Here is a 121,847-nt window from a genome sequence, read left to right as displayed (position 1 = left end):
ACTAGATTCTTATTTTCATATAAAGTTACATAAATCTATTCAATAAGACCTCTGAACTATAGCATGTCAAAAAAATATGCCTACCTGTAAAAGTCCCTCCGCACCTTTTTTGTTACTAATTTCCTGTAGGAGGCGAACTGAAAAAGCAGACAATTTAAAGACATGACATCTAGTGGATTTTTGTCAGCCTAATATGCCCAAACAGAACGGTAGAGATAGCTCGATCAGGTTGATTTTTCATAAAGATATAGTGACTCAAAATGTGCTCGCCCAAACTGCTGAACAGAACGTTGAAGGGTTAAACAGAAATAAGTATGCTTAAAGGAACAGCTCAACACAGGGCTGGGTAATATATTGATATTATATTAATATAGTGATATGAGACTAGATTTCATCTTAGATTTTGGATATCGTAGTCATATCATATTACAAGTGTTGTCTTTTCCTGGTTTTAAAGGCTGCGTTGCAGAAGAGTGATGTAATTTGTAATTTGATTTTACTAGACTGTTCTTTTACTTGTCTATACCCACTTAGTCATTATATCCACATTACTGGTGATTATTTATCAAATATCCTATCAACAAAGCACCAAAAGTCAACCCAACAATATTGTCGCAACATAACAACACTGAGGAATTTGGTCAAAAATATTGTGATACTTGATTTTTTCCTATGTTGCCCAGCCTTTAATCAACATTTTGGAAAATACACTTTCACACTGGCTTCCTGACAGAGAGTTATCAGTAACACTCTTATATCTGTTATAGTTGAATATAAGTCAGCAGCCAGTTAGCTTAATTAGCACAAAGACTGGAAACAAGGGAACAACTAGCCTGGCTCCATCCAGAATAATCAAATTCACCTGCTAGGACCTCTAAAGCTGATTAATTAACACATGACATCTCATTTGTTTATACAAAAACTAAAGTGCAAAATTCCCAATTTGCTGTGTTACTGGGGGATATGTACCGGACTAGCCTGCTTCTTGGGTGGGAAGAGTTGGAAGTAACTTATTTCCTAAAATGTTGAACCATTTCTTAAAAAAAATAAAGAAATACTTCACCCGCAAAATGGTCATTTGTATAGTAATTATTCTCTGTGTGATACCTTAAATTCATGAAGATAACTTTACCTCACATACCTCTGCAGTAATTGGAGATCCCAAGAAAGGTAAACATTTTTCATGAATTCAATTAAACTGGGACTGCGTTTAACAACAGCAAAACTACATCCATTCACAAACTCTCACACAACTTGTGCAGTGTAATCCAAGTCTCATTTATCCAGTTGTATGCTCAGTACTTCACAAACACATGCAGTTTTGCTCCGATTTAAAACTATTCAGCATAAACAGTCTAACGCATGAATGAGTAGTGTGTCTGGGCAACTCACTCGTAAGTAGAAGTATTTCATATTGTCACATTTTAGCAGGAATGCATGTGTTTGGGAAGCACTGAGCATACAACTGGATAAATGAGACTTGGATTCTACTGTATGGGTTGTGTGAGAGTTTTTTAATGGACATTTTGATATAGTTTTGTTGTTGTTAAACTTGGACCCCAATGACTCCAATTCATTACGAGTGTTCACTTTTTTTATACAATGTTCACTGTAAAGGTGCGAGAAAAACAAAAGGTTTCTTCATGGATTTAAAGTACCATATACAAATGGTTATTTTGTGAGTGGAGTATCCCTTCAAGTTATCAAAAGAAATATGTTTTAAAATGTGGACATAAATATCTTTCACCTTAATGATAGATGCCATTGTGTGTTTGTATCACTACACGTTAGCAAAATACTGTATACTTGACTGAATTCTAAGTCTTAAACTTCAAATGACATCAGCTATCAGTGTCTACATGGCACATCTAGTCAACACATTCTCACTCCGAACTTGTCACATATCGAAATTTGGGCTTTCCACGTCCAGATACGATTTGAAAGGTACCCTGGGTGTGTAAGTTGTTGATGCTCTGGGACACCGTGTCAAGGTCTGCCTGTTACATGCATTGTCCTCTTTCAAAATACACTTCTGTTTTCACAGGAAATTTACAGTTTTCATACTGACTCCCACTACGTCAGTACAACAACACAAATTGATATCTTTTTTCCTCCAACAACGAACACACATGGTTAGGTTTAGGAGAAAAGAACAGGCTTTATAATCTTACAGGACGTGAACACCACTCTCTCAGGTGAAAGCTGGTGTTTGTTGGACCTTTCCGCCACCCCCTCCGCCCACCTTACTCAGCCATTCAGTGCCCACGTTTCCCCCTGATGCCACCTGACCAGCCGCATATCATGCTAATGTTGACGCATGGCTTTTTTTTGTCAGTGTCTGACGTCGCAAGTTACAGCCCCAAATTTCAACGACTTTGGAGTGAGGCTGGGCTGATCAAGTACACTTGCAGGTCCAGGACATGGTTAGTGTAGCTTAGCTGAAACACTGGGGTATGTGAAATCAACTTGCCTCCATCAAAAGAGAAAATTCCTCCTAACAACAATTTGCAAGTCACCTGAAGTTGGTGTGTGAAGACTCACTTGGGTGAAATCAGGACAGGACTTCCATGCAGCAAGCAGACACCAGCCTTTGTTTGTCAGGAAACTGCTCCAATGCGAAAGCTGACTGCTCCTAAAAGAAAAAAAAAGTGTGTCATTTAACATTTTCTAACTCTGGTAAATCATTCCAATACAGGCATAATGCTGGAGAAATAAAAAGATGACACAGAAGCCAAATGAGGTAAAATGTTTAACATAAAATATCTTAAACTGAATTTGTTTTATCATCATAGTTTGGGTTACCTGCCAAGGACATGTGTTCAGCCTGTTTGACACCCGTCTATCCGATGGAGAAAATGGTGGCCAATAAACTTGTCCTGCACAAGAACTGTTTCTGCTGTAAACACTGTCAGAAGAAGCTCAGGTGAGATGTTTTTCACAGTGTGATAAAATGAAATCAAATCTACAATTGTAAAAATAAAGATATTTACCCAAATTAATACCATAAATCACCAGAATGAAAATAGCTTCATTGCATGGCGTCATTCATCGGTGTGCTGTCCAGATGAAGGGAAGGCAAGTGGGGGCAAAGACAACCAACACTGCACAAATGCCTATGATGTGATCTGTTCACACCTGTTCCAGTCGATGAAATTGGATAAAAACAAAGGCCGCTTTAAGTCCTGAAAACACCAGAACGTAAAGGGGAGAAGTAAATTAAAAAAATAAAAACAAGAAATAAAGCAGCAGATGTGAATCAAAAACCTCCCTCTTCAGTCTGGAGGAGCAGAGTCAACTTAACGTTAACAAACGTTAACTTAAGCATTCTATTGAACATGCCTTGAGCTGGATGCAATTACAATATGCTGTGACAACTTCTCCATGTTTTAAGCCATGACCCAGACTTTCAGCAACGTTTCACCAGACCTCTGGGAACAGTTTACCTAGAAGATAGAAAATAGTTGTTAGCTAGTGTTAGCCAGTAAAGTTAGCCTGACAGCAGTGTATACCATAGTCAAAATAACCTTTATTTCCATTTGCAGTACTATATTTGGCGGTATGGCTCTGTTCTGGGGACTCTCTGCCTCTTCTAGGCCTACACAGAAAGCCAAAGGCAGAGAGCACAAACCTCCTTGCCCTTCCATGCGCCTACATGGAAAGCGTAAGCAGCAGCAAAGACCTCCGGGAACAGAACAGAGCACGGGTCAGTTTCAAATATAAAAGACAGTTACACTGTTTGTCATTACTCACCCGGCCAAAAACAAGACTGCAGTCGTTTCAGCCGTCGACCGAACCACACACAAAATAGTTACAGTCCATTAGAGTCTTCTTTACTTTTATCAGCTCGCCGTGTGGCGTCAGTAACATTAGAAGGTCTGGAGGACAAAGTAATTTCTAAAGCAAATCGGTCAAGTTGTGGGGAAAAAAAAATCACTTTTCCTCATTTTGTATGAATCACATCCAACATGAGTTTCAATATCCTGACAATACCTGCTGCCTGAAGGTTCATCCAACCCTTTGATGCAGTCACTTCCCTCTATTTACAATTGACACAGTATAAGGATTTATCACTTCCTTCCCTTCATCTCAATTTTGCGCGTCTTTATAGCCATGTGATTGCAAACAAAGTATTCTAATATCAATGTGCAAAAATATTATTACAGAGGATTTTGGAAATTAAACCATGATAATTGCAAATCTCCAATACACTGAAATCACTCACAACAGCTGATCCAGCAGGAATAAATCAATACAAATTAAACAATATCTGATTTTGAATTTTGTTTTATATTACAAAAGATTTCTCACTTTATTGCAGCATCCACAACTATTCATCTCTGTATGGAGAGTTCTACTGCATTCACCACTACCAGCAGCTTTTTAAAAAAACAGGAAATTACGATGAGGGTTTCGGGCACAAGCAACATAAAGACCTCTGGCTTAAAAAAGACAAAGGCATAGATGAACCAGAAGCTGCACCCACAGCCAAAATTACAAAAAGCAACTTGAGCATGTCTGATGGCTCCAGAGAGTCCTCTACTGGTGTGATCATCACAAAGTCTAATGTAAAAGAGCTGGGATATAGTGGTGCTGATGTGAAGGGCAAACTGAAAAGGAGCTGGCCACCAGAGAGGAAGAGTCCAGGGGTTAATCAATCACAGCAAACATATGTGAGAAATAAGATATCTGACATTGGTAAAGCATCTTTAGAGCATCGCAAAAGTGACAGCCAATTAAAGATGAACTACAGTGGAGAAATGAAAGGTAAAGTGAAGACGTTGTCGAGCTCCTTCGTTTCAGGGATCAAGGAACGATCTCATTCAGTTGAGAGGCTGTCGTCAGAGCAAGCAAAACGCAGGAGTGATCCAACCAAAGACAGCATCTCCCCAACAGTGCTTAACTTTTCTTCACCCTCAATGGAAAAGGGTGTAACTCTCACAAAACGGATAACTGAAGAGAAAATTGTGGCACCCACCTCAAAAACAAACCACAAGCCAACATCTAACAGGCTGGACTCTTATCCAAATAAAGTTAGGAAGTCTGTACGGTTCTCTCCAAGTGTTGATGTTGCTCAGTATGACCTGACCTCTCACCTAGACACTGGAGCCAAAGGTGAAGAGCAGAGCACACAGCTTACAGATCAAACTGAAAACGACAAAGTGAATAAATCCAGGAATATAGAAGACGTCAGTGACAAAAATAACTTGTCAATTGAGTTCAGCAAAGAACAGAGCGAAAGTGAGGTGTGCCTTGAAATCCCTGAATCTAAAGGCCATGGAGAAACAAGCAGCAACCAAGAGCTTGAAGTTAAAGATGAGAGCAGTCAAGAGATCCGACAGACTAATTTAACAGTTCCCCATGGAGATGTAGACAAGGTGGAGGCTTCACTTGATACTCATAGATTCACTGAAACTTTTAATTCTTCTCAAGTAGTTGAGAAACATCAAGTGGCATCTGAGATATCCCAAGTAATCCCAGGTAACTCTGTCAACCCATTTGAATCAGAAGATCCACAAGCTCCTCAGAGTTCTGCTGAACGTACTACCAAAGAAGAGGCCATTCTTGAGAGGGATAAAAATCTACTTGAGAAGGCTGACTCAGCCAATGATCAAGAAAATGGGAGCAGACAGAAGAAGCCTGTTGCAAGAGCAAATTCTCTGAGGGGTTCTGCGAAACAGGCTGAAAAGACAAAGGTCAAACTGGGATCCTGGTCCAAAGGGAAGAGTCCTTTGTCAAAGCTCTTCACATCAGGTGGAAATGACAAAAAGGATGAGGCAAAAGATGCCAAGAAGCCTGATTTCAAACCTGGTGGGGGACTCTTGGGAAGACTGTTTCAGTCATCCTCGGAGAAGGCTGAGGATGCCACAAAATCAACTGCGCAAGATGGTAGAAAGGACAAAACACGTGATGATGAAAAAGAGGAGGTTAAGGAGGCCGTCGCAAAAGAGATGCAAAAGGACTTTCAAGTACTGTCTCAGGATCAAGAAGGTGGGGAGCATCTAAAGGAAAAGTCAAATGATGCTGAACCCAGAAATGAGGCTATGAGCAAATCCCCAGAGCTGTTCAAGTCTACAACACGCGAAACAACAAATGACCGAACAGCTCCAGAACAAATGTATGATCAAGAATCAAATTTAGGAAGCAATGGCCTTTCTGTAACTGATCCTGAAAAAGCTGATTCTAAAGATCTGCCCATTACTGTGCAATCAGTGAGCCAAGCATCCAAGGAATCGATCAGTCAGTTAACAACTGAGAAAAGTGGTGATGAAGTTTTGAGTGCTCAATTTAATGATGATATTTTAGCCCCTGTTGCCTCATTGGACGTTCAGATGAATACAGATGAATCTGCTCAAAAGCCAAATGAACTGTGTGATGCAGACCTAGAAGGGAGAGACCTGTGTGGTGGAGCGCTTCTTGATCTTAACCATGAAAATTCCTCCTGTCTTTTTGATCCGGAGGCTTCTGTGGACACCCCCGCTGATGCATCTTCTTTGAGTGGCACAGCCTTGTCCAAAGCAGCTCCCACTGATGCTTTCAGCCTGCTTGACTCTCCACCAACGTCAGCTAAGAATGACACAATACATGGCCCGACAGATCAGCTAATTGTCCCTGATTCAGCGACCATGAACCAAGATAAGGATCAAACCTCAGCTTTGTCTGAAGCTACTCCCACTGATGCTTTTAGCCTGCTTGACTCTCCGCCAACGTCGGCTAAGAATGACACTATGCTTAGCCTGACAGATCCGCTAACTGTCCCTGTTTCAACAACCATGAACCAAGATATGGATCAGACCTCAGCTTTGTCTGAAGCTGCTCCCACTGATACTTTTAGCCTGCTTGACTCGTCACCAACGTCGGCTAAGAATGGCACAATGCTTGGCCCGACAGATCCACTAATTGTCCCTGATTCAGCAATCATGAACCAAGATGAAGATGAAACCTCAAACAGCCAGACAACAGAGCAGGGTGCAGACTTTGATATTTTTGGCTCAAACGACATTCTGTTCACTCAGTCACCTGCTGTTCCTTATCAAGGAGGATTTGATGCTTCCTCAACCCAACTGTCTGCCTTTCCCGATGACATCTTTGGAGTAAGTGATGTGTTTACAGTGACGCCATCCACATCTGCCACGTCTAACTCACTGAATGATTTATTTGGTTCAGACGCATCCTCCACTGCTCCACCAACTCAGGCAGATCTTTTCGCTGATGACATCTTTGCATCAGAGCTACAGTTGCCGCCAGTGTCTGAGCCAAGTGATGTCAATTTATTTGTGGACAGTCTTCTTGTGTCTGACAACAACAGCACTCAACAAGCAGCAGGAAGTGACGTCACAAGCAGCAGCTGGATGGATGATTTGCTCGGGTAAAAGCAGGACTGTATTCGCAACCTTTTTAAATGCAGAAAAGTGAACCTGTTCGGAAAACTGTAGTGACAGATGAAAATGTGTAAATGTGATTGACCAGCCCGTTCTCATTCCAAAGTCGTCGAATACCGCCATTTTGTCAGTGATTTCTGACGCTAAAAGCCATCGCTCACACTATTATGACACGCTGCCGTTCGGCCGGGTGGCACCTGTTGCAGCTGTATGATATGTGAATGGGCAGCATCAGTTAATAATATGACCAGACGGCACCCGTCATTGCGCTATGATGTGCCACTGGATGACATCAACACATTCTCACTCCGACCATGTCACATACTGACATTTTGGTCATGAATTTTCCACGTCCACATGCAATGTGCAAGGTTGCTGATGTTCTGGGACGCTGTGTCAAGTTCTCTCCTTTAAAGATACACTTCTGTTTTCACAGAAAGTTAACTTACAGTATCTTTTAAAATAAACGCACTACGTTGTTACAATGCTAGAATTTTTTTTTTCTTCAACAACAAACACACATGGTTGGGTTTAGGCAACAAAACCACGTGGTTAGGTTTAGGAAAAAAGAACAGGGTTTGGTTTTAGAATCTTACGGGATGTGAGCACCGCTCTCTCGGGTGAAAGTTGGACCCATCCACCACAACTCCCACCCACCCCAGCTGGACTTTCAGCGCCTTAACTTTTGTTCTTGTCCTGCTGCGCTTTCCCCACTGACACCGCCAAGTGCTTTTAAACTATAATGGCAACCGAATGCGTATCATTTTGCCAACTTCGGAGTGAGATTGTGCTCGCGACATCAGTTTAAAATGCTGCCAGTAACACGAGCTGAAAAGTTCCTATAGAGCATGCTGAAAGGGTGGTGGATGGGTCCAACAAACCCTGGTCTTTCACCAAGGAGGCCAATGTTCACTTTCCGTACAAACACAGAACAAAACCATGTTTTTGTTGCACAAGGGAAAAAAACGTAAATACGAGGTGGTTTACCAACATAAGTTTATTTTGCAAAAGACTGTATGCATCTAATGAGCAGGAACTGTACATTTCCTGTGAAAACGAATGTGTATTTTGAAAAGACGCAATGCATTAACAGGCGTAATTTGACACGCTGTCCCAGAACGTCATCAACAAATGCAGGAGGACAACGTGAGATCATATTCATTTTTAGAGTTGTGACAATATGGACTGAAAAAAACAAAAAAACAATCCGGACTCAGTGTGTAAAGACCTTAAGTGTAATATTTTATGGATATTTCATTTTATATTCAATGTATAACAGTAACAGTACAGAACATCGGATAAACTTAACAATTAACCCAAACATTGAACGCAATGTGTGTAAAACAGCGATTCAAATTAATTTTGATCAGACTGTTTCCTGAGTCTTGCATCAGTGATGATTATTCTTGTTACTTTTAGTATGTTTGTATATGATTCTCTGTATTGTCTTTTTTATTATCATTTTTTATCAATCATACATACATAATGGGCTTCTTTTTTAAAAAACAAATTCACTGTTTTCATGCCCTGATGCTTTACCATTGTTCTATTAGGTTTTTTGGTGCTTTAACGGCATACATTTCTAATGCAGGATGAGGCTGTTTAGCAGAGTGAAGCCTCTGTGAATATTTGTGTTCAGGTCTTCACTGTGCCCTCATCCTGTGAGTTTATATCTTGAATAATAATCTAAACTGTTTTCTGTCACCCCTTAAAATCAAGAAGCCCTTCCAACCCCCCGTGTAGCTTCGACGACCTCCAGTGGGGGTCGGGACCATAGATTTTAATAATCATGAGATACCAAACACCAAGATGACGCCTGTTCATTCCAGTGGAGTTGGATGCTGTTGTATGTTTTCTGATAAGTTTGGTTTAATTAGTCATTGAACACTATAAAAATGAGGTCATGACTGTCATCTGTGTGTGCCAATCGGTATACTCATGATCAGTGCTGCTACTCTTAATTGGCTGGATGGGTGTTTGAGCGGGAACTCAATACAGCAGTGATCACTACTGAGCAGACTCTGGACGTATCACATGAAGTTGGAATGTAAAAATATATCTTCTTGAGCTGCATGGATATGAGAACCGCTTCACATTTGATCAATTAAAAAAACTAATATTGCTTTCATGTCTTGCTGCAACACGATCTGTAACGTAAATGTAATTTCAAGTGAGTGTGGATGTGTCTTTGTATTACAGCTGTGAAATCAATGCATTTTATGATGTGGGTGTGATTTTATTTCAAAGTTAAAGTTCCCATTCAATTAAACATTTTCCCAGTTTTCTGTCCCTGTTTTAATCAATCATTTATCACTTGTTATATGCCAAATTTGTGACAAAAAATCAGAGTATTTGTACATCTTAATCTCTGTAAAATGGTTTTAAATATTTGAAGACTCATCCTCAAGAAGACACTCTTGGCAAGATATATCTTCACCTTTCTACTAATGGCTTAAAAAGAACACTTCACCTGCAAAATGACCAGCTGCATAACAATTACTCACCACAGTTTACCCTGAATTTATAAACATAACTTTTTTTCATATGCCTCCACAGTGAACGGAGAATCCAAAGAAGACAAATATTCTTCATGAATTAAAGTAAACAGGGTCTGTGTTAAACAACTGCAAAACTATGTAAAAACATCTGCCAACATCTCACACAACTTATACACACACACACACACAGACACACACACACAGACACACACACACACACGCACACACACACACACACACACACACAGTATAATCCAAACCCTGTTGGCAGAAGTGTTTTTCATTGTAATGTTTTAGCATAGATGCATCTGTTTGGGAAGTACTGAGCAATAAACTGGAAAAATGAGATTTTAATTATACTGTACGAGTTGTGTAAGAGTTTGTAAACAGATGTTTTGATATAGTTTTACTGTTGTTTAACGTGGCCCCAATTGATGAAGAATGTTCACCTTTTTTTGGATTCTTTATCCACCATGAAGGCATGTGGAAAAGTTTTCTTCATAAATTCAACGTAACACTCAGTGAGGTAAAATATTCCTTTAAGGCTCCAGTGTGTAGCATTTAGGGGGATATATTAAACGTATAATCACCTGTAAATAAGAATCATTGTGTTTTCGTTATCTGAGACTGAGCCGTTTATATTTAAATAGAGAGTGAGTCCTCATCTACAGAGATTGCTATGTTGCACCGCCATGTTTTTTGTGTTTTCACCCCAGTCACCATCGTTAGAAGCACCTCCGGGAGGAGGATGTTGGAGAAACACTGATTTTACCTGTTTAAATCACCTGGTCTGTTTGTTTTGAAGAGTAGGAGACCTGAACGCTGAAGGAATTCTAACCAGGGGAAGTTTAAGCTGGTTGCAGTCTGCAATCCTCACCACTAGATGGCACTAAAACCCTCTCAATCTTACACACTTAACATTGAAGCTTAGATGTAATATTATTTGAGAATGCATGTAGTTGGCTGTTATTCGCAGCCTTTTTTATAGTTAGTTTATATATAATTTTTGCAAACGCAATCACAGAAATTTATATATACATACAGTACAGGCCAAAAGTTTGGACACACCTTCTCATTCAATGTGTTTTCTTTATTTTCATGACTATTTACATTGTAGATTCTCACTGAAGGCATCAAAACTATGAATGAACACATGTGGAGTTATGTACTTAACAAAAAAAGGTGAAATAACTGAAAACATGTTTTATATTCTAGTTTCTTCAAAATAGCCACCCTTTGCTCTGATTACTGCTTTGCACACTCTTGGCATTCTCTCCATGAGCTTCAAGAGGTAGTCACCTGAAATGGTTTCCACTTCACAGGTGTGCCTTATCAGGGTTAATTAGTGGAATTTCTTGCTTTATCAATGGGGTTGGGACCATCAGTTGTGTTGTGCAGAAGTCAGGTTAATACACAGCCGACAGCCCTATTGGACAACTGTTAAAATTCATATTATGGCAAGAACCAATCAGCTAACTAAAGAAAAACGAGTGGCCATCATTACTTTAAGAAATGAAGGTCAGTCAGTCCGGAAAATTGCAAAAACTTTAAATGTGTCCCCAAGTGGAGTCGCAAAAACCATCAAGCGCTACAACCAAACTGGCACACATGAGGACCGACCCAGGAAAGGAAGACCAAGAGTCACCTCTGCTTCTGAGGATAAGTTCATCCGAGTCACCAGCCTCAGAAATCGCAAGTTAACAGCAGCTCAGATCAGAGACCAGATGAATGCCACACAGAGTTCTAGCAGCAGACCCATCTCTAGAACAACTGTTAAGAGGAGACTGCGCCAATCAGGCCTTCATGGTCAAATAGCTGCTAGGAAACCACTGCTAAGGAGAGGCAACAAGCAGAAGAGATTTGTTTGGGCCAAGAAACACAAGGAAAGGACATTAGACCAGTGGAAATCTGTGCTTTGGTCTGATGAGTCCAAATTTGAGATCTTTGGTTCCAACCGCCGTGTCTTTGTGAGACGCAGAAAAGGTGAACGGATGGATTCCACATGCCTGGTTCCCACTGTGAAGCATGGAGGAGGAGGTGTGATGGTGTGGGGGTGTTTTGCTGGTGACACTGTTGGGGATTTATTCAAAATTGAAGGCACACTGAACCAGCATGGCTACCACAGCATCCTGCAGCGACATGCCATCCCATCCGGTTTGCGTTTAGTTGGACGATCATTTATTTTTCAACAGGACAATGACCCCAAACACACCTCCAGGCTGTGTAAGGGCTATTTGACCAAGAAGGAGAGTGATGGAGTGCTGCGGCAGATGACCTGGCCTCCACAGTCACCGGACCTGAACCCAATCGAGATGGTTTGGGGTGAGCTGGACCGCAGAGTGAAGGCAAAGGGGCCAACAAGTGCTAAACACCTCTGGGAACTCCTTCAAGACTGTTGGAAAACCATTTCAGGTGACTACCTCTTGAAGCTCATGGAGAGAATGCCAAGAGTGTGCAAAGTAGTAATCAGAGCAAAGGGTGGCTATTTTGAAGAAACTAGAATATAAAACATGTTTTCAGTTATTTCACCTTTTTTTGTTAAGTACATAACTCCACATGTGTTCATTCATAGTTTTGATGCCTTCAGTGAGAATCTACAATGTAAATAGTCATGAAAATAAAGAAAATGCATTGAATGAGAAGGTGTGTCCAAACTTTTGGCCTGTACTGCATATATATAAAAACATAATTATAAGGCTACGAAAACCAACAGAATTTTATTTTATAGCGATTATACACTTGTATAAACATATTAATGGGTAGAATATTCAGATTCAGATTCAGATTGACAATAAACCATGCCAAATATTACACACTGGCCCTTTAATGTGTAGGTATGTAAATGTTTTCAAAGACGTTTATGTTGAAATAAAAATACCTACAAGTAGTTATGATTCCTTGTATTAGTTTGCCTTCTTGTGGACATAATGTGAAAAAAAAAATTCGAATGGTTCGAACCTATGAGTTATTTTTAGAAGGAATATTCAAACGTCATTTTTGAGCAATTTTGACAGCCCTACAGGGCTGTAGGTTACATAGGAGACTATAACGAACTATAACAACTGGTCACGTGGTATGTCAACGTTAAAGGACGCCTTTTTTTGTTGGTTTCTGACGTCACTGCCCAAGCACCAGATTTCGACGACTTCGGAATGAGACTGGGCTCCCCAGAAAACACAACTTTGGACTTAAAGCAATTTCTGAATCAAACCAACAACTTAAAATTTCTAAAACTGTAATCCAGAGTGGTCTGAACCAAACTGCATTCCCATATACAATGCAGGGAAGTTCTTATTTTGCGTCCTTCACATATTAACCACATCCTAACACAATTCTAGACCACCTGTCACCATCGGTTTCTGCCCCAAGGTCCTAAGTATTATTGATTTAAAAAGTTTTAATGTGATAGTAACTTGAAAATTCATTGATATTATCCTGTGTTAGTTTTTGTTTCTGGTGTCATCATATGAGTCTCAATTACAACACTTAAAATACATTGTTTGAAAATAAGATTTCAGCAGCAAATAAATGACATCATCAAAAAGGCAAAAACCACTTTCATGTGCAGTTTTAACCTGTTTTAATTTTTGGTCAACTTGAAAACCTTATTAGTCACTGGGCTATCGACGATTGATTGACGTGAAAAGAAGGTCCTGCAGATTCTGATCTGACATTTTCTTTTCTTTGGAACACAGAGTTAAATTAATGTCCCATTTTGGACTTTGTTTTTACCTCCAGATTTGTAAGAACTACAATTAAAATCAGCTCTGTTGCACAATATTAATATCGTAAAGATTTCTTCCAGTATTGGCATTTGGTTTCATACAAATTAATAAAATGTAAAGCACAAAAATATATAAAAAATAAACATCTCTGCAGATGTCCTTACCATAACAGGCAGGATCTCAGGTTGCTGAATATGCTTCAGTTTGACTTCACTTGTAGAGTTCTGTCAGCAGACGAGGAGGTGACTCTAACGTCAGCAGCATTTCAACCACACTGAACAAAAATTTAAACACATCTCTTTTGTTTTTGCTCCCATTTTTCACAGGGTTTAAGTTAAAGAGCTAAGAGTTCTTTAATGCACATTTTAGAGTGGCCTTTTAGAGGCTGTTTACACGTTGCTGGCTACTTTCATAAACGGACATTTCACCGTCTCCGTTTTCAAAAAGATCTTCGTTTACACTTACCCGTGTATATATAGCCTACACAAGAGCATGCCAAACCTGTAGGTGGCAATAGGTTTGTTCGAGATGAGCCAGGCCTGCGCAGATTCGATCACCGGCGATCGGCGCACAATGCATGCCGGTTAGTTTTGTGTCCGACTTCATCCCGACTTGCTCTGACGTATTACAAAAGTGGACTGCGATAAAGCCGCGAGAGCGAGGCGGCCGCAGTTTTTAGAGCCAGGCGCTGCAGTTGCTCTCCACCGACTGCACCGCCTGGCTCTCACCTGATCTAACAGCTGATTGGTTTAGACGCCGACTCAACAATATGACGTTTTAGATAAACTACTCATTTTTGTTGAATTTTAGAGATTAAGATTGTATTTGTCTGATCTGAAGGTTTATTCTGTGAACAGAAAACATGTTGTGTGACTGATGGTGAAAACAAACTGATATATGGGTCTGATCACTTTTTTAATGAATTGACATCATTCCAGACAGGATGTAAGTGTGTCTGTGACTTCCTGTACGGACTGAAGGCTGCTGGAAAGTGTCGGGAAACTGTCCAACTTCACCGCAGCTTCCTGTCACTGCCCCCCGCTGCGGCCGCCTGCTCTCGTCTACTTTCCAGGCGAGGCGCAGTTAATCTCGAACGAACCTAACGTAACGAGAAGCTCAAGCCTTCCATGTATCCATTGTCACCATAGCAACATAGGTCGTACTTTTGACACAGGCGCAAGTTCCAGCGCATACTGTGACGTCGGCTGCCTATAACTCCGTTTATCTCCGTTTATCTCAGTTTACATGCAAACGCGCAACCGGAGTTTTCCAAAATCTCCACTCTGGCCGGAGTTTTTAGAAAGACTCGTTTTCAGAGGAGAAATCTCCATTTGCGTGTAAACGAAGGGCACAAACGAAGGAAGATGTCTCCGTTTATCAAAATCACCAGGTACGTATAAACGGCCTCTTAGAGACTGATGTGTTGCACAGAGAGTTTATAGCATTGTTAATTTTCAAATCTTTTCCTTAGTTGAGCTTTTACATGTAGACCTAAAATGTTATTGAAAACATCATACAACAGCAATACACTATAAACATGGAAGGCACAATAAAATACATAAACCACAGCACATATCCCACAATACATCTACTACAATAGACATACCACTATACACATACCACAATACAGCAACACACTTACACTAAAACCCCTTAAAAGTTTGAGTTTGAATCTGTAACCAGTTTGATTTCACTTGGTAATGTGTCCCAGAGCTGACAGTCCTTTATGGAAAAAAGATGATTGTCCAAATTTAGATTTACGATATGATATTTTCCAATCGCCACTCACGCTGCTCCTTGTTACTCTATTACTGTCTTGTCTTTGAATAAATCTGGAAAGAGGCTCTGGAGATAGACTGAAACAAAAGTTAATGAAGCTGTCAAAGCTGAAAAGATTGTATCGCTCTAATATGTGACAGTGATGCCACTGGACAAGCTTTTTGTACGTTATTTTCAGTGCCTGATTGTACAAAGATATGAGGTGTCTGACTGTAGATGGTGATGTTTGAGCCCAAACTGTCACGCAATACGAAAACAGAGACAAAATCAGACAATGCATGAATAAGTGGGCTGCCTTATTGATTTAAAACAATTAAGGTTTATCTTTTCTGTTTTTGAGATCGTCTTCATGTGTCATCAAATTTTAATTAAGGATCTAAAATTACTCCTAGAAATCGGAAATGATTGACCTCCTCTGTTCTTTCATTCTGTATCTTGATGTGAAATGTTTAAGTGAGTCCATTTTCTAATAGAGAACACAATGAAACATATTGAAACAGTTTCAATGTGACCAAAATTTGAGAGATTAAGGGCATAAAAAAGTCTTTGATCTTTAACTTAAAAAAGGAGCAAAGACAGAAGTTATTTTTCTCAGTGTAAGTGTGTTGCTGTATTGTGGTATGTGTACTTTAGTATGTGTATAGTGGTATGTCTATTGTAGTAGATGTATTGTGGGATATGTGCTGTGGTTTATGTATTTTATTGTGCTTTCCATGCTTATAGTGTATTGTGGTTGTATCAGGGTACTGTCCACTCTTTAAAAAAGGACTGTTGTAGTGTTACTGCTTAAATCGAGCTGCTATGAGTCTCAGCAGCTGCTCAGTTCACCCAAATAAAACAACATATTTGCCCATTTTATTCCACGCAGATACTGTTCATCTTATTTAGAAGCATCTGTGGCTCTGAGGTAGAGGTGGTCATCGTTCAAGCACCAGCTCCTCCAGCCCGCATGTCGAAGCATCCTTGGGCAAGATACTGAATTCCAAATTGCTCCCGATGGCTGCTCCAACAATGTGTTAGTGCCTGTGAATGGTTACTGAGTAGCAGGTGGCACCTTGTATGGTAGCCTCAGCCACCAGTGTGTGAACATGTGAATGTGACATGTAGTTAAAAAAAAAGTTCTTTGAGTGGTTAGAAGACTAGAAAAGTACTATACAAGTGCAGTCCATTTACTATTCACCATTTGCAGATGTTTCAAAGGGGAGACATGTCCTTTAGATGAAATGTTTATGCTCCACATTTTCTGGCAGAGGACCACCAAACCCTCCATCTCATATGTGTCCCCCTAAACCAGGGGTCGGCAACCTTTACCAGACCAGACCAGAACATTTTTTGAAAAATGTGTCTGGAGCTGCAATGCATATTTGTGGCAGCATGGTGGTGCAGTGGTTAGCATTGTTGCCTCACAGCAAGAGGGTTCCTGGTTCAACCCAGGGTGGGGGAGCCCCTCTGTGCGGAGTTTGCATGTTTTTACTGTGTCAGCGTGGGTTTTCTCCAGCTTCCTCCCACAGTCCAAAGACATGCAGGTTAATTGGTGACTCTAAATTGTGCGTAGGTGTGAATGTGAGTGTGAATGGTTGTCTGTCTCTATGTGTCAGCCCTGTGATAGTCTGGTGACCTGTCCAGGGTGTACCCTGTCTCTCGCCCAATGTCAGCTGGGATAGGCTCCAGCCCCCCTGGGACCCCCAGCAGGATAAGCGGTTACAGAAAAAAATGAATGAACATTGTGAAGAGTTTTATTGAGAGCTGCAGCAATCACATTTCAGTAGAAAGTAGATCTCAGACACAGTTAATAATTTAAGTAACATGTTATTGTGTCAGTGCACGATAAAAACTGACGGACCAACTGAACATGTAAAGTTTGTCCAGACGGTGGCACAAGAGGTAAAGCCATCATGTCATTAAAAATAAAAAGGTTGTGAGCATGAATGTTGTCAGAGCTGTCAGTTCATTAGATTTTAAGGTATCTTGTGTACTGGCATTTAACAATAATAACAATACATTCATGTTACAAAGTGCTTCACAAGACAACAGAAGCAAATTAAACAAAAGTACAAACATCATTTGTGTTTTGGTTATGTCCAAATCTATCCACCTTCTGGATAAGTATTTCTTAAAGCTTTTAGTGAGATGTTTGAAACCGAGGTGGACCCTAACCCAGGCCCACCCTAATCTTTCGTTTAACTTTGAAGGAATCCCGTGCTATCTTACCAAATAAAGCCCACATGGTTACAGCTTTCACTATGCTCCTGGCGAGACATTTGATCCATCTAAATTGGAAGCAAGGCGCTCCGACATCCTTTTCTCATCGGGTCAGAGATGTTACTTATTTCTTTTAAAGCTATAAAAATCAAAAACATATGTAAAGGAGTTTCTTTTTGGACCCCTTTGATAAAAGATAAGTTGGTACCGATAAATGTCACATTACAACCCCTTTATTTCCTGTTTTGTTTTCTCTTTACTCTCATTTTACCCCTCTGTTCTCTCTTTCTACATTTATTTGATTCAGTTAATACAGTTATTTGGTGAAGTTATGTTAGTCCTCCTCCTTCAGCTGAATGTATCCTGTACCCTGTGATCCTATGGATGGGCAGGCATGGTGGTCGGGATGGACTCAGGAATTCTGTATATAAGTGTTTCTTTATGATCAGGGAGGAGTGGTTGAAGTGAATTCAAATGTACATGTTTTGTATTTAAATTGTGGTATAAAGACTTTGAAAATCAATAAAACATATTTACAAAAAAGAAAAGAAAAAGCAATATCTGGCCAGAAGGTGGCACCACAGGAAAACCAATGGAGAGTCCAGAATGAAAGGCATGAATGCTCTAGTAATGTACAAGTGGAAACTTGGTGACTCTATAAAGGAAGGCTTGGCCACCAAAACATTAACATTTTAAGCAGATTTGATGCAGATGTGGTCAGTAGATCATGACGATGGACCAGAGCGGACCACTAGATGAGCTGACTGATCACAGTCCTGAGTCTCTGCTGCTGGCAGAGCAACAACCAATGTTAACATAAATATTCAGACTACAGTTTGGTAGATATGCTTTGTGCAGGCTGGTGTGATTCAGTTTGGTTCTTCATGGTCATCTTATTTCTGTGGGAGAAAAAAACACATAGAACAGGATGTTAGTTCAGTTGTATTGGTGGCGTTGTGTGACGTTACTTTCTTAACAATACCCGTGCCTAGTTGGAGATATCAGTCGTAGAGATGTCTGTCTTCCCTCCAGTATAATGAAACTAGATGACACTGTGCAGAGTCCTCGGAGAAGGTGTCCACAGGAGACAACGTCAGCTTGCTTACCTGTTGCCCTCGGCCTCAGTGGTTGAATCAGGAAGTTCTTTTCTCCTGGTCTCAGGAAGCAGGAAGCTCAGAGCTCCACTGATCAGTGGAAGGCCGCTGAAGATTACAATGGGTATGGACCAGTGGTACATGGCCAACATGTTGAGCAACGGGGACAACAAGCCACCAGCTCTGCTGGCAATGGAGCCCAAACCTGATGCTGTTTGTCTGAAAGAGAGACACACAGAGCTCAGACGTGCACAGTTTACTTTAAGTATTTCATCATGGTCTTTGCAACTCTGAAAAAAATGATCAGATAAACTTAATTAAATCTCATGAAGCTTCTTCAATAGGTTGAATAAGTTTAAGTACAGTACAATGTAATTGTACCATAGTGATTATATTTCCCTGAATCAGGTCATTTCTCTTGGATAAAAACATTTAACCTGCCCAACATTAGCTGACTGATGAGAACTCTGATAACATTCAGTACCTGAAAGACTTTAATTGTCTTCAGACGAATTTGACTGCGACAGTTGATTAACACTTTAATGATCCTGTCAGTAAACACTGAAGCTTGTGTTCGGTACAGACACGCAGTCATGGCTGCATCATACTGTGAGACAGAGAGACTCAGACGGAGATGGAGGACTTACCGAAAAGATGTTGGGAACAGCTCCTGAACATACACATTGCATATGGATCCTGCCCAGTTTATGAAGAAACGTCCTGAGGTTGCTAACGTGGTGACAGCTACAGCGTTACCTTGAACAGAATAACTCAGTGTCAGATAAATGAAAACTATTGTACAACAAGCAGCCATGCTGGAGGCTCTGTGAGGCTGTTCTTAGAAAGAGGCCAGCAGGGCAATTATTTACATTATTGATAAACCTGCCAGTCAATTCATCGTTTAGTCCATAAAATGCCAACACACTGTGAAAAATGTTCATCACAATTTCCCAGAGCCCACAGTAACATCTCACTCAATACAGGACCAATTTTAAAAACTGTTGTTTCCATTAGACACATAAATATAAAAAAATAAGGTCCAGATTGAAAAATACCAAACTTATCGACTAACTGTAGCAGCTCGAGAGGAAATCTATTTTATATTGCTGAAATTTTATTCTGAACCAACCAACCTGCTGGTGGAGCCAGAGTAAAAATCAGGGTAGGGGTGGGACATATATCGATTATACTCAATGTATCGTGGCTTGTGGATGTATAAAATGAAACTATACCACGAACATCTATGTAAACTGTCATGTCATTGTTTTAAGCCACCAGCACAAACAAGAGCTCTGCTTCCATGTATTTCATTATAATTATACTTAATCTACCTTTATTGTAATGCTATTTAATTTACTTTAAGTGTACTAAAAGTAAATTAAGTACAACAACCACAGAGAAACTCCATCTTGAAGTGCTTTACCTTGAGGAACAACTAGAATTAAAATGCACAAGAATCCCCCCATCAGAAGAGTTGACATCAGTGACACTTTTCTCCCCAGTGCCTCTAACAGCCAGATGCAAAGTATGTGAGCCGGTAGTTCAGTCAGACCAAACATGAACTGCGTCACAAAGACGCTCAAGCCAAAGTTTCCCACATTGAATGAAAGGCAGTAGTAGGTAACGTTCAAAGAGAACCTGAGGATTTCAAAAAAGAGGACAAATATTAAACAAGTGGAAACATGAATTTTAACATGTATTATGACTGAAGCATCTCAATGCATCATTTATAGGCTCAATAGAATCATAAAATGTAACTTACCATGCCAATACTATGGTAAAGAAATACTTCCTAAGCACAGATGATTGGATAAGAATTATTATGCCTCCCTTTTTCTCAGTTTCTTTCTCAACAATCTGTAATGCACACAGGGGGTAACGGTTGCTTATGTGAGCAAATCATGTCGTCAAACAGCCTGGCAGACAGTTCTCAGTTTCTGAGATTGTTAACTCTCTGTGTAAGTCATTCTGTTAATTTGTCCTAAATTAACTGAGGTCCGGTATCGACCAATAGAATGTGGTGTTTTTATGACATTAAATCCAATACTCGCCTAAAAAGTTCTGACACAGATAAGCAGTTATATATATATATATTATGTATATATTGTATGTATACTGCAAACATTTTCTTATGTAATAGTATTTTTTTCCAAATATACACGCTATCGGTTTGCTGTTTGATGTAATGCTCTGTTTAAGTCTTGACACAATGGCAGAAAGGGTTCGTACCTTTTCCAGCAGAGACTCTGGAACAGTCCGTTTGTTGATGACTGCCACTTTGGTAATCAGCTGTTTAGCCTCTTCTGTCCTTCCTCTGCTTAACAACCACCTGGCTGACTCTGGAATAAACCTGACAGAAACAAGGACAGTGACACTTATCAATAATCAGTAATTTACCTATAAAGGTCCAGTGTGTAGGATTTAGGGGGATATATTGGTAGAAATGGAATATATTCTAAAAAAAAGTATGTTTTCTTTAGTGTGTAACAGGGATATTCAAATTATATTGCCAGGGGCCACTTTTGCAGAAAGAAACCCTGCACATGTACACAGGGGCGTTTCTAGGATTTAAGGGCATTTTGGGCTTAGACCAGACATTTATCAGGGGATCCAGGGGATCCTCCCTGGCACCTTTTTTTTTATGATAAACAAGCTCTATTCTGATGCTTTTTTGTGAACTCTGGCATCTTAAACTGTTTTCACATTACCTTGTGGTAACTGGAAGTCTCCAGTCATTTCAGTGAGGGGAAGATGGCAGTAGGGATTTACTGTGTTGAACTTGTGGCAGTATCTGCCTGGCTTTGGATGATTAAATATAAGGGGGTGGGCACTACGGGAGCAGAAAAGGACAAGATGGAGGAGCTGATAATGTTGGTGTCTGAATACCCAGAGTTGTACAACACAGCGCCAGCAGTTTATTAGGACAACCAGAAAACTGGGCCTGCTATGACTTTTCCATCAAATTTCAGATGATTAGTAAATTGTCCAAATCTGTAGAAATCTTGGTAATTTCAGCGATTTCTGTGGTCTTGCCACAGTATGCAGCTATTTAGCACCGGCCTGTCATCACAGCCCTTGGACCATAGTGGCAGCAGCTGCTTTAAAGAACGCTTCGCTTATTAAGAGAATGCTCTCACGGGTAGGCGGTTGTCAAGCTGGTTACTGCCTATCGATGTGTAGCTTAATGTATAAGTACAAAAAAATCCCAGTGTGTATCTTTTTTTTTTTCACTGTTATTACAAATTTTTTGGGGGGCCACCTGGCACCCCAATGGGAGCCAGATTTGGCCCGCGGGCCAGAAGTTGAGTATCACTAGTGTATAATCACCTGAAAATCATAATTGCTGTGTTTTCATTACCTTAGAATGAGACGTTTAGATCTACATAGGAGTCTTTGTTTGTGGAGATCACCATGTTGTACCACCATGTTTCTACAGTAGTCCAAAATGGACAAACCAAACACTGGCTCTAGATGGGGACATTTGCGTTTTCGCACTGGCTACTGTAGTTAGCAGCGCCTCCACAACGAGCCAAACGGCAGAAACACAGATTTTTAATCTGAAACTGCTTTAGTGTTTTTACCGGTTTAATCATCTGGTCTGTTAGTTTTGGAGAAAATTGCCGATAATTCAGCTCCTGGTAAAAACCTCCATGGACAATGAACGCTGAAGGAATTCTAATCGGGAGATCATGCTTGGCACACAGCAGGAGTTTCATCTGGTTACAATCTGCAATCTTCTCCACTAGATGCCACTAAATGTTACATACTGCTCATTTAAAACAACAGGAGGAAGCAGTGTAGTGGTAGTTGAAGAGGTGCTTGTACTACTAGGTCGATGGTTAGGTTATCGAGGCAGAAGAGAGTCTACTTTCCGGTATAGTCCAATGGCTTTTCAGCTGATAGATGTATATACTGTAAACAGCCAGAAAAAGAGACGGGTATACCCTGTATATTTGCGTATACCCTCCATTAATCCACAGAGAAAAGGTAATGAAAAAGTTAATGCGCACCATATGTAAACAGCAACAACTACAAGCAGAGCAGCTGTGATGAGTTGAGCCAGTCTCCAGTCTCTGACGAAGTAGATCAAACCAGCGAGGACGCACTGTCCAACTGCACCACATAGCTGAGTCACACACGCTCCCCATGATCTTTTGGATGACCCGATCCACTCAGTGGCTAGAAACAGGATATAAATGACAGTTAACCTTGATTACGGAAACATTCCTACCCTTACATACGAAAACGGATACTTCTGTTTCAAACGTTGTAAACGTCACTGCCCTCATACTTCCATGCGTCCGTTATGATGGCATTAGATATAGCCAATAGATGGCACTAGAAGGTGGAGTAAAGAGTTTAACACTACAACAAATGAGGTGGAGAAGGTTGTAATATGGTACGTTTTAACGGAGGCAGCATTGTAGACAGTGGGGGTCTGTCCCAACATGTGGACAGAGAATTCTTTCAACTACATTGCTGGTTTGTTTCGTTCTGCCATTGTCTAGCTAATATAGGCAGGATGACTAGCACGAATGTAAATCACTGAGGTAAGTTGTAAGGCACTGTAGCAGCCACGTCAGTGATAACAGGTCGGACCTGCCTCGTTTGGTCACGTATCATGATGACAGAACTGAGTTGAGCTATGCAGCTGATGGACTGAGCCATGATCTGTTTGGTGACCAATAACAAGAAAAACTAACATGCACAAAAAAAAGTTAACATTATGTAATGTGGGGGGTTTTTTATTTTGTGGAAGCAATTTTTTTTTTGGTCAAAGGTGAAAAAGCACAGATATGATGGATTATGGTGTGATCTGCCGTGCCCGCCCCATCGTCTTCGATAGAAATGGGAACCAAAGTCTGGATCCAAACTCTGTCACTGACATAATGACCCTTCCTTCTTTTATAGGTTCCTTGACCATAGTGAGGAAAAGCTTATCTTTTTTTATGATTGGAAATGATAAATGATTGATTGAGTTACAAGAGTCCATACATCTGCACAGGCTGGTGTAGTTTTATGTTGAAAGTTAGCTGTTATTTAGTGGGTTCATGGATGTGTTAAGAGACCTGGATACAACATTGGAAGCAGGACCACATTCATTCCTATGAAAGTCACTCAGTGGTGCATGAAGCCAAAACAGCTCAGTTTTTGTGGTATGAAATTATCCAGATAATCAGCGCTGCTTCCATATCATTAAGCCCACAGAGCAGGCACACTAGAGACTTCCCTTGGCCAAACCAGCTACTTCCACCAAGGGGTCAGTTGAGGTGGTTCAGGCATCTGATTAGGATGCCTTCTGGGCGCCTCCTGTTAGAAGTGTTCTGGTGCATGTCCCACCGGTAGGAGGCCCCGGGGTAGACCCAGAACACACTGGAGGGATTACATATCTCGTCTGGCTTGGGAACGCCCTGGGGTCCCCCAGGAGGAGCTGGAAAGAGTTGCTGGGGAGAGGGACTTTTGGGGTGCTTTGCTTGGCCTGCTGCCCCCATGCACAATCTGGTCTCAGATAAGCGGATGAAGATAAATGGACGGATAACTTGGATGGGGATAAAATGATTTAATCTTGCGGCTCTTCTAGACTTTCCAAATGTTATCGGACCAGTCTATGGGAAAAGTCTTTTGGGGCCCCAATGGCCTCACATGACAGACTCGGGAGTTGCAATAGAGCTGTTTGGACACTGGAAAATTGGCTTCAATGCTCGGTGCACTTCTGTGGGGCCTGGTGGGTTTTGCTACTATTGTTTTCAGTTTAGCTAGCTAACCACTTGTCAGGAAAAGCTTTTTTTTTATGTAGGGAAAAGACAAACGGAATAGATAAACGGAAAAATAAAGAGAAGAGTTTGTTACTAAATGGGATGAAGACAACAGCTTGTAAATTGTGCTCTCAGATGTAAGACGATGGAGTATACTGTACCCAATATGACGCCATTCAGACGATATCCTCCATAGCCAATTCCCGTTATGAACTGGGATGCCAAATATAAATAGAAGTTGGGACACAGTCCAGTTGTTGCAGTAAATATGAGCATCACAATGACTGGAATCTGAGCTGCTCGTTTACGACCAAACCTGAAACAGATAAAACCTCTTTGGTCAGCACATGATATAACCATCTCTTTATTTATGGGATTCTTGTCTTGAACAACATGAAACAGTGTCAAGAACATGTTTGGTACAATATCAAGTAAACTTACGATTCAGCAAAAGGTCCAAATAAGAGACAACCAACAAGGATGCCAGCCATCATCACGGTTTGTCCAACTTCCAACAAATACGCCTGGTCACAAACCAGATCAAACTGTAGAAAAATGAAAATACATGGTTAATAAAGGAGGATTTTATAAAGATTATTCAAAGCAGCCATGAGCCTCACCGCCTCGTGTTGTTAAGATCTTACAGCTAGCGCATGCAGTTGTTTAGGAAAGATACAAATTATTTTTAGCACTATTTTTTCTGTTTTAAACACAGCTGCTTGCAGGTTGCAAATGCATGTCTTTGTGGCTTTGTAAGATTAATAACTGTTGTTTATATAAGGCTACATGTAAAAATACAAATTTGGTTGCTTGGTAATTACAACATACCTGTCCAGGAGGAAGAGGGCATATTCAGGATCAGTTTTGAATCCTTTCAAAACTCTTAGTTCTGTCCATCTGTTGAATGATGGACCAAAGTTGACTCGTGTTTTCACCCGTGCTTTAACACTGTTCCCTATATTAATCTTCTCTGCCAATGCCAATGTCAGCACCTGTAAGCATGGGCCTTGCTACAGTGGTCAGTTAGTGTCTGCTCCAAGAATTGGTATGCCACGTTTGACTGACGTGGATAGGACGCGTGCGATAGAGCAACTTCAACCTGGTGTTCCGCAAAACCAACCAACCCCTAGTACCATCTGCAAACTGAAGGCCAAGTTCCATATAACAGGAGATGTCAGAGAAAGGCCGCAAAGTGGGCGTCCCAAGAGGATGGCACCCCAAGAAGACAGTTTCCTCATCCTGTCAGCACTTAGGAACCATAGACAGTCTTCTACAGGTTTGCAGTCAAGGTTTGCAGGACGATATGGCTGACGGCTCCCTGCCCAGACAATCCTGAACAGACTGCATGCAGCCAATCTCTGGTCTCATAGGGCTGCCAGGAGGCCTGCCATGACCGCCCTTCACCGTCAGGCCCGTTTGCACTGGTGTCGGCAAAACATGTGCACTGGAACCTGAACATGTGGAGGAACGTTATGTTCAGTGATGAGTCCAAATTCTGCCTACGGCGGAAAGTGTGGAGAAGACACGGAGATTGCTTTGCTGATTGCTGCACCGATAGAGTAACATCTTTTGGTGGAGGGAGTGGGATGGTGTGGGGCTGTATTTCCCTCACTGGAAAAACATGGTCTGTCATCATTGGAGGCAATCTCAAAGCAGAGAGATATCGAGATGAAATTCTGCAACCAGTGGCAAACCCATATCTCTGCAGTCTGGGACTGAACTCTGTCCTCCAAGATGACAACGCTCGCCCCCACAGAGCAGGGTTTATCAGAGACTACCTCCAGAATTTGGGAGTGGAGAGGATGGAATGGCCTGCCAGCAGTCCTGACCTCAACCCCAGTGAACACCTGTGGGATCAGCTTAGGCGTGCTGTTCGTGCCAGAGTGAGCAACACAACCATGTTGGCTGACTTGTGACAAAAGCTGGTTGAAGAATGGGATGCCATCCCATAGCAGTGTGTGACCAGGCAGGTGACCAGCATGAAGAGGAGGTGCCAGGCTGTTGTGGCTGTGTATGGTTCTTCCACACGCTACTGAAGCTCCTGTTTGTTAAATGAATAAATTGTTAAATTGCCAATAGGTCTCGTTTCTTCAGACTTCAATCATCCAATCCACCAAACAATGCCAAACAGGCTTTCCAATGGTATAAGATTTAGAAATAATCTACCAAACACAAATTTCCTTACTTTTTGTGCTTTATAGTATATCAATTGCTTTTTGGCTGACAGGGGAGGATACTTTCGGCGTGAAGGAGTAGCGGCTCTACTCCGAGCTCCCTCCAGATGTCTGAGCTCCTCACCCTATCTCTAAGGCTGAGCCCAGCCACCTCACCAAGAAAACCCATTTCGGCCACTTGTATCCGCGACCTCATTCTTTCAATCACTACCCAGAGCTCATGACTATAGGTGAGGGTTGGGACATAGATGGACCAATACAATGAAAGCTTCGCCTTCCGGCTCAGCTCCCTGTTTACCATGACAGTCTGGTGCAGTGCCCACATCACTGCAGACACCACACCAAACTGTCGATCCATCTCACGCTCCATTATACCCTTGCTCATGAACAAGACCTTGAGATACTTGAACTCCTTCGATTGTTCACTATATTATGTGAAAGTTACGCTGTACTCTGTGAAAACTCTCAAACTCTTTGTGTTAAAAAAGGAACAAATAGTCAAACATTCATATTGAACGGCCAAATCCGATTTGATGGACGTAATTCTGAGGTCCGGTACAGCCCTAGTACACACAGAAGTAGGATCTGAAGTAGGAAATGAATCTTGGAAATTTCATCGAATTGGCAAGGAATCAGGCCAGTGCATAGGCATTCACATAGAAATAGCCAGTCTTCTCGCTGATGATCTTGTTTGTTTGTCGGTCATCAGTATTAAACTGAGACTGTTTTATAACCAGTTAAAAACTCCTTGTAGATGCTTTAATATTTGTTTAATACATGAGGCAGACTCATTACTTACATCAGTGACTATGGTGGCCTCATACACCGTGTTGTGGTACATCCATCCATTCTGGCACCCTGTGGTCTCATTGAGTCCGTACTCCCTGATGGCACCAATGTCCCAGTCCACAGGGACAAACATCCGACACCTGCTGAAGGTCCCATCCTCCTCCCGGGGCAGAGTCAGGTTCAGCTGCTCGTCTGTGGTCAGGTTAGAGTCAGCCTGCAGGATCCAGTCTGTGTTACAGTGTCGCTCTGGATCTGATTCAATAAAAAACACACTGGCAAAGTGAAAAGGCAAAATAACATTTGGGAAGCAAAGAGCGAAAAGGGTGATCTTCTGAAATAATCCAAACTCTCCTATATTCCGGAGAATCTCTCCAAAATCAGCCATGTTCAGGGAGGTGATTTTCAGTTTAGAGATGCTGCTGGCAGGAGGATGACCTTTAAACAATGCCCATTAATGTTTAAACCCTGGACTTTACGTTTCAGGAGGGATGAGACAGCATTACACTGGTTGTTTCATTTTGTAGAAGGAGCTGGTTTTACCATTATATATCTCACTCCTGTACTTTTCTCTGCGTGAAATCATTGTGCTTTGGACTAAAGGTCCACGGATACATTTACCCCAGCATTCACTGATCGACAGTGTTTTTCCCAAAATGGTCAAATCACAAGCATTTTAGCAAATCTGCAAAATACAAAAACAGTTTCTGAATGTTCGGATGTCTTGATTTTAATTTTAATTTGCTATTTCCAGCACAACGCCACAGTGCTGTGTCACTGATGATTCTTTGCAGACTGTGCACTATAGCTTAGCTTATCTCTCGCAGAAAGCTCTGTTGATCTTTTACCAACTATTACAGTGTGCTGACTTATCAAACCTTTCTGACAGCACTCTTACATGACAGCTAAACCTGTTACGTAATACAGAATCATCATGGCTGACGTGGTTGTTACAGAGAATTGCTGTATGCTGTTAAGTATATTACACCCTCAGTCTGCAGGAAACAAAAAGAAATGATAATCCAAATATGACAGGGACCTGTTCTTTATTTATCAGAGGTGAGGAGATGTTGTTGGGTTTTTGTTGTTGTTTTTTTTACCCTCCCTGAAGCTACAAATATTTTTCCTTGAGTCTCCCTGAGTAACTGAAAAGGCATAACCCTCCCAGCAGTTAGTTAATATTAGTTAATAGAGTTCTAAAACTCAGGGTGCTTTCAGACCTAGAGTTGTCTTGCTTTGGTCCGAATCAGGGACTCATTTTGTTACAAAGTTGTATAATTGCCTAGAGTTGGTTTGTGTTCTCACTGCAGATTGGTCAGAATTTCCATGCAGGAAAAATCCAGGAAGTAAACAAAACATTGAAGAAGAGTACACTTGCAAGATAAATGTGACACTTTCTAATGTCACAATGGAGGGACAACTACGCAGGTTGATTTTAGCGCTGGTCATCGTGGACTATATTGCTGTCATTGTTCATTTTAGTCAAACCATACAGTTTGAAAACGAGGTGCGGCTCCAACTAGAAAACAATGTTTTGATGCACTGGATGTGCTGAATGTGCATATTAAGGCAGTACAGGAGGAGGTGCACATTAATAATCCTCCAGGACTGTAACATGCTCATGTTTAACCCAAACAATGTGTCATGTGACTGCAGTTGGTTCAGATTGCGGTCGGAACACGTTCTCACCACAGACGAACCGCACCAGAGTGTGTTTGTAACCGGACCGAGACCACCTCTTCAAGAAGGTCTCAGTCTGGTTGTTTTAGTGCACCTGAGTGTGATTGCTGTGTTCACACCTGTCCAAACAAACCGCACTTAGGTGGCAAATGAACTTGAGTTCAACTGAACCGAACAGGGCAAAAGTCAAAGCACCCTTTGCCTTTGATGTTTGAAAGTTAAAAGTTGAAGACGAAATTCTGGAGTTCAAAAAAACCCTTCACTCTTGTCCTGCTGGGTGGTTCATCCAAACAGTTTATTTTTGGCCACATTTTATATAAGATGTCAAATAAAGTGATTTTGATAGAATGTCGCCATTTTAAGCTCAGATGTGGTGATGTTTTCTTCTGACGGAAGCGTTCACTGCACATGATGTGTCCAAGGACTGTTGGTAATTTGAAAGTCCAATGATAGTTGCTGTCAAATGCATTGAAATTTGTGTCAAAAATACGTGGTTTGCAAAAATTGATGGTAAAATAAAAAACATAAGTCCCTCCCCATTGCTTAAAAAAACTATTGGACATACTTCCCCCTTTTAACTCCACCCCCTCCCCCTCATAAGTAATGAACAGTCCCCAAGGTTCATGTAAACAGCATATTATGTTTGGATACCTTGACTTAGGCCTTATTCCAAATGAAGCGTTTTCCGATCAAGATCAAAATCAAGATCAAGACAGGACATGTCAATAATAATCAGATTTTAGGAGCATTCTTGCAGCACATTCATAATACGTATCTCAGTCGACATTTTTACTGCAGTTTGTGACAAATGGCATTTTGCTTGTTTATGGTCAGCTCTGTGTGTGGTCATAGACAAGATACATGCCCAAAGGAAAAGCCCACATTTCTGGTCAAAAGCAGAAACACACCTACTTTTAAACATTATGAAAGACTTGGATATCAGCAGGTTTTTGGACATGTTGAATATCGCCACACCAGCCTTTTAAAGAAGGTTGTTCAAGGTATTTAGGTGGAATATCCACATGTTTCAGCTTGTGGCCTTCATCAGGGTCATTGTACATGATGAAAAAAAAATTCTTAACCAGTTAACAGTTAACTGTTGACATCCTTTGTTTCCCCCAAGCTGACTCCATGGTTACGGCCTTCACCACAATGGAAACAACACAGTTACCTCAAAATACTCAGATGAAATTAGCCTAAATCTCAGGTTACCTTTCGACACACTGCGGCTTTACACACACATTCTCTACTGGAAAAACATGCAGTTACATTCTGGTGTAATCAGGCACATGTCTGCTCACATGTAAATTTGTAACTGAGACTGTCCCACAGTCAGCCAGTATTGAAGCAACACTGGCTTGTTTTCAGACTGATAACGAGTTGTTAAAGGGCAGCTGGGGGGGTCACAGTCGTGTCACATCCTCTCATAGACTCTCACCTCTGCTGTGTTTACACTTCCAGAGCAGTTTATGCATTTATGTTCCTTCTTCTGCGGACAGGTTTTCTCTTATTGTTTTTGCTCATTACTGCTGAGCCATCTTTCCTAACCACGGCCATTCAGCTGTAACTGGCTGCTACTACAGAGTGCTCCGGGGATGACAATCTGGTTCCCTTATCAAATAGTCTACGGGATTTCTCATTGGATTTTGGATTATTGCAGAAAATAAGCTCTGCAGCAAACAAACGTTTATGATACTTCACATTTGGTTCAACCTTCAGGCTGCATATACATTGTTTTTTTCAGGCTTATCATTAATAGATAAGTGTATTTTTTTTGTAAATAGGCGATAGAGCATAAAGAAATTTGAAAGAAATACATTTAAAAATCAAGATCATTAAGTAAATTTTTTTGCCTTCATTTAATTCTCAATCAGGTCACTCTGGTAAGAACTGCTTCACCTTGTTGATATGGACTTCAAAACAATGGAAGTTTAAACATCAAAAGTTAATTGTGATTGAAAAAATAATCGTTTGACAGCCCTGGCCCTCACACATCAAAGATTTTACTGCTGACCTGAGATTCTCAAACCAAAATGGGATTTGTTACATCTTCTTACAAACAAGTCAGGAGTACATTCTCTATCAGTGTTTTATTTTCACCACAGAACAGTAGATACAGCAGTGAAGACAGTGAATCAGATAAGCACACACACTGAGTGACTCAGCAACACTGAAGGCACAAGGCCATCTAAATAATATTCTACTGGACTGTAACTCAAGTTAGACACAACAAAAACATCTGTAACCAGAAGGCAAGGCAAGTTTTTTATAGAGAGCATTTCAGCAGCAGGGCAAAGTGCTTTAATGTGCAACAGACACACAATATAAGGGTACACAAGGGCACAGACCTGCATCGAGGCCAATAGTCTTCTATGATTTGCAAATCTGCAGGCGCAGCCATTTTGTATGTCTGGATTTATTTCCAGGGGGGGGTTCAGGGTTCAGGGTTGGGTCAGGGTTCTTTATACTTTCACCAGCCTGGCACGTAACGAGAGCCAGTTCACCCAACCCGACTTGCAAACATATGCGTTAATCAAACCACAAACTGAATCTTAGGTGCTATATCGCAGGCAACTGGACTTGCTTAAGTTTTTTGAAGACGTTTCACCTCCGAGCCAAGAGGCTCCTTCAGTTCTGAGGTAACGGAATTGCATATTTAACTTTTCAGTGTGGACAGAGAGACGCTTAGAGATTTAAATATGTCACCGTTTAACTAATTTTCCAGTCAAAAACCAGACAACTGGGGCTAGGGGGTTAGTGCCTACCTTATTTCATGTATCTTTTTCACATTCAGAAACTTTGTACAAAAACAAAAAAAGCTGGTGCAATAAAGCAAAAATATGTTAAGAGAGGAGTAAAATTCATTTTTTTTCATGTTAAAATGTAACAAAGTATGAAAAAAGAAACTGTTTTTAGATCAAAAATAATCCTATGGAGCAGTTTTGTCTCTACATATGTACACTGATCAGGCAAAATATTAAAGACAGTGACAGGTGAAGTGAATAACTTTGATCATCTTGTTACAGTACAATGTTCTGTTGGGAAACCTTTGGTCCTGGTATTTATGTGGATGCTACCTGACGTGCTCCAGCCACCTGAACACATTTACAGTTCAAGTATACTCCCTTATGGCGACAGCACTTCCTGATGGCTGTGGCTGCTCATGCAGGTCTATGCTCTATCACAGCAAAATCTGCTCGGGAATGACCCGAGTAACTTGACAAAGAGCGCAAGGTGTCGCAGGCCTCCAAATTCCCCAGATCCCGATCTGATCAGGCACCTGTGGGACATGCTGGAACCTCACCTCTGGACTGACAGGACTCAAAAGCCGCTTGTTTTTTAGTTTCCACTGTAAAAAGTTGTGGATGGTACCAATAGAACTGTTCCGTACCGTCCCCATTTTTGGTCCCCTCTCTGTTGGGGTACCTAGCACACAGGTCTGCTACTAAAAGGTGGAGCTGTGAACACTGCAGTCTGTTGATTGGTCAATAGATGACGGTCACTCTACTCAGGGCTGAGTTGTGGCTGGTTGTGAGGCTCATGTAACCACTGTTCATACCATGCCATTACATGCTGTTCCGTGCCTAGACTGGTCAGAGCAAAGTACAAACCAAGGAGTTCCCACTGTGGATCAGGAGCACCTCTGGGGTACCGACACGTCCCGCTGATGCTCGATCAGATTGTTCCTCCTCGTCAGTTAAACTGCACGTCTGTCATGTGTGTCTCACTGATAGGTGGAGAGCCTACAGATATTAACTACGAGCCGCTCCACCACTGACTGCTCTTGTCCTGTCCTCTCCCTCTTCTTTCTCTCCTGTCCTCTCTAACTATTACTAAACTCTGGCTTTTGAACAATGCAGGAGAAATGTTGCAGACAGTTTATATTATCAGCCTGAGCCTGGGGCTTGTTGTAACAGTAAATGGGATGTGTTGTAACTTGTGTAACTTAAACTGTGTCTGTGTGAGTGTACATCTTACCCCGCGCGATGTGGGCAGCAGGGTCCTGCCACACGCTGCAACTGCTGCCAAGTACTAACGGCTGCTAGCCCCGCCCGTTGGAAAGAGTGTGGGATATACCACTACTAGGAATGGGAGGGGGGGACTAAATCTTTTAAGATTTAAATAGCACATTATTGCCTGATTATAATGAGCACCGCTTACATTGTGCTTTTAATAAATACTACTGCATTGTTCAAAAATTATTAATTGTGTCTCAAATGATTCTAGGGGGGTACAGCTTTATTGAAGGGGGAGTCATGTCCCCCCTGTCCCCCCTGGGATTTCCGCCCCTGGGTGTATTGTCCTGCTGGGGGACCACCGCCATCCAGTGGCGGAGCCAGAAAATTTTCTGTGGGGTGGCCAGGATGGTTATGTGATCATTTTGGGGTGGCAATGTCTCACTAGAAAATATAGGGGTATTTATGGCACCTAAACCACACACCTCCACAATATTTGGAATACAGGTAATGGTGGAAAAGATCAAATAATATTCAGTGTATCTAACTTTTTTTCTTATGCCTGCAAGTAAAGTAACAAAGATGCTTACACTATACAAATGTAGCACAGGATTTTCAGTCCTGTCCCATCCCACTCCCACAAAAATAATCCCATCCCGTCCCAATCCCACAAGAATGACTCCTGTCCCATCCCGCTCCCGTGTTGTGTTTCATGCTTATTCTCTTTCTGTCTGTGTGAGTTTCCATGTTTTCCATTCACCCACAGAGACTACAAACTAAACAGGATCTCGTCTTGCCAAAATATATAGGCTATAGCAGAGCTTCTAAACTTTGGAACAATCTCCGTGCATGCCCTGAATGGTAAAGCATCATATATTTAATTATTTATGGCTAGCAACCTTGAAGGCAAGGAAAGGCAAGGAAATCTGATGAGAAATGTACGACTGTATCCACGGTCGTACATTTCTCATCAGATTTCTGCCTTCAAGGTTGCTGTATATGATTGAGTGCTGCATTTAGGAACTGTGGCACAATGTAGCAATTTCAGTTTACAAAGGAGACCACAGTTCACATCGCACATGCAAACTAATCTGAAAGTTATGAAACCACACTGTTTCTTATTTTCAGGTCATTATACAATAATATAAACATAGCTATGAATATTTCATACCATTTCTGCCAATAGATGACCCTAAATCCTACAGAATGGGCCATTTATATCTATATAACCAGCAGGTTAGTTTGTTTGATCTAGTTTGCATTTGTGCTGCTAGTGTCACAAGCACACATTAAACCATTACAACCACTTTAATTCGCATTACTTTAAACGAAAACATTATCCTAACCTTAAACATTACCCTAGAGTGTGTGCAAGCACCTAGGCCCTGGCACCCTGTTGTGCCAATAGTCACAGTAAAGTTCCCCCTCAAGTGAAGCATACGATTATGCAACAGTTACAAACAAAAACTGAAATCTGCAAACAGCGATGAACGGGCCCTTGCACCTTTGCGCAACGTGGAGGTGCTGGCAGGATGCTGATTGACGCGACATTTCATGTCTGTGAAAATCAGACACTGCACACAAGAGTGAGATAGCATATCCTCCATGGCGTGTGGGTGCTGGAATGACCTATTTCACATTTTTTACTACTCCCTGCCATTAATGAGTGCTGTTGCCACGAGGGGGGGGGTACTTGGCCTGTAATGGTGTCTGGGTGGGTGGAACACATCAAGTAGCATCCACATGAACGTCAGGACACAAGGTTTCCCAGCAGAACACTGCACTGTAACAAGATGATCAATATTATTCACTTCACCTGTCACTGGTTTTAAAGTTCTGGCTTACCAGTAGATAAAACATGTTAGTTTTGTCTGAAGTGGAGGAGGGGTGTCCCCAGTGTACCTTCCCCTGGATTACGCCCATGCCACAAGTGCAAACTTCATGGTCAATATTATTGCTTGTTCTTGTGAAGCATAAAATTGGGACATTTTTCCTGAACATCTTTAGAGAAGTTTATTGCAAATTAAGATGTGAGTAAGAATATAATCAGTTGCATGACGTGTATGTATTTACGTTTCCACGGCCACACCTTAGTTTTAGGAAACAGCGTTGATACAATCATGGTTGCTATCCGATCATCATATTACTACTTCAAACTTCACAACTGTCTTCTGGATTTTAAGATGCATGGCATTTATTACGGCAAGACCAAAAACCCTATCTGGCAATGTAAAGAAAATTAATTTGTGTATCCTCTCTTTGATTCGGTCCTTCAACCTTCCTCCAGGTTTCATGAGAATCAGGCCAGTAGTTTTCATGTAACCCTGCTGACAGACAAACCGAACAAAAAGCGTAACCTCTTTGGTGGAGGTAAAAAATACAGTATTCCAATTAGAGTCTGGTGGATTTTTTGATGTTGTGTTCGGCCATGTTGGAGTCACTTCCTGTCTTCTTGGTGGTCATATTCCTAGAATGAAAACGAAGGAATTAGATTACATAATTTTGACTATCACCTGTATAACTTTTTAGGAAACTGTCATCTTTATGTTCATAACTATCATTGTGATCATGTATGGAAAGTTTCAGTAAAACTTCAAGAACAATTATGAGCCTTAAATTGCCGACAAATTATAATGAGAAGTAGCATGCTGAGGAGCACAAGCTTGTTGTGGATGGATGCCCCCTGGTGGTTGGCCTGTAACTGACCCCAGTAAAAGCCCATACTGACACAACTCCTCTGTGAATCATGCGACTGTCTCACCTGTTGCCCTCGGCCTCAGCAGTTGAATCAGGAAGCTCTGTTCTCCTGGTCTCAGGAAGTAGGAAGCTTAGCGCGCCACTGATTAGTGAAAGGCTGCTGTAGATTATGACAGGTATGGACCAGTGGTACACATCCAACATGTTGAGCAGCGGAGACACTAAACCTCCTGCTCTGTAGGCTATAGAGGCCAAGCCCACAGCTGTTTGTCTGAAAGAGTCCAATTCACTTTGTAAATATGTACATATGAAGAATATCTGTAAACACTCAATAAAACATTACTTGTGTTTCATACTGGTTGGTGTAGCTATCAGTGCTTCACCAACAAGCTGATTATAAGACAAAACAGTTAGACTGTAATAAAGAATAATAAAATGTTGACAGTTTGAGACCATAAAGAGACAATAAAATGATGAAAATGTAATAAAATAGATTTAAAAGCTATGAAAACAGTAATGTTATTAAAACAGAGTGAAATCAAAGCTAGAGACTAAAAACTACATAAAACACATTAAAAATATGAACAAATTATGACAATAAAAACCAATGAAATATATTTATAGGATATACAGCTACTACTCATAATAATAATTATTATGTTTGTTGTCATAACATAGATCAATAAAAGCTAGACTACATTCAATAAATTAAAAAAAACAAAACAAGAATAATGACAATATTTAATATTTATTTAAAAGCTGATATAATATTAATATACACAATTATTATTATTGAAATATTATTATTAATAATACCAATTAGTTTAATAAATACTAGACTTTCAATTTGATAAAAATTTATTAAAAAGTCAAAGCAATTATAAACAATAAAAAATGATATAATTTAATAAACTATGATAATAACAATGATAATAAAAAATTAAATAAAAGCTGCACTCAGTAACTAGATGAAAAACATACATACATATTTAAATACACACATATTTGTTATAATTATTATTAAATAGTTATAAACTTAAAATCAGATAAAACAGATTAAAAAGACAAACAAAGAAAAGAATGATGACACTTAAATATATTAAAATACTAATAATACTAAATACTACTACTACTACTGCTAATAATAATAATCATAATAATCATAATCATAATAACAATAATAATAATAAAGTAATTATTATAATCATCATTGATGTTGTTTTAAAATAGTTAGATAAAACCCTACATTTAAATCTAGATAAATTAGATAAAAAAGATAATAAAAGATAAAATATAAAATACATTTAAAGGATATTAATAACAACAATAGAATACCTAAATAAACGCTAGACTAAAAACCTAACCACACAGATTTAAAAGAAAAAAAGAAAACCAGGACAAATAGTACTGATAAGGATAAAAAAAATATACAATCCTATTAATAAAAATAATAATAATAATAATAAATAACAGATAAAAAGGAATATTATGACTTTTAACAACATAAATACAATAAAGTAAATGAGTCTATAATTGACTATAAACCATTCTTCATCAGAACCCTGGCTGCATGTGTAGGTTTTTATTATAGTTACATATTTTGTATACATTTATTTTGCGTACCTGACAGAAGTAGGAAACAGCTCCTGACTGTAGACCATACACACTGAACCGGCCCAGTTCAGAAAGAACTTCCCAACAGTTGAGAGGGCCGTGATGACAATAGCATTGTCTGGAATATAAGAACAGTGTATGAAACCACTGACAGTCAGATGGATGTGTCCTCATATGTACTGAACGTGAAGGAAAAGAATTCACCTTGAGGGAACGCCAGCGTTAAGAGGCAAATAACACTGCCTGCCAGGAGGGTTAACGTCAGGGATTTTTTTCTCCCTATCAGCTCCAGGCCCCAGATACAGAGGAGATGTCCCGGCATCTCAAAGATCCCAAACAGGAACTGAACCAGGAAGATGTTCAGACCAAGCTTACCCACATTCAGAACGAGGCAGAAGTAGCCTAGATTAAATGAAAACCTTCGAATCACAAGAACACAAACGTGATGCAAACATTAAATTATGTAACACTGAAAACTGCAGTCCAAAATGTGCTTTACTTACCAAGCGAAAGATATGATGATTAAATATTTAATCAGGACTGCGGAGGCAAAAACAGCTTTGAGACCTCCACTTTTGACTTCTCGGTCCCCAGTGATCTGAAGGGCAAGTGTATGATTACAATACAAAGACAGCACCCTGAAAAATACAGCTGCTAGTGGCCGACTAACAGTTAAAACACTGCTCAAAAAAATTAACTGAACACTTAATTGTCACAGTCTAACACCAAGTCAGTAAAACTTCAGGGATATCAATGTGTCCATTTAGGAAGCACATGTGATTGTGAATCCGTTTTACCTGCTTTGGTGCAAATCAAAACTCAAAAGTGACAACGGGTGCAATGGAGAGGCAAAAGCAAGACAACCTCCAAAAAGGGAATGGTTTTACATGTGGTGGCCACAGACAGTTGCTCTCTCCTTATCCCTCCTGACTGATTCTTCTCTAGTTTTGTGTTCTGCTAGTGTCCTTGTCACTACTGGCAGCATGAGGCGGTACCTGCAGCCCAATCAGGTTGCACAGGTAGTCCAGCTCCTCCAGGATGGCACATTGATACGTGTGGTTGCAAGAAGATTTGCTGTGTACACAGTCTCAAGAGCACGGAGAAGATACCAGGTGACCGGCTGTTACACAAGGAAAGCTGGACAGGGCCGTAGAAGGGCTTCAACCCAGCAGCAGGACCAGTATCTGCTCCTTTGCGTGAGGAGGAACAGAAGGAGCTCAGGCAGAGCTCTACAAAATGAGCTCCAGCAGGCTACTGGTGTGCATGTTTCTGACCAAACCGTCAGAAACAGACTCCATGAGGGTGGCATGAGGGCCTGACGTCCTCTAGTGGGACCTGTGTTCACAGCCCAGCACTCTGCAGGATTGGCAGGTCTGTCATTGGCGCCCCGTTCTCTTCACAGATGTCCATCCAGCATGACTAGTTTGGCGGTGGATCAGTGATGGTCTGAGGAGGCATATCCTTGGAGGGTCACACCATATCCATGCCATAGCCAAGAGTACCCTGGCTACTGCTCAGTACCGGGATGAAATCCTCAGAGTGACTGTCAGACCTTGCGCTGGAGCAGTGGGCCCTGGGTTCCTCCTGGTGCAGTGGGCCCTGGGTTCCTACTGGTGTAGCGGGCCCTGGGTTCCTCCTGGTGCAGGACAATGCCCAGCCTCATGTGGACAGAGTGTGTAGGCAGTTCCTGGATGATGAAGGCACTGATGCCATTGACTGGCCCTCTTGTTCCCTTGACCTGAATCCAATTGAGAACCTATAGGCTGTTATGTATCGGTGCATTTGATGGCGCCAAGCACTGCCACAGACTGTCCAGGAGCTCACTGATGCCCTCATACAGGTCTTGGAGGGGATCCCCCAGGCTGTGCACACTACTGAGTCACATTATGAGATGATGAAAGTCAGACAAGTTGGATCAGCCTGTGATTTACTTTGATTTTCAGTGTGATTTTGAATCCAGCCCTCAGTGGGTTGATGATTGACCGTTGAATGGCCGTTGTTACATCATATTGTTCTCAACAAATTATACAATGAGCATCAGTAAAGATTTTCAACTTAAATAATTCATTCATCAAGATCTGATGTGTGATTTAAGTGTTCACCTAATTTTTTTGAGCAGTGTATATTGTGGGAGGGCTCCGGTTTGGAATCCACTGGCCTGTTTGAAAGATCTCTTTAATGAGTCATATTAAGAGGACATTGAGGACCCCAGATGGAGAACATAAACATGAACGTGTTAGCATTGTCACTGTGGGCGTGGCTGTGACTGTTAAATCTTGTCTTCTGATGGATCATTAAAGTCTCATCTGATCAAATGTAAATAGTATTGAATCTGAATTACCTCGTCCAGCAGATTGTCTGGGATTTGCTTTTTATTGATTGCTGCAACTCGACGTATCAACATATTCGCTTCTTCGGTTCTGCCCCGTCCAAGCAACCACCGTGCAGATTCAGGAATCCACCTGAAAACATTAATCACAATCCAAACTAGAAAAGTGCGCTCTAGTTATATGCAGATATCCGCCGGAGCTGATTGCAGCGAGTCTATTGTGCATTGTCCCTTTCAGCTCCTTTACACTCAAGATGGTGGTGAAGATATCGTGCCTAACTTTAGTGGATCATAACAAATTGGGTATGGAGTTAATCTGCAGATGCTCCAGTTAAGAATAAACCCAAACTTTAAGAGAAAGGCCAAAACATTGCCTCGAACAGACACTAAAACTTGTTGTTTTTAGCCAAGTCGATTAACAGAAATGCCCTTCGCTATGTGATTTTGTTGGTGACCTGTGGCTCCTACCGACCAGTCAATAGGATTGAGGAGTCAGCAGTCGATGACAATATTAATCAGTAACTTAAATAGTGTATCACCACAACCATGTTAGGTCCTTGAGCATACAGCCATACTTGGGCACAGGATGGTGGGTGCTGCTGAGGATGCTGCAGCACCCCCTATTGACAAGGGGTAGAACAACACAGTCTGTAAATAGTTGGCTATTTTACAATAACTCATAGGATATCTGGACATTTGTTTTAAATTTTGAACTTGAACAGAAAATATTATAAAAAATATGTTTGACATGTGAGAATTTAATTAGATAATTAATGATGTGACAACATCATCACGTCAGCTCAAAGTACGAAGGTCAGGTCAGCTCATGGGGCAGCTAACATAAAACTTGGGGAGAGATTTGCAGTCGATAGCATGAACAGGTTGAACAGGCTGAGACAGACCAGACACTCAACAGCCCACGTAGACTTTAAGATCTCACTTCTCACCTTTCTACAAAAATGTATATTAAATTAAATTAATATTAATTAATGAAATGTAGTGGAATATGTACAGTGGCTGTTGTCGTTTGTTTAATGTGACTAGCTGTAGCTCCTGGCACTGTTTGGTTTAAAGGTCTTGATTTATTGAGGGCCTCTTAACTGTTTTTTTGGCCTGTGTAACAGTGTACCTGTGTCTCAGTATGATTGTTGATCTTGAAGAAGGCCTTAAGGCCAAAACGTCAACAAAATAAAGGAAATGCATATGGAGTCAGAGTGTGCGACACATGTTTTCTGTAATAAAGGCAAATAAAAGAACAGCTGGAACAGTCTGGTGAGTTCAGAAAGTTACGTCACTGAGAGTAAGTGTTTCTACGATGATCTGGAAAGTTCAAGGATGAGGCCGATCACGGAGTTCTTTCTTAATGCATGTTTATTACGAGCTTGGATCAACAATGACTACATGCAGAAGCTATGTGATGAAGTGAACAGAGAGAGACACAGTATAGATAGGATGGTGTCAGGTACACTCTGTTACCTAAATGATGCTTTGCCAAATTTAACTTGGCCTTGGGCCAACTAAAATTAGTCTAACTTGTCCATCTAGCACTTCTGACGCCATGACAGCTGTCCTTGCGGAACATGATCCTCAGGGGTTCTTGACCTAGTATCCACTGGTCAGTGAAGATGTAAAAATACATACTAACAGTCACTTTACTGTAATGCAGCCTTGAAAACCAGGAAAAGAAAACACTGATGATATTAAAAACATCCAAAATCTAACACAATGTCTAGTCTCATCAATATATAGGTGTAATATTGATGAATTGCCCAGCCCTAATCCAAATGGTGGAGTCACGTACAAACTGTTATTAATTTGTCTGAATCAGAAACTGATTTACCAGCGAGGTTAGTTACACAGCAGTCCTCCTGAATACACTATAACAGCACTGGTTTTGCATTATCTCATTATGCAGCAGAGCTATGACGCCAAGATACACACATGGCTGAACTGGCAGGTATGATCAGGAAAAGCGTTAATGTCCAAATACAAAAAAAAACAAATAAAAGTAAAAAGGTTTAAACAACACATACCATATGTACAGCAATACAAAGGCCTGTGCTCCTGCCATGACATACTGCGCCACTCTCCAGTCACGGATGACATAGATCAGACCAGCCATGACACACTGTCCAACAGCTGCAAACATCTGGCTCATACAGGAGGCAAAGGACCTCTTGGTGATCCCAATCCACTCTGTAGCTACAGACAGAATTTAAACAACAAAATCAGAGGTAGAATTTAAGAGCAGGACATCTTCATGATGTTGGTGAAATAAAAATACATCTTACCCAATACAGTGGAGTTAATTCTGTATCCTCCGAGTGCAGCTCCAACTATAAACTGTGACACTATGTAAACGTACAAATTTGGAGACACGCCCGCAACTATGATGAATATCAGCAGAATTACGGCTGGTATCTGGGTTGCTCTCCTCCGGCCGTGCCTAAAAGTTCAGAGAGGGTGCGAAAGTCAAATGAAGGGTTTAAAGGTTGCAGTTTTCTTAGACTTTGCAGAGTTACTACACGTTTTCCATATCAAAATTCCAGACTCAAATTTCAAAATCTTTCCAGACTTTTTGGTAGATTTTTCAGACCATATTCAACATCTGACTACAAATAGTTAGCCCTTGGTAAACTTGCATTTACCCAATGCGGACGCTCATTCCACACTCCACGTAGAAAGTTGGATGATGTTCCATGATCACATCTCTGCCCTAAGAGGAAGTCATCTCTCCACTGCTGACTGTACCTTTATTATTTTCCCTTCACATATTGAACAAATAATATTTTTGTTCCCCCCATATTTTTCAGTCTCTTTTATAAATAAGGACGGACAATTATTTCAAAAAAGTTCATTTAATTTTCAGGGTGTCTGTGCAGTAGAGGTCTTCATGGGTTTACCTGGACTCCAGGATTTGAGACCAGGCCCTGGACCTGTACAAGTTCATTTCCACATTTCATTATGGTCCAGCTCAGTCACCAGAAGAAAATGTTGGCATGATACATTTCAGGAAACTACGCAGTTGTTACATCTGCACATTTCATACATATCATATCAATGTTTCTAAAGTGACATAGTCTATGAGCCGAATTTCTCACAGGAGGTGGAGGTGATGGCGTGACACCTAGGGGAGACGCCTGCCAAGTTGCAGAGCACTGTTTGAGACTGACCAAAACCGGTGTCCCTATACCGGGTGAAGTGCTCGAAGTCAGAAAAGTCCATTTCATCAAGGTCTTCTTGAATTGCTTTTAGTCTGGCCCCTCCCCTGGGACCACTTTGTCTTGGGAGACCCTACCAGGGGCTATTAGCCCCTGACAACGCAGCTCCCAGGTTCACAGGGACACACCAACCCCTCCACCACGTTAAGGTGGAGATAGAGCGGAGTAGAGCCGCTGCTCCTTTGCGTCGAAAGGGGTCAGTTGAAATGGTTCGGGCATCTAATCGGGATGCCACCTAGGCACCTCCTGTTCCAGGCAGGTCTCACTGCTAGGAGGCTCTGGGGTAGACCCAGAACACGCTGGAGTGATTACATATCTCATCTGGCCTGGGAAAACCATGGGTTCCAGAGGAGGAGCTGGAGGGTGTTGCTGGGGAGAGGGAAGTCTGGTTGCTTTGCTTGGCCTGCTGCCCTTGCGACCCCGATGCCCGTAAGCAGATGAAAATGAATGGATGGAATGCAGTCTTGGGATCCCTTCCCAGATGATATCTAACCCTAACAACACATATGATGGCTTGGTGGGTCAACAACTCACATGTGACCTCAATGACTCTGTAAGGGTTCACAACTGCACAGAGTTTAAAGCCTGTAACTTTGCACCAGTCTGTTAGAACTGAAGAAGCCTCTTGGATGAGAGGCAAAATGTCTGGTTGCCTATGATGTAGCACTTATGAGCATCACATGATGGCCTCAGAACTTTGGCCACTACGAAAATTTGTGTGATGCCCCTCCCACTGTTTTGGAGGATGTTCTGGCCTGGTTAAATGGGTAAAATAAAAACAAAATAAAATGAATGTTCAGACAAGCTTCATTTTGGTTATATATGATTATAGGTATGTATGCAATTCAAAGATATTGCTGCTTTTGCTTTCAAACTACTTTGGTCTTGCATGTTCAGATTTGGTTCAGCTATAAGGCACTCTGTGTAAGAGAGTATCCAGTCTCACGCCACACTTCATTAAAAACACTATTTGTATTATGAATTTATCTTTAGAAAGTCTGAACTTTATATTTTAGAGCAGTGATTCCCAACTGGTCCAGTCATGGGTTCCAGATTTCTCCTTAGTCATTAGCTCAAGGTTCACACAGCATCATATCCAGTGCCATACTTGCGTTTGGCCATGTCGTCGAGCTAGTTTGCTGTCTCTGTTAAGTAGCTGTCCATTATTCACTCATTCTACAGCAGGAAACAACACTTCAAAATAAAATCTATGTGCTGGAAATTCATTGTACTTCAAAATAAAGTGTGTATTTTTACTAACTTGACATGTTCATGAGTCACGATGTGCTTTCGGATCACCACCCACCAGCTGGGAACTACTGTTATAGAGAACAAAATAGGGGCTGTAGTCTGGAAATAAAACTTTTTCCATACCCTTTTCTTTTTTAGACCAGACCTGGAAATCAAATTTCGTATTTTCCCATACTGTGTAGGAACCCTGCACAGGACTTAATATGTATTTTCAAAGTCACTTACGATTCTGCTGAGGGTCCAAAGATGAATGAACCAGCAAGTAAACCAGCCATAAAGACTGTCTGCACAACGTGAGCCATGTTAGATTTTTCACAGACGAGATCAAACTGCAAAACAGCACTGTCAAAATCAGTAGGGCAATCAGGACAGGTGATACCAAAGAAAAAAACACAGATCACACATCACACTCGACTTACATCAGTGACTATGGTGGCCTCGTATAGCGTGTTGTAATAAACCCATCCATTCTGGCACCCTGTGGTCTCATTGAGTCCGTACTCCCTGATGGCACCAATGTCCCGGTCCACAGGGACAAACATCCGACACTTGCTGAAGGTTCCATCCTCTTCCCTAGGCAGAGTCAGGTTCAGCTGCTCGTCTGTGGTCAGGTTAGAGTCAGCCTGCAGGATCCAGTCTGTGTTACAGTGTCGCTCTGGATCTGACTCAATAAAAAGAAAACTAGAAAATAAAATGGGCAGTAATATGTTTGGTAAGGTTATCCCAGAAAGAATGAGCTTCTGGAAGAATCCAAAGTCGCCGATAGTTCTCAGAATCTCTCCAAATTCCACCATTTTCACTCAGCAGATGACGTGTGGGCCAAACTCAGGTAGACTTTTCTTATTAAGGCTCAGGTCAAAATAAATGTTTAACCACCTGACTTTAGTCAGTAACTCAAATGGTTGACTTGTTAAAGCAAGAAATAATGGAAACTGGGCGTTAAAGGGACAGTTCGGCTGTAGAGATGTCTGCCTTCTGACAGTTTGGTCAGAAACATGCACACAAGTAGCCCACTGGAGGTCATTTTGTAGAGCTCTGGCAGACCTGGATCAGGGCATCAGTGAGCTCCTGGACAGTCTGTGGTGGTACTTGGTGGCATCGGATGCACAATACATAAAGTCCCATAGGTGCTCAATTGGATTTAGGTCAGAGGAACTAGAGAACCAGTCAATGGCATCAGTGCCTTCATCATCCCTCATGAGGCTGGGTATCGTCCTGCATCAGGAGGAACCCAGGACCCACTGCACCAGCGTAAAGTCTGACAATCACTTTGAGGGTTTCATCCAGGTGCCTAACACCAGTCAGGGTACTGTTGGCTATGACATGGAGGTCTGTGCGACCCTCCAAGGATATGCCTCCCCAGACCATCACTCACCCACTGCCAAACCACTAATGCTGGATGATGTTACAGGCAGCATACTGTCACCACGCCTGTCACATGTGCTCAGTGTGAACATGCTCTCATCTGTGAAGAGAACGGGGCACCAGTGGCAGACCTGCCAATTCTGGTGTTCTCTGATGAATGTTAATTGAACTGCACGGTGCTGGGCTGTGACCACAGGTCACACTAGGGGACATCGGGCCCTCATGCCACCCTTGTGGAGTCTGTTTCTGACAGTTTGGTCCAAAACATGCACACCAGTAGCCTGCTGGAGCTCATTTTGCAGGGCTCTTGCAGTGCTCCTCTTGTTCCTCCTCACACAAAGGAGCAGATACTGGTCCTGCTGCTGGGTTGATGCCTTTCTACGGCCGTGTCCAGCTCTCCTTGTGTAATGGCCCATCTCCTGGTATCTCCTTCATGCTCTTAAGACTGTGCTCTTCTTGCACCTATGGATGTGCCATCCTGGAGGAGCTGGACTACCTGTGCAACCTGATTGGGCTGCAGGTACTGCCTCATGCAGTGACAAGGACACTAGCAGACAAAACTAGAGAAGAATCAGTCAGGAGGGATAAGGAGAGAGCAACTGTCTGTGGCCACCACATGTAAAACCATTCCTTTTTTGGAGGTTGTCTTGCCTTTGCCTCTCCATTGCACCTGTTGTCACTTTAATTTGTACCTAAACAGCTGAAACTGATTCACAATCACTTGTGCTTCCTAAATGGACGGATTGATATCCCTGTAGTTTAATTGATTTTGGTGTTACACTGTCACCATTAAGTGTTCCCTTATTTTTTGAGCAGTGTATGCACTTTTGATTTTGGGGTGAACTGTTCCTTTAATTCATGACATTTCAATTAAACATTGTCCTCACTCGTTGAATTCCATCATGTGACTTTATTCAGCTACTAAAAATCATTTGCATGTGTTGACATTTTCCAATAATCTATACATGTCGAGGAATCTCTTGTAAGTCATCACAAAATTTCCACTTCAAATTATGCACGTGTTGATGTACACATCTTATAATCAACCATATTTTAAAAATATACGTAATGATGTGTAAAAATAAAAAAAAAAAAAGAAAAATTTACTTGCCAATCAAGTGCTAAAATTAATACTAATCATTCAGTGTCTCCGTGGAGGCAGAATGATGTTTTTCTGATGAGTAAACAATAAAAAGGGAAAGAAATTTAAAAAAAAAAAAAAAAATCTATGTGACTTTCAGCTCAAAGCCTTCGATGATCAATCATTTTATCACCAAAATCACACGCACACGGGGAGAGAGAAGTGTAACCTGTGCCGCTTGTCTTATTGAAATGACATTTTATCCGTTAGCCTCGGACAGGTTTCAGTGAGAAAACTGCATATCATGACAAAGCACAGAGTGTGACTACAAGCCCCATGTAACCCCGAAAATACGCATGTTAACATATCAATAAGGTGCCAATTGGACAAATCATTTGTGCATGATTAGTGACGCTCCGACAAAGGCCAACAGTGGAAAACACTACAAAACAATTTAAACTCTGTGTACTGAACATGATGAGCCTCAGTCCGCCTTAAGCTATATTTACAAGTAAAATGTTACTTTTATCTGACATGTACACTTAAAACAGTCAATGCATCTACATTGTTACATACAAACCTCATGATGTTTGCGTGACAGTGCATGGAGTTGCCATCATACGTACATTTACAACATCTTTACATACACCATTTACATCAGTACCTGAACTAGGAGCTTTTTTTTCGCAGCCCTTTGCACGTGGTACAAAACAACCAGCTACACAGGGAGTGACGACAGTGATTTGTTGGTGAGTGTTTAGAAAGCAAAGAGACTACAGTACTGTCAAAACAACTTGCCTAGTGACACAAAAACTTAAGTAATAATAACTGGCTTCTGGTAAAGTTTAAAGGAGCACTTCACCCAATGTGTGATAAGCCTATTGTTGCCAAAGTGCTGTGGTGGGCAACAATTAAAGCAAATTCAACCAATATCTGTGAATTCTGCAAGACCTTGAAATTTTATCCATTCACCACAACTTCCTTTGTGAGCTCTGCCAATCATAGCAGTCCACCGCACGTCAACAAAATCACTTTTGTTTCTGGAGTTGTTCCAATATCAGTATCGGATAAGCCTACTTCCCAAAGCCCGATCAGGTATCTGCAAGTATACGATAATTCGATTTGATAATTTCACACAATTTATTAATAAACTCTGAAGCAGTTTCACACCCAGATATCAATTCTTCCTTGTTGCTCTAAAACGGTAGCCTACACAACAAGTTGCGCTGAACAGCCACTGGCAACTACTTTTTTTTAAAGCAGCGAAGAAGAATTGATTCCCTGAACGTTCAGCTGGTGCTGCACTACAAGTGTTGCTGCAATGTAAGTTATTTAAAGGAAATGTTATTTATAACTAAGACTGTATTATTATTTTTTGACTGACAGTCAAACTAGATAATAAAATAAAGTGGCAGGCATTTATTCTCTGTATGCGTTTGTTTGTGTTTTCGGGTTTAACCTGATAGTAAACACAACGATAGCAGTTATTTCACACCCATACAGGGTCAGCAGTATACCACGGTATTGGATTGGTACTCCGTAGGAATGCATGATAATATCGGCACGTCAACTTATCGGCCAATATTGGCTTTAAAATGAAATATCAGAATTGGCCGACATGTTTTTTTCTAATTTTACATACACTGAAAACTACTGCATTTCATGTCTCCATCTGCTGGTGGGCCATCATGATAAGAGTATGCATGCATAATATGATGATTATTCCACTGCAGAAGAGACTTGATCACTAAAATTAGGTGGAGAAAAAAGTGGATATATCAACATCGGTATCAGTTATCGGACAAATGAGTCGTTACATATCGGCATATCAGATATCCGCAAGAAATCCAACATCGTGCATCCCCAGTATTCGGTATCAGCCAATATGAAAGTTCAGGTATCGCAATCAGTAAAGATTGTATTCGACTATCTGTACTTTTTTCACATTACTGCTTAAGGTTGTGCACGGCTGACGTTCTGCAAGAGAGCAGGTTTAAGCTGTTTTGCATCGTGTGCAACGTTGAGGTGGAACATAAACGACATCCTTTGACAAATTGATTCTAGAAATGTGTCGACAACAGACAGGACGAAACAACATGACAAAGGCTGCTGCATCCAGATAAATTGTACATGTTCAAAGAATCATGGTGAGTTTGTATTGGCAGGTTAGTGATAACATGTGTAGTATAAATCACAAACTCAGAGCAGTGCGGTTTTATTCTCACTGGTGCAAGTTGCCTTAATGAATTGTACTAAAATTTACGACTAGTTTTACAATCTACTCCCGCAATTTAATCGCAAAAAAAACACCGAAAAGCTCTTTTAGAAAAGCTGCCATGTAGTCGGGCATCTTAGGCTGCAATAATTCCCCCCAAAAAGCCTGCGAAATCCTGGAGGGACTGACTGGTGGTGTCAGGACATGCAGATAATTTTGGTGTTATTTACTCAGGTTTTAGGATTCCTGCTGCCTCTTGATACAATGGAGGTAAAGGAATTTTGTTTCGTTGTTCGTGGTCAGCAGCTCTATGAGGCTGTACTGAGCTAAAGGCTAACGTCGGCATGCTAACAAGTTAATAGCAATGCTAACATGCAGATGTTTAGCAGATTAAATGGAAGTTAAGTGTGTTAGGATGCTGAGATTAACTAATTGGCATTACACACTAGGGCTGCAAGTAACGATTATTTTTGTTATCGATAAATCGGCCCATTCATTTCTTCAATAAAATGTCAAAGTAGTGAAACATGCCCCGTGTTATTTCGGTCTTCAAACTGTATGTTATCCAGTCTCGTAACCCAGGCGAGGGCCAGTATTTCAGGCTGATCCGGAGTAACTAGTGGATATTCGGGCCAAGACTTCATCTTCCACTGGTTATTTCAGTTAATTTCTGTAACTAACAAACACTTATAGGAAGCTACATTGTCATCGGACTTTAGCCAGTCGGTTTCAAGACAGTATTTCAGCCCATGTGTCTGCCCCTCCGAGCGAACTGTTAACCTGCCCATTTGAACGTGACAACAAACGGAAACCAAACCGCTTATTTTTTGCAATTTGTTCAGAGAGATTTTGTTTTATCCGACCAACAGTTCAAAGATTCAAAACTATTAATCATAATGTAGGACAAAGAAAAGCATAAGATGCAAGAAACTAGAACATTTTTGGCTTTTCTGCTTAAAAAACCCAACTAAATCAATTATTCAATAATCAAAATTGTTGCCAATTTATTTTGTTTTTGCCAATCAACTTATCATTGCAGCTCTAGCAAAGTACAGCTGAGGCCGATGGAAATATTAGCTTTGAGGATATTGGATCATGAGCCAGACTGAAAGTGAAAATTTAAGAAATCGCCAAAATGAGAAGAATTTATCCTTCAGGGACTTTGAATAGCGCAGTTGATATAATGGCAATCTATCCAATAGTTTCCAATTTATTTTGGTCTGGCTGCTAATATGGCAACAAATAACATTCCATTGACTTCCATTGTTATTAAGTTGGAGGCAGAAATCTCAGAGACAAAGGACTCAAAACCAAATACGACCAAAACTGCCAAACACGACTAAAGGCAAGTGACAAAATCTTTTTTTTTTTTTCCCTTTTAGAAATTTGGGTGAACTGCCCCTTTAAACTTTCATTTCACTCTGGTTGTACATTCTCAGTTTTTGGGCGTGCACACCTCGCAGCTGTTGGATCAGTTGTGGTGAACGACCTTTCTACACAGTGACATAGAAACATGCAATTATTACCTGTGTCTGTCTGTAGCCGTGTTAAATGTTCACTTTGCCTGTGAGGAGAAATTCTCACTGTAGGTTCCTAAAGCTGCTGGTCGACTTCAGGAACTTCCAGCGATGTACAAGCCCAAAAAAAGACAAATCTATTCAACCCAAGAGAAACATTATTAGAAACCAGCGGTCACACGCTGTGAAAAGAAAACACCTATTGCATAGTAGAAGAATATTAGGCAGGTCTCAATCTGTGAAAATAATCCTGTCTTTGAAAACCTTTGAAAAATGCCATCGATAAGTAACTGCGGTTATTCCAGGACAGAGCAGTTACAGTCGATTTGTGTGTTTGAATGGTTGCAGCAGTGCAGTCAGAGCCTAAACTCTTTGGTTATGTTTGGACTAAACCACCACACCACACGCCTTGGGCTGCCTTTGACAGGAATCTGGTAATTGATTTCTATCCTCAGTAAAAATCCATCTGAATTTACAGAATTACAAAACTACGCTACAGTGTGTTTTTAAGTTGTGTCAGTGTTACGGGAGATTGATTTCTTAGACAGGCGTATATAGAATACACCTAATAATCACAGAGAGAGACTCTTTTTTTGTTCACCAAACACTCTGGTAAAATCTAAAGTTTGACTAACTAAGGCTGAATTTACACTTTTCAATTTCAGTGTAGCATAAAGTGCCGTATAAAGGTGGCACGACACTCTTGTGAGTTTTGTGGCACAGTTGATTAAAACAAAACAAAACAAAAAAAGGCAATCACTTCCAGTACTGGCAGGAGATGGTTTGGATTGTGCTTATGTATGAAGAGGAAGAAAAACAAAACAAAAAAAAAAAACTAGGAGTTGATATAGTTGATTGCATCACTTCTCCCATTTACTGTATAAGCGCACTGTAAACGTTTCAAGTGTGATTCCTGTAATGAACTGAGCCCCCTCTCAATGTGGTCCTCATGCATCCTGCAGTAGTGTCACACTCCTGCCAGTTTCCTGTCCCCTCCTCATCCTCCTTCTCCTCATCATCTTCCTCCTCCTCTCTTTGGCAGTAGTGGTTTCTTGGAATTGACTACAATGCAGCTGTGCAATACCATTAGTTTCTGTCCTCTGCTGATGGCTCTGCTGGACTTAGCTGATGCTGAGCTGCGCAAATCCGATGAGTTTAACATCGTCAGGAATTTCAGACTCCTCCACGCCAGATGCCTGGAAGAGAAGGAACATCATAAACTGTGCTATTTTAAATCTATGAAAATAGAAAGTGATCTTACGAAAACTAGCGGTGTAACAATTAAGCGGGATTTATAGTTGTGAAGCAGACCCTACGAACGTCGCCTACGCTGTTGTGAGCATTTTAACTCGGTCTGTCTGTGACACTGCAGTTACGTACACCTCCAAAACACTCGTCGGCGGTGGGGTTTCTCTGAAGTGCTGGAAAGTTTAGTTGATTTAAAACACACCTTATATGCTGTGAGGGTCCAAAGGACAGAGGGATGTCGTATGCTGTAAAACCCTCTGAGGCAAATTGTGATTTATGATATTGGGCTTTATAAATAAAATTGCAAATTGAATTATCTGGACACAGTTTCCCCACAAATACAACATGCTTATGTTTTTAGCACAAGCCTATGGCATTTTACATTGTATAAATTAGCTTAGCAGCTAGCAGACTTTTCCTCTTCTCATATAAAACTAGGGACAACAACGAAATTTAACAAATGTAACGTTACATAATGTGGCTCCGTTACAACTCACAAGAGTCACTGACAAAACAACTGTCTTATACTAAACATTTTTTCCAAACAAAAATAACATGCTAACCTTATTAGCACAAGCCTATGGCATTTTACATTGTATAAATTAGCCTAGCGCCAAGCAGAGATTTCCTCTGCTCATATGAAGCCAGATAAATCCCAAAATGTATCTAGCGGACTGAAAAAACAATTGATTATATTATTCTTGTCGGCTACCTTAAGTTGAATTTATATTTGTCATATTAATAAGCAAAAAAAGAAAAAGGGGTGTCAGCTTCTTCTGTAACCTACTATGTTTAACGGACAATATGATATTGTCTCATATCAACTACATGCGCCTGAATTAAATCAAAATGAAACTGTGACAGACTTTGTGATGTCAGCAAGTATCATACTGTTGTCCAAAGAACTGATATAATATCATGTCATGATAAAAAAATAATGATTTATACCCCTAGTAATACCTGTAAAAAGTATATGTAAGAAATTAATGCATTTTTCTGTGTGTGTACTTACCAATTTAAAGGTCACATTTTTGTTATTATGAGGATCATCAACAATCTTTTGCAAATTGGCAGCAACTAGACAGAAGACAAAAGGAAGTGAGAGGTCAGGTGACGAGCTGATGTAAGAGCAATGGACTTTTCCATCGTGATCAGCGGTGAAAACAGGATAAAACTGGTTTTAGAGGTACGTGCACACTGTGACATCATAAACCAGCTGCGTTCAGATCATACCGCTCCTGCATCTGTACTACAAATCACGTTTATTACACTCTGCCTTGTTCCCACTCATTCCAGTACAGCATTAACAGTTCACCTGCAGAGAATAAGTCATCTATCACAATGAACATCATGAACTAGATATTGAGAAACAATCGTGAAGTATGTTCACTGTGACGGATTACCTGTCTGAACAAGTTTTAACCACACTCACTCCACACTGAAAGTATCCCATCATGCAGTGCTTTATCTCCCACTTACCAATGACTAAGTCCCTGCCGTCGACCAGACCTGCTGAGACCAACTCCTGAGAAACTCCGTCAGCAGAATCTAAGGACAGACGTGGAGCAGAGAGACAGAGGAGTTAGACAAAAGTCTGCAGCCTCTTAGAACACGATGAGAGCTAGCGGATGCATCCTAAGTGCTGTATCATTGCCACCTGGACTTGCTTGAGTTTCTTGCAGACGTTTCAGCCCTCAGCCAAGAGGCTATGAACTGAATTGATGAACTGAAGAAGCCTCTTCAAACGTTGCCAACGATACAGCACTTTGGATTACCATGACCTGGGTGACTGAGAGTCTTCACCGACACAGCGGAAGCATCCTACCTCTGCCGGACATGAACTCAAATCGGATGTCATTGAGTTCCTTCTTGGGATTCCTCAGTCTCAGGACGAGGCTGATGGGAACACTGGCATTGGCTGCAGCTGGATCCTGAAAGAGCACAACAACAAAGTGTTTACTGAACAACACCTCTGGTTAGAGTGCATGTAGGAGCCTAAATGCAGTTTATTGATGTTTTGGCTGCTTAGCTTCTAAATGATGTGCAATAATTTAAGTTCATGTGTAAAACAACACAATTACAGTATTTGCAGGTCTAGGTAGATACAGTCCATATTCATGGTGATGCAGTAAGTTAATAAAAATATGTGTAGATAATTAAAATGCATAAAATCTTGTGTATATTTACATGTGTAAGCTTTAAGATTAGGATTAGGGTACTATTATTGTTGCTGTGTACCTTTAATTGCCCTTTTTACATTCTCACCAGTAGGGGGAGTTTTTGGTTTTGGGAGAGTTAACTGCAGTTAGACAAGTGAACAGAGGAGCCACATAATTTTTTAACATCTTTTACCTCTTTCTTTAGCTCTCATTTTTGAGTAATTTCAGATTTTGGAACGGAGCAATTGTTTCAGTACCAAATTCAACTTTATCGAGTGGTCCAGTGGATCTTTTTTTGGTGTGGATCATGACGAAGGGGATCGTTAGAGCGTCAAGCTAAGGCTTCACTCATTAACAACAGACAGAGAATTACAAGGAGGTAAAGATGCTAGACCACATTGACTATACAAGGTGATTTATGTGCTGTCAAAGTGACCCAAGTTTGTACATTTATATACCAATGTTAGGATGTATTTCAGCTGGTCTTTGCGATCATGTGTAGTGGCCCCTGTTTTTTTGTGTGTTTTATGGTTCACTTATAGTATATATTCACATAATTTTTCGTTTTCCTTTGTAGTAATCTCATTTTGTGTTTTGTATTTTTTGTGTTAGAGCTGTATACTTTTTGTATTTTTGTTCTACGTTGCTGCCTGTCTCGGCCAGGACACTCTTATAAACGACATTTTTAACCTCAAGGGGTTTTCCTGGTTAAATAAAATAAATAAATAAATAAAAATGTTCCTTAATGTTTTTTTTATATTTATTATTAGATTTTACAAAATAATGTAGTATAAAATAAACCCCCTCTTTCATCTTGTCGCTGTCTCAAGAGAATTTCTGTCCCTTCAAAAGCGTGTTTGTCGCATTGGTGCAGCCTTGCCTAAGTTAGCCTACCTGAATGAGTGTTTATTGTGATAATAATACTACTCTACTCTTACTGGCTTTTTGCTCCTGGGACTTTTGTTGCTCTTACAGTGGCGTGGTGAGTGAGGCTGTCGTTAGCTCTGCTCTGCTGTCTGTCTCTCCTCTGCCACAGATGACAGCAAAAAGCCTCTCACTCTCACACTGAGCTAAAATAAAATGAGTGCTTGCAACTTCAGTATTGTAAACAAAGTGATACAGCATTTTGCAGATGTTTATGGTGTGTGGTGTTTCACCCCTGGAGTGGAACTGAGACAGACAGCAGAGAGTTGGAGAGTTGGCGGCTGCACACATTGCTGTGCATGAAAGCTTCACAAGTTTAAACACCTGTGCGACAGCTGACATAAAACAAATGATCAGATCGTGTTGATCGACCCTGATACCAATGTCTGTGATTGAACTGACATATCCCTATTAAGAATGTGTTTTTACCTGAGCAGTGGGTACATGTAAGGGGCTCGCTGTTTGAGCAGGAGCCTGCGGTGGAGCTTCCTCTCCTGTCTGGCCCACGTTCGCGGGGCTCTCCTGTGCAGCACCAGGTGGCTGCAGATGTTGTGTGGAGCCATCTGCTGGTGGGAAAAGCTAAGAGACGCGATTGCAAATAAATGAGCGGCTGTTTTCAGTTTGATATGAATGGAAAAACGAGGACACACAGAGGACAGGCATGCAGATCACTCTGTCAAGGCATTACAATAAATCAAGATTTTCACGTCATGTCCACTACGAATGGACTCACCTCCATATTCTGGGACCCGTCCTTCACTCTGGGGGACTGCAGAATGGACATGACAGATTGTCAGGATTAAACACATGCAATTCTCCTCCCCCCAATACACAGACCGATGGGAGTATTGTAGGATTGAAGGAATTTGACACAAGGTGACTTTAAACACAGGGCTTAACTGAAATCACAGTTAAGATAACAGACAGTAAAATCCCACACCAACACATGAACACACGTTTGAGGATAATCTGAAGGTGATCCGAGCATCTACCTGGGCCTGGGAAAACCTAATGTTTTATACAATTACACTGAACAAAAATTTAAATGCAAGACTTTTGTTTTTGCTCCCATTTTTCACAGGTTTAAGTTAAAGATCTCAGACTTTTTCAGCACAAAATTACTTATTCGTCTTGGATTTAGGCTGTTAGTGAGCACTTCTCCTTTTCCGAGATAATCCATCCACCTGACAGGAGTGGCATAACAAGACGCTGATTAAACGGCATCATTAGTACACAGGTGTGCCTCGGGATGGTCACAATAAAAGATCACTCTAATATCTGCAGTTTGGTCACATGACACAATGACACAGATGTCACACGTCTTGAGGCAACATGCTGTTGGTATGCAGACAGCAGGAATAGTGACTTTAAGTTCTTTTATCTCAGACATGTTAGGATATTACATACCTTGAAATGTTTCAGCGGAAACTTCCGCCTTCCTCAGAAGTGTCACTTGGTGGTTGTGATGCGTCTTTATCAGCTGATCTGTCAACCAGCCGACCCTAGGGAGGCGTGACGGTCACGCCACCTGCTGTCCGTCCGCCGCCTCTCCAGGATGCTGCTCCAGGTGTGGGAGAGCACGTATGCATGTATTAATACCGGTGCTGGATCAGGGAGGCCATTGAAATAAGGAAACGTGGTCCAGAGACAATGAACAGAGACGAGGGGGCATACATGCTCTCCCACACCTGGAGCAGCATCCTGGAGAGGTGGCGGACGGACAGCAGGTGGCTGACTGACAGATCAGCTGATAAAGACCAGCTGATAAAGACGCGTCACAACCACCACCAAGTGACACTTCTGAGGAAGGCGGAAGTTTCCGCCGAAACAAGTCAAGGTATGTAATATCCTGACATGTCTGAGATAAAAGAACCTAAAGTCACTCTGATAAACTAAAGACAAAATGAACACCACTGAACTAGACAGCAGGAATGCCCAGCAGAGCTGCTGCCTGTGAACTGAATGTTCATTTCACTACAATAAGACATCTCCAATGTTGTTTCAGTGAATCTGGTTTCCTACAGCTTCAGGTATGTATGATATAAGACTTTTTAAGACTTTTCTAATGCCACTCATAATGAAATTCAAGGTCAATTTTACAATAACCAAAGTTTGAAGAAAAAAACCTTAACCAGCATCAATTACATTGGGTTAGGAATAATTTTACACAAACATTTCTTGTAACATAAAACATGGCTTTTGGTCAAGTTAAAAGTCGGATGATCTATTTCTAATGCTGGAGAAAAATGAACACTTTCTAGAGTGGAACACATAAACACAAAGAACATATCATTATTAAAGTATCTGTTTGATTTTCCTTGAAAAAAAGCTTGGGTATTTGTAATTTGATTGGATGTGATAAATAAATACCACCAAAATACCACATTAAGACGCCAAGATCTTGAGGAACGCCATAGAAAAATCCATGATGTGATTCAGTATCACACACTTTAGACATTTAGAAACTTCTGTAAGAACTGCATTTTTTGGCGATCTGTAAACTACTGAGAAACGCCCCTATAGTCATTGTACCTATGAAAGCCACACATCCTTTGAATCCCCGAGGTCTGCAGTTTGTTGCTGTGAAGTTTCATGGGGCTGCGATTATCCTAGAGGTCATTACAGGTAATTTTATACAGAGAGGTCCATTTAAAAATGGTCTCACTACAGTAAAATGGCTACTATGGGGGCTAACACACATGAATAAAATTGGGCTCAATGGATCCACAAGAGTCTTGGCTTTCCGGTCAGACACAGATTATGCAACTCCAAGTCTGTTCATGGACACCAGTAATCAGAAATATTCAAAGACAAAAGGTGTTTTTTTTTTTTTGTTTTGTTTTTTCACAAAACTGCACAAGACTACCACTAAGTGGTCATGTCTGTACAGGAAAGACTCAGGGTACCCACAGAGCCCATTTCCATCCAGGTATCTTGAGGTGAGAGGTCAGAGGGACCTCTAGAAAATGGCCATGCTGTTTCTCCCTTGCCTGATTTTTACCTCATTTTGAAGCGTTATTTAGCCCCTTTCCTGAAAAGCTGCCATGACATGGTTGGTACCACTGGATTCCTTTGGTCTTCTAGTCTCTATATCTATATCTATATCATCATGCTTTAAAAAAACCTACTATAGCTTCTTAATGAAAGCAATGATGGCAGGGATCACCAGCGGCCCAGCAGGTGTCATAGGGTTGACAAATTTGTGACTACAATTTGAGAGAAATAAGACTTTTGAGTGCGTAAAAAGTCTTAGATATTTAACTTGAGTCTGTGAAAAATGGGAGCAACAACAAAAGGGTTTCAATTTTGTTTAGTGTTTGTCTTTTGTTCTGAGAAGACAAAACCTCACCAAATCAGCATTAGGTATCTGGCAACGAATTTATCTTTGATGATTTAACTGAGTAACCTACATTTGAACTAAGCTGACATTAAGGCCGGACAAAAGCATCTTAACAAAAACACACTCCAGCTTGGCTAAGAAATGTCCAGAGTAACAGTCCAACAGCACCATCTGTCGGCTGCAGAGAGGAAACACAGTATAGTGGCCTTCTAAAGTACATTGACAAGACTGACAGGCATGCAGAGTCTCACCCGCAGAGCTAAGACTGCAGCTTTGCCCTCCTCACTCTCCTCGTCCAGCTCATCGTCGCTCCACTCCCAACCGCCGTCCTCTGTCTTGTGGAGACGACCGCTTGAGCCGGGCACACGACGTACCTGCACAGTGCATGAAACGCTCATCACCTCTTTCTAGTTGATACTTGGCAGCATGAATTAGGCAGAAAGTTTGACACACCCTAGACAAGACGGCGCACCAGTGCAGAGCAACACAATTCTACAGACATTAAATCTTCTAATAGTGTGCACCAACAGTGTATCAGTAATGACTATCAAACCTTTTTGGATCGCTCCGTTATTGTTGGACCCTTCTGTAGAAGCCTCTCCTGCAAATACTCGTTGTTCTGTAACAGAAAGAGAAACATTTGTCACTAAAAAATTCTCTCTGAAACACAGAAAATATCAATGTGGTTTCTATTTATTTCAATGAAAGTGTTCAAAGGCTCACTTTGGCTTTTGTGAAGAATTTATGCTTCAGCAACTCGGCAGCAGTTGGCCTTAATAGGAAAGGGACAAATAGATCTGTTTTATATTCATGACACAACTTAGAGTCTGATGGAAATAAAAATAAGAACAACTTAAATCTGGCACGAGGCAACAAAAAGGTTTGGGGACCAACTGACCTTTTTTCTGGATCTTTCTGTAAACACAGAGAGAGCATCTTCCTGAAGGACTTTCCGTACTTCTTCACCATCTCCTTGTCCGTGATGCCCGTCTCCAGACAGGGAGGGTCATTCTGCAAAGTCAGCATCAGCACCTGCAGACACACAGAGATAAGCTTCAGTCAGAGAAAATCAACTCTGTGCAGACCAGCTGGACAGAAACAGATGCAACTACAGAACGTAAAATTGTCTTAACTCGTTTTGTTAGAGATGTTTATACAGTCTTTTTCTGATGAAATAAACAAAATTACTTCATCCATTGATCTGGGTTGATGGATTGATTCCAGGGTTCCTACACATTTGGAATTTTTTCCATACCCTAATTTCCAGACTTCTCTGCGTTTTTTTTCTTCACAGAATATGCAACATCTGAGTAAATATATCAGTGTATCATATTTCACATCATATTTAATTATTCTTAATAGGCGATTGTAACTCAGGTAAGTTCAATGTCTGGGCTGAGGCAAAAAGGTTGGGACTCTGGGTGCAAGTGATGCAGTAACGAGACATCTGTGTTTTTTTTCCTTTCATGTGGCTCAGAATCGTCTTCTCCCCCATGTTGGCGATGTCAAACGATTTCACACAAAGCTTGCATCTAGCTCTGTGTGTGAATTGGGAATCCTTGGCCAACCAGTATTTATATACGGTATTGTCAAGCCATCCATCCAAAAACTTGCATCTACCCATTGTGAACCACGTGAAAGTCGTCTTCTTGTAGAAGGTGCAGTGTTGGAGTGAAACTTGATACCTGGGGGGCTGGAGGAGGGTCACGGGGCAGCGGACTGGACATACCACTTGTTAATCAGGTAAAAGGGGCGGGATGTTTTCTGAGACATTTGCTCTCACACAAACTGTGCTTGGCCCGGCATAAAACACGAAACACGTATTTTTGGAAATACCTAATTTTCTATTTTACAAAACAGTATTTTAGAACAGTGATGATAGTCTGGAAACATAAATATTTTTCCATACTTTATTTTTCATTTTCCATACTTTTTAATACCTGGAAATTGATCAAATTTATTTCCATACTTTTCCATACTTTCCATACTTGCGTAGGAACCCTGTGATTCAATGAACAACGATTAAACATTACTGATGCAAGGTCTTCAAGAAATGTCCTTATTTTGAAATTCCCATGGCATGTCTGTGTCACCATCAAACCATGCAGAGGCAGGCAGATGGTATGGTAAGCAGCAGAGAAAAAGACAATGAGGATACTTAAGCTCCATTTCCACTGAGCAGTAAGGTACAGCTCAGTTCAGTACGCTTTTTTACGTTTCCACTGTAAAAAGTTGTTGATGGAACCATTCCATACTGTCCCCATTTTTGGTCCCCCTTTTGTTGGGTCAATAGCAGATGGTCACTCTGCTCAGGACTGAGTTGTGGCTGGTTTTGGGGCTTTTGTAACCACCGTGGAGAGTTTTATTAGTAGACTGCAACTACAAAATTTAGCATGTTTAAACTTGTAATGGAAATGCAAATCAACATGTCATGGTTTGACATGGTGTGGCCAAAAGTGCCACTGGAAAAGCCCTACTAGATTCCTCACTGACGTGCAGTAAGAGCACACAGTTACCTTCATCGGTGGGTATTTGTGATATGGTGCAGCCCCAGTGGCCAGTTCAATGGCTGTTATCCCGAAACTCCAGATGTCGGCTTTGAAGTCATATCCGCGGACCTGTGGAGTAAAAACAGACCCAAGTGAACGCCAGGCTTGCTTTTATCAGAGTCACGTGGCATTACAGAGAGAAAACAGACGGAGAGAAAGATCCACAAAACAGGCTTCCTACCTGCTCCATGACCTCTGGCGCCATCCAGCATGGCGTCCCCACAAACGTCTTCCGAACCTTGTTCCTAGTCATGTCTCCTCCTGCTGCTAGAAAGGCACTCACACCAAAGTCTGGGGAGTGTGTGGGATGTGGAATACATGACAGAGAGAAGGGAAGCTATTTAAATGGCTTAAATATTTAGACAAACTAATGTCAAGCAAAAAGACCTGTAATTTTATGATTATAGGAACAAACCATGTGGACTTTATTGTTAGATAGATAATGTATCAGACTTTTAAACACACAAATCTAAACAGAAACAGTCCACAGAGGGACACGAAACTGTAACTAAGCAGAAATGCTGGGGAAAAAAAGCTGAGGAAGCTGAAACACCGTACCAGCAATTTGCACCGAGCCGTCGTCCCCGAGGAGAATATTTCCAGCTTTCAGATCCCTGTGCATGAAGAGGAGGAGGATTAAAACACGATACGAGGTCACAAGTCAGTGAGTGCACCAACAGAGGAGTGGTAGTTAGGTGGTGCACACTGACTCTGTTTACTCTGGTGCCCAAACAAGTTAAAGCTGCACCTTTGATCTGCCTCATTTTAATCCACCTGATTTCTGTTTGCCTACACCGAGTGCAAACTATGCACAAAGAACTGGAGTGGATTAACTTGGCCCTGCACACCTCCCTCCCCCTCTCCCTCTACCATCTCCTGATTAGGTGTAAGTGAGTTAGCCTCGGCGTCTGAGCTCCATCAGCAGCTGCTCTCTGTCTACTGAAACACTGTCCGCTCACACTCTCCAGATACATTAAATATTTGATGTGGAAATAGACACGTTTTTTTGCTTCGACTCATCATCATGAAGTAAATGTTGATCGCACAAACTAATGGCTGCAGAATAATAAAACCATCTGCATTATGATTGGTTCCATATCAGAAGGGTCTGAAATTAGAACCCACCAAGCACTAAATGTGGGTAGATTTCCGTCACGCATTAACGTCTATTAGGGCAACATTGTGTCAACAGCTACAAAAAAATAGATTTGTAGTTATGTTCCAGTACATGGAAGTTCATCCACAGAAGACTAATGTCACAATTGGTTTTGTCACACACAGCAAAATTCTATGCTAAAACTTTCAAGAATTTTACTAATTCTGTGAGTTTTCCAGGCCTGAAAAATGAGAATGTGGAATTCCATAACTTCTCCAGGTTTTCCAAGACCATGGGAACCCTGATAATGTCTAAACTAGGGATGCATGATATTGGATTTTTTGCCAATATCCAAAATGCCGATATGTAACAACTAATTTGACCGATAACCAATACCAATATCAATATATCCACTTTTCTCCTTACCTACTCTTAGTGATAATCAAGTCTCTTCTGTAGTGGAATCATATTATGCATGCATACTCTTATCATGACGGCCCACCAGCAGATGGAGACATGAAATACTATACTTTTCAATACATGTAATATTCATTGATTATGCAAAATAAGAAAAAGCATGTTGGCCGATTCATTTTAAAGCCAATATCCACCGATACACATAACGTGTCGATATTATTTTGTATCCCTGGAATAAACTTGCTCTGTATATTCATTATTAAAAAATACCAATGTAATTAAATTTAAAGAATTACAAATGCCTTATCATTAAAAAATGAAGATTCAAATTAGAGTTGTACCGATACCGATACCAGTATCGGAAATGCCTCCGATACTGCCTAAACTGCGGTATCGGGTATCGGCGAGTACAGCCTATGACCAATCCGATACAACGTAATGCCTCACGTCAATACGCATACGCACGCTACAGGCAAACGAAATGGAGCGGAGTTTAAAAAGCATTCTACTGTAGCCTTTAAAATGTCTTTTTTACCAAATTGTGTGGCTGCACTTTAACCTGTGTCTTGATCTGTGTCAACACTGGGTAATAATAATAAAAAAAGTTTCACAGCATTAATTCTACTATTATGTATTCATTTCTTAATATTTTACATAGAATTTTAGAAGTTGAGACATACAACAATTCATATCCCATCCATTTTTATTTTATGCGCTGGTATCAGATCGGTAGTCTGTATTGGCAGATACCTAAGGTTCAGGGATCGGAATCGGTATCGGGAAGGAAAAAGTGGTACTGGTACATCTCTAATTAAAATAACAAGTAATAAAAGATTAAGACAGAATCTTTGCAACCCTGCACATAAAAATGACAGATGATGAGAAAGTCTAATATTATTATCTATGATTTTATTACATTCATAAGTACAAGAGAAAAAGAGCCCTGTTGCTGACTATGATACCACTTGAAACTTGGGGGGGTAAAGATGAGAGGTTGTCTATTTTCACTTTAATTAGATGAGTATTCTCTTCAACTTATCCAATGGGATAAATCACAATAATGTAGCAGTACATCCAAAACATAACATCTTAAATGGCTAATTTTTAACGATGTCTTCTTTAGTCTCTTTGTAAGAGACATGAGCCTGTTAATTTGAAACAATCACACTTGTCATATACACACTGAGAGGATACAGAGGCCTTTCTTCTCAGCCATGGTTCACAGTGTTCCTGAGAGGAACTTTTATGTAAAACAAACCTCGTCAATTATGCATTTTCACTGTATCAAATATTGAAGGAGTGCGGTCTCGTTCAAACCACGCGCTCGTATGCACAGATGAAAGGTTTAGAGCCACAGTGAGCTGAGACAGGAGCAGTGTATGATGGGTCGTACCAGCTACCAGGAAAACATTGTACAAAGACAACAAGTCATCGACATGACACATTATCAGAAACTCACCGATGAATCTGCCCGTTTTTGTGAAGGTACTCCAGCCCCTCTAAGACTTCTTTCAAGATGGTGGCGATGCTAGCCTCATCCAACACGCCCGTCTTGTGCTCGCCACGGGAGATGATATGTTTGATGATGTCCAGCACTGAGCCTGAGAGAGAGGCAGAGGCTCGTCACAAGGCATGCTGACAGAACATGGCAAGAATCTCAAGGTTAGAAAAACTAGAATTTAAACTCGGCTCCTCCTACCTCAATCAAGTGACGCAGCATGTTGCAGTAAAAAAGGCTGAGCAGCATTTAAATGTTAAGAATTTGAATGTCAAAGCTTTGGATTATTTGGCACAGCCCTTGCAGAAATACAGGCAGAGGGCAAGACTGACTGCTGCTACTGGCACAGAGAAACAACGAGACGTAACAAAGAACTTAACAGGATGAATTTAGGATTTAGAGATTTTTAGTTGATGTTATGTAAGTTATCAACCACTGTCGCTGCAGTAAAACTATGCCAGTGATTCGTCAAATTGACTTCATATGGCCCGTTATCTCGAGGAGTAAGAGAAACAGATCATCAAACTAAAACCCAGAATTGCCACGAATAAAGTCAAAGACAGCAACAACCTATCACTGGGCCAGGATAGCTTGTTTACTAGATAACATGAATGCTGCTGACACACTGAACGTGATCTGATTCGACTGACACAATTCTGAGTCAGGTACAGCCCAAACTTAACCCAAACATTCAGTCAAAATTCAAGCCCAGTCTTAACTGAGGAAAACATGTAAGGACAAGGAAAGTCAAGTCAAAGTCAAGGTGAAGATAAGAATTCGCCAAGTCAAGTCAGATGCAGTTTGTTCAAACATGAGGGCACTTACCACCACTGAGCAGCTTCATGACCAGCCACAGTTCATCCTTCACCACAAAGGAGGTATAATAGGACACGATGTTCGGGTGGTGGCACTGACTCATAGCCTGGATCTCTTTCTGCATGGAGAAGGAAATATGGGATACAAGGTCACAGAGGTGGTGCGGTACAAAGCAAATCACTAACTAAATGCCTTACAGTGACAAACTCAGTCATACTGGATCTCACAGATAACACGACCTGTAAAAAAAAAAAAAAACAACCCTCAGGCTGGGTACCATTTTAAAAATGATGATGCCTGTACTATCACCAGTATCTTTACAGCGATACCAATACCAACAGAGAACTTAATTCAGGGTTCCCACACATTTTTGTAGACAAAATTCCCAAACTTTTCCATGACTTCAAGGACTCATGATATAATTTCCAAGACCACTCACATTGTTGCACACTCATCTCACCCATATCTGGCAAATCTGGGATAAATGAATGTTAAATTACACTGTATTAATGATTTTCTCTTTATCAAACAAATCAAACTATTCAAACAGAATTCCAGCTAACTGGCATCCATGGAGGGAGAAACATTATGTTGTCATACTTGGACTCATATTTAGTAGGGCTGCCTCCGACTCAGAATTTTCCTAGTCGACCAATAGTCGTCATTTAAGGCCATTAGTCGACTAGTCGCCCACATGTTTACGACTTTAATTTAATTATTAAATTATATATTTTGGGCGGGGCAACACAACAGTTTGAGTTGAAGGTGTGAGAAAGAATAGTATCAGTAACATTGTTAACACTGTGCTACATTACAGAGAAATACAAAACCGTACTAATGAGCCTTCATTAATATAGGCCTATATTTTATCTACAAGTGCACGTCACACACTGAGCAAGCCGCCTGTTAATGACGCTGTCGGCAAAGCAGTAATGATTGTGCTAAGTGGCTAATGGGCATGTAGCTACTTCCATGTTTCAGATGATACGTCATGTTTGTAGTCGACCAATGAAGATGAGTTTATCTATCACCTTGGGTTCATCCTTCACCTTCTCAAAATGATCCCACACTTTGGATTTCCTGCCCGACATGTTATTAACCAGCCTGTGTGATGACTGCAGGTACCAGCCCTGGAAATTAACCTGACTCCTGTCTGACTGCTGACCATGGCCACTTCCTGAGTTTGTCCTTTCAAATTAAATTCCCACATGGTCCAGTCATATAGGTTTTGATTTACTGTGACAAGGCGCAGCTCCTAATAGACTAATGAAATCTTGCCAACTAATGACCTTTCTGGTCGACTAATGGTCGACTTTCAGGGGGCAGCCCTATATTTTAGCTACATTACATCAACAGGTACAAAAAAATGAATTTTGTCATTACACATAACGTGTGTGTTATGTTATGTTATGTTATGTTACGTTACGTTATGTGTAATTTACACACAACAAAATTCAATGACTTTTCCCAAGACTGGAAAATGAGAAACCCTGAAAAAGGCAGGGCTGAGTACACTGTGATATGTGTATTAATCCCTAGTAATACTGCTATTGCGATATTCAACATTATATCACATCACATATTTCCTACATATTGTGCAACCCAAATTGTAGTATAAAATCAGATACACCTGGTCAGATTTTATCACTATTGCCCCTACAGTGTTAGCCAAAGTCTGATTTCTCAGCTGATCAAATGGGTGAATCACAAAAATTCTAACATAAAAACCACTGACTGATTTTCCTTATAAGCAGTTTCACAGGTGATGAAAGTGCAAGAAGGCAAAATCCTGCATGTTCTTTCTGCAAAATGTAATCTTTCTGTTGCACATTCATCTATATCCTATTACTAGGCTTTCTGAAGCCGATAAAATCATCCTTTGTAAATAATAACATGATTATTATGACATATCATCACTTCTTTTTATTTTTGTTTTACTGTTAAATGGAGAACCCATTGTTTACTGCAGTTTGACTGGCAGACTGGCAGATTGCACCAGATAACTTGGTGGTAATGAGCTTTGTAACAGAGCAATGAGTGTTGTGCTGCATTTGAACATCAACATTCAACAGTAAAATAATGTAGAGAAGACATATTTCACTGTTTCACTGTTGCTCAGGAACATATTATTCATCCACATTTATGGTGTGTCTTAATGTATTTTACCCAGCGTTAGTACTCTGTGGTTGTTGTGGTATCAAACTTCTGATCTGTCCTTGACTGATCTGACCCCTCCAGCCCACGCCACTCCCCACACTCTGACGTTAACAACATCTGGACTGCAGATACTGGCCCGCACGGTGCTACAGTTTCTCACCAGCAGCTCATCCATGCTAGTTTGACACTTTTCCAGGTTGATGCGTTTGATGGCCACCTTCTCCTTTCTTGGCTTGCAGTATGCTGCCTGGACAACTGCAGTGGCTCCGCTCCCTGAGGAACAACCGAGACAGCGGTCAGACTATGACAGCTCAACCAAATCATTTGTGTGTAAAGTGAGAAGGTGATACATTTGAGTAGAATCTAGATAAGGGACTAAGGTCATTTACAGCATTATACATTATTGTAATATGTAGCATGAATTGGTCCAACTCTGTAGTAGTCCTGGGACTAAACTGTCATTTCACTGCTGTGTGTTTTTATTCTTACACTTATATTCTCTATCCCTGTGTGTATCTGTGTTTTGTATGCATTGTCATCTTGGCCGAACACACTTTGTTCTCCCAGTAATCTACAGGTTTCTCCAAATGTTGCGTAGCATAGAGAGTTATGTATGTGAGTGTATAAATTCATGGGTACAGGCATGGGTAAAAATGAACTACACACAGTCGGGCAGCTGGTGAAAACAAAAATAGATGTTTTATTTTTCAGAATAAAACAAATTAAAAAATGTGCAGTATGTGTGTAACATTTTGACATCTAAACCATTATTATCAATTCCGCAATTCCTTTTATTTGAACATTCAACGACACAAGTTGAATCTCTGACTCCGTCGTCACATTCGTCACTGACGCGGGCGACTCCAGCCATGAAACTTTGCAGTCCATGGATGAGGTGGCAGCCTACATCGAGTTCAAGACATCCAAAGAGGATCCTTTGCGGATTTTATGGTGGTGGGAGGAGAGTTCTAAAATGTTTCCTAACCTGGCAGTGATTGTGTGGAAAGTTTTCGCCATCCTGGCATAGAACACAGCCAGTGAAAGAGACTTTTCCACCTCTGGATTTGTAATTCAAGAACGGGTACGGGTCGGGTCATGGGACTTCTATTAATGGGTGCGGATTAAATTGAATTTCTTGAGAAGACGCTGTTACCATCCACCAGGACAGTGAGTGAGACGCAGGTGGACCTTTCAACAGGACCACAATCAATAACAAAACATACTGCAAAGACGACTCTCAGCTGGTTCCAGAGGAAGTAAATAAAGGTGTCTGAACAGCCCAGTCAGTCACCAGACTGACAGACATGATATAACATGTGTGGAAGAAGCTGAAGATCAAGATTCACCAGCAGGCCCTCAGAATCTTTTGGATTTAAAGACTGCGGAGGAACGGACCAAAACTCCATCTGAACATTGTGAGAGATTAATTTCTTTAAACAGGAAGCATCTTAAGAGCAGGGATTGCAAACTAAAGCTTCTCCACCAAGTGTTAAATATATTACAGCTGGCGTGTTCAATGCTTCTTCCTGTTTTATTCCTCTTTATTTCATGTCCCTTTTTTGTGGATTGAAATGTTATGTCTTTATCTTACTGTGCTATATCAATGCCTGGTGAACACTTCATGTGAATAGCTGCACTGGAAATATGTTTAATGAAAATAATGTTGACGTACTGAATACTTATTTCCCCCGCTGTTTATTGTTTTCTTGTGAAATATGATTGGGAAATGAATTCCACTCTTGCACTGCCTTGTATATTACTTTACGTTAAACTGATGTGGTTTAAGATTTTGGGTAAAGTCAAATCAAACCATGCATTTTAGTGACATTTGTTTTCAATCCAAAATGAAGAGCTACACATGCCGCTTCTTTCTGGACCAGTTAGTATTTTCTTATATTGCCTAATAAGGTACTGGACCAAACTACTGAACAATAATCCAGGCAAGACAAAACCCAAGCTTGAATTAATGTTTGATAGATTATTGTGTAAGATATTTTGCACGTCTCCTTATTACAGACAAAATGTTCCCCATTTTAGACACCATATTCTGCGTGTGTTTGTCCCATGATAATGGATTTTCTATGACAACTCCCATGAGTTTGTCTTCCTCTACCTGCTTTATTAAGGGACTGTTCATTACTTATAAGGGAGGAGGAGGTGTGCAAAAACGGGGAGGGATGTCACATAATTTTTAAGCACTACAGAGGGACTTGTGTTTTTTATTCTAGCTTAGGGGAGGGGCATTCAAAGTTAAATAGTTGTCTTTTTCATTTATTTTTCCACAGATTTTTAAAGAAGACTTACAGCGTGTTTTCTTTAAAAATCGCCATAATTAAACCATTTATCATAGCCACAAACTGTAAATGTAGAAATTACTGTTTGGTTTTCAAATTTTTCGACGGTTCTTGGACCCATGTGCAATGAACGCTTCCGTCAATATTTCATCAAAATCGACTTTTAGCTTTTAACGTTCAAACACTGAAGTAAGTTTTAAAAATCTATTAACGTATTTATGGTGGAGGGAGGGTCATGCATTCTCCACCAGTCACTCAGGGAGGCTTGAGGAAAAATTAAGGCTGCACAATTAATCAATATTAAGCATGATCACGATTTTGGGTTCCCACAAGTAAATGGACACGATCGACTGTGACACTGACGTCTAAAATGCATGAAGGCGGAGAGGAATAACATCACCAATGATCCAATACCGTAACCATTAATTCCCGTCCTTGTCCAGCATCAACTCAGACGTCCACGGCAGAGACGCTGCAATGCATCACGGTTCCATGACCAAAGTAAAAATAAAAAGTTAAATGTTCATCTGAGATGCACTGAATTCAGGTGAAGAAGAGCTTTATTTTAAGTCCTATTTTGATGCAAAAATTAGTACATTAGCAAGAATGTAGTACAACATTTAAGTGAAAGCAGTGCTCTGTTTATTTAATTGTGTAAGTGCAATGAAAACATGAAAATACCCTGTCCCTAAGAACAATGAATAATTGTGGGAAATAATTGTGATCTCAATATCGATCAAAATAAACGTGATTATCATTTTGGCCATAATTGTGCAGCCCTAGGAAAAATATTTGTAAAAATAATAACAATAATTTATTTTTTTTTTAAAAGCCCAGGCACCTCCCTCCTGTGATAAGTAAAGAACAGTCCCTCAGATGTTAGTTATACTAGGATGAAGCTTTGGTTTTGAACCTAGTTTGCTCCAATGACAAGACTGGTTGCTTTAAACACATTAAAAAGAAGTTTATTACTGCTGAACCAATCTAAAACCAACTACAGTCATCAGTCACGTTACCTGGACTAGAGTAAAGTATGAATGGCTCACTATAATCCGTGTCATACCTTCTGCAAAGAGCACCACCCTCTCCAACAACTGACGAACCTCCACGCACTGAAAGCTAACTTGCGCTAGCTAGCCGTTTAGCTTCTTGCCGACTTGCTAGGCAGCCACCTCACTTTAGCTCGCCAACTAGCCGAAACCTAATTAATTAATTTGGCCTAGCTTAGAGGGAAACTCTGCAGAGCTGTTGGCCTTCCTGTCATGTAGCTACGGGTTATAACTGGCCTTGTGTTAGCTACAGACATGCAATGCTAGTTAGCTAGTTAGCTAGTAGCAGCGGACAACGCTGTACAGACAGGGGAGGCTAGGATGCTAACATTAGCATGCTAAACTACTCACCTATCACCTCATTGAGTTCGTAGTCATCCCTGTCGATGGACCAGGATTGAGAGGACTGGTCGTCTGCCATGGTGTCGAAGTTTGAACGGTGTAAACAGTGTTTCTAAATGGTAACAGAGACGCTGTCTGGAATAATATCTTCGTGATTACTCCATTCGGCTCCGATGATGCTTGCTGCTGCTGCTGTTCCGCTGACAACTCCTACCGCTTCTGTCAACACAACTTCACGCACGACTGACGCATCGATTTACGTACGGACGTAGCGGGAGGAACAGAGACGGCGCCATCTTGAGTGTGGCAGAGTCTGCCTGTGACAGCCGAAAACTCCGAAACAAAAGACACACGGAGGTGAACTAAAGTAATACGTTACTGAGCTATAGTTTATGGACCATAACATGGCGGTTATCTTAAATATTTTAGTCTTCAAACAACAGCTATTATCTGCACCGGTAAAAGTGTGCACAGTACATTCTTTAGAGGGCGCTAACGCCTCTAACAAGTGAGTACCTTTTATACTTTATTTTTGTTTTTGTTTCCTTTGGTCGTGTACAGTAAAATCTCAAAAGCATAGGAAATACCACAAGAGGAGGCGAGAGAGTATTCTTGTCATTTACTTAAATAAAAGTAGCAACACTAGGTCTATAGAAGTTGCCCCATTACCAGTTAAAGTCCTGCATTCATATTACTAAAGGAACCACAGCAGGGGCGGAGGAAGGAAACACTGGGGGCTCAGCCCAAACATAGGGGTGTCTGAGGGTAAGGCAGACCCCCAGGAAGTGTGCCAAGGTTTAAAGCCAATTTTCAGGGGCCAGGCAGTGGAATTACAACTCCCAAGTCCATCACGTGATTTTCAATTTCACTTTTTGTGTAAACCTAGACGAACATTTCCCCTGTTCATTATACTGTGCATGAATGTACTGTATGTACCTCAGGAAACCCTCTGGTGCTGGTAGATAGAAACCTCCCAGCAGGGTGCACAATTTTTTTTCTTGCACCAGCAGTGTTGGGCAGTGATGCATTACAAGCAACGCTCTAAATTGCCCATAGGTGTGAATGTGAGTGTGAATGGTTGTTTGTCTCTATGTGTCAGCCCTGTGATAGTCTGGTGACCTGTTCAGGGTGTACCCTGCCTCTCGCCCGATGTCAGCTGGGATAGGCTCCAGCCCCCCTGCGACCCCTAACAGGAAAAGCGGTTACAGAAAACTAATGAATTAATTAATTTATCATTGATGTGAAGAGGTGCCACATGCAGATTTACACAGGTTACTTCCCCAAGCAAAAGACACAAGGGAGGAGGGAAAAGTAAACTATGTCTTGATGTGTGTTGACTCAGTAGAGATGACACTGAACGAGAAAAGAGGATCTACATAAGAATAAATATTTGAAAGCAACACAGAATGCCTGAAAGCCTTACTGCATTATTTTAGCATATTTTGATATTTTGAATTGTTAAGTATCATTTTCCTTCATTTCCACCATAAATTGGTGCATAAAACTTCATCAGAATGCAGGAAATTAAGTGTTTGATGTTGTTATCATCCTCAGGGAGGACCCCCAAGCCTCCTGCTTATTAGGTTTCCCCACCAATCTTGGGATGAAACCTTCACCCTTGTCTGGGGCAATGCTCCCCAGGGAGATTTGTCCCCATTTATGGCAGCCATATGCACTATTTTTCAAGTCTTGTCAGATAATATTAAGCCTAAACATCTGGCACCTGGTAGTTGCCAAGAAAAAAAGAGCGTACATCCTGTTTCCTATCCAATTGTTCTCCAACTGTCTTTTATTATTCTGAAACCGTAACACAACAAATGTTGAGTTAGACTCATTTTAACTTCTGCCACGTAAAAGAGGCAAAAATGAATGTTATGTAATGATCTAACTATTTTTAAGTTACGTAAGATGGTGTAAGCAGCTTTACTTATCTTGAAACCTATTTGTGCTATATGATGCTGGAGTTCACAGAATTAAATTTGAGCTAACAAATCTACTACATTTAAACTCATAACAATCCGGGCTACGCTACTTACAAATAAATTAAAGTTTACAAGATTATTAATACTTTACGCTATTCTTACACTCCACACCTGTAAAAGTGTGAAAGTACACCAAAACAGAGGGCGCCAGCGCCTCTAAGAAGTGTGTGTCTTTTGGACTTTTTACTTGCTTTTGTGTGTGTGTGTGTGTGTGTGTGTGTGCGTGCGTGCTTAGTTGTGTACAGTGACATTGTAAAAGCAGGAAATACCGCAAGAATAGCTGAGAAGAGTATTCTTATAACTTGTGTAATAAAGGTTACAATATAGCCCCAGGTTGCAGCCCAAACCTGGGGGGGTCTGGGGGTATGCTTGCCTGGGAAGGTTTTTCCCAATTTTAAGTAACTATATGCATTATTTTCCAAGCCATTTGAGATCCTAGAAAGTGTAAAAATCTGTACATCATTTGGGGGAAAAAAATGACAGTTGCCATGAAAAAAAGAAAAAACATCCTGTAGGGCAGAGGTCTTCCACGTTTTTCTTGCTAAGGACCCCTTAGCTGAAAAAGAGACAGAGCAGGGACCCCCTACTACATACAGTAAATTGTGTGAAATTACTTTGCATATTAGATTGACTCTTCGCTAAGTCCCTCGAACGCAGACTGGCCAGTCATGTGCTCCATAGACTCTTCTGCAATTGTTTCAGATTTCCCGCATTTTCAGGCTGGTTTTGTGGATTTTGAGCTAAATGTTGTGCCTGAGGCTCGTTGTGTATTAATGATACTCATCATCTGGAGAGGTTGGAAGGAGATAAACATTTCCTATACGTTCCAAAACCAAAATCAAACCCTGAAAAGTGTAGGGTTAGCTAGCTAGCTACTGAAGATATAGCCTACTGAATGTATACACATGCTGCTTTTGCTTTTTAATGATTATAACAGTGAAAAGAAACCTACACTGTTCTATGGGAACGATTTTCAACCAGCTGTATGTCATGACAGTGCATGCACATGAATGTTGTTTAGCTTCCCCCAGAGCTCCCTGCCTGTTCACCAGGTCAAGTGGCACAGGTGGCAGCACAGGGGAAAGCCAAATACCATTCATCTGCACACGAAGCGAAGTTCCCATTTATATTCATCTTTCTTCTGTGGCAAGACACACTGTGATCTGTAGCCTATAGTTCAGCTCCAGCTTCTAACTATCTTTGTCTTTTTAACCTGTTGTTGCTGCTGAGTCAGTTTGACATCCTGGATACATCCTTCAAACACAGACTGTAGACCCCTCTGTCTGCTTCTCTCTGGAATCACTGTTTTGTTTTTCCAGTGCTGCAGTCTTGACCTGCATTTGCTTTTCGGGTAGGTGAGGGACAAAACTCCAATTTAAAAAAGAGAAGTTGGTGAAAAAGTCAAACTATGTTGGATTCATCTTAATATGTATTTGCAGACATTTTGAAGAGAAAAAAGTTAAAAAAAAAAAAAAAAAGATCACACAATCACACAATACTTTGGTGGCCCCCCTGCAGTAACTTTGAGGACCCACTAGGGGTCCCAGACCCCCTGTTAAAGACCCAGACGGTAGAGCACACATCCAGTGGTGTAGTGGAGGGTACACAGGATATATCCACCTTTCTTTCTGGCAGTTTAGAGTATGTTGTCCTATTAGTCAAAGAACAATTGGACTATAGGAGATTAGCCCTACTTCCTCCTCAGTAACCTGTCCATCTACTCAGCTGACGAGGTGGGTGTAAGACTGAATAGATGGGTTAGGTAGTTAATAGGTAGGTTACCAAGGCAGGAGAAAGTGGATGAACTCTCCTATATATTCCAGTGGCTTTTTGGCTGCATAATGGGTGTGGTCGCTTCTGTCACCTGGAGGCAAGTGGAACATGAGAGATTATCTCAACCACCAGTTGAAGTTTCCACAAGAGATCACCACAACCTCCCTACGGCCATATATCATGTTCTGGTCAACCCCTTCTAGAACTGTCAACATGGCAGAGTTGACTGTCTCATGGGAAGAGGGAACAGAGTCTGCCTTTGAGAGAAAGCAGGAGAAGTACACAGAGCTGGCCCCTGAGTGCTCACAAGCAGGGTGGAGGGCGTTCACCTATCCAGTGGAGGTTGGCTGCAGAGGCTACACTGGAACATCCCCCCTGTGGTTCCTGAATTCTCTCGGGATCACAGGCTCCAAGCTGAGGAAGGCCCTTAAAGACTCAGCTGAAGAGGCAGAACAAGGGAGTTTCTGGCCCTGGCTCCAAAGAAAGGATGAGTTGTGGGGAAAGCAAGGATCTTAGGGCTGGCTGCGGGGGGCAGTAGGGAGATGTCCCTGCCGCTGCTCCACCACTACATCGGGGACGTCTCCATTCCACTTCATCAGTGAAGGGTGGCTCCCAGCCAGAAAAAGAGGTGGGTATACCCCTATACCCTCCACGAGACCACTGCATCTATCTCATAGTACGCCCACCTCATCAACTACCTCTATCCCAATGCATACATCCTATTTTGTATCTAACTGTGTCCCAACTGTCTTCATCATCCTGAAACCATAACACGACAAACGATTAATTTTCACTCTTGCCACCTAAAAAGAGGCAAAAGTTGTCTGTTGATACTTTTCCACAGTTACATAAAATAGGTAGGGTAGGAATTTAGCATGACAAGCATTACTTATCTTTCAGCCTATCTTTGTTCTGACTTGCTGGAGTTCAGAGAGTGAATGTTTAGCTGACAAATCTGCTGTATTTAAATCCATGCCATAGTAATCTTGGCTGCTCTAACTGCTAATAAGATATCCCCAACAATGCAAAGTCAACCCATCCATCCATCCATTCATTTTCATCTGCTTATCTGGAGCCGGGTCGCAGGGGCAGCAGGGCAAGTAAAGTTCCCAGACGTCCCTCTCCCCAGCAATGCTTTCCAGCCCCTCTTTAGGGACCCCGAGGCGTTCCCAGGCCAGATGAGATATATAATCCCTCCAGCACGTTCTGTGTCTGCCCCAGGGCCTCCTACCAGTGGGACGTGCCGGTAACACCTCTAATTGGAGACGCCCAGGAGGCATCCTAATCAGATGACTGAACCACCTCAATTGACCCCTTTTGACGTGTGTGTCTTTTGGACTTTTTTCTTGCTTTTTTTTGTGTGCGTGTGTGTGTGTGTGTGCTTAGTCGTGTACAGTGAAATTGTAAAAGCAGGAAATACCACAAGAATAGTTGAGAAGAGTATTCTTATAAGTTGTGTAATAAAGGTTATAATATAGCCCCAGGTTGCAGCCCAAACCTGGGGGGGTCTGGAGGTATGATTGCCTGGGAAGGTTTTTCCCAATTTTAAGTAACTATATGCATTATTTTCTAAGCCATTTGAGACCCCGAGGCATCCTGATCAGTTGCCTGAACCACCTCAACTGACCCCTTTTGACGGGAAGGAGCAGTGTCTCTACTCTGAGCTCCCTCCAGATGTCCGAGCTCCTTACTCTATCTCTAAGGCTGAGCCTAGCCACCCCACGGAGGAAAATCATTACGGCTGCTTGTGTCCGCCACCTAATTCTTTCAGTCACTACCCAGAGCTCATGACCATAGGTGAGGGTTGGAACGTAGATGGACCAGTAAATCTAAAGCTTTGCCTTCCAGCTCACCTCCTTCTTCACTACGACAGTCCGTCCCAGTGCTTGCATCACTGCAGACACCGCACCAACTGTTGATCCATCTCACATTCCTAATACCCTCACTTGTGAACAAGACCCCGAGATACTTGAACTCCCTCACTTGAGGCAGTAACTCGCAGCCTGGCAAAGTCATTGTGGTCTTCAATATTCTGAACTGTATATCAGGCCAACAGAGGAACATTTACTCCATAATATTATATTGTTTTTAGGGAGTGTAGGATAAACAACATGGGCATGTATTAGTATCTGAATCACACAAAGTTAAAGGTTTTTTAAAAACCTACATAAAAGATTTGGGGCTTTTGATACACATTGAAAAGTAAGTTACTACAGCTGTTAAAAACTGTGAAAGCAGTGGAGTAAAAACTACAATATTTTGCTCTTAAGTGTTGCGGAGTAGAAAAATAAAGTAGCATAAAACAGAAATGTTCAAGAAAAGCACAGTTTTTTACTTTACTACAGGACTTGACTGCTTGGTCACTTTCCTCATCTCAGCAGCAGACAGACTAAAGTATGCCTGAGATTTATTTACAGACTACTTTAATCTTTAAATCTCCATGTTGGAATCTGGACGTAACAGGAAGTGAGAACCAGATGGATAGCGTACTGTGCTAAAAACTCAACAGACACCATGTTCATAACTCTGCATGTTTTTTAAAGTATCTGTGACAGATACTAAACAGTTGTTTATGTGCTGTCTTTGTATTTATTGTTCCCCGTGTGGCTTCCTCTTTGAGCCATATCCTTTGATGACCCAGGGATTGCATAATCTGTGTCAGTGACACAGTGCCCTGAGACATGAGGATGTTTTGAGGAAAAGCAGCAGAGCTATGGATGGTATCAGCGGTATGTGAGGAAACAGTGGGGCCTGTTGTCGCTTGTTCAACAGACACAGACTGGATCAACAAGAGAAGTCACGTACCATTTTCTTGTAAAGTTGTGTGTAGTGCATTCATTGCATACCTTTGCTGCAAAAGGATGTTTCCTGCGCTTAATATTTTTTATAAAAACACACTGACTAGTTGGGCCGTGCAACTGTTTTTGTTTCTGTTTTGTACCTCACTCTGTGGCCTAGCACCCAAATATATCTCTGACATAACCTCCCAGATGATGTTTGACAGCCCCGACACTGAACACTTTCAAGTCAAAGCTAAAAATGTTCCTTTTTTACACTGCCTACTTCACCCTGTAATGACTGCAAACTTATTCTTAAACTCGATTTTAAATCACTTTAATTTACTTTTTTTTTATCTTTGCACTTCTTATCGACACTTTTTCTTTTTTTAATGGCATTTTTTAAATTGTAAATTATTTAGTAATTAGTTCTACCCTTTATATCTTTTTCTCTTTACTCTTTTATTGTCTTTTAAATCCTTTATCATGTTTTACATTTTATTACTCTGTAAAAAACTTTGAATTTCCCTGGTATATGAAATGTGCTATACAAATAAAGCTGCCTTGCTATCATTAAAATATTTTTTATAATTTTTAAATTTTATTTTTTATTTTATTTTGACTAAAACGAAGGAAAAAGATGTTCAAAGTTAGGTCTCATCAGGTACTTCAAACATGGATGGATTACTGAACGGGCGTACCAGACACAGGCCCATGCTGGGGCTCAAAGTGTCAGTGGGCCCCCTGGCCTTCACCTTCAAAATGTCACCCAAATTAACACGTACTGACCGAGAGGAGACTCAGAAAGCCTGTTTAGACCTGATATTAACATGCGTTTTGGTGATCAGAACACAAGTGGACAGCCGAGACACATGACTGTTCACACCTGTGTCTATCATACACCTCCAGCTGACCACTTGTGTTGAGATTTCATTACTGCCCCACACAGAGTTATTACATCCACACTTTTACTAGCTGCTCTGTAGCATGCTTGCTAGTCACATTACTGGTTGTGTCACTACAGTTGGAGATATCACTGTCAGCAGAACTCAACACGTCTCCTTCCATAGGGCAAAACCGTGGATGGTCACGCAACACTTTGTCCAGCTCATCATAAAATGGTTGAGTTATAGAGTGTTAGCACGCTGTCACCAAAACAACCATGTCCTGCAGTGATGATGTAATCCTCATCTGGTACGCTTCAGAACACATTAGTGCTTACACTACAAAAGATATGTGGTCAGATGTGTCCCAGACCACCTCAGCAAGTGGTTTGAGTGATGAGCGCTGCCTGCTTGTGATCACATCACCCAAAATGGATGTTATTAGGTCTAAACGGGCTCAGAATGACCACAGAGAGATGCAAAGGAACTGCAGAAAGTCACAAAATAACTTCAAAAAATGGGCAAAACAACCACAAAGACCCACAAACTGACTACAAAAAGACACAAAATTACCTCAATAAGGAACAAAATGACTGCAAAGAGAGGTAGACAACTACAAAAAGATGCAAAACAACCAAAGAGACACAAAATAACCATGAGGAGACACAAAATGACTACACAGTGACAAAAATTGACCGGGGAAAGCATAACATCACAAGACAAAAATCAAGACAGACAATTACGAGATACAAAACAACTTTAATAAGACACACAATAACTTCAAAGAGACCTAAACAAGTACAAAAAGACACAAAACAACGAGTCTCAAAATTACTATAAAAAGATGCAGAGAAACTAAAAACAGACAAAAAAATGACTACAGAAATGGTCAAAACAACCACAAACTCACAAAATGACTACAAAGACACACAAAACAACCACAAGGAGACACAAAATGACTACACAATGACACAAAATCACCAAAACAAGACATGAAATTACCTCAGTAAGACACAAAATGGCTTCAAAGAGACCACAACTACAAAGAGATACAACTACAAGAAGACACAAAATTACCAAAGACGCATAATGACTAAAAAAAAAAAGACCCAAACAACTACAAAAAGGCACAAAACAACTACAAGGAGACACAAAATTACCTCAATAACGCACAATATTTACTTCAAGGAGAGCAAAACTACAACAAAAACACAAAAAACTACTACAAGGAGGCACAAAATGGCTGCAGAAAGACACAAAATAATGACAAAAAAATGGGCAAAACAACCACAAAGACACACACACAACTACAAAGAGACACAAAACAACCATGTAAAAAATGTAAAAGTACATAACGATATTGCACGGGCAGTGGATACCAAATCTCCGGTTGTGTTAGTGTTACTTGACCTCTCAGCTGCCTTTGACATGGTGGACCACTCAGTCCTCCTGTCACGCCTGTGTGATTATGTTGGCATTCGCGGTACAGCACTGAAGTGGTTTGAATCATACTTATCCGGCAGAACCTTCTCTGTTATGGTTGGTGACTTGTCCTCGTCAAGTGCTCCTCTCTCCTGTGGGGTCCCACAGGGGTCTATTCTGGGCCCTATTCTTTTTTCTTTGTATATGTTGCCTCTTGGGTCAATTATAGCCAGGAACAACCTCTCCTTTCACTGTTATGCAGATGATCTGCAAATTTATCTGCCAGTGAAGCCAAACAGTCAAAGTGCGCAGAGTTCTTTGTTTTCCTGTGTGGCTGAAATTAAGCAGTGGTTGGCCCAGAATTTTCTTCACCTTAATGATGGTAAAACAGAGTGCATCATGTTTGGGGACACAGGGACGACTGGCTTTGGAACCTTGTTTCCAACACTCAGTCAAAATGTCAGAAATCTGGGAGTGTTTCTTGACTCAGACCTTAAATTCGACAAACAAATAAACAGTGTTGTCCGAACTAGTTTTTTCCAGCTTCGTCTCCTGGCCAAAGTTAAAATGTTTTTAAGTCGCCGCAACCTCGAAATGGCCATCCATGCTCTTATAAGCTCTAGACTAGATTACTGTAATGCTCTCTATGTTGGTGTCTCCCAGGTTTCTCTTGGTCGCCTCCAGCTGGTGCAAAATGCTGCGGCCCGTCTTTTAACCAGCACTAACAGACGACAGCACATCACTCCTGTTCTTAAATCCCTTCACTGGCTTCCCGTCCAGTATAGGATTGAATTTAAAATTTTACTGTTTGTTTTTAAAGCTCTTCATGGTCTCGCCCCAGTGTACTTAACTGAGCTTTTAACTGTTCGGGAACCTGGTAGAGCGCTAAGATCGTCAAACCAACTTTTGCTGGAAGTGCCCAGGTCAAAATACAAACACTGGGGTGATCAAGCCTTTTCCATTGCTGCTCCCAGGCTTTGGAATAAGCTCCCTGTTGAAATGCGCCTCATTTCTGACCTGGGCCTTTTCAAATCTAGACTGAAGACATATTTATTTAGGATGGCTTTTAATACCCAGTAGTGTGGTGACTCTTTTACTTTTCCTCTGTTTTACTTTATTTTATTGTATTTTATTGCTCCTATTGCTTTTATTATTTTCATTGCTTTTATTGTTTTTATTGTTGTTATTGCCTCTATTTATTTTTAATTGTTTTTTGCACCTATTGTAAAGCACTTTGGTTCACCGAAAGGGTTGTTGTAAAGGGCTGTATAAATAAAGAACATAACATAACATAACATAACCACAAGAAGACACAAAATTACCTTATTACTAAGACACAAAATTTACATGAAAGAGAGCGACATTACAACAAAAACTCAAAAAACAACTACAAGGAGGCACAAAATGGCTGCAGAAAGACACTAGAACACACAAAACGACTTCAAAGACACAAAAATCACCAAAATGAGACAAATACTGACTACACAATGATGCAAAAATGACCTAATAAAGCATAAAATCACATCAAAGAGACACAAAAGTATCTCAGTGAGGCACACAGTTACTTCAGAGACCTAAACAACTACAAAAAGACACAAAACAACTACAAGGAGGCACAAAATTACCACAGACACATAACAACTAAAAGGGACAGAAAATTAACCCAAAAAGACCCAAACAAATACAAAAACATGCATAACAGCTACATAGAGATGCAAAACAACCACAAAGTGTCTGTGTCTTGCTCCTGTGTAGTAGAGGTGGTGGGTCCCTTTGCATATTTGTGCCCAGGGGCCCATATTGTCTCATAATACGCCCATGACCTCAAGATGCCCTTGAGCAAAGCACCTGAGCCAAACTGGCCCAAAGGAAGCAGAGAAGCTTCCAGACAGAGGAAGGTGTGTCAGTGTGTGTAATATGAAACCAAACTAAAGATGCATGTAGTCTTATCCATGGAGGACAGAGGTGATTAAAAACTCATATGTAGCATTAGTTTCTTTTGCATTTCAGAAAATATCCCACATCATATGTTCTCACACATGCATCCACAGCCACGATCTAAAGACCACGCTGCACTCCTGCGTGTTCCCCTGCACCTCGTGGGGCTTTTTTGGAAGTGGTCGACCCTTGCCCGGAAGCTCTTCCCCCTCTGCTGCTGCATTAAAGCTCACTCATCCTGATGCTGACAGTGCGCTGAGGGTAAGCCAGACCTGAAAGGGAAGTGCTGAGAGCCACAAGAGCCCCCAACGCACCAGCCACTGCAGTGCTATTATCCTGCCAAGGCTAAGCTGCACATGAAAAGGAGAGCAGCAAAACTTCATCTGTCCCATTCAGTGTAACCAATATTTGCTCCAACTCATTTGTCAACTATGTGACCGGGCCGCGAGCCAACCCTGCTATTCAGGCTTGGTCATGTTTACCTTGTGTTTAAATGAGTAACAGGTGTCCACATGTAAATACTAAAGCTGCTCTAAAGATGTTAAGTCATAGGAAAATTCCACACTGAATAAATATTCATTTTAAAACCTGATTACAGTATGTTGGGGATTGTGTGTGTGCTTCTCAGGTAAACGTCCCCTCCCTGTTTATTCACATCTAGAGTTTCCTGTGGGTGAGCACTCGGCCTGTAAGGAACAGGGCTGTAAAAGGCAAAGATTAAAGTTTTTAATTTTGGCTGCAGGTGCAGACGCCAGCTGATACTGTTGCATGTTCTCAAAGCTGGTTGTGGAGTCAGGATGTTATGTTAACCAGTCCCATGCCTGGTGGCAAAAGCTGGTGCTGAGGTGTAACCTGCCCTGTTGTGACATCAGCAGTGCAGCTTGCATTGCAGGCTTGTCAAACCGGTGTTGGAGCCCTACAGGAGTGCTGACACTATTCACGCTGCCAGGAGAAACCCACCTGTGTCGCCGCCTTTGAGGTGTTTTGTCATTACGCTCGGCGCAGCAATCGTAAACTTGCTGTCTTCTTGTCTACGTGCGCTCATGGAAAGAAGGAGCAGCTTCAGGTGAAACTGCGCATCAAGTGAAACGAGGACAAGGAAGATTTTACTGCGTGAAAACACAGATACAAGTCAGACAGGATGGAAACCAATGGGATTGAAAATAAAAGCACAGGTAGGACACTTATTTTTAATTTAACTGTGCAAATTAAAGCACGTTTTGAACTTGATGGAAGTTGTTCCAACATTTAATCCATAATCCTCACACCGAAAAGCAAGAGAGGCTTGCGCAATCACACCTTTCTTCACGTGTATTTACGACATTGAACCAAATCGACTTAATAAACATAACCCGTAGATTACTTAAAGGTCACTTTACACCTTGCCAAAGGTGTGGCTCCATGTCTCCAGCCTAGTGTCAAGTGTTGCCAAACCAAAACAGCGCACAGCCCTCAGTGAACCAGAGGACAAAAGCAAACCCCAAACTGCAAACACTGTTATCTGAAGGTGATTAACAGACCCATATTTGTCTCTTCTCGGCATTTAGTGTGTTTGTTGACATGTTTTTAAGCAGCTGTGGGCTTTTTTTTTAAAGGGAGTCAGGTTAAATCACAGCGCTCGACAGTACCGCGGCGCCACCACTAGATGGAGCCAGCGAGTCAACAATTACAAGACTGAACACAAACTTTACATGTTATATTTCACAGTAACTTCACCTAGAGCTGGGGTGTGAAACTCATTTTAGCTCACGGGCCACAGACAGCCCAGTGTGATTTCACCATTGAGTAACAACACCTCCTAATTTTCACTTCCTTTTAGTGCACATGAGTGCAAGTACACTCTGAAAACACCAACCGTTTTACAAAACAATTTCAACATGTTTCAGCTTTTCCACATTCAGCCAGTCTGCCTCTTACTCTCATTACATGTGCATTTCTCCATACATGTCCAATCCTGTGTGGTGACGCTGAGGAAGCAGGTGAAGTATATTCTTTATTAATCCCTCCAGAGGCAATTTGTTTAAACAGTTTGCTTTGCACACATACCATAACACAACATACAGTAACATATAAATAAATGAGCAATGAAATAAAAAACAGATATACCTGCAGTGCTTACATCAACTTTAAAATGTTCGTCAAAAAGGCAGGTTCAGACTATTTACAGACTTTCAGTTTTGGCAGAGCTGAAGCAATAGGGTTCCACCAGGTTAACATTAAGAAAGAAGCCTAATTCGTTAATCGTGTCACTAGAGGTTCCATAAAAGGAGACTGTGCTATTCCACTGAGGAAAAATACTTTTAGCTGGTCAGTCTGGTCTGTCAGAGGTTCAAGAGAGTGGAATATAATTCCAGTTCATATCAGAGAACTAAACACTTGTAGATCTTTCAGTAATCAATTAAAAGAATGGATGATTAATACGTATACATGTAAGCACTGAACTCTTTCCTGCTGCAGCTAATAATAATAATAATAATAATATGTCCTGCTAGTGTTGCAGTGTTGATCTATATGGAGATATGTCACTTCTTCCTCTAGCGCTGTTAAGAACTGTATGTCCTTTTATCGCCTCCTGAGACATGAACCTTTGTTTGGTATGTATTTTCAATTCCTCCTAGCTATTTAGGATCAGTAGGACGTGATAAGTATAAAAAACTATACGCTGTCAACGATAATTAAGTCCTAATGTTCTCAAACCAGGCGACAATAAAGTCCCAGTGTTCTCAAACGAGTACTTTCTAATTAACGTCTTACCTTGTTACTGTTGCTAAAATTGGTCAATTTGTTGCCATATCAAACTACAAACATTATTAATCATAAATAAACAAGTTTCAACCATTAAATGTGATCAGGTTTTGGACCTTGTCCATTTTTGTGTCAGGATCGGGTGCAGACTGACTTGGCAGAGATGGCTGCCATCTTGTTTTTACATGGATTAGTGTATTGTGCTCTTACTATCACTAGATGGCACAAAACGTGTCCATGAACAAGGACAACAGGTCAAAGTTACGTAGAATGAAGTTTAAGGTCAAGTCAACCCAAAACAGGGTTTCATGAGTTTATTGCATCAACTCTGCCTCAAGTTTCAGGACTGAATCACACATGTGATGATCATTACATTCTCATGACTAAAGAATCAAGTTAAAATAATTTCCTTTTGATGTGTTCAAAGAAGTCTTTTAAACTCTATGCCTTGTTGTTGTTATTTTTTTTCTTTCTTTTTGATTTGTTTTTTTGTGCTTTATTGTATTTTAGGTAGCCTTTTGTAACATCCTGGTCAAAGGACTACAGATGAAAAATAGCCTTTTAGCTAATTCTGGCATTTTTATAAAATGTGTATTTATTAATTTGCTCTGTCCCTACATAAGTAAGCTAAGCTAAGCTAAAATAAAATATACTGAACTTAATTCTTTGTGCTGAAGCTGCTGACCGATAATATTTTGCACAATGTTTAATATCTTAAGATATAACTAGGTATTTATTGTTATTTTAGAGAACTGTACTCTGGTCATGTGAAAAGTATTTGCAGCAGCATTTTACTTGAAGCAGGATACTCACTGCTTAACTTGCTCCTGAAACCTGGCACCTCTTAACTTTCACATTAAAATTAGGTGTGCAGTGTCATCCACTGATCCACTGGATCTAGGATATAGGCTTTGGATTAAGTGAGATTATTAGCTAGCAGCTAAAGTAAACTAACTATTGTGAAATTTTGGTTAGGTCCGAAAGACACACACATGCACAAACAGGACCTATACGTGCACAAAGTGGAGAGATGTCAGAGTGAGGGGGCAGCCATGGACAGGCACCCCGAGTGGTTGGGAGGTTCGGTGACTTGCTCAAGGGCACCTCGGCAGTGCCCAGGAGGTGAACTGGCACCTCTCTGGCCACCAGTCCACGCTCCCTATTTTGGTCCGAACGGGGACTTGAACAGGCGAAAATTCTGTAAAATATATCAACATTTAGCACAAACCGGACGAAGAGTTTAAACCACCTCCACGTGACATTAACACACATTAGTGCCGGTGGGTTGCCGGTGTGTGACGTGGACTTGTAGATAAAATATAGGCCGACTTGTCAACTAATGGCCCTGAATGATGACTATTGGTCGACTAGGAAAGCTAGTCGGGGCAGCCCTACAAAATGTGTCTGTTTTATTTCCTCCTTTAGTGCATCTTTATACATACATTCATATATATTCTATTTTATTGGCTATTTTATCATAGTTTTTACTCTATTAAATATTTTTGATATATTTTTACTAGTGGTGGGACACAATTAAAAAAATTAATCTAATTAATTAGAGGCTTTGTAATTAATTAATCTCGATTAATCGCATTGTTATCAAACAGCAATATTTGACACAATACGCAAAGTTTTTCAATTCAAATCAATTTTGGTTGACCACTGAATCAATGAATAGACATACACGTGAACTTAAACAACAAAAATGTTTATTTGTCATCTATATTTATCTGTGAATTTTTCATCTGTCTGCTACATTCACAGATTAGTGCAAAGTCAAAGTGCAATTAAAACGATAATATTCAACATTTTAAGACTTTTTGGCTCTGAAGCCATCATGTGGTCTATAGCGTGGGCTGGCTACACCGTTTGCCTGTACCAGGACTGTTGTACGCAGCAACATGTTTTGCATTGAGGTGATACCTTAGACTTGAAGTGCTGCGGTGATAAGAAAACTCTTTGTTGCACAATTTGCACACAACCATGCTCTTATCCAAGCTGCCATTGGGAAGTTAAAAAAAAAAAAAAAAAAAAAAAAATTTCCACCCAACAAGCTAAGCAATGCTGTCTCGTCTTCCATCACTGATCACCAGTGATGTGACGTTCGCGAACAAGCCGAGTCTTTGAACCGGCTCTTTGAAGTGAACAAGTGAACCGGCTCTTTAGAGTGAACGAGTTAGAAACTAACGGCAAGAAGCTAACCCACTATCTGCTAGGCTTGTTGTTTATAAAGGGTGTTGCCATGGCTACACCAAACTTTATATCTGCGGAATCTATTCTGGGTCCATGTTACAATATCCAGATCACGTGATGCGATAAATCAGCAATGCGATTCGTCAATGAACCCACTAACACCCCCCCACACACACAAACACACACACACACAGCAAAAAAAAAAAAAAAAAGTATTAACAAACCACATCTTTGAGCCGGCTCTTCAAAGTGAACGAGAGCCAAAGAACCAGCTCTCACAAGTGAATGAGAAATCCCATCACTACTGATCACCAAACTTTCTTGTGCGCTAATGCAGAGATACTGGATGAAGCGAGATACCCAACTCAGCTGACTTCCTGATTCAGTGACGTCAGCGCCATGCCCCCGTAGGAGACTTGCGGCAGCTCTGAATGTATTGTCGTCAATGAGGAAAATGAACGTGGGGGGTTGAGGGAGAACAGGCTCTGATTGGAGGGAGAGCTAACCACGCCCACTTAGGAGGCAGGAAGAGTAACCGTTTTCTTAACATTGGGTAAGCCTACAGTTGGGTATCTCCCTTCATCCAGTATCTCTCGCTAACGTCACTCAATGCATCCTGTGTATCTTCTTCACAGCTAGCAAAAAAACTTTAGGTGCATTACTGCCACCTACTGGGCTGGAGTGTGTGCATCAGTGATACCGGTGTGCCAGAAATTAGGGAACTGAGAAAGGTGCGGTTAAATGAGTTATTTTTTTCTGTAATTAATTAATTGAAATTAATGCGTTAAAGTCCCAGCCCTATTTTTTATACTTTTTTTCTGTGTATGTGGCATAAATGAGGCTACAGCTTAAACCAGGAAGTTAATCGAATGAACTAAAAGAGACACAAAATAACCACATACAAATTTACAATCTTGCCCCCTGTGTAGTAGTCAGGTGGTGGGGCCTTTTGCATGTATGAGCCCAGGGACCCGTTGTCTCATAATCCGCCCGTGGACGTGAGGCGTGAGAGCGTGTGAAAAGTGTCACACAGTGAGTTGGTAGTTGCCAGCCTTGCAGTTAAAACGTGGACATTTCCGGGGACAGGCAGTTCCCCCAAAAACGGGGACATGTCACCACAGCTCATGAGCTTCACTGCCTGGTTGTTGGAGACTCTTTGAGTGTGTTGAACTTTGGTCAAGTCCGGAAATATTCCGTGAAATGACTTAAATACATCACGTATAAACCGGACAAACATTCGGACCCACCTCCGCGTCACGTTACGCACGTTCGTGCCGGTGGGTCGACTGCCTGAAACGAGTCCTGACAGAGATGAGAGTGAACTTTGAGTGGGGCAGGTCCACGCCCTCCGACACACTGGTCGGTCCCAACGCCTTGTGAACACAGTCCAGTCTGTGGGGACGCGTCTCAGCTCCGCAGGCACCATGAACTGCTTCCGAAATGAACCCAAACGCAGCAGATCTGAGGAGTTACGGCGGTATGTCAGGAGCCAGGCGATGATAGAGATGGCCGAGGAGATCCTAGGTATGCTGTGCTGCAGTTACATGTAGCAGATGTGTGGAGCAAAGTGTGATCCAGGGTCAGGCTGCATGCTCTGGAGTCACACAGTTGCCTGCTGTTTGGGACGTTCACTTCTTCCCTGCAGTTTTCTGATGACATGAGAGCAGGTCAGCTGACATATGGATTGTGTGAGTGTTTAATCCGTTGACTGATTTTCTGCTCTTTGGCTCCACAGGTATGGAGGGTGATCCAGACCTCCAGTTCCTCCTGCAGGGGGGAGACCTCCTCAAGGTGCTCTCCCCGTCCTGGAAGAGGACCCGTTACTTCAGGCTCATGGAGGACTGCAAGACCGTCTGGAGAGAGTCCAAGAAAACCTTCAAGTCAAGCCAGACTTGTGAGTGCTGGTGTCACAGCTTCCCGCCTTCATGTGTGTGAGCCCCGCTGGACACCCTCCTGCACACACCTGCATGGGCTGTGGTGGACGGACACACGTATCACCCCTCTTCTTTACTTATGACTTATTACCAAACAAAATCCAACTTAAACCGTCTCCTCTCAAGTCAGATGGGTTCGTTTTGTGCTTCAGCGACTGGTCACAGAGCTATAAAAGATTCTTTCTGTCTGAAAGTCCTTTTATCATTATTATACACCACCAGGCGGCTGTTGATAGCGCTGATATGTTGTGTGGGTGTGTTTATCAAGATAGGGGTTTTTTTTATAGTGTGGGCAGGAGTGGTTGAAACAGCTCTGGTTATACAGCCATGATTACACCCATAAACTTGTCCTCATGTAGTCACAGTCTGATATCTGTTAGGTCCTTATTTCTATAGCCGTGTTTGGGGACATAAAACCCTTAAAGGTGCATCCTACAACTTTGCATATTAGCAACTCAATAGAAGGCAGCAAAGGGTTAAAGTTGCCTGAAGCTACAGTGTTGGTGGAAGCTACCAGAAATAGGGGCAAAAATATGACACACTCCCCACTCTCTTCAGCCCGAGACGAGCTGCGTGCTTCAGAATAAAAGCAGCAGTAGTTCTGCTTTGATTTATTTCATTATAGCAATACTTAATTTAACTTTATTAAAACCGATGAAATTAACTTCATTTAATTTTACTATAACAGCACTTTATTTAATTTTATTATAACAGTACTTTAACTCCATTCTAAAAGTATTTGACCTTATTTATAGTGTAACTTCATTATAACAGCGCTTTATTTTAAGTTTATGATAACAGTACTGTATTTAACTTTATTATAAGTCAGTTATTTAACTTTTTTTATAACAATAATTAACTTAAAATTATCATAACAGTACTTTTTGAACTTTATTATAACACTGCTTTATTTAGATTTATTATTACACTACTTTATTTAACTTTATAAAGAAGACACTACTTTATTTAGATTTATTATTACACTACTTTATTTAACTTTATAATGAAGACACTACTTTATTTAAATTTATTGTAACAGTACTTTATTTAGCTTTATAATGACACTACTTTATTTAAATTTATTGTAAAAGTACTTTATTTAGCTTTATAATGACACTACTTTATTTAAATTTATTGTAACAGTACTTTATTTAGCTTTATAATGACACTACTTTATTTAAATTTATTGTAACAGTACTTAATTTAACTTTATAATGACACTACTTTATTTAAATTTATTGTAACAGTACTTTATTTAGCTTTATAATGACACTACTTTATTTAAATTTATTGTAACAGTACTTTATTTAACTTTATTGTAACAGTACTTAATTTAACTTTATTATTACACTACTTTATTTACATTTATTATAACAGTACTTTGTGTAACTTTATTGTGACATTACTTAACTTTATTATAACCGTACTTTATTCAACCTTTTACTCAACTTTTTTATAACAGTACTTTTATGTAAATTTCTCATGGCAGAGTTTTATTTAATTTGATCATTACAGTACTTTAGTTAACTTCATTACAACATATTGCTGCGGCGGACATGTCACACTTTGTCTGTTTCCTGTTTAGAATGAGACATTTACCTCTACATACAGAGCAGGTCTCATGGATGTATACAGAGACAAGGATACACCGTTGGAGGCAGGACCCAGCTCATTCCTATAAACATTGTCAGTAGTGCATGAAGGCAAAATCATTGCCTATAGTATTATGCAGCTACAGATTACACAGACGATCGGCACTGCTTCTGCATCATTGGGCCCATAGAGCAGGTACACTAGAGGCTTTCCCCGGCTGAGCCGGCTACTTTCAGTTTAGTGCCCTGCTAACTTGTGTGGGGATGAAAATGATTCAATTGTGCAGCTCTTCTAAACTTTCCAAATGTTATCCGACCAAATAGATGGTAAAATGAGTCATTTCGCGGGGGTAGTGTCTGATTTGTAATCTAACTACTTGAATCACTGTGCAAATATTAATGTAGTTGAACCACCAGCAAGCTACTGCAAGATGTAGTTAAACTACTAGTTTACTACATGTAGTTCAGTACTGCCCAACACAGGAAGTCTGTAATAAGACAAGATAATATAAGATAAGATAAGATAAGATAAGATACACCTTTATTGTTCCCACAATTGAGAAATTCCAGTGTTACAGCAGTCAAGGAGAAAGAGTCAGGTTAAAAATTTCAAAATTTAAAAACTTAGAAACTCGACATGCAAAAGAAAGTACAAAAATGAGAATGAGAAGTGGAAGAGAGCATATCTAGTGCAAGTGATTGTATGTGCAAAAAACAACAACAAGGGGGACAGTAATGCTTATGATGGTGTTTATAAAGTGTCCATAGTGTCCCTAAAGTGTCCATGGTGCAGTTTATTGTGAGCAGTGCTGGTTGTGTGTAGTTGGAATTTTAAAATGAATAAACTGCAAACAGCAGGTTTGTGTTTACCAAGCAGGCTGGTCTGTGACGCCTGAAGAAACCAGAAGTACTAAAGAACTCCTTTTTTTTAGTTTAGCACAACAGCATATTGTCAGAGTTCTATGGCAGGGAGTGATGTACTGGAGGCAGTGCCATGCATAAACATTTTGCAAGGCAGGTGCTCAAGTGGGAAAAAAAGAGCATCCCCTCCACATCTTTTTTCCCTCTGAGCAATGTGCTGGTGCAGAAAAAAATTGTGCTAAAGCAATGTGCACCCTGCCTGGAGGTTTTTGTCTACCAGCACCAGAGGGTTTCTTGAAGCCTAAGTACAAACAGTATATTTGTGCACACAGTAATGAGCAGGAGCAATGTTTTTCTAGCCTTCATCCATCCATTTTCATCCGCTTGGTTTAAAAAGAGGCGTGGAAGTGGGGAAGCAATTCCGCATAGGGCAAACAGTATTGTTACCTGGCTGTCCATGAAGGCAGGTCAGGGAGATGTGATGCTGCTCTGCACAAGCGAAGTTGAAGAGGGGCAGAGGCTCAGATGCTGTTGTCAGACATATGACACACCTTTAATTGGGAATTGATGCCACAGACCAAATGTAAAAACTGAAATAAATAGTTATTAAAAGAAACAGAATAAAACATGTCTTGCAAGAGGGGTACTTATGTGGTCAGAGGGCAAGAGGGCAGGTGCTTGAGCACCACCTGGTATCCATCTGTGCACGCACCTGACTGGAAGTGTGAAATAACATTTGCAACTCTTCTCCTGTCTTCAGTCTCGCTTGATGACATCTCAGAGGTGCAAATGGGCCGTCATTCAGAGGGTCTGAAGAAGAACACAGAGGCGCAGGTGGAGGGCCGCTGCTTCTCCATCATGTTCAAGGGCCGCCGCAAGACCCTGGACCTCATCGCCAGCTCAGAGGAGGAGGCCAAGCAGTGGGTCAACAGCCTGCAGAAGATGGTCTCCAGATTAAACAACCTCAACACCCAGCAGAAGACCGAGCAGTATCCTTATCATGACGGTGGAAGTTAGACTGTGAACATTTGTCTGTGGTTTAGGAGCTCCTGCTGCACGCTGTGCCCGTGTGATAGGAGTCACAACCATTTAGATAATGCAGACGTAAACATGTTGTTGTATCTCCTCCTTACATCACAAACCTTTCAGTTGGATCTTCAGCTGTCTGGCGAAAGCAGACAAAAACCAGGATGATAAGATGAGTAAGTCAGAGCTGAAGAACTTCCTGCGTCTGATCAACATCGAGGTGGATGACGAATACACAGAGATGCTCTTTAAGGTGATGCCCTCACAGATTTTTAGTGACGTAACAAAAATAAAATCGATGTTAATGTATGATTTAAGCACAGGATAACCTTTTGAAGCCTGAAGAATAATGCAAACTAGATATTTACTATCATAGTAATGCTAATAAGATGATTTTTAAAGAGACAGTTCATCGCCAAATGAAAAATACATATTTCTCCTCTTACCTGTAGCGCTGTTTATCAGTCAAGATTCTTTTGGTGTGTGTTGCTGAGTGTTGGAGATAATCCACAGGCCTTGCTGTGAGCAGTTTCATGTAGGAACTATTTTCTACTACACCCACCAACTGTACAAATGCACAGAAAGAAGCGTACATCTACTGCTAGCTCGCCTAGCACCACTGAGCTAGCTAACGCAGTGCCGGCCTGAGGCATAGGCAGTACAGGTAAATGCTAAGGGTGCTGTCATCCACAGGTGGTGCCACAAATGGGGGAAGAAAAAAATCAAAACATTTATCTTTTACTATTTTTTACAAATACTATTTGAAATATGACATAAAGCCACAACAAGCAAAGCCTGCTAAATAATACGGAGGCCTTTTTTGTTGGGTTCCTGCCGTCCAACAGCGATGTCTCTCTCCAGAAATCATGACCCGGTTACTCAACATTATCCACAGATCTTATTGTGAGCAGTTTCGTGTAGGAACTATTTTCTTTGTACCAAACTACACCCACCAACTGTATCACCGTGCAGAAGGAAGTGTGCATCTACTCATGGACGAGAGGCTTGTGCTCATGACAGTGAAATTTAAACATAATAATAATCGTACTCGTACTTGTACTCGTCGTCCTCCGCTTATCCGGGTCCGGGTCGCGGGGGCAGCAGCCTCAGCAAAGAAGCCCAGACAGTCCTCTCCCCAGCCACTTCCGTCAGCTCTTCCGCGGGAACCCCGAGGCGTTCCCAGGCCAGCCGGGTGATGTAGTCCCTCCAGCGTGTTCTGGGGCGGCCCCGAGGTCTCCTCCCGGTTGGACATGCCCGAAACACCTCCCAAGGGAGGTGTCCGGAAGGCATCCTTACCAGATGCCCGAACCACCTCAACTGGCTCCTCTCGATGTGGAGGAGCAGCGGCTCTACTCCGAGTCCCTCCCGGATGTCTGAGCTCCTCACCCTATCCCTAAGACTGAGCCCAGCCACCCTGCGGAGGAAACTCATTTCGGCCGCTTGTACTCGCGATCTCATTCTTTTGGTCACTACCCAGAGCTCGTGACCATAGGTGAGGGTTGGAACGTAGATCGACCGGTAAATTGAGAGCTTCGCTTTCTGGCTAAGTTCCCTCTTCACCACAATGGACCGGTTAAGCGCCTGCATCACTGCTGACGCCGCCCCAATCCGCCTGTCAATCTCCTGCTCCATCCTACCCTCACTCGTGAACAAGATCCCGAGATACTTAAACTCCTCCACCTGAGGAAGGACCTCCCCCCTGACCTGGAGTGGGCAATCCACCCTTTTCCGGCTGAGGACCATGGCCTCAGACTTGGAGGTGCTGATTCTCATCCCAGCCGCTTCACACTTGGCTGCGAACCGCCCCAGCAAGAGCTGGAGGTCACTGTTCGATGGAGCTAGGAGGACCACGTCATCCGCAAAAAGCAGGGACGAGATCCTCCCGTCACTGAACCCGACACCCTCCACCACTCAGCTGCATCTAGAAATTCTGTCCATAAAAGTTATGAACAGAACCGGTGACAAAGGGCAGCCCTGGCGGAGTCCAACCCTCACCGGGAACAGGTCCGACTTACTGTCAGCCACGCGAACCAGACTCATGCTCCTTCGGTACAGGGACTGGATGGCCCTTAGCAAGGGGCCACCAACCCCATACTCCACCCCCACAGGATGCCCCTGGGGACACGGTCGTAAGTCTTCTCCAAATCCACAAAACACATGTGGACTGGTTGGGCAAACTCCCATGCCCCCTCCAGCACCCTGGCGAGAGTAAAGAGCTGGTCCACAGTTCCGTGTCCGGGACGAAAACCACATTGCTCCTCCTCAATCTGAGGTTCAACTATCGACCGGACCCTCTTCTCCAGCACCCTGGAGTAGACCTTACCGGGTAGGCTGAGGAATGTGATCCCCCTGTAGTTGGAACACACCCTCTGGTCCCCTTTCTTGAAAATGGGGACCACCACCCCGGTGCCCCCGATGTCCATGCAATGTTGCGTGGACATAATAATAATAATGGAGCATATCCCAGCTGACACTGGGCGCGAGGTGGGGTACACCCTGGACAGGTCACCAGACTATCACAGGGCTGAACCTGGCAAACATTGTGATGGTGAAACAAGTTCTGGGAAATGGCAGGATCCACACGCACACATGCACACACACACACGGAAAGTTAGGTATGATGTTTGTCTGAGGAGGACTATAAGAGTGTTTGGTGAACTGCCTTACGGTGCTGTCTCATTGTTGCGGCATTTGAAGTTGTAAGCTGTGTCTTCAGTAGAATATCCCGCAAGGCTGCGATTGACCCCGTGTCACAAAGAGTCTTTTTTGAACAATGCATGCTTCTCTCTGTGTAGGGATACAGTCTGTGGGTGTAGTTTGGTAGAAAGAAAATAGTTCCTACTACTAAACTGCTCACAACAAGGTCTGTGGATTCTCTTTAGTGTCTGGGTCATGTTTTCTGTAAAGACACATTGCTGTTGAGTTTTTCAAATGTACTTTTTTGGCACTCTGAGCACCACAAGCTGAGTGCCATCTAGTTCCATTATATTGGAGAGAAGGCAGACATCTCTATTGCTGATATCTCCAACACTCTGCAACTCACACCAACTAAATCTAGACTGATAAACAGCACTACAGGTAAGAGGAAAAATACATATTTTTGATTTTGGGGTGAACTGTCCCTTAAATAATATGTTCAAGGTGGACCAACTTTTATAACATTTCCGTCATGCAGGAATGTGACAAATCCAAATCTGGATATCTGTCTGGAGAGGAGATTAAACATTTCTACGATCTGTTGACCAGTCGGGAGGAAGTCGACGTGATCCACGGAGAGTATGCTAAGACGTCAGGCTTCATGAGTTCGCAGAACCTGGTGGACTTCCTGATGAAAGAACAGAGAGAGAAAGCCGGGCTGGCGGACGCACGCAACATAATCCAGAAGTATGAGCCAGATGAAAAAGGTCAGTATCACACCTGAAATAATGGGTTTTGTTTCAGGTTGTTAGTCGGGGTTGGAAATTTAGCACCAGCCAGCAGCCAACGCTAGTAAAACATGCACGTGGCTGCGAGATTTGCTTCATTTACCAGCCAAAAAAACCAATGGTAATCTATTGAGTGACTGGTAGATGTTGGAATCCACAGCCACAGTGGCAGGCGGACAAAAAAAGTTAAGTTCCAAGCCTGTTGTTGCTCCATAGTGTGGTGTAGCAGTGTTGCTTAATTGTGGTCTGTCAGCGTCGCAGCTCTGCTGGTTCTCTTTCTTACCATGGTGCTGACACACTGCTGAGATGTCAAGTGAATGTTTTAAAGTAACTAGTAAGACTGACAACCAGCAGGGATATGTATGCAGTTATGTACTGTATTTTTAATTTGTCTTTAAAGGTTCAATGTGATAGATTTAGGCGGACTTAGGAGCCACATGAAGAGTTCAACTTTTACATGTCATGTGACAAGGACCAACCAATCACATCCAACAGATATCTTTCCCTTCTTCTGTAAATATTCAGTCTGACATTGAAGGTCCAGTGTGTAAAATGGGTTGAAAACCGTTGAAAACAGTGACATCAGTGGTCAAATTCTAGATTGCAGGGCTCACTCGCTCACCCCTCCCGTTGGGTAAATGACGGTGGCCTCGTAGGGACAAAAAGCCGCACGCACAAGTTTTTCAGGAGTAGGTCTATATAGCGACGAGGTGAATGTTTATTTAGAAATCTAAGCCATGTTACGATATTGTAATGAATCCCACTCAAGCAGGAGACCAGAGTAGCGTTCGGGAAAAAGGCCCGTTTATTTGAGCACTCCAGAAACTGCTCAATCTCCAGCCCGCACACTGACTGACAGTGTAGCCGGTAAACAGAGCTCAGCTGTTTATTTAGCCTAGCGATATCTCCGGACTATAGTAGCTGCAATGGACGACTTTGAATGCGATTTTGAAGAGTTTGTTGTAGCGGACACAGACCCAGAGCCATACCTGTTTGAGCCGGAGCATACAGATGAGGAACTCCATGTGTTTGATGCTGAGTGGGCGAGAAGAGAGGCTGAATGCACAGAATGGGATTCGGTGCTACTGCTACCATCGCTGGGGAGATATATCATCAGGAGGAAAAGCACCGCAGAGAGTGCATCACAAGGAGTGAAGTTGCGTCTTCTTTTCCTCGCAGATGACGGTTCGGGTTCATTTTCTCCTGTTGCGTGGTAAGTGTGGTCCATTCGCAAACTTTATAACTAAAAAAACTTTTCACTACTCTCTATCAATGAACTACTAACACTCTCTGCTGTTTCCTCCTCCTTCTTCCTTCCTTCCGCTGTCTTCGTTGGTTCATTTATACACGCGAAACGCGTTCTCTGGCTGGCTGGATTGTCCGCTCGGGCTGCCGTACATACATGGCGGCGCAAGATGGCGACCTCTAAAGCAAGGCCCTTGCTATATATATATATATATATATATATACATATAAAAGTATAATTATAAGGCTACAAAAACCAAACGAATTTTATTTTATAGCGATTATACACTTGTATAAACATATTAATGGGTAGAATATTCAGATTCAGATTCAGATTGACAATAAACCATGCCAAATATTACACACTGGCCCTTTAAAGGCTAAAAAGCCCCAAAAAAATCTTACCAAAAAAAAAAAAATTCAGTCTGATAAATACGGAAAAGTTGATCATGTTAGTGCAGGGCTACTCAGAGCTTTACATCTGTCCCACCAACGATACACCTACAAACTTATAAACAGCGCCTGGAAGAAGACCAGCTCTGCACTCAGGATTTCAGGTAAACAGGCTATAGGGAGTAGTAAAAAATGTGAAATAGGTCATTCCAGCACCCACACGCCATGGAGGATATGCTATCTCACTCTTGCGTGCAGTGTCTGACTTTCACAGACATGAAATGTCGCGTCAGTCAGCATCCTGCCAGCACCTCCGCGTTGCGCAAAGGTGCAAGGGCCCGTTCATCGCTGTTTGCAGATTTTAATTTTTGTTTGTAACTGTTGCATAATCGTATGCTTCACTTGAGGGGGAACTTTACTGTGACTATTGGCACAACAGGGTGCCAGGGCCTAGGTGCTTGCACACACTCTAGGGTAATGTTTAAGGTTAGGGTAGTGTTTTCGTTTAAAGTAATGCGAATTAAAGTGGTTGTAATGGTTTAATGTGTGCTTGTGACACTAGCAGCACAAATGCAAACTAGATCAAACAAATTAACTTGCTGGTTATATAGATATAAATGGCCCATTCTGTAGGATTTAGGGTCATCTATTGGCAGAAATGATATGAAGTATTTATAGCTATGTTTATATTATTGTATAATGACCTGAAAATAAGAAACAGTGTGGTTTCGTAACTTTCGGATTAGTTTGCATACTGAAATTGCTACATTGTGCCACAGTTCCTAAAAGCAGCACTCAATCATATACAGCAACCTTGAAGGCAGAAATCTGATGAGAAATGTACGACCATATCTACCACCTACTGTAGCTCTACATTTCAACCGAATGTAGTTTTTCTACTTCAAAAAAAGTGATTTAACAGCAGTATTAATGCTGGCCTCTAATTGAAAATGATATGCTGCGTAAATGTCTCCATCATTCAAGTAACCCAAAAGTTCAGAAGAGATTCTGTCCACTTTTAGGCATTGCGGCAGATTGACGAGCCCACTTCATATTTAAACATGGCAATATGTGTGTCATTTAATACGGGCTAGTTCATGCAGTGCTAAATAAAACTCTTAAAACATACATTATATAGTTTTGATTGTTTTTATTTTATTTTTTCCAAATTAACCGAATCTTATATTATGATATGTGGGAGAAACCGGAGCACCCGGGGAAAACCACACATGGGAAAACAGAACCTCCCAGAGACATCAGTGCTCACCACTGAAAATGAAAATAAAGGACTCTCTCGAAAATCTAAAAGCTAGAATGCTAAAACTCACATTTGTTATGTCAGAGGGTGTGTAGCCTGGAGCTGCTCCATAGATAATAATTGGGAAAGATGTTGTAGTAACACTGAGAGCACCCAGGGGAATGTTCCGACTCAACAGATATATTTTCTGTTTCAGAACTGAGAACTACAGTAAGATTGAGCTCAACTGGGTGTAAAAAACATGACCACTTTATGTGGGTCAGCAAACTCAGGCGCCATTTATTGTTTACGGAGCAGCTCCAGACTTTACACCCTATGAAATCACAAATTTGAAACTTTCTTCTCTGGTTTCTGGTTTTGAGAGAGAGTAGCTCATGTTCCCAAATACTGATAGGATTTTCCAAGGCCATGGAAATAACATATCAGAATTCTTGTTCCCCTTTAAGTCCAACTGAGCTGCAGTGGGTTGTGTTCTATGTAATGTCTGAGGGCCCTGGCCTTGGTATTGCCATATTTAGGCAACGATACATCTGTCTCCACAGGGAAACAACGTATTCCTGCAGGTTTCGTCTTTGTGGAAATCAGGGGGAGACGGATTAGCTTAGGATCAACCTCACTGTCGTCTTTGTCACCTAGCTGCAGTGGGTTGCGCTCTATGTACTGTTTAAGGGCCCTAGCTTGGGTATTTCCATATTTAGGCAATGACACATCTGTCTCTACAGGGAAACAACGTCGTCCTGCAGGTTCCCTCTTTGTGGAAATCGGGGGGACACAGATGAGTTGAGGATCAGCCTCACTGTCATCTTTGTCACCTAGCTGCAGTGGGTTGCGCTCTATGTACTGTTTAAGGGCCCTAGCTTGGGTAATGCCATATTTAGGCAATGACACATCTGTCTCTACAGGGAAACAACGTCGTCCTGCAGGTTCCCTCTTTTTGGAAATTGGGGGGACACAGATGAGTTGAGGATCAGCCTCACTGTCATCTTTGTCACCTAGCTGCAGTGGGTTGCGCTCTATGTACCGTTTAAGGGCCCTAGCTTGGGTAGTGCCATATTTAGGCAATGATGTATCTGTCGCCACAGGGAAACAACGTATTCCTGCAGGTTCCCTCTTTGTGGAAATAGGGGGGACACAGATTAGCTGAGGAACAGCCTCACTGTTTTCTTTGTCACTTACCTGCAGTGGGTGGCATTCATTTCGCTGTTTGAGGGCCCTAGCTCGCACATTGCCACATTTGGGCAATGATCCCTCTGTATCTGTGGTCACCACAGCCCCAGCAGGGAGTCGGACTCGCCTTGCACGCATCTGTCCCCTTGAAGTCAAAGCCTTATTCAAAGTTCTGGGAGGTGGTGGACTTGGTTTCAGGTCTCTTGTCTTACTTAAGACAGTGGCCTGCATAATGACGATCGATGATGAATGACTCATAGCCGCAAAAGAAACTAGCTCAATGAAATGATAATGGATTTGACATCCACTAAAATTAGAAATTTCTCTCAGAGCTGTCAGTCGTTGAAAGGTCTGAAGTGTCCTCACAAATATTTCACCCACAGCAGTCACGAGCTGAACGCTTACGTGAAGGGGTCCTACTTACAAACTTTCAGGCCATGTACAGTGATGTCACAAAGGGATATAACATTCCATCAGTGTGATGTCACAAAGAGATATAACATTCTGTGTCAGTGTGATGTCACAAAGAGATATAACATTCCGTGTCAGTGTGATGATGTCATTCTATTCCGCTTTGATGTTTAGAATTCCAGGATTCCATTCATATTTTTTAAATTTCAGTGTTCATTATTGACATGAACATTATGATTCACTATTGACATAATCTCTCAAGACAGATTCTGCAATCTACATTGTAGAATCTGTCGGCAGCCCTGTGTGAAAGATGACTAGAGAGGGGGGGAGGGTGGGGCTTTGAGTTTGAACGATGCTGCGCTTTAGCCAATCACAATGCAATGGAGGGGGCGCGGCCGAGACGTGCAGGTGTCCCCAGGAAATGTGTACCTACAGAAACAGCAAGCTCCGCGTCGATAGCGACCGCTCCAGTAATGCCGTCTCGTCAACGTTTTTCCAGCGGATGTCTGAGTTACAACATGATTGAGCTAACTGGAGTAGTTTCATGTTGTATCCTGCAACGGGAGGCTTTTAACAGATGACGTCCTGATGTTAGCTTTGCTAACTGTCCCTGTCAGCTGCAGCCACTGATGTTTTCTAGACATCGTGATTTCCCAAAACTGAATAAATACCACACATAGCAACACAAAACTGCTTTGCTAGCTCAATCATGTTGTAACTAAGATATTCGCTGGAAAAAAGATTTTATTCACGGACCGTTTATTGAGTTATTACCTTATTTTTATAGTCTATGGTTATAGAAAACGCTAACGGCTACCGTTAACAGCTAACGGTTAGCCCAGCTAATCTACGATAACCATATTAATTACGTGCACACAGAAATAATAACGTTTGTTCAATCATTGTGTTTATAGACTTTACAAACATCAGATTAGTCTACACGGTGATATAGTGACGTGAAAAATGTGATATATAGCTAAACTCTGCTGGTTTTCTACCCGAAGTATTTGTAAACAACACAGCGATTCCCTGGGGGCACCGCCGGAAGTGAAGGGCGTGAGGCCCCTGCACTTCCGGTTAGTCGAAAAACTCCAGAGCCTCCAGAGGTAAAGGAAGAAAAATTTTTTTTTTTTTACCGATAGATTTCCAGATTGCTATTGACATGATAAACAAACAAATAAATAAATAAATGAATTCTTTATTTATTATAAATGAACACATAAATAATTAAATATATGATGCTTTACCATTCAGGGCATGCACGGAGATTGTTCCAAAGTTTAGAAGCTCTGCTATAGCCTATATATTTTGGCAAGACGAGATCCCGTTTAGTTCATAGTCTCTGTGGGTGAATGGAAAACATGAAAACTCACACAGACAGAAAGAGAATAAGCATGAAACACAACACAGGAGCGGGATGGGACAGGAGCCATTCTTGTGGGATTGGGACGGAACGGGATTTTTTTTTTTCCGTTTTCATGGGATTGGGACTGGATGGGATTATTTTTGTGGGAGTGGGATGGGACAGGACTGAAAATCCTGTGCTACATTTGTATAGTGTAAGCATCTTTGTTACTTTACTTGCAGGCATAAGAAAAAAAGTTAGATACACAGAATATTATTTGATCTTTTCCACCATTACCTGTATTCCAAATATTGTGGAGGTGTGTGGTTTAGGTGCCTTAAATACCCCTATATTTTCTAGTGAGACATTGCCACCCCAAAATGATCACATAACCATCCTGGCCACCCCACAGAAAATTTTCTGGCTCCATCACTGGCTATACAATGCTTGTTAAGTTGCTTAGCAACCTCTGGCACAACCTGCTGCCACGCTCTTGAAAGCTAGCACAGAAAAGGCACAAAATAACGCCCAGCGCTCGACCTCACGCTTTCCAGGTGGTTAAAGATGTGGCATGTGTACGGCCCCTTAGTGGCATCTAGCTGTAAAGATTGACTGCAATCAACAGAAACATCTCTTGGTTCAGTGTTAATTGTTCAGAAGGTTTTATGGGGAGCCGAATTGTCCGCAGAGGTCTCTTCCTTTCCAAAACAAACAGACCAGGTGATTTTAACTGGTACAAACACTGAAATAAAAAGTAGTTTCATGTTACAAATTAGTGTTTCTCCAATACGGTTTGGCACACTGGCGGCTTGCTCACCACATGCTAATGTGTACTCAACTTTTTCTCTGATACCTAAAGATCCAGACGTTCAGGAGGTTTTTACCAGGAGCTTAATTATACCTCCAAAACAGACCTAGTGATTTTAACCGGTACAAACACCGAAAGAAGTTTCAAGTTCCATATCAGTGATTTTTCCAACACTGCACGGAGGGGATGCTAACCATGGTGCCTGACGTGAAAATGCAAATGCACCTATCTAGAGCCAGTGTTTGGTTTGTCTGTTCTGGGCTACTGTAGAAACATGGCAGCGCAACATGGCAATCTCCATAAATGAGGAGCCGCTCCCTATGTAGATGTAAACTGCTCATTCTATGGTAATAAAAAACACAACAATTGTTATTTTCAGGCGATTATAAACTAAAGAAAACATACCTATTATATTGTATTCTGTTTCTCCCAATATATCCCTGTAAGTCCTTCACACTGCACCTTTAAATTGTTCTTATTATGTATAGTGACGTGTTTCTTTTATTTTCTGAACATTCTTGGTATTTTGGATTTTTGTCATTTAAGAAAGCTTCGCTTGTCTTTCTCTATGCATCCATAATATGACCGTCATATCAGCCAAAACTAAAAAATGAGCAGGAATCCTGTGTTGAGTGGAATAGAAACATTTGGCCAATAGGAGCTTGAGCTTCATAGATAAATTACAGCAATGTTTATTCATGTGCTGTGTCCATGTTAAAAATGCTGTATACATTCATACATACATACATGTACGTTCAGAGCATTAATACGGCAGCAGACAGATGTTTGCTATGTAAAGATATATTGGAGTAACAGCTTCTTGAGCAGAGAATAAAGGCACGCTCCCTCTGGGTGTGATGTAACCTGAGCTCCTTTGTTCATTGTTACAATAGCCCGTCCAGCAGCATGTGAATGTAGTGCGTGCGAGTCCCTGAATTCATTGCGCCCATAAATTATTACCACTGACAACACTGCCCCGACTACACTTGGTGGTATCTAATGTTCAACACCTTTGTGTGCTGCACTCTGGTGGCGTGTACTTTGCACTATATACAGAGTTTAATAGAAAGAGGAGCATCTGTATTTTCAGTGGTATTAAAAATGATACCATCAGGATTTGTCAGTACCTTGGCATATGTTAATACCATGATACCACCCAAGCCTTGTCTCGACCCTCAGTGGCAGGACGGCAGCGGTGGCGGGGAAGCATAACATCCACCCCCTAGTTCCCTCTAGGTTAACAGCGTCAGCCTTTTCAGCACTGTTGCAGTTGTTAACACTGTTTGCGCTGTTAGCACCGTTAGCTGCTAGCCACCGACTCAGCCTCCTCCATGTTGAGAGCCGTGTGCAGACAATCCTGGTTCAGACTCTGAATCATAGATATGCTTTGAATGTTGCATACAACTTGAAAAAGTTTGACATGTTGATTATTCATTTTCTTGCCAAGATGGAGGAGAAAATTGATACCACTCTCATGTATGCAACATATGGAGCTAGATCCAGGAGGTGTTACTGTAGCGTAGCTTAGCATAAAGACTTGACACGGGGGAAACAGCTAGCCTAACTGTCAGAAGTTTTAAAAATTAAACACCTAATAATACACCTAATTTTTCTAGGGCTGCCCCTGACTAAGAATTTTCCTAGTCGACCAATAGTCATCATTTAGGGCCATTAGTCGACCAGTTGCCTGCATGTTTACGACTTTAATTTAATTATTAAATTATATATTTTGGGCAGGGCAACACAACAGTTTGAGTTGAAGGTGTGAGAAAGAATAGTATCAGTAACACTGTTAACACTGTGCTACATTACAGAGAAATACAAAACCGTACTAATGAACCTTCATTAATATAGGCCTATATTTTATCTACAAGTGCACGTCACACACTGAGCGAGCCGCCTGTTAATGACGCTGTCGGCAAAGCAGTAATGATTGTGCTAAGTGGCTAATGGGCATGTAGCTACTTCCATGTTTCAGATGATACGTCATGTTTGTAGTCGACCAATGAAGATGAGTTTACATATCACCTTGGGTTCATCCTTCACCTTCTTCTTTAACCACCTGGAAAACATGAGGTCGGGCGCTGGGTGCTATTCTTGTGCCTTTTTTCGGCCAGCTTTCAAGCACATGGCAGCGGGTTGTGTTAGCAACCTCAACAAGCACCTGAAATCCTGAGTGCAGAGCTGATCGTCTTCCAGGCGCTGTTTATAAGTGTGTAGGCCTATCGTCTGTAGGACAGATGTAAAGCTCTGGGTAGCCCTGCACTAACATGATCAACTTTTCCATATTTATCAGACTGAATATTTACAGAAGAAGGGAAAGATATCTGTCGGCTGTGATTGGTTTGTAACGTGACTCCTGTCTGACTGCTGAGCGTGGCCTCTTCCTGTGTCTGTCCTTTCAAATTAAATTCCCACATGGTCCAGTCATATAGGTTTGGATTTATTTTGACAAGGCACAGCTGTGTCATGTTTTTTTTCTGTGACTAAGCGACTAATGAAATCTTTCCCACTAATGACCTTTGTAGTCGACTAACATTTGGTCAACTATTAGGGGGCAGCCCTACAGTTTTCTGCTCTGATGAATAGTTTTAGATGAAACAGAGACGTCTTTTAAAGAACAAACACATATAGCATGCAAGTCCACTGCCTCCAAAGCAGAAAAAAAAGACCTGATGTCAGATGTTCAACATTTGCAATTTTCCAAGTCAAATATAATTCTGGGAAGCCAGGGAACCAGTTAAACAGGCCTTTTGATGACAACTAGCGCGTATCATTAGGAACATACAAGATAAACTTAAATTACGTGCAATATGTAGTGATAACAGTCTATACAGTGTTTCTAGTGCCTGTAGATATAAGTGATGTATTAAATGAATGTTTTACATACAGGTACACGTCAGGTTTTCCAGACCTGTTTAATGCAAAGAGGTGTAGAACATAAATAACCTGATTCACACACAGACTTTTCTGCAGGGATCTTTTAACTTCAGTATGATATTAGCACAGGGGAAATGAGATCCTCTAAAATGTACAGTATAATATGTATTTTCTGGTGCTGGGGATACTTTAATCAAGATAATAACACAAGGCGGAGCAAAGCTGTCATTGCAGTCAGTTTCTCCCAGTTAGGATTCCTTAAGCATTCATTGTACAGGAGGTATTTACTGGGAGACAAATTATCCATAGAGGTCTCTACTCTACAAAACACACAGACTCTGTGATTTAAACTTGTAGAAATGCTGAATGAAGCAGTTTCGCGTTACAAAGCAATGTTTCTCAGATGCTGTTCGGCTTGTCGCGGAGGGGCTGTTAGCTCAGCACCTGCTAATGTGTGCTGATCTTTTTTCTCTGATAACTTAAGATCCAGATGTTCAGGAGGTTTTTAGTGGGAGCCGAATTATCCGCAGAGGTCTCTTCCTCTCCAAAGCAAATTGACCTGGTGATTTAAACCGGTACAAACATAGAATAAAGCAGTTTCATGTTACAAAACAGTGTTTCTCAGATGCTGTTTGGCACTGCTGTGACTGGAGCTGAGCTCCGGCTAACGTTTGCTCAACTTGTTTCTCTTAAAACTTAAGATCCAGACGTTCAGAAGGTTTTTACTGGGAGCCGAATTATCTGCAGAGGTCATTTCCTCTCAAAAGCAAATTGACCTGGTGATTTGAACCAGTAAAAGCACTGAATAAAGCAGTTTCACATTAAAAATCATTGTTTCTCCAGAGCTGATTGGCACTGCAAGGGCTGGAGTCAAGCTGCTGCTAAGGCTTGCTCAAATTGTTTCTCTGATAACTTAAAATCTAGACTTCTGGTTACTAAAATCCCTCATCTAATAAAAATATATAATAAACTATCTATAAACGACCAGTGTATCGTAAAAATAAATGTAAATTACATATACTACATTCACACACTTTGTTCTGGATAAATGAGTGGCTCCCTCGTCACTGTTGTTCTGCTGTGTCTTTGCGTTTTTTTCAGCCAAGCAGCAGAATCTGTTGTCCAAAGATGGCTTCCTCATGTACATGCACAGTCCAGAGGCCTTGGTACTTAATCCAGATCACAGAGATGTGTACCAGGACATGAGCCATCCCCTCAACCACTACTTCATCTCCTCCTCGCACAACACCTACCTCATGGAGGATCAGCTCAAAGGGCCCAGCAGCACGGAGGCTTACGTCAGGTAACAGCTTTCATCCTGCCTGTAAGAATCTGTTCTTCAGGTCTGGAATTTACAATCATCAAGGTGCTTTACATTGTGTTTCTTTTTTTTTTGGTCACTAATACTGGCTGTGACTCTCAGGGCTCTGCTGAAGGGCTGCCGCTGTGTGGAGCTGGACTGCTGGGATGGATCAGATGATGAGCCAGAGATCTACCACGGATACACACTCACCTCCAAGATCCTCTTCAAAGACGTCATCGCAGCCATCAAGGAGTACGCTTTCAAGGTGTGTTTAGTATCCAGTTATATTTATGAACACTCGTGTAACTTTTCTTGATTTGAGTTCTCAGTTTTTATGCCTGCGTGTTGGCTATAGCTGTGGCTGAAGGCATTATGTTTTCAGGTTGTCTGTCCATCCGTCCTATTCTTGTGAACGTGATATCTCAAAAACACCTGGAGGGAATTTCCTCAAATTTGGCACAAACATCCATTTTGAGTCAGGGATATAGTGATTAAATTTTTAAGGTCAAAGGTCAAGGTCACTGTGATCTCTCGTCTGTTTTATTCTCGTGAATGCAAATCTGGTGAATGCTTTCAAAGGACAAAAATGAAATGTAATTCTTTGAGGGATTTTCCTCAAATTTGGCAAAAACGACCACTTGGCCTCGACGATGAACTGATTTCTCGTGGTCAGAGGTCAAGGTCACTGTGACCCTGCATTCATGTAATTTTTTATGAACACATTATCTCAAGAAAGCCTTTAGGGAATTCCCTCAAATTTGGCACAAATGTGGTAAAGGACACTTTGCATCTGTGTCATCCTCATGAATGCAAATCTTGTGAATACTTTCAAAGGATAAAAATTAAATGTAACGCCTTGAGGGAATATCCTCAAACTTGCCACAAATGTCCACTTAGATTCAACCTAGAATTGATTAGAATTTGTTGGTTAAAGGTCAAGGTCATTTTGACCTTGCATCTGTCCCATTCTTGTGAACATGATGTCTCAAGAAAGCCTTGATATTGAGGGAAGTTCCTCAAATTTGGCACAAACATCCACTTGGACTCGACAGTTCTGAACTAACTGAAATTTGGTGGTTAAGGTTCAAGGTCACTGTAGGTGAAGTATCCATGTTGTCACTGACACGGATGTAAACTGTTTCTGAATATTGACTGGTTCATGGAGGCATACAGCCGCGAGGTGGTTATTCCCGTCTCTGTCTTGTTGTCCCCAGACATCTGATTACCCAGTTATCCTCTCCTTGGAGAACCACTGCAGTGTGGAGCAGCAGGAAGTCATGGCCCGCCACATGAGCTCCATCCTGGGCAGTGCACTTGTCACCTCTCCCCTGGGGGACGGCATGCCCGACACCTTTCCATCTCCTGAGGTTTGTATCCACTCTAACCTGTTGGTACATTTCATTTTTGTCTTCTGAAAGCATTCAGTCACAAAGCTAGACTTTTCATGTGTGTGTTTACCTCCAGGAGCTGAAGGGGAAGTTCCTCATCAAAGGGAAGAGGTTAAACAAACTGGAGGCCAGCTTTGCTGCTGAGGCAGCAGATGGTGATGACATTGACGTGACGGAGGAGGAAGAGTCAAATGACGAAGATGAGGCACAGCAGGAGCAAAAGAAAAAAAAGGTGGGGGTCACATCAAAGGAGAGTAAATAAATGATCATCATTTTTAGCATTAGTGGACACTCCTTTTATACTTTCTATTTACTGCGTAGGAGAAAAAGAAGCTGAAACTAGCGAAGGAGTTGTCTGACATGGTGGTCTACTGTAAGAGCGTCCACTTCCATGGCTTTGAGGACGCACGACAAAACCTGAGCTTCTACGAGATGTCGTCCTTCAAGGAGAGTAAGGCCATGGAGCTGGCAGAGGAGTCAGGTGAGGAAGAATTCAGGCTGGATTTACCAAATTGTTTTAATGAATAGATTTATCTTAAGATACCAGTAAAGATATTTCATAAATCATGTATTGGTGTTTCCTAAAATTCCTATAAATTTGTCTAATTGGAGGAATATGTACTTTAATAATTATTCTCTTTGTCCAATTTAAAACACTCTTCCAAGCGAAGAAAGAAATGTTCAACGTCCATTCTTTAAAATGCAAAAATAAAAACTGGGAAAAAGCAATGGATTGCAAAAAAGAAATATTTAAAAAAAAAAGAAGTAATCAAACTCACCAGGGTGGAATCAGGAAAAGAAAAAATATGGTCTTAATGTGTTGGTTTGCTCCGTCTTCACAGTCCTCCCCACACCCTGGTTATACTTTTGCCCCCGGCCTGTCGAAGAAAAACCATGAGGTTTTTTTCCATGGCAGCATGACTCCACTTTGTCCTCCACAACCAAAATCAAAAGACCCTCCCAAACAATTCCCTGCTCCTTTTCTCCTAAAGGCCATGCCCCCTTCACCTGTGTGCAGCAGCACACCCGAACAGAGTGGACTAGTAGGTGGCACCTTGAGTTACACTCACTGGCTGCTTTATTAGGTACACCTTGCTAGTACCAGGTTGGACCCCCATTTTGCCTTAGTTCCTTGCAGCATCGATTCAACAAGGTGCTGGAAACAGTCCTCAGAGATTTTGGTCCATATTGACATGATCGCATCACACAGTTACTGCAGATTTGTCGGCTGCACATCCATGATGCGAATATCCCGTTCCACCACATCCCAAAGGTGCTCTGTTGGATTGTGGTGCGCATACTGGTGGCAGAAAAACAGCAGACATCGGAGAAAAACAGTTGACATACCTGGAATAAAAAAGTCATCTTGTTGTCAGAAAAGGGAATACAGAATAATATAGAAAACCACCGCAGAGGACGCCGCAGTAGAATATAAACTTTTGTCTCCAGTTAATTATAAAATCTCGATATGCAGGATATAATCACTGCTGGACGCTCTGTAGAGGAGTGTGTGTTTGGATTACATGGACAGAATTGCTGATGTGGTGAAATATAATTCATCATCATATCAAATTGTAACATGGATTTGCCTTATTGTCCTTGGTTAATACTTGCTAGCTAACACTGTCTGCTTATGAAGTGCTTGATCATAACAGAATATAGTAACTGTCACCACTGCTCATTTCAGACAGGACACCACAAGAAAAACATGTTTAGATTAATACACAGACAGTGGATCATCATTTGTTTCTAGTTGTCGGTGATCAGCTATAGGTAGCACGCTAGCTACGTTAGCTCCATCTCTAATGTTAGTGAGCCTTTCACTTTCCCAGCCTGGATGCAGAGGAACTGATCTAAACACACATAAGCTTTCTTGTGTCCTTTTTGAGCAGTGCGAACAGTTTAATATACAGTACTTTGTTATGATCAAGGTGTTAATAAACAGACAGTGTTAGCTAGCTAACGCACTAGCAGGTTGAGAAGTTGGTCTTCCACATTATATTGTATTACATCGGGACATTTCCACAACTATTAACCAAGGACAAACAGACAAATCTTGACAAATCTGAGTTTTTACAATTCTTATGATGGTTATTTTTCACCACGTAAATACTTCAGTAATTCAAATAAGCTGAACACACACTCCTACTGAGCACCTAGCAGCAGTAATTAGCCTAAATATCCATAATCTAATTAACTGGAACACAAAACTTTTTTTTCAACTACACGTAGATCATAAAATCATGGATATAAATACGACTTATTGCAATCAGTTGAGAAATGTTTAAACGTTAAAGTGGTTTTTACATTGTATTTGGCACTCATACCAACACCACTACTGTGCCTTCCTGCCACCAGTTTGGCTCCGCCCACAAAATACGTCCTCACTGTTTCCAAACATTAAAAGGGTCTTTAGGTCCCCTTTATGTTCTGAACCAGTTCTGACCTGGAAACCAATACGTAAACATGAATCTTCTATTATTTCGTATTATTGTATTTCCTGTCATTTCTTTTCCCTAAAAGCATTTTAGTACTTCTCATGTGGTGAATATCGTTATGATGGTTCTTCTGTCTGGCCGTGTTCTCTGCAGCAAATTCCTACATCTGTCATAACGTGGAAAAGCTGAGCCGCATCTATCCAGGTGGCAGTAGGACCGACTCCTCCAACTACGACCCAGTGCCTCTGTGGAATGCTGGCTGCCAAATCGGTACATAATGCAAACTCTGAATTCGACGGTCCAGTCTGGATTTAACTAAAGAGAGACAGATGCTTATTTTGATTCATCGTCTCTGCTTCATCTTATTTCCTTTTCAGTTGCCTTAAACTTCCAGACGACCTGCAAGGAAATGGACATTAACCAGGGCAGATTCCTGGTTAACGGAAAGAGCGGCTACATTCTGAAGCCGGCCTACATGAGAGACGTAAACACAGAATTTGACCCCATCACCCTGACCCGGGGAGAATGGCTGAAGCCAAAGGCGCTCCACATCATGGTGAGTGTGTCACTAATAACACACGTGCAGAGGTGTGAGAAAATATCGATACACTTGATTAGCGTGATGTTTTGTGATACTGTATTGATCACTGATTGATAGTTTACATGCAAAGATTGGCGGCAGTGGTTCATTATCTGTTGTGCTTTAACACAGGTATGATTGAGTTGTAACCGTAGTCTGTATAGAGATGGATGACGCGTCACCACTTCCTCCCACGGTACAAAAATGAAGCTAAAATATCTCGGATACGGCTGCTGCCATCTTGCGCTGGTGACGTCATTTGGAGCAAAGCTGGATCTGCAGCGACCTGCCGTCTGACATAAAGCTATCAGTATTAAACTGAGATAGTTTTATAACAGATTAAAACTCCTCCTCTCTGTTTTGGTAGCGTTGGTGTTCACATCTGACGCGTACTGTAGCGGAGTGCACATAAACCCCCCATCGTTAGAGCCGTCAGCGCTGTAATCCATCTTCAGCCTTTGACTCCTCCACTCCACCGTAACAACATATCGCTGGCATAACAACAAATCACACATGCCTGTGAAACAGCCAGTCATAAAGGGAGAGCCGTTAGCATTGACAGCTTTGATGCCTCTGTGCCAGCGATAGCCGTGGCCGGAGGCATTATGTTTTCGGGTTGTTGACACATACGTATGTCTGTCCCATCCTTGTGAACATAATATCTCAAGAACGCCTCAAGGGAATTTCTTTAAATTTGGCACAAATGTCCACATGGACTCAGTGATGAAATCAGCAGATTTTGGTGGTCATAGGTTAAAGGTCAAGGTCACTGTGACCTTGTCTGTCTCATTCTCGTGGACGTGATATCTCAAGAACGCCCTTCAGGCAATTTCTTCAAATGTGGCACAAACATTTACTTGGACTCCACTAATTAGATTTTGGCATCAAAGATCAAAGGTGAAGGTCGCTGTGACCTTACATCCATCTTGTTCTTGTGAACGCAATATCTCAAGAACAGCTCAAATTTGGCACAAACCTTCACTTGGACCGATTAGATTTCGGTGCTGAAAGGTCAGTTTGGCCTTGCATCTGTCTCATTCTTGTGAACATGATATCTCATGAAGACTTTAGGGGATTTTCTTCAAATTTGACACATGGACTGAAGAATAAACTGATTCGAATTTTGTGGTCAAACATGAAGGTCATTATGGCCTCACAAAGCATGTTTTTGGCCATAACTCAAGAATTAATTTGATAATTATGACAGAACTTCACACAAATGTTAGATAGGATAAAATAATGACTTGATGACATTGCATATCCAAAAGGTCAAAGGTCAACTTCACTGGCGAAATCATAATGTTCTGCATAAAACACTTTTCCGGCCATTACTCAATGTCATATCTCAGGAACAGAAGGGGAGAGATTTAGTCAGGTACTGAATTGGTGACGCTCATTTTGGATGTCCACCTTGAAACTGTGCTGATTGTAAAGATCTTCTGTGTGTGAAGTGCCCATGTTTTCACAGACATCGATGTAAACTGTTAGAGAAACCTGATCGGTGTGTGGAGGCGTACAATTGCAGGGTGATAATTCTACCTCTAAATGTAGATTAAATGCTTACAGTATCACAATATATCAAATACGTTGAATCTTAAACCTCTGTATCATGACACGTATTGTATCACCTGATTCTTGCCAATAACCAGCCCTTTGGATCTTTTCCTATCTGACATGCTGTATCTCCACCTGTCAACAGGTGATATCAGCCCAGCAGCTCCCCAAAGTGAACAAGAAGAAGTCCTCCATCGTGGACCCGCTGGTTAAGGTGCAGGTTTTCGGAGTGCCAGCTGATGTTGCCAAGAGAGAGACCATTTATGTGGAAAACAACGGTACCTTTCCTTAGAAACACTATATACAACACTTGCTTTGTACTGAGCCTCTGTTTGTCAGCGCCATTTACAAAAAGCAGATATTGGTGATATATTTGCATTTATTTTGAACTGTTGGAGGATTATTTTCAAAATTTTGGCTTTTTTTATTCATATAATTAGCTGAATGTAGCCAATGCAACATTTTTATTTTTATTACAGTTACAATTCTGTTTGACATTTTTCCAGCATCTAAAATTTAAGGTGAACATTAGTATGAATACATCTGTGGATACATTTTTTGAGCATCACAAACCCTGTGAAATGACTTGTTTCTCCAATGGGATTTGATTCATTTGGTCTGATAACATTTTGAAAGTCTAATGGTGGCTTGATTAAATCATTTAATCAACAAGTTCACGTAGTGCTAAATTGCAAGTAGCCGACTCGGCCGACGGAATTTTCTAGTGCGCCTGCTCTGTGGGCCACACAGTGCAGGAGAGTCGGATCGTTTCATACCACAGCTTCATGCGCCACTGAACAACTTTCATAGGAGTGACGAGGCCTTGCCTCCAAAACTTTATCCAGTTCTCTTTATGCATCCATGTTCCAGAGTTGGAGTCCACAATCCAGTGGGTGACATCAAGGTGGCTGCATCCATTATTTTATAGAGTCTATGGTTGTAAAGGGGGATTTATACTTATGTGTCGAATCAACGCTGTACCAAAATAGCATTATAAGTCTTGTGTGTGATATATCCAGGCTTCATATGAGCAGAGGATGCTGTTGTTCCTGGCTTCATATGAGTAGAGGAAATCTCCGCTAGCTGCTAGGCTAATTTATACAATGTAAAATGTCATAGGCTTGTTCTAACAACATTAGCATGTTGTATTTGTGGGGAAAATGTGTCCAGATAAAGACAAGTGCTTTGTCTGTGAATGCTGTGAGTTATAATGAAGCTGATTTGTGTACTTGTGTTTGAAACTGTCACTATTAAGCCAAGTTTAATGTGTGTTTTGAATCAACTAAACTTTAAAGAACTTCACAGAAACCCCGCTGCTAACTAGTGTTTTGGAGGTGTAACAGAGGGACACAGACACACCACCGCACAAGTACAAATGCTAACAACAGCGTAGGCCACATGCGTAGGCTACAGGGGAGGGTCTGCATAGAGCTGATGCACAAGTATAAATCCTCCTTAAGACTGTAACTTCCTGTTTACTGTGAGAAAGTCCTGCTCTGCCTTTACTGTGACTCTGTCTTTATAAAACAGACAGCTGCACACAACTAATCATGCCCTCTGGGGGTTGTTTTGAAATGCATTCTGGGAAACAAGGGGAGCCTTTGAAGCACAAGGAGCAGGTCAAAGAAATGAATGATACACCAAGTTACTGATGGCGTCATTCTTCTTTTCTGTTGAAGGTTTTAACCCATCATGGAATGAAAACTTCCAGTTTGATGTTTATGTACCAGACCTGGCACTGGTGCGCTTCGTCGTCGAGGACTACGACTCCACGTCTGACAATGAGTTTGTCGGGCAGTACACGCTTCCATTCAACAGCTTAAAAATGGGTAAGTTCAGCAACAGGCAAATTGCAAAATGTTCTTTTTTTTTGTCCTCACTGTAACTTGATGATGTCAGACCACTGATAGTTCCTTGTTTTCACACTTCATAAATGAACAGAGACGAGAACTATCTGGTCGAGCATAGAGAACTGAATTCACTCTCTGCAACAAACAATTCATTCTTCATTTTTTTTTCTAATCACTGACTGCGACCACTTTGTGCTCCCACACAGGATACAGACATGTCCCTCTGCTCAGTAAGAACGGAGACGTCCTCCCCTCAGCTGGACTCTTCGTACACATCATGGTCCTTGATGCTGAGTGAGATGTCACCGACTGCCATGTACCTCTAAAGGACACAAGGACCTCCATCACACAGCCACGTTCAGCTGTTTTTAATTACTTTTTTTTTTTTGCTCTGTAGTTTTAGTTCACAATTAGTTTGAACAGCCTTTTAAAGGGACAGTTCACATTTTTCCTCTTACCTGTAGTACTATTTATCAGTCTAGGTTGTTTTGGTGTGAGTTACTGAGTGTTGGAGATATCAGCCGTAGAGACGTCTGCTGATTTCAGAGAGGACTATCAACTTGTTTCATTCGTTTCAATCTTCAGCCTGACATAGCATTTACTCTAACACCTGAGCCACACTGCCTGCGTGAACAGTGCGTGACGGCTACCACGCTGAACTGCTGTAGTGTTCACACAGACAGCGTTGCTGCTGCAGAGCTGCCTGCTGTTTCACTACTGTATTTCCACATTGAAAAGCAGGTACTTCACTAATTTATGGAGCCGTGCAAGCCGCTGCACTGTCAACAACACGGTCATGACAATATTGTACAACAAAAAAGCCTTGTTTATAAATGAAGGGATCCTGTCGACAGAATTGTTATCAGAGGGCTTTTATTTTGAAACAAGAAGTGTTAAGTCTGTGACGCTGGTCACGTGGGCAGTGTGGCTGCTCTAACCTGTCCACACAGGCACCGAAATAAAAAACAAAAGGATCTGCAATAGACACACACTGCTCATGCGGGCAGTGTGGCCTCTCTAGGGGGAGAGGGATTCAGTTTTCCCTAACGATTCACTAGGGACCAACGTAAATATGTGTCTTTATTTTGGGGGTGAACTGTCCCTTTAAAAGTCAGATAAAGACCAAATTCTTCTCAAGGGTCGACAAAGTAAAGAACTCCGTCTGCAGCTGGAATCGAGTTGTACTGGGAGTGGGTTTATGCATGCAAACGCTGTACATACACACTAGGTTTGTTTGACTTTCTAATGCTCCATGAGTCACATTACAGGGACAAACTGTGTCAGTTGGTTTGTATGAGTTGCACTAGTGTTATACGACGTTCAGTTTGCGATGGCATATCATTCGTGTCCCTTATTTCTGGTCAGTTAATGTGTCGTCTATTTAAATCTTTTTATCCACATGATATTTTATGAATTCCGGAGAAATGTAAGCCAACATGAAAACAGCATGCTTTGTCTTCATCGGTCATTTTAGTCATCAAGTGTGGTTATTTTTCATGTGACATCATCATGACTTTATCTTTTGTAAATGAGGGTGAAGATAAAAGTTAAAACATGAACACCTGTCTGAATGTTTCGTTTTCAGCACTTTGAACGTAACTGTGTTTGACTGATCTGAAGAGTCCACATGGATGAACTGTGAATCTGTCGTCATGTACTATTAACCTAATTAATAATCCTGGGGCTTCTCGTCCTGTAATGTAATGGTATTTAATAACCTGTCTTACTTACAGGTATACAACAAAGCTAACAATACTAGCCTACTGCCTCACAGGGGACTGAAAGCAGATTAGATCAGAAAGACAAAAACAATTTAAGAATTTTAGACCAATGCAGATAATAATAACAATATAACAATAATAATTACGAAGTTGTACTGAAATTGATATAAAAGCTATAATAACAGTAATATTAATAAAACAAAATGACATATTACAGAACTAGATAAAACAGAATAAAGGGACAAAACAATAAATATAATACTATAAAATAAAATTATTTTGAAATAATGAAAATATTAAAAATATTAAAAACGTATAATAAAAAAGTTTGAAAAAAGATGTAAAAGACAACGATAAAAATAATACAATATATTTAAAAGCTAGAAGAAGAAGAAGGAAATTATTAAATAAAAACTAGACCTAAAACTTGAGAAAATAGTAAAAAGACCAAACATAAAAACAATACAACCAACTATTTAAAAGCTATGATAATAATAATAATAATAACAATAACAATGACAATAATTATAATAATGAATATGAATAAAAGCTCAACTAACAGACTTAAAATAGGTAAAAAGAAAAAACAAAATAAATAAACCAATATATAATATAATAATAAATAATGAATAAATGTAAATTATATAATATATATTATATAATAAATTAATAATAAATAAAAACATATTTGAAATCTATAAGTAAATGGATAAAATAATTTAATTAATGTCTATAAACCATCTTTATCTAAAGCCTGGCTAAATGTATTGGCTTTAACTTCATATTTAAAGACTGTCAACACTTGCAGCTGCTCCCAGATCCTCAGGCTGTTTCAGCTGCTCGGAGCATCACAGATAAACAGTAGCAAAACCAGGTACCTCTGTGAACCACTTTACTTTGTGAACACAGGAAGAAGGAGAGCTGTGTGAGGCTGAGCCACTTTCCACAGAATAAAACCATTAACCTGGTGAACTTTGGATGGACACACCTTTGTTACACAGTGCGTCAGTCCAACAATCAGGAGGAAGTCAAGGCTCAAGAAAAAGTATTTGTAGCTTTAGGGAGGGTCAAAATAAAATAATAATAACAAAAAATACAAAGTCACACCCCAGCCACTCCCTCCTCTGATAAAATAAAGAACAGTCCCTAAATGTACAAAAGTATTGGCATCAAAATATATTTAAATTACCAAAAGTAAAAGTAGGCTATTCATAGGCGTAGGTTTCAGGGGCGACACAGGGGACACATCCCCCAACAATAAAAACATTTAAGAAGAGGAGCACTTTTATTTTGACAATTACTGACAGTTATGACATAAACTGATGCAGAAAAGGTGCAAATTTGTGTAAAAAAATCACCAAAATGCAGAAAATTAAGGGTTTGATGCTCAAAATGTTCTGGCGGAGGACCCCTAGACCCCGGTTTCATATGTGCCCCCCTAAAGCTGAGACAAAACCTACACATATTATAGATCAGACCAGATTCCGATTTCTTTATTTGTCATTTTTACACTCCACATAAAAACCAAAGTGTTTCACACATACCACCAATCGATAAATATGCTTCAGTGCAATATATAAATGTAAACAATAGCATAAATAAGAGCAGTTATATGAAAGCTAAAACTGTGAGGCTAAAGGAGAATAATTATTATGAACTAGAAAATGCTTCTCCTGCAGAAAGTGCACACGGATACCAAACACAGAAATGCAGAAATATAAATAAAAAAATAGCCTGAAAGAAGCTTGAATGCACTGACTACACTGCTGAAAAAAAAGGAAGCTGCAGTGTAAAACGTGCAGGATTGGAAGCTGAACTGTTTTTACCAAAAAATGCTAAGAGCTGAAATACATTGGTAGAAAAGGTGAAAGCTGAACTGTAATATTGTCAGAAGTTAAAATTAACTGAGAGGGCTGAAATAAGAAATGTTGAAGCACTGATGCAGCAGAAGTAGAAACAGTAGTTGCAGGAGCAGTGGTAGCAACAGCAGCAGCAGGAGTGGTAGTAGCAGCAGTGATAGACGTTGCAGTAGTTGTAACAGTAGTTGTAGTAGCAGAAATTGCAGTAGTAGTGGTAGCAGTAGTAAAAGTAGTAGAAGAAGGAGCAGCAGTAATAGCAGTAGTAGAAAAAGTTGTCCATACGGCAGCAGTAGAAATAGTAGAAACAGTAGTTGTAGTAGTGGCAGCAGCAGCAGTGGTAGTAGCAGCAGTAGAAGTAGCTGTAGTCGTGGTAGCAGTAATTGCAGTAGTAGTAGTAGCAGTAGTTTTAGCAGTAGCTGTAGAGGCTGTAGTCACAGCAGGAGTAGTAGTAGCAGTTGTAGTAATAATAGTAGTACTAGTCCATACCCATTGAGTGCACAGTTGCCCACGTAGTTTCACATGGTGTGTGTTTGGGATACAGTTCATAGGAAATTGCAGATTAAATAGTCAACTGAACCCATTAAGAAGAGCAATGTATTCAGACAGAATTTTTGTGAATTTGATAGTACGATTGCAGCCACAGAGATCTGTCGCATCTTAGCCATTTTTCTGTTGTTATAGCGCCACCCAGTTGCCAATTAGAGTTAAATTTCTCCAGTCACCTTGAGGCATCCTGTTCTACATACAGTACAGGCCAAAAGTTTGGACACACCTTCTCATTCAATGCGTTTTCTTTATTTTCATGACTATTTACATTGTAGATTCTCACTGAAGGCATCAAAACTATGAATGAACACATGTGGAGTTATGTACTTAACAAAAAAAGGTGAAATAACTGAAAACATGTTTTATATTCTAGTTTCTTCAAAATAGCCACCCTTTGCTCTGATTACTGCTTTGCACACTCTTGGCATTCTCTCCATGAGCTTCAAGAGGTAGTCACCTGAAATGGTTTCCACTTCACAGGTGTGCCTTATCAGGGTTAATTAGTGGAATTTCTTGCTTTATCAATGGGGTTGGGACCATCAGTTGTGTTGTGCAGAAGTCAGGTTAATACACAGCCGACAGCCCTATTGGACAACTGTTAAAATTCATATTATGGCAAGAACCAATCAGCTAACTAAAGAAAAACGAGTGGCCATCATTACTTTAAGAAATGAAGGTCAGTCAGTCCGGAAAATTGCAAAAACTTTAAATGTGTCCCCAAGTGGAGTCGCAAAAACCATCAAGCGCTACAACGAAACTGGCACACATGAGGACCGACCCAGGAAAGGAAGACCAAGAGTCACCTCTGCTTCTGAGGATAAGTTCATCCGAGTCACCAGCCTCAGAAATGGCAAGTTAACAGCAGCTCAGATCAGAGACCAGATGAATGCCACACAGAGTTCTAGCAGCAGACCCATCTCTAGAACAACTGTTAAGAGGAGACTGCGCCAATCAGGCCTTCATGGTCAAATAGCTGCTAGGAAACCACTGCTAAGGAGAGGCAACAAGCAGAAGAGATTTGTTTGGGCCAAGAAACACAAGGAATGGACATTAGACCAGTGGAAATCTGTGCTTTGGTCTGATGAGTCCAAATTTGAGATCTTTGGTTCCAACCGCCGTGTCTTTGTGAGACGCAGAAAAGGTGAACGGATGGATTCCACATGCCTGGTTCCCACTGTGAAGCATGGAGGAGGAGGTGTGATGGTGTGGGGGTGTTTTGCTGGTGACACTGTTGGGGATTTATTCAAAATTGAAGGCACACTGAACCAGCATGGCTACCACAGCATCCTGCAGCGACATGCCATCCCATCCGGTTTGCGTTTAGTTGGACGATCATTTATTTTTCAACAGGACAATGACCCCAAACACACCTCCAGGCTGTGTAAGGGCTATTTGACCAAGAAGGAGAGTGATGGAGTGCTGCGGCAGATGACCTGGCCTCCACAGTCACCGGACCTGAACCCAATCGAGATGGTTTGGGGTGAGCTGGACCGCAGAGTGAAGGCAAAGGGGCCAACAAGTGCTAAACACCTCTGGGAACTCCTTCAAGACTGTTGGAAAACCATTTCAGGTGACTACCTCTTGAAGCTCATGGAGAGAATGCCAAGAGTGTGCAAAGCAGTAATCAGAGCAAAGGGTGGCTATTTTGAAGAAACTAGAATATAAAACATGTTTTCAGTTATTTCACCTTTTTTTGTTAAGTACATAACTCCACATGTGTTCATTCATAGTTTTGATGCCTTCAGTGAGAATCTACAATGTAAACAGTCATGAAAATAAAGAAAACGCATTGAATGAGAAGGTGTGTCCAAACTTTTGGCCTGTACTGTATATACCAAGTTTAGTAAAAATCGATAAGGCGGTTAGGCCTAGATAAGAAATTAGCTCTCTAGCGCCCCCATTTTGTTTGATGGGGTCAATAATGGAGGGGTCCCCTCAGATTATGTGTGGTCATATGCCTACAAAGTTGTGTGGTGGTCGGTGAAACCCTTGAGATGTTATACACCTTTATGTGATGAGCCACGCCCTCTGCAATATTCATTGCCTTATAGAAGCTCAGTTTTAGTAAGTTTTCCAACTTTTGCCAAGAGGGAACTTTAGATATTGGTCCCTAGATTATGTTCACCGAGTTTCATGCAAATCAGTCAAACTCCCTAGGAAGAGATCGACTTTAAATGTTTTTCAAAATATTCAAAGTGGCGGAAAATCTATATAACTGGAAATTATGGGTTGTTGAGGCAAATCTGTTCCTCATGAGGAGAGGCATCTCTGTGCAAAGTTTCATGTCTCTACGACATACGGGGCATGACATAGGCCCATTCAAAGTTTGCAATTTCAATCGGTTGCTATAGCGCCCCCCTTTGGCCAACGGATGTAATATTGCTTCATTCGCATCCTCCCATGACCCTCTACCACTGTGACAAATTTCACATGGATTGACCGAGTCAGTGAGGAGAAAAACGTGGAACAGACACACAGACAGAGTTTTCATCATTATATAGTAAGATTAGTCATGGTAGTAGTTTTAGCAGTAGCAGTATCATCATCAGCAGTAGTAGTAGTAGTTGTGTAGTAGCAATAGTAGTCTTAGTAGTAATAGTAGTTTTAGCAGTAGCTATAGAAGATGTAGTCATAGCAGGAATAGTGGTAGTTGTAGTTTTAGTAGTATAGTCATTTACTCTGCAGCTGTTAAAAGTGGGGCTAATCTGTATTACTTCATAAACTGCTGTATAGCCTCCTGTAATATATTTTATTTGCTGGTAATAATCTGTTTTAATCTGAATCTGTAAAGTAACTAAATGTATCAAATAAATGTAGTGAAGCAAAAGCACAATTTATACAAGTACCCTTTGAGATGAAGTATAAAGTAACCTAAAATGGAATTAGTCAAAGTACTTAAGTACCTTAAAATTGTACTTAAGTACCCTGCAGTACCTGAGTACATGTACTTAATTATATTCCACCAGTGCTCTCACCACAGGCAGCTGTTTTTAGAGAAACTCAGCTGTACACAACGTGCTCAGCACCAAACAGCAGACACTGTTAAAGTCTAACTAGTGAACTTGGTGAAGCATTTAGCAGCTACAGAAATAAAGAGCTAAAAGTAAAGTAAATATTAACATTTATCAGGTGCACAGAAACATGACTCCAAGTTAATGCTAATGTTGCTTCATACCTGCTGAATGTGTAAACAGGCAACTGTAAGCTGACAAGTTCACCATATCAAAGTAAACAGTGTGTCAGTTTTGTGCTTACAGCTTGTTCCTCCTGCTCTTAAAAGATAACTTTGGTATTTTTCAACCTGGATCCTATTCTCTCATGTTTTTGTGTCTATGTGACGAATGGTAACAACAGTTTTCGAGGCTGGTGTGATACTGAGAGAGTGTGCTGCAGCTGGCAGCCACTTTGGGCATTTGTGCACTGTTTACATCCACTAAAAGTACTTTGTTTTCCACTGACAGGCTCCGAATGTTATTTTAAGTATCTAATAACATTATAGACCTTTTTACTGTTAGCGAACAGTATGCCTTTTTTGGTGGGCGGGGCTTAGCTGGAGGCAAAACAATTGTCCACAGACATTAGTAAGCACTAGCTAGCAAGTTCTGTTGGTTTGTTTTAGACAATAGAGGAAGATGATGCGAATGGTGCATTCAGAAATACTCATTCAGAGTGTCGAAGCACACTCTGGCTCAAATTGGACTGCTCGTAAATTCGGAGTGCTGTCTGAATGCACCATTTGGTAATCCAGAGCACCGCACTCTCGGAGTGGCAGAGCACACTCTGGGCACTCTGTCTAGGGAGACAGAGCAGCAGAGCACTGAGCAGGGTGAATGTGTGATTAACTTAACCATTCATTAATTCATATAGAAATACAATGCTCTTTTTCTTCCAACAGGGCTCTCATTTTAGTGTAGAGCGTCAGACTGAATTTACCAACGCACCATGTCAGGTCACTCACTCTCTGGGACTGTGAGTGTTACTTGAATAAGTAAACACTGACCAAAGGGACCAGACTGGCCGACCTGTATGCTCTCACTCAGTGGATGGATGATGTCACAGGAAGCCTTGTGGTTGATTACTATGCCAATCTTACAAAGGAGGACCACACTTGAACGGTTTCCTCCGGTTTGTTTTGCTATCGAAGCTAACTTTAGCTTAAGCTCTAAAAATTTAGCGTTACAGAAAAATCCAATATTCCTCTTAATACCTCCCTAGTTTCTGATGAGGTGGACATGATAACCCTTAATATACGTAACGTCATTCATCCCTACAACAGGAAATACTTTTTCCCTACCCTGATATGAAGTGTGCGCTGCACCTGCGCCTCCGTCCAGTCCT

General features: G+C 41.2%; 4 protein-coding genes across 8 annotated transcripts; 1 reads left to right on the top strand and 3 right to left on the bottom strand.

Annotated features, from left to right (window-relative positions):
* Nucleotides 1-17,099: 17,099 nt before the first annotated feature.
* Nucleotides 17,100-27,861, bottom strand: LOC117271749 (solute carrier family 22 member 13). The gene is made up of 10 exons (XM_033650109.2): nucleotides 27,407-27,861; nucleotides 24,875-24,978; nucleotides 24,595-24,749; nucleotides 22,688-22,856; nucleotides 20,907-21,027; nucleotides 20,440-20,534; nucleotides 20,101-20,315; nucleotides 19,325-19,433; nucleotides 18,690-18,896; nucleotides 17,100-18,482 (listed from the first exon to the last, which is right to left on the bottom strand). Exons 1-10 carry the CDS (start codon nucleotides 27,779-27,781, stop codon nucleotides 18,413-18,415), a joined length of 1,620 nt encoding a protein of 539 aa, XP_033506000.1. The 5' UTR covers nucleotides 27,782-27,861; the 3' UTR covers nucleotides 17,100-18,412.
* A 7,166-nt stretch (nucleotides 27,862-35,027) lies between these two features.
* On the bottom strand, nucleotides 35,028-45,102 carry LOC117271833 (solute carrier family 22 member 13-like). Its single transcript, XM_033650285.2, has 10 exons — nucleotides 44,561-45,102; nucleotides 44,367-44,470; nucleotides 41,961-42,115; nucleotides 41,703-41,871; nucleotides 39,682-39,802; nucleotides 37,844-37,938; nucleotides 37,545-37,759; nucleotides 37,350-37,458; nucleotides 35,791-35,997; nucleotides 35,028-35,496 (listed from the first exon to the last, which is right to left on the bottom strand). Exons 1-10 carry the CDS (start codon nucleotides 44,933-44,935, stop codon nucleotides 35,421-35,423), a joined length of 1,626 nt encoding a protein of 541 aa, XP_033506176.1. The 5' UTR covers nucleotides 44,936-45,102; the 3' UTR covers nucleotides 35,028-35,420.
* Nucleotides 45,103-46,401: 1,299 nt separating this feature from the next.
* LOC117271834 (serine/threonine-protein kinase OSR1-like) lies at nucleotides 46,402-70,442 on the bottom strand. 2 transcript variants are annotated; one of them, XM_033650286.2, is made up of 17 exons: nucleotides 70,218-70,441; nucleotides 66,684-66,796; nucleotides 64,376-64,484; nucleotides 63,512-63,653; nucleotides 61,098-61,153; nucleotides 60,721-60,830; nucleotides 60,507-60,608; nucleotides 58,889-59,022; nucleotides 58,714-58,762; nucleotides 58,544-58,609; nucleotides 58,242-58,364; nucleotides 55,384-55,419; nucleotides 55,080-55,229; nucleotides 53,393-53,498; nucleotides 53,047-53,115; nucleotides 52,580-52,644; nucleotides 46,402-51,515 (listed from the first exon to the last, which is right to left on the bottom strand). In XM_033650286.2, exons 1-17 carry the CDS (start codon nucleotides 70,285-70,287, stop codon nucleotides 51,441-51,443), a joined length of 1,575 nt encoding a protein of 524 aa, XP_033506177.1. In that variant the 5' UTR covers nucleotides 70,288-70,441; the 3' UTR covers nucleotides 46,402-51,440. The 2 variants fall into 2 exon arrangements, with proteins under 2 accessions (XP_033506177.1, XP_078029242.1); XM_078173116.1 differs by lacking the exon at nucleotides 55,384-55,419 and having other exon boundaries at nucleotides 70,218-70,442.
* An 11,449-nt stretch (nucleotides 70,443-81,891) lies between these two features.
* Nucleotides 81,892-114,942, top strand: LOC117272413 (1-phosphatidylinositol 4,5-bisphosphate phosphodiesterase delta-1-like). Of its 4 annotated transcripts, none has more exons than XM_033651334.2 (15): nucleotides 81,892-82,159; nucleotides 87,658-87,849; nucleotides 91,070-91,298; nucleotides 91,459-91,588; nucleotides 94,511-94,739; nucleotides 105,372-105,573; nucleotides 105,694-105,838; nucleotides 106,788-106,940; nucleotides 107,038-107,193; nucleotides 107,283-107,442; nucleotides 109,553-109,669; nucleotides 109,777-109,955; nucleotides 111,679-111,811; nucleotides 113,213-113,362; nucleotides 113,590-114,942. In XM_033651334.2, the coding sequence occupies exons 1-15, from the start codon at nucleotides 82,126-82,128 to the stop codon at nucleotides 113,679-113,681; spliced, it is 2,301 nt and encodes a 766-aa protein (XP_033507225.1). In that variant the 5' UTR covers nucleotides 81,892-82,125; the 3' UTR covers nucleotides 113,682-114,942. The 4 variants fall into 4 exon arrangements, with proteins under 4 accessions (XP_033507225.1, XP_033507226.1, XP_033507223.1 ...); XM_033651335.2 differs by having other exon boundaries at nucleotides 81,894-82,159; nucleotides 87,658-87,816; XM_033651332.2 differs by lacking the exon at nucleotides 81,892-82,159 and adding an exon at nucleotides 87,190-87,446.
* The last annotated feature ends 6,905 nt before the right edge of the window (nucleotides 114,943-121,847 follow it).

The sequence above is a fragment of the Epinephelus lanceolatus genome, chromosome 12 (assembly GCF_041903045.1).
Source record: "Epinephelus lanceolatus isolate andai-2023 chromosome 12, ASM4190304v1, whole genome shotgun sequence".
In the NCBI taxonomy this organism is placed as follows: Eukaryota; Metazoa; Chordata; class Actinopteri; order Perciformes; family Serranidae; genus Epinephelus; species Epinephelus lanceolatus.
Note: the sequence above shows the minus strand (reverse complement) of the source record. Positions and strands in the feature narration are given on the sequence as shown.

Excerpts from the sequence above, each read along its gene's own strand:
- LOC117271749 (XM_033650109.2), bottom strand. The coding sequence starts at position 27,781 with ATGGCTGATTTTGGAGAGATTCTCCGGAATATAGGAGAGTTTGGATTA. Across the intron at positions 22,857-24,594 it reads TCTGAATGGCGTCATATTGG|CCACTGAGTGGATCGGGTCA; the intron begins GTACAGTATACT and ends TCCTGTTTCTAG. Across the intron at positions 20,535-20,906 it reads CAGAGTCTCTGCTGGAAAAG|ATTGTTGAGAAAGAAACTGA; the intron begins GTACGAACCCTT and ends TGTGCATTACAG.
- LOC117271833 (XM_033650285.2), bottom strand. The coding sequence starts at position 44,935 with ATGGTGGAATTTGGAGAGATTCTGAGAACTATCGGCGACTTTGGATTC. Across the intron at positions 37,939-39,681 it reads CAGACAATCTGCTGGACGAG|ATCACTGGGGACCGAGAAGT; the intron begins GTAATTCAGATT and ends CTTGCCCTTCAG. Across the intron at positions 35,998-37,349 it reads CTGTTTCCTACTTCTGTCAG|ACAAACAGCTGTGGGCTTGG; the intron begins GTACGCAAAATA and ends GGACTCTTTCAG.
- LOC117271834 (XM_033650286.2), bottom strand. The coding sequence starts at position 70,287 with ATGGCAGACGACCAGTCCTCTCAATCCTGGTCCATCGACAGGGATGAC. Across the intron at positions 60,609-60,720 it reads CGCCAGAGGTCATGGAGCAG|GTCCGCGGATATGACTTCAA; the intron begins GTAGGAAGCCTG and ends TTTACTCCACAG. Across the intron at positions 55,230-55,383 it reads ACGGGTCCCAGAATATGGAG|CTTTTCCCACCAGCAGATGG; the intron begins GTGAGTCCATTC and ends CGCGTCTCTTAG.
- LOC117272413 (XM_033651332.2), top strand. The coding sequence starts at position 87,347 with ATGAACTGCTTCCGAAATGAACCCAAACGCAGCAGATCTGAGGAGTTA. Across the intron at positions 105,839-106,787 it reads TCAAGGAGTACGCTTTCAAG|ACATCTGATTACCCAGTTAT; the intron begins GTGTGTTTAGTA and ends TGTTGTCCCCAG. Across the intron at positions 107,443-109,552 it reads GGAGCTGGCAGAGGAGTCAG|CAAATTCCTACATCTGTCAT; the intron begins GTGAGGAAGAAT and ends TGTTCTCTGCAG.